Genomic DNA, 133,783 nt, shown 5'->3' with positions numbered 1-133,783 from the left:
ACATTAACAGAGTTTACAATTACAGCAAAGTTTTCCATGCATTCCAGACCTTTGTGCAATTGGAATTCTGTAATTTGTGACAGCATTCTCAAATAAAAATCAGATTAATTTTAGAGAGGAAGATTAGCCAGGTTCATAAACATATAAATAAATAAGAGCAATCGGGGTATTTTTTTGTGTGAAAAAGTACTTTTGTGAAAAAAATGCAGTTCTGGAAATACCATCAAATTATGAATTTTGGGAGTTCCATAGATTTCAAGGTGATCCAATAAATCCTGGAAAACATAACGACTGACTTAAACTCTGAGGTGCTAGACAAGCAGATGATGGACTAGAAACTCCATCCCCATCTCTACTGCAACTACCCTTGATAGAGTTGAGGGAAGTAGAAGGGAAGGTTAATGGATAAAGGATTGATAGGATCAAGATGACCAGTGGAAAGGCTGCAATTTATCTTAACAGGATACATGAATTATCATTTGAGATAAATTGAAATGTCAAGCATTTGTCCATTTGGGGTTGGACCCAGCATGATGTTTCCTAATTAAAACAAACCAAAATGCCCATACTATTCTTCTTCTATTTGAGAAACAAAGAAAAATATTGATTATTCTCTTATCATGTCTGTTTGCATTATTCTGCCAAATGTAATGAAGGTTTTACAAATAAAGTCATTCACATTTGCTCTGAGGTTGACTTCGCTTGGACAGAATTTGACAAAATGAATGGCACAATGTTTTGCAAGTTTAAAGGACTGTCTTTGGTATCATATCTGCAACCTGTAAGATTGATCTATATCCCACCTAGCTCATTGAGATAACTGTGAGGGGCACATATTGCCTAATTTGGGAAATGATCAATGCTTTATTAAAGCAGGGATGTGCCAAAGGGCCTTGAAGGACAAAGTGATATGGCTTCTTCTGAATAAGCCACCTCTCAGTCAACCCATTCAAGACAAATATTGGTTGATCTTCAATTTCTCCTTTTGAGAAAAGGTTGTAGATGAGATTCTATCTATACCTATTTGTATATCTGTCTGTCTGTCTATCTATCTATCTATCTATCTATCTATCTATCTATCTATCTATCTATCTATCGATCAATTGATCTAACCATCTACGTATCTATCTGCCCATCAAGTGACACTGTGGTTTATGGCTAAAAGCTTAAAAGTATATAAAAACAATACATAAGTCACCACAATATAAAAGAGATGTTGAGACTCTAGAAAGAGTACAGAGAAGAGCAACAAAGATGATTAGGGGACTGGACGATAAAACATACAAGGAACGGTTGCTGGAATTGAGTATGTCTAGTTTAATGAATAGAAGGATGAGGGGGGACATGATAGCAGTGTTCCAATATCTCAGGGGCTGCCACAAAGAAGAGGGAGTCAAGCTATTGTCCAAAGCACCTGAAGGCAGGACAAGAAGCAACGGATGGAAACTAATCAAGGAGAGAAGCAACCTAGAACTAAAGAGAAACTTCCTGACAATTAGAACAATTAATCAGTGGAACAATTTGCCTCCAGAAGCACTGAATGCTCCAACACTGGAAGTTTTTAAGAAAAGACTGGGCAGCCATTTGTCTGTAATGGTACAGGGTTTCCTGCCTGAGCAGGGGATTGGACAGATGACCTCCAAGGTCCCTTCCAACATTATTATTATTATTATTATTATTATTATTATTATTATTATTATTATTATTATTATTATTATTAACCAAATAAAAGCAAGAATAGAATAAGTTAAAAATTAAAATATGGAGAGAGCTAACCACCCACAGGGTTGCATAACATTCTATAACCCCACAGAAGTTGGCACAGCCAGGTTTTCACATCTTCTGAAAGGCCAGGGGAGTAGGAAAGATAGTAGGAAATCTACTATAAAAGATATTACTTGAAATGGATTTCCTAAATTCTTGCAGTCCAGATTTAGAACTGAGCACAGGCAGAAACGGCATTGGTCACTCTGGATGACATTCATTGGAATCTGGTGCATGTCTCTTGGTGTTTTTGGACCTTCAGTGTCATCAGTCAAGGCACCTTTAGGGATTGTCCACAAGTGTTGATGTCACTGCCAACAATTACAAGTGCAGGAGGCCAGACAAAGATAAGACTTTTCTATGGTAGCTCTAAATCTCATCACAGTGCTGGAATATGAGAGCTAAGGAAAAACAGACAAGCTTATTTCAAAAGCCAAAGTTCCATGAAATTCATTCCAAGATCTAGAAATAATGTATCATTCCAAAAATCAGTCATGGAATCAGAAGACGAACAAATTGAAGAAATCAGGTCCAAGGTTAGAAGTTGTTTGTAACTGACTCTCAACCTCTTCTTTTATTGCTCTAACTTTCCTGATGATGCATCTTTATTTTGCATAGCCTCATTAAACCTATTCATTTGATTTTTATTTAATGAGGGCTTAGAATATTTTCTTGCTCAGACTTCAGGTCAATGGATCTAGCCTGCTGTAACAGTTGGTTCCAGCCCTACAAACTCATTCTACAACAGTGGTTCTCAACCTTTCTAATGCCGTGACCCCATAATACAGTTCCCCATGTTGTGGTGACCCCCATGTGGGTGTGGCCACCAATAAGATGGAGTAGGACAGCTAGGGAAAAGGGAACAAAATGGTGGACAGCATGGTTTGGCGACCCCCATGAAATGGTCGTTCGACCCCAAATGGGGTCCCGACCCACAGGTTGAGAACCACTGTTCTACAACAAGACCTACTCTTTTTGATGTTCACTTGGAGGTATCCAAGAGCTTACCATCTCTGAGCTGCAAGGTCAAAAACTGTCAATCCCTGTTCCTCCAATCCAGAGTCTGATTTATCAGGCAAGTCCATAACAGTTGGGGCAGGGAAGGACTGCTCTACAAGGGTTGCTCTCCTTCCTGAGCATTTCCAATTGATGTGCACAGGTAAGAACAACTATCAGATACTTGTTAGAACAACTAACAACAACTATATCATGGCTAGTAGAAGAGTGCAGTGGCACAGAGAATAATGGGCATGTCTCAGGATTCCCATAGGATACTACTGCTCCACATGCTGCATTGGTTGCTGGTTGGTTGTTGGGTGCAATTAAAACTACTTATTACCTTTAAAACTCTTTGTGGCATAGGATCGAGCCATCTTAAGAACTGCTTCTCTGATAGTTTCTGCCTGGTCTGTAAGACTGAGCATAATAGGTGTGCCCCAGTTCCTTTCAATCAAACAGCATCATCTCTCTGGACCTAGAAAGCATGTCTTCTTTGTTACAGTGGCTGCCTATGGAACAGCATTTCCCACAGAGCACCCACCCCAATGATGTTCAAAAGATCTTGAAAGCTTAGCTGTTCCCCCAGCCTGGGGATATAGTGGCATCAAGCTGCTATAGAATTTTATCTGTTTCGCTATCTTCTTTCTTCTGCCTTCACATGATCTTTATTCCTTTTGCTTTTATTGTTTTCTTGCTTTTAATGTTCATCTACAGCCTCTAAACTGAATAAATGAATGAACGATATAAAATCACATATCTTTTACAGATGCATTTTGGCAGAGATGACAACAATGGTTGTCTGTGTTATCTAAATACGCACAAAAGATATACAAGGTGGGAAAAGTCTCCTGATTAACATAGACATTTTCTTTCTCTTATTTTATGGGAGGGGTATGTGTATGTGTATGTGTGGAATGTGTTATCTTACGTTCCTGTATGGCAATCAAAGCTGCATACAAAAACAAGTTTTGTTAGATGAATTGCATGGCTGTCAAACAAGCCTCTTCTGAATTTTCATCTATTTGTAATACTTGAGGGTTTTTTTAGCTTTATGTTGGCATTCTCTACATGGTATATCTGAAATGTAGGCAGAATGGGATGAAATATTTATGTTGCAACTATGCATTCTAAAAATGAATCAAAGTAACAATAATAAGAAAATCATTTTCTGAAATGTAGGCAGCACACTTGCTGCTTATTTTCTTCTTTTACATAGTTTGTTTCACACTTGTAATTCAAGGGAATTGTTTTATATTCTACTAATAGTAAGCTTTCGTTGCTAAAGAAATCCAGGCTGTTTCCATATGGTTGCTACTTTTGTCTCCCAATAACAGTTCTTGCACAACTGTGATGCTCTTTGAATGTATTCACATTTCTTCCCCTTGAGCAATTTAGCATTCTCACTAGCTGGCCAATTTGGGAGTCATGGAGTGGGCATGACCATTCCTTCCTTGTTTTTTTTTTTCCCTTTTCACGTGAATAAGGGAAATAAACAATAATAAAAAAGGGAACAATTACTGCTATTACAAAGAGAGCCAAGTCTGGTCCAGGGATTATGGCACCAGGCTAGAAATCAAGAGACTGTGAGCTGGGTGATCTTGGGCCAGTCATTCTCTCTCTCAGCCCAATTCATCTTACAGGGTTGTTGTGGGGAAAATAGGAGGAGAAAGGAGTATTGTGTGTATCTATTGCTTGAAGATAATAAAGCTGGGATATAATTTTTTGTTGTTAGTTGCAAAGTCGTGTCCAACCCATTGGGACCCCATGGACAACATTCCTCCAGGCCTTCCTGTCCCCTACCATCTTCTAGAGTCCATTTAAGCTCATGCCTACTGCTTCAGTGACTCCATCCAGCCACCTCATTCTCTGTTGTCCCCTTCTTCTATTGCCCGGGATATAAATACAAACAAACAAATAAATAAAATGGCCATTATAGAGAGGCAACATCAGAGTAACAGGGGAATGCAGTGAAGAGGAAATAAGTCACAGGAGACAACATGTTCCCCCCCAACACAGATGTCTGCAGAAAAGGTAACAAAGTCAATAGTGCAGCTGTCAATGCTGCTAAGATCGGATGTTCTTGCTTTGATAACAGATGGAAATGTAGCCATTTTTTTCTCTTTTGCTTTTAGAGTTAGATGATGCTGGGAGGGGGGATGTGGATGAGAGTCCAGTTAGTCATAATAACAGTAACTCAACTGTGGGAATCCAGGTTACTGTGCTCAGAGCTGATAAAGATTTGGTGGGCTGGAGAGCTGGGGAGAAAGTCCGTGCTTCAAGCTAATTGGGGAATGTGATTTATGACTATTAATTGGAGGAGACATGGAAAATTATGTCCAGAGTTGTGCTGTATGTGCCACCATGAAAAGAATTCCGGGGAAAACCCCTGGGTTATTGTAACCAGTGGCAGACCCTTCCCAACCACGGGAAGAAATTGCTATGGATTTTATAGTAGATCTACCTGAAAGTAGGGGAAATACGGTCATCTGGACTGTGATAGATCTGTTCTCAAAGCAGGCTCACTTCATTGCCTGCAAAGGGCTCCTGACCGCCCAACAACTAACCAAAATGTTCCTGAAACACATCTACAGACTGCATGGTGCACCTAAACGAATAATCTCTGATAGGGGAGGTGCAGTTCACAGCTAGGTTTTGGTGGAGTTTTCTTAAACTAATTGGCTCATCTCAGGGAGTATCATCTGCTTTTCACCTGTCTACTAATGGGGCGGCTGAATCCGTGAACTCAATGGTACAGCAGTATCTCAGATGCTATGTTGATTATCAACAGATGAACTAGACTGACCTCCCTTTCGCAGAGGTGGCTTACAATAACTCTGTTCACAGCAGCACCAGCTTCACACCTTTTAAAATGGCCACAGGAAAAGAATTCAGCCCAATACCCAAATACACCCAAGCACCCTCCACTTCCCAGACTCTTGATCAGTGGGTGAGGGGGTGGGGAAGAAGTTTGGAAAACCACAAAAACTGCTTTGAAAAAGGCTTCCAAGACATACAAAAACAGGCAGATTAAAAAAGGGCTCCTCAAAGAACATTCCAAGTTGGGGAAAAGTTTTATCTGTCAACTAAATATTTACGGCTTAAGCTACCTAGTAAGAAGTTAGGACCGAAGTACTTAGGATCTTTCCCCATTGTAAAGATCATTAACCTGGTCACAGTGGAATTAAAACTTCCCAGGACAAGATCAGAAATGAGGAGGTGATAAGCCGCCTGGGAAAGCCAAGGGAAATCATCAAAACAATTAAAAAACGAAAATTAGAATATTTTGGACATGTGATGCAACACCCAGAAAAATATGGCATACTCCATTTAATCCTCCAGGGAAAGATTGAGGGCAAACGAGATCGTGGCTTCAAAATCTAAGGGATTGGTTTGGACAAAACTTAGCAGCACTTTTTTGTGCAGCTGCTGATAAAAACAGGATCGCCAACATGATCGCCAACGTCAGATAACGGATATAGCACAAGAAAAAAAAGAAGAAGGCTCTTAGGAAAAGTTCACCCTGTTTTCCATTGTAGCCTATTGAAACCTTTTCAGGGTTCCACTTTAAGTCCTCCCCCTAAGAAGGCACCTGGACCCCTCGTGGTGGCAGGACAGACTCACTATGAAGTAAAGTATATTCTTGATTCTAGAATTTTGAAGAGGAAATAGCAGTACTTAGTGCAATGGAAGGGATATTCGTTGTCTGAGGCCACCTGGGTGAAGTCTAGTGATGTAAAGGTTGACAGACTCATTAATAGGTTCTATAAGAAACACCCTAATAAACCAAGAGGCAACCCCTAACCTGTGCTTTTGTTTACATTCAGGATTTGTCCTTTTTGTAAGGGGGGGGCATGTGTTAACGCTGCTAACATCGGTTATTCTTGCTTTGACAACAGATGGAAATGTAGCCATCTTTTCTCTTTCACTTGTAGAGTTAGATGATGCTGGGAGGGAGGATGTGGATGAGAGTCCAGTTAGTCATAACAACAATAACTCAGCTGTGGGAATCAAGGTTATTGCACCCAGAGCTGATAAAGATTTGGTGGGCTGAAGAGCTGGGGAGAAAGCCCGTGCTTCAAGTACGGAGGGGAATTCAGTTTTTGACTTTAACTATGTAGTGCCGATACTTTGTTTTCTAGAATAAAAGATTCTTTAAGGTAAACAATGCCTCGAAGTTCTTTTAAAGAGTTTCATCTGTCGAAACCATGACAGCAGCACAATTGTGTGGCTGAAACCCTATCCCTGTGTTACATGACTGGAAATTCAATATATGTATAAAAGGAACAGAGAAATTATTGTGTGGTGATATGACTGCTTTATCGTCTTTTATGACATCTTCCCTGTGAATCATCCCCTATGAAGGCAGAATGACCCCTTCATGAAGTCAATTTGTCCTTGCTGAATTTCCTATGGAGCAGTTGTACAGCTCATTAACTTCTAAGAGTAATTGACTCCAAATGTAAAAACTGCCACAAGCCATACAGCATTATGGGACATGCAAAGACTGTACCAATTCCAGACTGTGTTCTTTGCACATGGAAAGACTCTTAGTTAGGCGATGAAATCAGTGGGGACAAACAAAGGCAGTTTCTTGGGGCAGCAATGTTCTTGATGTATGTTACCTTCATTATAAGAACATACAGAAACATGTACAATTAACAATTTGATGGATGGGTAAGTGCAGTAGGACCTTCTGTCCCTGTCCTCAATGTTCAATCACCATTGTCACATCTCACCAGTGAATGATACAGTAGAAGATGACATCTGCAGAGGAAATGCTATTGTACGTGTGCATGTCTCATCTGTTATATGTAATCTCATCTATGGAGAACAACTGTACCAGATGTCAGCTAAGCTTCATTTGTCCCCAGTGCTGCCATTTCATAGGCCATTTTTAAATAGTAGGGTTAAGCAATGTGATGTTTGCAGATACTTTTCATTATCTACACATTCCTACCTATGCTTGACATTAATTTCTTTTACATCCTTTAATTTCTTTTCAAATTAGAAATGAGTATCCTGCAAAGAGGGCACCAACCTGGCTTATCATTCTGATTTCTGACAATACTTCTGGGTCCCATATTAGCCAATAGTATTAACAAATAAATATGCTGCATGATTACAGGCCATGCCTTTGTTTAAAAGAGTGACCCCTTCTCCAAAAGAAAGAAAAGAAAAAAGAAAAACCCACAATAAGTGGGGTAGCAGGTACCCTGGGAAGCTAGAGGATTGGAATGGCTGAAATCTAATCTCTTTTCTACTTGTGTTGCATGTACAATGCATATTTTTTTAAAAAGGCAGAGGCTCTACTGTTGGTTGTGATTATTGTTTTGAACTTTTTGATACCTCCTCTCCTAAATTAATGCTTGTGATGGAGAGTATTCCCTCAACATGTTCTGTAACTGGATTGACACACCATAGCAGCCATTTTGTGATAAGGCCCATAACATTGATTCAAAATTCTACATGTGCCTATTGGTACAAAACTATTCCTCTCTTCAGGTAATATAACATAGTCAATATTATCAGGAAAATAAAACTGCTATCAAACAATAGCTGTGAGCAAAGAGATCTTTAAACAGGACTCCCTTTTCATGCAGGAGACATTTATCTGAAACTATTCCATTAGTCTTCAAAGAGCAGCACATGACGTCCAAAGTACACTTCTTGAGTGCCCTGAAGTAGAAAATAAAAAGAGAGCTTTAGATAAAGAATGCAAGAAGCGATTGTTCAGCAGCTAGTCAGGTACAATTTTCTCTGGCTCTAGAGTAGCCATCAGAAAGCCAGTTTGATGTGGTGGTTAAGACATTGGAATAGAAACTAGGAATTAGGTATGAAAATAGCTAAATAATTTTGGGACAGTCACTTTCTCTTAGCCCTAGGAAGAAAACAAAGGCAAACCACTTCTGAAAATTTTGCCAAGAAAATTGCAGGGACTAGTCCAGACAGGATGTCAGGAGTCAAGACTGACTTAAATGCAAAAAGGAGAAGTGATTATTTAGTTGCAAAATCTTGACAAGGTCAGCTTCTCTCCTCTCTGGGGCTATTTCTGTTGTAGCCTTTTCAAAATTTCTTTATTTTATATCATTTTAATCATTTGAAGATGTGGAAATGGGTATAGAGGAAGGCCAGACAAATCAGCTCTAGAAAAGCACAGGTTTGTGAAATCGCACCCATCTCCTTCAAGTTGACACACATAGACCCCTCCCCATTGCTTCACATTCTTTCAAGAGGCTGATGTCAGGCTGAAAAGGAGTACTGTAGCTGCAAAACTGCAGTGACAATCCATTAACACACAAGCAAATCAGGACATCACATATCTGGAAGTGATACCAATAGAAGCAGGGTAGAGATTGGCAATGCTGCCCCTGTTTTGTGCTGACTCAAGAAGAGTGGTGGCTACTTTGGCCCAATAGTAACAAAAGAGCTGTAGTTGAATGATGACACTACTTCTTTATACTTTCTCTAGATTTGTTAGCAGCCTGCACCTTTATCGGTATCAATAATGATGATGGAATACGAGAGTTGTGGTTAAACACCTTGGAATGCAGAATGTTGCCCAGCCTTCCTTTACAGCTATATTCAGTTCAAGTATAAATCCTTATCTTTCTGCTTTCCCAATGGATTGATTTCTGATTTATATTTTCTGCTTTCCTGGGCAAAATAAAAGATTTAGATAGGGCTAGTAAATTTGAAGCATTTTTCTGGCAATTTCTTTTCATCACTTCTTTTTTTAAAAATGGGAATAACAGATTTATAACAGGCTATAATTCTGAAAGGAAATATTATTTCAAGCCAGCAAAAATTCTCAGACTAAGAATATCTTCTGATAGCCACCAAGTACCTTCTCTCTTGTTCCACTAGACAAATATTTGAAGGTTTTCTAGAGCAGAGCTGGAGGACATGCAGAGAGGTGAAGAGAATAAGTTAGAATTACTAAATGTCTGGCAAAAGGAGATCATGTCCTTCTTTTTTTCCTCATGTTCTCAAACTGGCAGGCATAGTCTTAAAACAATATGTTGTCTGGCTTTTCCACTATTTTTTTAATTATTATTTTGGACTGTTTTTACAACAGTAGCAATTTACATTTTTGTGTAATGTGATCTTGTAAATATTCTGCTTCGTTCTTTTCCACACCCGTCAACAGACTAGATTTATGTTGTTTATTTCCTGATTCCAGAAATTGGCTTCAACACTGCACCTTCAAATCATATGTTTCTATGTTAAAATTTGAAAAGAGCATTGTTGTCAGTTTTGTATTATAACTGGCATATGTTCTTGAACATACAGACCTGTTGGGAAAATATTGCAATTGAAAAAACCAGTTTTTTCTGATGCTGGAAATTACATGTCGACCCAAATACATGGCTTTGCTGTTTTTTACTGTAATTTTTGTCATGGATGCCAAGAAAGTTAAACAATGTCTCCTCCTTTTCTCTCCATTGTTCTCCTTTATCTGTCCAGATATCTGGTAACTCTAGGATGAGAGGACAGCAGAAAGTCTCAAAAATGAATGGAACTCCTACTCACATAGTCTTCACTGTAGATCTAACAATTTTAGTATGCATATAGTATCAAGAGCTTAGGGAAGATGGAAGGATAAAGAGTAAACAACAAAGAGATGTGTGGTAATTTGAAAAGTACCAGAATTATTACTATACGGCATTAATGTTCCTGCATTTTTGTCTACCAGACCTCATTCAATTTGAAGAAAGAACACTCATTTTTAAAAAGAAATATTTAAAGAGGAAAACAAATTTCAGACACATTCTTGTAGGTGGAATATAGTCCTACTGAAATTAATTATGTGTGTATGAATGTCCCTTTTTTCATTGGGTGATATGCTCTCCAGTTGTCTGCAACCTCCTAGATTTTCTATCTGTCGACATTCATGCTGTTGTTACCCAAGCATTTTGTATTCAAAGAGAGACCTACTACCAGCTGACATTGATTGATAGTTAGACTTTTTTTGGTGATGGTGGTAGTGGTTGGAGTTGTACTATGTTCAAAAAGAGTGAAAAGGTTATAGTATTCTTCTGTAGTATTATATTCATGTTATTTAAAAAGCTGGATATGACTTCAGCAATTTTTCTGAAGAGTCCTAACCCTATGTTCAAAAGCGGATCAAATAATAATTGACAAGTACAGTAAATGTTGAGTTTCCATTTGGGGGAGAGAGAGAGAGAGAGAGAGAGAGGGAGGGAGGGAGGGAGGGAGGGAGGGAGGGAGAGAGAGAGAGAGAGAGAGAGAGAGAGAGAGAGAGAGAGAGAGAGAGAGAGTGAGAGAGAGTGTCAACTACCAACTACCTTTCTCCCACTCCTGCAGTCTTACTCATTGTTGGTCAGCTGTCGTTCAGGTCCCTGGATATTGGAGGTCATCCTGGAGGATACTGTCTAGGGATTTGAAGGGGCAGGGAATGCCCGCACCAGCTAAAGATTCCCCAGTCTCCTTGGGAGAACCTGGATCAATCTCATTCCCTAGCAATCCCTTTATTGTGCCACCAAGAGAATAGTTAATGAAGCATATCAGATTAAACAAACAGTAAAGCTGCCTTGGCTTGTTAGCTGCTTAAGGGGAAAAAGACAACCTCAAAACTGGAACAGCTAAGACTTAAGGCTGCCTCAGGTATGGGCTGGGAAGAAGATGAAGACACGACGAGAATGTGACAGAGAAAAGATGCAGCTGGATTAAAGGCAAGTACAGAAAAGCTCACAGTTGCTGCATTTCATATTTCCATTTTGTTTCATTGTTTGATGGTTGGGGCTATAGAACATTATTGAAATAATGACACAAATTATGTGGGTGGAAATAATAACTTTTCTGGTTGTTGGGTGGGAAAATAGGATTTTAAAAGCATATTTTACGGTCTATATTACATTTTTTGTGTGTTTCCTAGTTCAAATGTCAGGGACTTATTGTGGAGGAGAGGATGTCCAAAGGCTGCGAGCAAACAAGGGGCTTGGTAGGCCATATTAAACATCCTGGAACCTCGGTTTACCTCCCTGTAATAAATCCATTGAACCTTTAGATGTAGAAGCCTTATGAATTCCCTCAATTCTTCTTTCTTTGCCACCCCAGTTTCTACTCACAGTTTTGTTTTTAAAGATTTTACAATGTTAATCATTATGTTCAACTGAGAATAGGTAAATCTGGCTATAATTTATTCCACACTGGAGAAAAATGAATGTTGCCTTCCTAATGTCCTCGTGCCTTTTTTTTAAAATAAGGAGTTATGGATTTCCTGACCATTATTCTTATGCAAAGCAACTATCACATTAAAAGAAAGAAAGTGGGGGGAGGAAAACAGAGAAAGAGAGCGGTAAAACTTCTTCAGTCAGCAAGTAGTCACTGAAATCTCCAGGGTTAGATGCTAATTGGCTATCTTGCACATTAAATGTGTACTATTCTTCTGCTAAAGCTATTGAAGTGTGTTATGCCAGTAGCTACTAACTGCTGATCTTGCCACTAAAATTAGTTTGTTGTTATCCTGTTGTCATGGAGTGAGAACTGTTGTGTATGTAATTTGAACAAAGCTATAATACTGAATGAAGAAGAAAATGTTAATGATCTTCCTTCCAACAAGGAGTCCTTTTTCTTTTTAATTGCTAAATTGTAAGTTACCTTACATTACTTTCAATATCTCAAAAACATACCAAATATAATTTGGGCGCTAGGAGAAACATATTAGTTTGGATAATAGCACTCTTTTTAATCTTCCAGTGAATTTAACTGATGGAAAAGAAACTAATGACTCTGGCCAATACGGCTTAAAAACAGGGAAAGAGTTTAAAAGATTGTATGGGGGAAGGGGAGATATGATCTCTTTAAGATTTGTAATAAAAGTTGCAATGAATTCAAAATAAGACATAATAGTTTGCTAGGTTCCAAAACTATTATACTTGTCTCCCACAGATATATAATGAACTATTTAGCCATCAACGATATAACGTTTCCATGGCCAGCTTTAAAACCTAGGATAGAATTAAACAGAGATGAATATAAAACTCTGCATCTAAGTATGAAAAATAAAAGGCAAAAATAAACGATGTGGGGGGGGGGAGACCTGATTTAGCAATAGCACATGTGAAATGATCTGGGTGTCCTTTAAAGTTGAGCACAGGTTATACATTGGCCAAGAGTATGATGCAACTACTAAAAAGGCAAATGCTATATTTGGTACATTAATGAAAGCATAATGTGTAAATCACAAGAAATAATTGTTCCTATCTGACCTGGATAAAAACCACATAGAAATATTGTGTCCTGTTCAGGGCAACACAGTTCCAAAAGGATAGTGACAAGAGGGATATTCAGAGAAGACTACCAGAATAGTGAGTGATCTGGGAAGCAAACCCTGTAAGAAATGGTGAAAGGAACTAGGTATATCTCATCTACAGAAATGATTATTAAAGGGGAATATTATAGAAGTCTTTCAAATTCAAATGAAGGTTGTCAGACACAAGAGGAAATTGAGCGTTTATACAATACCCTAGAATGCAAGACCAGAGCCAGTAGGTTAAAATCACAAGAATGTAGGTTCAGATTAGACATCAGGAAGTCATGAATTGGTGAATTCCCTTTTGTTGAAGATTTTCATACAGAAGCTAGATGATTGCCTCTCAGAGATGCTCTAGGACTCTTGCACTGAGCAGGTGTTGATCTTTATGGTCACTTCCAATGCTTCAATTATTATATGATCCTGCATAAAATGAATTTCCAAAGAACTTTCTTTATGTTTGTTAACTGTGCCAAGCTTATACTGTTAAAGACAGATGTTAAATGTTTTAATGGCTGTCTATATTGAAGCTACTACAGATGACTCTGTCCTACAGTTTTCAAAAGATTATTCATTAATCTTTGAGAGGAGGCCCAAGAGGTTTCTGAGTCAAAAGAGACTAGGAGTAACTAAGAGCATTTTTACAATAGATTCCTGTTCTATTCCTATTTGTCACATATTTATAGGCTTCTTGTTTATTGTATATTTCTTTTCTTATGCTTCTAATTTATTTATTTATTGTATATTGTACAGGTCCAAGAATCCTTGGGATTTGGTGACCTGTATTACTTGATGATCTAATAAATAATAATAATGACAATAAATGCACCCCTCAGTTCTGCCTTGCATCATATAAGGTTTTATCCAGGAACTTCTCATCATAGATTTGACCAGTCACTCACTTTATCCAAAATATTGTTAAAACTGAGGGAAAAAAAAGAATGAACAACAGGCAGCGTTACCAAGGACAAGAGAGTAGAAGCACAGAAGTGCAAGAGCTATTGGCATAGAAATTGACACAGAAAATATGGTCTCCCATGACATATATGTACCCGAAGTTGACTACATGTAGCCACTTACGCCACAATAAATTGAAAAACACTACCTGAGTTGTGGAACACCTAAACGTAACCTGAGGCTGCCTCAATCTCTGATTTGCCTCAAGGTATAGGTGAGGACGTCCAGACAGATGGCCAGATTATGATGGCTAGAGTGTTCTCACACTATGGTAAGAATGATGTTTGGATTTGACTTCAGAAAATTATGTGGAAAATAGGTTGCTTTAGTTATAGTCTTAAAAACCAGCAGTTAAATAGAGAGCCCTTGCAGAGACTGTGCGTGCAACATTTTCAGTTAAGGAAAATAAGTCATTATCTATGTTGTATAGGTCATCTAGGAATTAACAAGCCTAAGTGTCTCCTGATATGTATTTTTACTATGGAATTGCTTACCTCCAGAGATTAGCAAAGTGCCCTCCCAAATAGTTTTTCGGAACACAGCTAGGATTGAGTTCTTCCTCAGAGTTTCTAATGAAATAAAGATATTCAGGAAGTTCCTTTCGAACAATTGATTTGGGGTTGTGAAAAGGTTGTTATAGTTTGTACACTTAGCTTTTTATAAACCACTGGGAGTCCTTGTGGGAACTAGTGGTATATAAATTCTGTAAATAAATATAATTAATAAAGAAGCATAGACCCCATGCAAATTTTTATGGACATAGCAGAATACAAAAATTCAAACATATCATATAAAAAGTTTTAACATACCTTAAAAACCACTGCCTGTTACAGTAATGGTAAAACTTTTAGCTTTTTTTTTTATAAAAGCAAATTCAAAAATAAAAGACACTAATGGACCACATTAAAAGATACAAAGCAGGAGCTGTAACAACCACCAAAGCTTCAATAATTGTTGAAACCTTTTTCCCAGTTACAATATTTCCCTATGAAACCATTTCAGATAAAGGGACTAATTATATATGTGGAAACATTGTGAAATAGAATATTTCAAAACAACAAACGACTAGTTTTACAAACTCAAAAAATGTACCATTAGTCTTATGTTAGGAAAAATTCCTGTAACCTGGATGAAGAATTGTCATACTTTGTCTTTGCTTATCAGCTGAATTTGCTCTTTTTGGATTAATGCATGGAAGCAACTTAAGAGAACCTTTGGATCCATTAAAAGGAAACTGGAAGAATATTTCTGTAGTGTGTTTTGTACTGCAACTGAAAAAAAAGTTTGGAAAGATGATGAAATAAGCAAAGAGAAAATTTCTGCTACTTGATTGCTGCCTCAATGAAACAGTCAATCTTTACTGGATCTTTTATTGGTTTTCTTGTAGTTCATGATTTTCTTTGTAATGGTCTCCCACTTGGTTCTTCAAAATAGAGAAGGTTCTTCAGCCTTCTCTATTTGGATTAGCAAATCAAAATTGCTGTGCTCACATATGCTTGATCAAAAAACCTGAACCATTATACTGCTTATCAGAGTGGTTCAACACAAGAGACTAAGACAATGAAAGCTTAGACTAAGATATTGTTTAACCCTAATCACTACATGTTTTCAGATTCTTTGTCTGTTATATAAAAATATTGTAGCAGATCTCAATGAACAACTTCAACCAGATGTAATTGTCAAACACTGCATATCTTTTGGATATATTGAAAATCAACTTTCATTATCTCAACAGTCATGACCCTGGTGGCTCAGTGGTTAGAATGCAATATTGCAGGCAAACTCTTCCCGGGAGTTTGATCCTGATGGGACTCAAGGTTGACCCAGCTTTCCACCTGTCTATGAAGATTCTCAGTCACCTAGGTCATGGTTATCCCAATAGTCCTTTTTTCAAAAGGCAACTGGACTTTCTTTGTTTTTCAAATCCTTTCATTCCCACCATTCAGTCAGAACTGAAGAAACTTCTTGAATGAGAAGTGAACATCTTCCAGGAAAAACAAAGAAAGCCCAGTAGCCTTTTGAAAAAGCACCTTTTGGTCAGCCTTTCACCCTTCCAAACTTGGTAAAATGAGGGCTAGGATTGTTGGGGGCAATATGCTGACATTGTAAACCACCCAGAGAATGCTGAAAAGCACTATGGGTTGGTATATAAGTCTATGTGCTATTGCTATGGCTATGTTGGGTAGAAATTACAACTGTAAATGCCTAGGAAGAGCACCTGATTCTGGAAGACAGGGTTTTGGCATTCAAGTAAGCTTGTGGAAGTTCTTTTCAGCCATGCAGGCAGGGGTAAGTCATTTCTCTATCTAACCTAATTCACAAAGCCACAGAGAATAAAATGGATGAATGGATGATTCAGATCAAGGAGAGGGAAGGCCAACAGCATGAGATAATTTTAGCCCTGGCAGTGATCAATTACTGCAAATAGGAAAGGCCATCTACATTTCAGAAGTCATGATAGTGGGTGGGGAAAAGGCCTTGGGATGGTGATTGTTGAACAAGGAAAAAAACCCCTAAGGCATGAAAATAGCAGTACATATCCCATAATTTATCTGGAATGTATTTCAGGCTGGCCAATCTCTAACAAAGTATAATGAACGCAGTATATCTCAAATAATATGTGGCACTTTCCTGCATATAATATTCTTCCCACTGTAGACTTCCAGTGAAAATGAACAGCTACCTTGGGGTAGGCTAAAGGAAAATGGAGAAGGAAGAGAGATCAACTTAAAACTCAGCATATTAAGAGAAAGCTTGAAAAAAATGGATGCATTTTCAGGCAAAGACTGATTCATTTGAATCCAGACAAGGAATGAGTATCAAAGATCAAGTGCTCCTAATAAAAATGAATGAATGTATAAATCAATGGATACACTCTTTTTTAAAATGAAGAGAGAAATGTTAAATAGTTATGGGAGCAGGCAAAGTTTGGTTAAATATGTCCCTGGCTCTGTTTTATGTATAACAAGTGTTAGTGCTTAAATGGATTTAAATCCCAGAAGGCTTACTAACATCCACATGAGCCCATCTGCACTCTATGTAGAGGGCCATTTGACACATGACTAAAAAAATTAAGGGCAAAAGTGACAGCATTTTGCATTCAATTAGCATACCTAATGAATGTGTGGAGATGCATAATTAGAAGAAACTACTAGTAATTTAAGTAGAAGTGCAATACACTGTAATAAGGAAGAGTATGACCAGGTGGGCTGTGTAGTGCTCATTCTGTCATCAAGGTGCAACTTGATGATGGATAACTTTAATACGAGCTATTTTCCCTACTTTGACTTCAAAGCAGTCTTGAAAATGTCTTCAAACACAGGAAACGCATGTAATGTTGAATATGTAACTATCCTGTACTCAGATCACCTTCAAGGCATTTTATCTGAAATGAGAAGGGTAATAACTGGAAGAACAGGCTTTGGGGCTGGGCATCCCACTTATGAAATATAAATACATTTAGGTACTATACACAATTGTTTTAAAATTTCCTTGGATCTAAACTTTCTTTTAAATTTTGGTGGTATGCTTTTAATTGTAACTTTTATTTTGATGTTGGCTCACTGATCTCTTTTACTTTTTTGTCTTTTTTTGCGTGGTTTTATAGTATTACCCAAAATATACCTTTATAATGAACAACCAGTCATAATTTGCTAAGGGCAAATAAAGAAATAAAGTCAGTTTACTCTGGCTGAGGTAGGCTTTTGAGAGTGAATTTCAGATGTGAGCAAGAAACACTCTAAAGTTTATATTATTTATACTATGCAGATAAAATAGAACATAAGGCACAATAACAATACAGAAGTGCAGGCTGTCCAGGATCAGTAACAGGGTCCAAGGTTGTTACTGATACTGTTTTGGCATTTATTTGGTTTTTTATTTAGCTTCTACCTGCATCCAGTGGTATTACACATTATGGATCAGGATACAGCACAAATTAAAAGAAACTCTGAAATCCCAAATACAGTGTTACATTAAAAGTTCTCTTTCTTGAAACCTAGACCTGGATGAGACTATGGTTTCCTATGATGTGACTTTCGTCTTCACCTGCATTCCAACAACTGAAGCTGACACAGTAGTAAAGAAATGACTACTAAAAGACAGCACCTTAGGTGACAGAACCAACCTCAGCCCAGACCACATATGTGCTATGCTGGACCTCTGCCTGACCACTACCTATTTTAAATACAGACAGAAACATGGCTGTATCATGGGTTCACCTGTTTCACTCACTGTGGCCAATCTCTACTTGAGAGAGGTAGAAACCAAAGCTCTAAACTCCTTCACAGGAATTCCACTCACTCACTGGTATATATATGTGGATGATACCTGAGTCAAGATCAAAATACAGGAATTGGAAGTGTTCATCAAATACATCAACTCTGTAGACAAGATACATCAAATTCACACAGGAAGATGTTTAAGGAAAATAGTCTGGCCTTCCTGGATTGTGCAGTACATATTAAGGAAGACAGAAGCCTTACCGAAGTTTACAGAAAATCCCCACACATGATTCAGTATTTACATTTTGATTCTCATCACCCACTGGAGCACAAAATGGGAGTTATCAGAACCCTACACCACTGAGCTGAAGGTCTGCCTACCAGCAAAGACAGGAAAGAAAAAGAACTAAAACACATCAAGGAAACCCCAGAACATGTTGCTATCCCAAGTGGGTCTTCATCAGACCCCAAAAAAGACCCAGCTCCTCCATAACAGACAAAGAAGAAAACAATAAACAAAGCAACGTTATCATTCCATATATTGCAGGAGTACCAGAAAAGTTCAGGAGAATCTTCAGCCAACCTGCACACTTCAAGCTCACGAATACACTAGGGCAGAAGCTTGTCCACCCGAAGGGTAAAACACCCAGACACAAACTGAACAATGTGATATATGCAATACAATGCAGTGACTCATGTGTAGATCTGTAAATTGGGCGGGAAAAATAACCACTTCATAAATGCATGATATAACATAGGAGAACAAAACCATCAGGACCAGATTCAGCAGTCCATCTGCATTTAAAAGACAAAAGCCACTCTTTTGAAGACAGCAAAGTCCACATTCTGGACAAAAGGATCACTAGTTTGAAAGAGGGGTCAAAGAGACCATCTATCTCAAAATTGAACAGCCCTCTCTCAACAGAGGGAGAGATAAGACATCATCTATCTCCAGGCCACAACACAGTCCTTTCAGCAGTTCCAAGAAGGCTCCGCACCCATTTGCACTACTCAGGTGACCTTGAGGACATAGATAAACCTCCAAGTGGCCTCAACAATGCTCTAAGGAATACAAATGACCATCTTTCTGCAAGGAGTATAAATCCTTCCATTCCCCACCATCCAATCAGAGCTGAAGACGCGTCTTGGATGAGAAGCGAAATGTCTTCAAAGAAAAATAAGGAAGTCCAGCACCTTTGGGATAACTATGACCTGGATGACTGAGAATCTCCATAGATATTGAAACCTGGTGTTCTGTTTTTCTTTTCTTTGGTTAGCAATTCAATATTGCTGATACTCTAGTAGGATGTAAGTTCAACTAGAGCTGAAGTAAAAAACCATGGAATTAGAGGGGGTGGAAATTGCTTCTGTCATAAGCTTAGTGTTGTATCTTGGCATTTTGGGATCAATCTCAGCCTGTTGTGCCTCCCCTACAGAAGACAATTTATGGATGGGGGAGGGGGTCGTAGTATCTAATAATATGGTGCTGGCAGGAAAGAATAAGAAGTATTTTTCATGTAAACTATTAAATATGAGGTTAAGACCTATTTTAATTATTATGCAGGTCACTGTTATGCAATATTACTCAGAGATAAACCACTATGCAGGTTAACTGGCCAATGCCCATTTGAATTGAAGCATGAAACACTAATATTTGGCAATCACTGATGCAAAAATTATTCACTACTCAGAGAGGTCAAGACATCACAAATAAATCAATATGTCAAGAAATACTGTTCTGAATATAATCAGCATGTCATTTTTTATTTCTCTGGTCTTAGGAAAATCATTTTCTTAGTCTTCCAGCTCCATTCCCATAGGCTGTTGCTTAAGGTACTGAGCTCTGAGGGGAGAATGCAATCTTTCAAGTAGGAATTCTATCTTAGGTGAATCTTGTCTCTAAGCACTCATTGGCATAATGATGCCCCCAGGTAAAGATATTGAGAAATGGCAATATAGTTGGAAATCAAATAGCTAATTCATTAAAAAGGACTCAATTTTTTGATTAAATTATTCATTGCAAACCATTCTTAGCTTCCATCAGCACTTTCGCAATGTTATCTTCTACCTAAGCTGCATGGAGTGAGAACACTGGTCTTCAGAATTGTAAGGTATTTTCTAATTAGCCAGACACACATGGACAAGCTGGAGTTTACTTTTGCAACATACCTTGTATGATTGGGCTAATATGATGAAGATGATGATCAATAGACATGATCATGGGACTCACCTGACTTGGTTTGGTCTGAACCACAAATACCATGTAACCCAATGCCATTTTAAGGGAAATGATAGCTCACCTGATTGTGCTTGCACAATATCTCAGCCATCTATATGGGGGCTGGTGGACAGTTCTAGTTTGTGTTTTAGTTTAGGATTTTATTGTCCAGTTGACCAGAAAAAGAGTGAAATTACCATCTGATGTAGGTGAGTTTAGAATTGTGGCATAAAACGTGCTGAGTTATACTCCAACAGTTGATTTTCTATCAAGAGCTATTGAAGAATTTGTAGTGATGAATTGATAAATGCGAATGATACTATGGGTGTAACCACACTGAATTCCTAAGTCCTAGTGTAATTAGTGAGTTGTATATTCAGAAAGTACATTAAAGATCCAGAGAAGAACATAGTGTAGGTTTCAGATGAGCTTATTCCAACTTCTTGCTATACTTTGCCACAACCTGGGAATCTTGTGAATACTTGGAAATCTTGGGAGATGAAGTTCAATAGATCTAGAGAGGGATAAGGTTGTTATAGGCCTCATTTCACACCTGAACAGCCAGGTATGCTGGAAAATACTGGCAGAAGACATTTGACCTATTGCACTAGTTCTGATACTTGGGACTCCTGCCACTTTGTCCTCGTTTGACAGGGAGAAACAAATGGATCGTCCTAGCAGAAGTGGATAGGAGGCCGCAGCAGAGCCAGCAGTTTTGCATTCATCTGTTTTCAGTCTGTCTTGCATGATTTTGGTAAGTTTGGTTCACAAATAATATTGTCTCTTTCTTTTTTAATTATAGTTCTCTGACTGCTGCATGAAGCTCAAATTTATATTGCAATAACAATAATAGAGTTGGGAGGGACCTTTGAGGCCTTCTAGTCCAACCTCCTCCTCAGGCAGAAAACTCTATACCATTTCAGACAAATGGTTGTCTAGTCTCTTCTTAGAAACTTCCAGTGTTGAAGCATTCACAACTTCTGGAGGCAGATTGTTTCACTGATTGATTGTTTTAACTCTTAGGAAAGTTCTCCTTAGTTCTAGGTTGCTTCTCTCTTTGATTAGTTTCCATCCATTGTTTCTTGTGCTGCTTTCAGGTGCTTTGGAGAATAGCTTGACTCCCTCTTCTTTGTGGCAACCCCTGAGATATTGGAACACTGATATCATGTCACCCTTAATCCCTTTTTTCATTAAACTAGTGATACCCAATTCCAGCAACCGTTCCTTGTATGTTTTAACGTCCAGTCCCCTAATCATCTTTGTTGCTTTTCTCTGTACTCTTTCTAGAGTCTCAACATCTTTTTTACATTATGATGACCAAAGCTGGATGCAATATTCCAAGTGTGGCCTTACCAAGGCGTTATAAAGTGGTATTAACACTTCATGTGATCTTGATTCTATCCCTGTTAATCCAACACAGTGCAGTAAAGCTATTTATATAGTGTTTTCCTTCACAATGATTAAGTCCATCATGCATTATTGTGCATCCTTGCCTTTTCTCAAGCATTAGAATTGTATTTTGCTGAAGATGGAAGATTTGGCGTATGTATGTATGTATGTATGTATGTATGTATGTATGTATGTATGTATGTATGTCACAAAAGAGTATGTATGTTACAGATGCTTTTTCTCTGAAATGTTAGTAATCTAACAACTTTTCTCATCTAAGCAAGCAGCAGCCTAAATTCCTTGGTTTGTATCTTCAACTTGTCTCAAAGTGCCACGTTAAATGAGTAAGAATAAAGAAAGTAAACTCCTTGCCCAGGTGTGAAAAAGGACAAATATTGCTAACATCAAAAGGATGGTGTTATGTTGTCTGATTAGCATGGAGAACTCTGGATCCTCACCAAGAGAAAAACTTCCTTAGATGACTTTTGACAAATCCCTGTCTCTCAAGCTATGCAGGCTCACAGAGTAGTTGTGGGGATAAAATTGGAGAAGAGAAAACTATGTGTGCAATTTTAAGCTTTTGTAGAGAACATGAGATAGAAGTGTAACAAGCAAATAAGCATCTTTTGCCCCATTGCCCCTGCTGAAATAAACTAAAACTGCAATATTAATTTTGAGAAATTTAATATTGCATATAGAATATAGGGGAGAAAAACCAAGGGAATCTATTTATCATACTTTTTACAGATTCAAATTTGTGACTAATTCAATACAGTTATTATTTTACTGAATATTTATGCATTAGGTATTTATTGAACATTTATGCATTGTGTTTAAGAAGAAATGGGTGGGTTTACTGGACCTGTGAAGCTCAAAATATAACACTAGACCATGAAATATAGGCATGTGATATTACGATGGAAGAAAAAAAATATTTTTTTACTATTTGTTTATTTATTATTTATTAAATGTGTAGGCTGTCCGATTTCATCATGACTCTGGGTAGCATACAAGTAGTAAAAAAATTAAAACACAGAATAAAAATAAAATCAAACATCTGGAAAAAAACCCACAATCTATAAAAGATCCCTCATCATACAAGTGGTTTGCCACCCAAGGCCTATAGACAATGCCAGGTTGTAAGTCTTTTTCCAATAAGATCATGGTGGGAACTTATGAAGCTCTGGGGAGATATTATTCCAGAGGGCAGATGTTATGGCAAAGAGGTCCTCCAACTTAGTTTCATTCATCTAGACCAGGGGTGTCAAACTGCCGACCCATGGGCCGGATGCGTCATGAGAAAACCGCGCCCACCCCATTGCCGGCAATGGAGAAAAAGCTCCGATACGTCACGCGATGTCATGTGACGTAGCAAGTTTGACATGTCTGATCTAGACTATCCCTCATAAACAACCATATGGATAATCATTTTTAAAAGGGCTTCTGTATGGCTTTTTGTGGACAAAATAGTTCAACCTATGCTAAATTAGAGTCTATGTAAAAAAAGTTTTTAGGAATCAATGAATGCAGTTCATTTAAATTAATTTAATTCTCAAAGCAGCAGCACTTCTCATTTTTTTTAAAAAAAGTCTTGCCCAGAAGTCTTGACAGGAAATCAGGTTATTCCAACAAAAAGCAGAGAGGTGCTGTGAAATCTGAAATAATTCTTCTGAAACTTTCTCAAAGTGCTCACAACACAGAATGTCATGGTATATAACAGGATATTTGTTTAGAACAAATAAAAGTTAGGAGGTTTTTTTATTCTATCATTTTCACTTATAATTAAAATATAAAATATCTATGACCAATGCTACTTTTCATTGGATTAATTATTTGTTGTAGTTTTCATGCCAGTGAAATTAAAATTAAATTGGTTCAGACTTACCAACGTTCTGGGGTATGATTCTCAGTATACCAGTCAATGGCAGCAGCATCCAATAGAAACCACAATGACGTCATTGTGCAAATGACATGACTATGTGACTCACACAAACAGCACCACAATGTACGTGTTGTCATTTGCCCCATCCCTTGTTAATATCTGGCCAAAAAATGGATCATCGACTATGGTAATTCATCTTTCCTCCATTTATTGCTCTTCCTGCATTGACTTATCTATCAGCAATGCTTCCTTTTGAATACTTTTTGCCTGCTGCCTGGCAATATTTACCAAGGGAGCACAGCATTTCAGCCAACTTATACAGCATGTGATTAATGCACAGAACCTCACTACTAATGTGTTATAATGATTTCACTTTGTGTTAGGCTTCAGCCAGATAAACATTTTGCATCTTCATGTGAAAAATAAATTGCCAGTAGAATTGTAAGCATTCCAATTCAGAATGCAGAAGTGATTCTGTCTAATGCTATCCTTGCCAGGACATGCCTTTTTAAAATTACTTTGTTCTTCCATAGTTTTCTTTAATATATTATTTTTAAAGTAAGAAATTTTGTAAAGGCAATGTTGGCAAACTGTTTTCTACTCCCCTGCAGAGAAGTTAACGCAGGGGTGGTGAAATATGGCCCTTTTATGACTTGTGGACTTCAACTCCCATGCTGGCTCTGGAATTCTAAGAGTTGAAATCCATGTCATAAAGGGACCACAGTTCCCCACCTCTGAGTTAAAAGGTACTAGATAGGCTGAGTGCCATACATAGTTTTGCCCTCCAAAATGAAGAATACGTGATAAATTGGAAGAAACAACTGGGAATCTACCTCAATCTCCAGTGTGTTTGCCCCTCTACCTCTATATGTCTGTGACTGAACAGGTACTCCTCAACTTATAAATGGTAACTTAGCAACCATTCAAACTGATGATGGACCTCCCCAGGGTGGGAAGCCACTGGGCGTCATTTGATCACATTTTGGATACTCAGCAACTGGTTTGCATTTACGGTGTTTTGTAGCATCCTGTGGCCACATGATTGCAACATACAATGTTTTTTTGTTGTAAATCAGCATTTACTTTTGGTTTCTGGCAAAAAACACCCATTGCAGATAATAGATTTGCTTAATGACAATGGTGTTTGCTTAATGGGTGTTGTAAAACAGGTTATAAAATGGGGCATGGTCACACAGTGACCCATTTAATGGCTTATGCCTATAATTTTGGACTCAGTTTTTGTCATAAGTCAAGAACTACCAGTAATGGTAGAGCAAGCCTTGGTTGACAATCTACTGAAATATCATCCCTTTCAATGGCTCCCATAGAATATTTTAATTATTCTTTCATCCAGTGGTCTCCCTGATGAAGTTGATAGAGGTAACCTTGCATATGGTGTTGTAGACTAGAAGCTAATGTTTTTTGATACAGTAAATCCTCAAAGAACTTTAATGTTGCTAGATCCCCATACATATGGAAGATCATATTGTTATTGCTTATTATTTATTCATTTATTTCTCAATTTTATATGGCTGCCTATCTCACACAAAGTGACTCTGAGTGGCGTATATAAAACCAGCAATTAAAACCACTTAACAACAAATACAGATAAAAACAATCAGGGAGGACGGGAGTGCATCAGAAAATTGCACATGTTGCAACTAGCATGTGGGATTCCCAGGCCCATGGGGGGGGGGAAACACAATTTGAAGCTTTTTTGAAGGTTATTAGTATAGGGGCATGCTTCGTCTTGAGGGGGTGATGATGTTCCAGAGGGTCCACAGCAGAAAAAGCTTTTTCATAGAGTTGACACATTCATATCAGAATTTAGAAGAACAAAGAGAATTTGAGAAAACAAATAAGAGTTTCATCAATGGATCAAAACTATCTATAACATTGTATCCTGATCCTCACCCTCCAACCTGGTGGCTGTTATAAATAAGGATGATCAAAGTTGTAATCTACTATATCCAGAGGCTGCCAGATGAGGAAAAGCCAATCTAGACTTGTTTTTAAGGGTTTCTTTTCATTTCAGCACTACACACATCAAAAGGCTTTCATTTGTTCCCCTTTATAAATTGTTAGATGGGGAGGAATAGTTCAATATTATAAATTGTTAAAACTCAATTAAAATTTAAATGATATAAACAGTGCTGAATACAGTAATCAAGTCGAAAGCTGTGGTCAATTTCCTGATCTGGCTATTTTTGCCTGATTTTGTTGTAATTGCTTTATAAAAAATTTATTTTGCTATCCACCTTGAGAATACCAATATGAGAATATCAATATGAAAGAGAAATAATATAAATAAATAAATAAATGTCCAAGATGCTGCTGTGTAAGGCAGTCTTTTCTGCCCTGAATACAGTATATGGAGCTATAGCACACTGATGGGATGGTAGGAGTCAACAAATAATCCTTAAATTGAAGTCCTCTTTTGGGACCGGACTGTTGTTGCTTGTTCTAGGTGGATTCTGCAAGCTCCTTGAGATGCTAAGCTTTTTACTCCAAGGTCATTTAGTCAGCTGAGCTTCAAGGACCAGTCTCTGTCCACCAAAAGCTATAAAGTTCCTGCTGCAGAGTTTATTGATCAGTTTGATTAACTGATGCAAGAGCATTACTAAAAGCCCATTCCTCAGTGTGCATTCACTTTTCAAGAGACTTTTGGCAAAATGTTTATTTTAAGGTCAGTGTCCCCTACCCACCCCCCTTTATATGAGTGATCCCCATTAGTCTTCCTTAGTAATGGCCAGCAGCAGTGCTTAGATCAGTATTGGGAGCTGCCATTTTGATCTTTTACAACAGGGGTGTCAAACTTGCAACGTCACGTGACGTGGCGCGACGTATCGTGACTTTTTTTCCATACCTGGCAATGGGGTGGGTGCGGTTTCAGCATGATGCATCCAGTCCATGGGCTGGCAGTTTGACACCCCTGTTCTATAATGTCTCCAGTGAAGGACTACTTGGTGTCAATAATCCAGATGTTTAAGTGACAGTTCCCAAACAACTTTTCTTTTTTCTAAAAGAAAATATTTTCCATAATCACAGAAAATATGGTAGGCCCCATAGTTTTTTGAGGTGTTTTTTTAAAGCTGTTTCAAGCTGCAATTACAGCTTAAGAACTTGAATCCCATCTGATCTTTTAATAAAAAGCAGGTGCTCCCATGTTCATGCAAGTTACATATGTGAATTCAATTTTATACAAGGAATATAACACACAGTGGCAGCAATGTATTTCTATAAATTGTGATTTCCTTTTTTGGAAACATGCTAGTATGGCAGCTAGTCCACATTCATCTATGTAGAAAAAAGATACATATATGCATGTGCAAAATGTTTACTAATCTAGTTGAAAGCTGATTTGTAAAAGAACTTCAGGAACAGAACAGTGCCATTAATCAGGGACATGAATTCTTTCCTGCTTTGTAACTCAATTCTTCTTTGTTTTGATTCTTGAATGAACCTTTTGATTCATGTTTGCTTCTATGGGACTTAAGCGCTGGCCAGATTCAGTCATGGTTTTTCCCCTAGATGTCTGCTAGACACTTCCCCAGAATAGATCACCATCATTTTTGCCCACCAGCTTTTGCATACTTAGGTAGTCAAAGCTTAGGTAGACATTTCCTGACCTCAACTAAAGAAGCCCAATACTGGAAAATTTGAATATCGCAAACTCCCAGTAGATCAAGATCATGAGACTATCTACATACTAGTTGGGAATTCTGTGAATTGCATTGGCTATATGTTTGGAAGGCATTGGTTTGAGGAAATTTAGATCAAGTAAAAACAAATGAGTGGGGCTGTTGGGCATATTAGGATTTCTGAAAACAACAAAGATGATTAGGGGACTGGAGGTTAAAACACATGAAGAGTGGTTGCAGGAATTGGGTATGTCTATTCTAATCAAAAGAAGGACTAGGGGTGACACGATAGCAGTGTTCCACTATTTGAGGGGCTGCTACAAAGAAGAGGGGTGGGAGTCACCCTATTCTGCAAAATTCCTGAAGGCAGGACAAGAAGCAATGGATGGAAACTAATGAAGGAAAGAACTAACCCTGAAATAAGGAGAAATTTCCTCACAGAACAACTAATTGCTTGCCTTCAGAAGTTGTGGGTGCTCCATTACAGAAGATATTTTAGAAAAGATTGGACAGCCATTTGTCTGAAAAGGTATAAGGTGTCCTGCTTGAGCAGGGGATTGGACTAGAAGACTTCAAGGTCCCTTCCAACTCTGTTATTCTGTTATTGTAGCACTCACAATAATTGTTGCAGTAATACGGTTATGTCATACCTAGTTTTCCCCAGACATGCCCTTCATTTAAGTTCTTAAAACTTTGCTTGGCCAGTTCTTTTGCATAATTAAAAATGTTGGGGAGTCAGCAGGCGGACAATCTGACCAACTAGTTTCTTGATGCTAGCTGATGAACTGTAATAGTAACAGAGCAGTAGGAGGATTGGGCGTGGTGGTTTTTAAAAGAAAACACTTCCCAATAGTCTAGACCAGGAGTGTCAAACTGCTGGCCTGTAGGCCGGATGCGTCCTGTTGAAACTGTGCCCATCCCATTGCCGGCAATGGAAAAAAAAGTTGTGGTATGTCGTGACACGTCAAGTGACATTGTGAGTTTGACAGCCCTGGTCTAGACACATGACAACCCCCAAACTTGGCTGCATCAGTAAAAGTTGCCCATGTGCCTCCTCCCTCTTCAGTCAAATCCAGTAGACCTACAGCAAGGTGGAGAGAGTAATTTGACTTGGGCCTGCAACTGGATTGAAAGTGATAACTGAAGAGAACCAGCACCAAACCTATTGGAAGAGCAGGGAAGTTCAATAACTGTCCTGCATGTCAGATGGGATCTCAAAGGCCAGATATTGTGAAAGTACAGAATGGAGCCTGGATTAACTATAAAACAACTGTTTATTCCAAGGCAAATTGCTGAAATGGCTCGCTGCCATCCAGCAACCCCAACCCTCCAGCAGGCTTTATTTCACCACAACTTTTTTGAGCAGGTAAACATATTTTCATAAGATTGAGGAGTATACACCCATTATTGTTAGATTTCTAATTAATGGTTACAAAGTCATTTAACATATAAAAGTGATACCAGAGGCAAATGGCTGGTGCTTTGCAATGCAGTATGTTGGCTTCTCATTTAACTGATTTTAATGAACATTTAAAAAAAAAGTAAAGTAAGGTGGAGCAAGAAGCTTATTAAGAAGTACAGAACATCTCCCTGGATACATAGATACCCACGAGTATTGTATTATTCAGCTGGACATTGCACAGATTCTGTACCTCATAATCCCACAAACTACTGCAGCTTTTCCAGTGACCGAAATATTTCAGGCTGCACTTTAGCCCATTCAATTTCGGAGTGAATATCTGCAGTGTCATCTCTTGGCATTTGTGCCTAGGGTTTCTTACTGTTCCATCTTCCTGCATTCTTTGACTTTCTATCCTCAAGTGCTACTATTCATAATTCCAACCCCAAGAGATGCAAATTGCTCTCCTGCGTCCACCCTATAGTGGTTGCTATCAAGTATCAACTTGTTTCTTCCCATGGATTTCATTCAAGGATCCTAATAGCATTGCTTCACACTTAATGTATGTCACTTTAAGAAATAGTACCTGTCTGCCTTTAGGATGGGGTGGGTGGAAAATTTTAATAATATCCTATCAGCATTTCTCTCACTACCTTTGTCTCCTCTCTTTTAACTCAATCAACTTTAATTCACTTTCAACTCTTTACCTGCCTTTAGCAACTTCACCTATTTCCCCCTGGTTCTTTTTTTATAATTGCAACTTTCTCCCAGAACACTTTACTTGATTTCACTTCCCTCTTATCTTTCCAGTCATGCTGCTTAACCTTTACTTTGTCATAAAGCCCCTTTGTTTTTTTCCTCTCCCACACTATAATTTTTACAGTGGGATTTGTTCAAAGGATTTTATAAATCCTTTTCCATCTCCTTCTTTTGGCTGAACCTTACTCAAGGTCAGCCAGAGCTGGCCTGCATTCTGTGTCTCTTGGCTACAATCTATTGGTGATCCAGATTTTTGCATTACAGATCTCTTTGTAGTAATTATTTCAAAAGGACTTATTGGGGTCCTTGCTTTGGGAACTATTTCTCTGACTTTTAGTTTAATTTAATGTGAATAGTGTGTATTCTCACATTGAGAAAGAAAGATGGGAAGAAAATATGGGTTTGTTCTTCTATGTGACAAGCAGGTATATAGATCTCCAATCTTTTTAGATTGAATATGCATCTTTTGTGGTATATTCCAGCATGACCATCATTTGTACAATGGATAATAACTGTTAAATGTGTGAGAATTTAGATTTATGACTCATACTTAGGGAAAAGCTTCCTTTGATCACTTTAAAACTAGGTGAGCCTCTATGCATGACCATTGATGAGTAAGAGCAAACTCTTACCAGAGAGAGAGAGAGAGTTCCAGTTTCCGACAGAGCATATTTTACAAAGACCCCAGCAGAGAAATGTTCAGAAATGACGAGAAAGAAATGAAATAGAGTTAGAAAACAAACTTTTAAATCTTTAGGGATACTTCAGTAAAGGAAAGTCCAAGGTGAAGACCCCTGAGAAGCCAGGGCATGACATTAGCTGTTATGTAGCTACATAAAAATGAAAGAAGTGTTGACAGAGCAAGCACATCTGGGCAGGTCCCAGACCAGTTTTCTTTGTGGTTTATGAGAGGTTTAGAAATTTCTTTAGCTTATTGGGACTCCTTGGCTTCTGTTTTTATGCTTCCTGTCTCAAAATGGTGGGAAAGCATACAATTTTTCTGAAGAAGTGTTTGGAGATAGCTCTGGAGGCTACAGAAAAGAAGTTGAGGAGCAGCAAGCAACACTGAAACTTCAGGCAGCCCTCTCCTGACACATCTCACCAGCTCTTCCTGGTCTTTTCAAACATATTACAAGACTTACTAAATTCTGGACTCTTAGCAGAAAAATCTAAAGCATTTCTCTTTCTATTTTTCTTAGACCTCAGCTGAAGAGAGCAATTCTTGGAAGAAGGGCTTAGAATTCCCCAGCTGGGGAGACATCTTAGGCTGCTTGGCACACTTGAAATGTTGGGAACACAAAAGTGGTCTTGCAAAATAGTTGCTGAGAAGAGGCTTGGCAGTTCACACAATAGCGACCAAGGGCACATAGGCAACCAGGCACAAAGCATGGATTTATGAGAATGCTTCCTAACTTATCTAGCCTCCTTAGTTCTATAAGATGCTACCTATATAACCCTTGTTTACCTTTGTCCCTCTTCTAGGCAGTGGGCATATCTTCATACATGGCACTGGGCTGCAACCAAAAAAACTTGGAAACTCATTTAGGATCTAGATCCATTATTGTTAAAAAAAAAAAGATTCTGGAAGCTGGGTGTTTTTCCTTATAGTATTTAAGTCAGCTTAACTACTTTGGGTGTGTGTGGGGGGTAGAGGTTGGTTTGTATCCCTTCCAATACAGAAGCCAAGGTAAAAGCCAGAATCTGTACTGGGTTATCACAGAATATATAGATAGGAAAAAATAATCCGTACAATCTGAAAACATGAAGCTCAAATTTGTTTAAATTTAAGCAGTCCTTGGCCAAATGAGTTGTATGCATTTTTGTAGACTGAAATTCTGCTGATCTAAACTAGATTTTGGCAATCTTGTGACTTTGGATGAAGCTATTGAGGTTTTCTGTATTTAACTCTGTCAAACTATTTCTTTTAGGATTTCAAAATGCCTGTCACTTCCATTGTGCTTCTGCGGAAAAGATCTTTGGAAGGCTGACACAGGGTGTGCATACATATACACACACATATAAACCAACAAATCTTGCAACAGCTCCCTGGCAAATTCTCAAGTCGTCATTTCCCTCCTTTTTCGCAGTATCCAAATGTTACATAAAAAGTCACCAGAGAATTATAGCCTAAATAACACATCTACCTTCCTTTTCCAGATGCAGCTGCCCAGAATCTGTCCCACATGACTGTCCTAGTCATTTATTGTGAGCTACTGCAAAGCATCTATTTAACATAGCTCATCCTGCTTCATTTTCCAAAGACCAACATTAGAATATAAGTTGGCAAGGACAACCATAGAAAAATGGGATCAGTTCAAAACCAGGAGAGATTTATCTGTTTTAGCTTGCTTTATTGTTGTTTGGACGTGGATCTTATAATGTGGAAAATCCAATTCATGCAAATATCTTCTTGTACTAAGCTAATTGGCACATAGAAAGTGATAAATTATTGACATATCTAGCCCAGTATAGTCTACATGAGTATTAGCAGAGGTGACAAGTGATGTCTTGGTGTGTTGAGACCATCATGCAAATGATACAAATTATAGTTTGTGACACTTATACAATAATATCCTGATACACATGTCATCACTGTGGCTTTTGGATGCCTAGGATTGTGTATAACTCACAGCTGACAGTAACAATCTAGGGCACTGGGATTCCACTCATCACCTGCCACCTGATCTTTTTAAACTGGAAATTCCTGGAAATTGCTGCTTGCTTATCTTAATCAACAACAGCAGCAATAGCATTTGTATGTTACTTACTCAAGTGATTCTAAGTAGATGGTGCATCATTGAGATATGAACAGTGGTCAATCTTTAATTGACAAACATTAGTAATCTATTCAAATCATGTTTTATTTGGCTGTCTAGATAGAAAAGTGTGTTGGAACCACACTGAAATAGAGGAGGCACCATTTGGGGGAGTAAAAAGACACTCCAGCTTGGACTCCATTTGGAGAAGAAATATCTTAAATCAAACCACTAGATCTATATCGACCATTTCCCAAGGAAAGGCAGACAGTCTGATGATATTCTTGTAAATAGGTGGTCAACAATAAGGAAAGCTACTTTGCTCTCTACACTGAGTTCTGGTTGCTTGCCCTAAGAATTAGAAGGAAATAATCTGGAAATAGTTTTCCTTAAACTGATGCTTTTCAGATTTGTCAGAATTCTTAATAATCTACAACAGTGTTTCTACCTCAGCCACTTTAAGAAATGTGGACTTCAACTCCCAGAATTCCCTATCAAGTACAGCTGACTGGAGTATTCTGAGAGTTGAAATCCACATATCTTAAAGTGGCTGAGGTTGAGTGATCTACAAGATAGCCTGAATCGAGCATAAAGCATAATAAAACTAAGCCATAAAACATATGTATTTTTTTTGAAGGGGGTGTTGTTTGTTTTGATTTACCTAGTGTAATATGCAAACCTTGTTGCTGAAGTTTCAGACTGATTATTTATGGACCACAGACAATCAACACAACAATTAACTAATTCATTACCAAGGCATCTTGCTTCTCCCAGTCTAGTATTACAAAGACATGGTCCATCTGTTCTATTTTCTTGGTTAGAACTGTGGTTTGTACCCTGCCTGTTGTCCAACTTAAGCATTGCATATTTCTTCTTTTCTCAATCATATCTCACCTGTTTTGGTTAGTGGAAAATGCCCAATAATGTAATCTCTCCTGAAAATATATCTTTGAAGATGCTAAAAACAACATGACACCATGCTAATGAAAGTCTTCAAAGACAGAGCATGTTCTATTAACTATCCATTTGATCAGTTATGGAGAACGACACACACACACACACACACACACACACACACACACACAGAGGCACTATTTATTATTAATAATGTGTCACTGTAGTTGAAGAAAAGGGATGCCCTCAGACATCTCCAAAGCACTTCATGATTTATTGGAAGCACTGAGAGAAATATAAAGTCAAATAGCAACATACCCCAAGGAAGGTTTACTCTTTGTTCTGCAAACAGTTGGATTAAGATAAAATACACACAGAGGCAAATGTTGGACCTGAATTTTCCTTTTGAAAAATGGCACTGTTTGATGTTAGATGTCAAGAGAGTAGAGCTACGCTCAAGTATAGATTATAAATACCAAAGTTCATAGACCTTTAAAACACCAAACTAAAGGAGTAGCACAACCATTTTAAATGCAAGAGTCTGAAAGCAGGGATAATAACCCTTCTCTGTATTACAACGGCCATTCAGAAATACAATTTTTTAATGGAACATTTGTATATGCTTATAACTACTACCCCATTCTTTGTATCTAGTTCCATTGAAATCATTGCATTTAGTTTTGAATTGATCTATGGCATATCTTTTAATCCTACATTAATTAAAATTCACCTCACAGCTTTATTTCAAGAAATCCTGGAATAGGATAGTTTTTTTGAAGCTGAATTCCTTCACAAGGTTTACTGTAGGAATATAATTTTCATCTTTCCGTTACTATGGACAGTTGGAAAATGGAAAAAAAAACAGTTCATCATAATGTCCGATGTTTTTATCTTCCCACAATCAAAAGTGTGAACTTCTAATTTTAAAAGAGGGCTTTAAATTTTTTTTTAAACAACTTCAATTTTTCTTAAATTTCCATTTTATTTATGGGGAAAAGAGTCATTATGGTAATGCAATGATTTGATGAAAATTATTCCAAACATGGCTTCTATTTTTTCAGATATTTTAATCTCTCTCTCTACACACACACACATACCTCCCTAGTGTGTAATAGAAACTGTCTGGCTCAAGATCACCTAATGCACTTCATGTTAAATTGGTAGAGAAGAGAAAGAAGAAAAGAAGAGCAACTAAGATGATTAAAGGCCTAGAGACTAAAACATATGAAGAATGGTTGCAGGATTTAGGTTTGGCTAATCTAGAGAAAAGAGGACTAGGGGTGACATGATAGCAGTATTCCAGTATTTAGATTCTGTTTTAATCTAGAACAGGGGTATCAAACTGGCAGCCCACAGGCCATACCCACCCCAGCTCCGCAAAGGCAAAAAAGTCACAATATGTCAAGATACATCACGTGACGTGATCGAGTTTGTCACCCATGATATAGAAAGAGCCATCTTTCTATCAAAGATGGCAACTATAACCCTTGGCATTTACAGATAAGGCTGAGAAACCTCCCAGGATCAGTGACATTCAATATTTGAACCAATGGGGTACTGGAATAACTCCAATGTTATTCCCAAAATATTGTAATTAATTGTTAAAAAATTTCTTTGTCTTTACTACTGATGGCATAGAACAATGTTTCTCAACCTTAGCAACTTTAAGATATTTCCCCATGTTGGCTGGAGAAGTCTGGGAGCTGGTCCACTCATCCCTCTAAGGTTGAAAAACATTAGTATAGAATAATAGTTAAGGCCTTGGATTCGCACTAAAGTCTCCTAGGGTCAAATCTGTCCTCACCCATAAAATCTTCCTGAATGACTTCAATTATATCTGAGTCTAAGTATCCAATTTATCATTGTGGACATAAAATTAGATAAAATACTTGTGTAAGTGCTCCTAGATTTCTCAAGGAAAAGTAAAATATAAATGCAGTAATTAAGAAATATTGCACCATAGTTGGCTAATAGTGATGACCAAACAAATATACGCTTACCTGGAAAGATGCTTCATTGACACTTATGGGGGCTGATCTCTAAGTGAAAGTGCACCAGATTATATTATTAATTTCTGAGTGGATGTAATAATCCTTTTAGAAGCCATCTAAGCCAGTGATAATCTTGTGGCTCCTGACCCGAAAGAGTTAATCAGATCCTTTTACCTTCAAAGCAGACTCTTATCTAAGCCTTTCAGAGGGCAGGTTGCAGTATGTTTTCTTCCAATTATGTGTACATCATGACTGCTCTTTCTGAAACCGAACTGAATTAAAAATGTTCCCAGTGCCCTGCCTGAAATAGGATATATACATGGAACTGTAAAACAAGGATTGAAAGCTTTCTCTTGATCCTGGTTGAAATAAACATTTACAGCATTTCTGACCTTTTTCCCTAGATCAAATATAGCCCTTCATTATGTCTGGTATGATTTGAAATTTCAAGCAACACTCCCTTTAGGCTGTGTATATTTAATTCCTGGATGGGAAAGTTTCAAACTCAATTTGAAATTTTCCACTAACTTCCAAATGTAATACCCGTAGGCAGTCATGACAGGATTAGCTCTGCTACCCTTTCCACCCCATGCTTTATGCTTTGTTTCATACAAAAAGTGTTGTTTTTCCTATCACATCATCAGAAATGGATTTTCACAAACCTGTATAAAATTAGAGCATGATAAATCCCATTGACTGAAATCAATGAACTTCACCCTGTTTCTGCTTCTGGCCATGGTAGTTACTCTTATCTTTCTAAGTAAGCCAGCACTGTAATGCTTGCTAGCTTCATTTTGTGAAGGATTTTTTATTGTCATATTTCTGAAAGACAACAATTTTATTGTGGTATAGTAATTATGGATGTAGTCCATAATAGTAGCAATGTAATACCGATAATAATTAGACAGCTATGAAGGCCTGGCTTGTTTGTGCCTTGGACAGTATTTTGAGGCAGAAGACAGTTGGCAATATTATTATCCAGTGGAAAAATAGGATATTTATTCAAACCCCTTTACCACTAAATGCATGCAGAAACATCCCACATGAGCCACGAGATATTCAGCCAATTTTTCTTTTTCATTTTTTTCTATCTGTCATTTAAAAAAATGAAGGAAGCAGTAGACACAAATCATGTTTATTTTAGATTGATTTGTACAAGCTGTATATAATTTAAAATATTTTTCCTGACTCCAATTATATTATTACATCTACCCATATGCCTACTGACACAGTAAAAAGTCTCCAGACAGTTGAGGATGCAGGCAAGGTAGAATATAAAGATACTGATTATTCCTCTACATCGGTGTTTTTCAAGCTTGGCCACTTGAAGATGGATTTCATCTCCCAGAAGTCCTCTCAGAGTTCTGCCAGTTGAAGTCTACACATCTCCAAGTGGCCAAATTTGAAAAACACTGCTCTGTATGCTTAAGGTATTATTATTATTATGGTTGATCACATAGTCAGCGAGATCATTAGACTGGATTTGGCAATTTTATCTACCTATCGAGTCCTTCCCAAGGCCCTGGGATAAGCAGATGTCATTGTTTGATGGCCTTAAAGGTATCGTCACAAGCTGTAAGCTGTTCCAAGTAAAGCTGCCTTTTGTAATTGACTGATGGTGATTTCATCAGTGCTGGTGGTGTTCAAGTATTGCTCCAATCATTTTGATATTGCACCCAAGGCACCTTTACATTTGGTACTACCTTTGCTTTCTTTTGCCACAATACTGTAACGCTGGTATATTTTATGATTTTTTCCAGTTCTTTCTCATCTATTCTGCTATCTCAAGGTACAGGTGATCTTCAACTTATGACCATATTTGTGCCCAAAATATCTGTTGCTAAGTGAGACAGTTGTGAGTTTTGCCCCGTTTTACATTTCTTGCCACAGTGCAGGTAGTAAGTTTATAACTTAGCTGTTAAGTGAATCTAGTTTCCCATTTGCTTCTCAGAAGGTCACAAAAGGTGATCATATGACCCCAGAACACTGCAACCTTCATAAATATGAGTTAATTGCTAAGCATCTGAATTTTGATCATGTGACCATGAGGAGGCTGCAGAAGTAATTTTTTTAAGTGCAGTTGTAATTTTGAATGGTCACTAAATAAACTGTTCTAAGTCAAGGACTACTTGCATTGCAATGTCCACTATTCAGACTTTTTAAATATTTCTTTTAACAGTTGTTGAGTCTAGGTGTTGTATGGCAGATGCTTGTCTATTTGAAATCTAAAATCCCAAATTATGTTCTTGCTTGCAGGCAACTGAAAGTTCTTGCAAGTAGTCCAATGCATCACTATTACTACTATGTCATGGCAATTGTTTGTGGCCAGTCACTGTGATCTTCTTGCAGCAGCTAACTTGATGGTCCATTATTTATTTAGCTTTTTTTGCAGAGGCAGAATTTGTTGTTTATTGTTCTCTTCTCAGTCTGGCTTTGTATATATTTGTCCTTAAGGCCTGGTCTTGTAGAGCCAAAATTAGTCCCTCTGGCTCTTTCTTCAAGTTTCCTGCTCTTAGTCATTACCAGGTCTTTTTGTTAACTGCTTTGCTTACTAGGTTTTTTTGTGTACCGACTGTGTAATACTTTGCCTCACCATGTTTCTTTTCTGGACTTCATTTGGTCTTTCTTGTAGGCGAGTTCACTTTCCTTCTTCAAATGTCCTTTTTTCTTCTTCAGCTTTCTGGTGTACTTGCAAACTTTCACACTAGCCTATTCTTCTTGGTAAATAGAGTGTGTGGATGAACGGCATGATTGTCATTATTTTCCTGGTCTTCCTATCTAGGGCTTATATCTCAGCTTGAGTTTAATCTATTATACTGGCTGTGTAGCCAATGATTGGAATTGCCTGGGTGTTAATTGCCTTGTTGGCATTTACTCCACTGAGTTTGGACTTGGATCTTACTCTCTTGATGTTTCCACTGCTAACTTTTTTCTTGACTTCAGTGTGCTGGATGTAAGGGATGCCCAGGTATTTGTAGTAAATTCATCCAGATTCTTGATGTTATTTCTTTAAAATAAGTTATCCACACAACAAAGTCATACTCATAAAATTCAGATTAAATCATTAAAAAACAAAACAAAACCCTCTCTTTTCCCTCTAATAACATATTATGTTCAAATTGATATATTTCAATACAACTAGATCAATTCTATCAATCTTCAATAACCTTTCATCTAAACAGATCCACAAATCCAGATCCTGTATGAAGTTTACTTATTTCAATTACTATATTCCATATTTCTAATCTAAGTACATAGTTAACACTTCGGGAGTCTCCCCATTACCTTTTCCCTTAACATATTCAATAAACATTTATTAATATCATTTCTTATTTTTACCTATTCTTCTTCCATTACAAAGTAACTATCAGTTCTAATGTATATATAAAAAAGTATATTAATTCATATCAGAAAAGAAAAAGAACAAAGAAAAAACAAAGAACAAAACCGAAAAAAGTAAAAAAGTACCTTTCTATTTCTATTATACTTTATAATCTAACAATCAATCCCCCAATATCAATATCACATTTCTTTAACCTCCTCAAAGTTACTATATCCAAAACATATTAATACGTAGACAAACACCTTATTATTAAGTTCAGACCTTTAATTAGTTTTTATTCAATCTAACATCTTATTTAACTGTCATAAGCCATAAATCAATCCATATCTAATAAGACTTTTAAAATCATTACATAAAACCTTCAATCACATTCTTAAATGTTATTCTAGCTTTCCTTTTATGCCAAACAGGTTTCCATAACAACACCACTATATCAATAAGCAAATCATTTTTTATGTCTTGTAGTGTCCTTTGAATCAAACAGAGACGTCTTCTTTTCTGTTTTAGAGACCTAACTCCTTTGTAAATAATCCCTTGTTGTTTGACAAAGTCCAATCTCCACATTTGAACCTGTTGAGCGGCCAGCTCAATTATGTCCAATTTTGTAGCTAATAGTTGTTTATCCAAACTAACATCGTTCTCAGTTCGTTGGGCTTGTCTGTCCATTTCTGTTAATTTTAGGGTTGTAAGTGGTTTAATTACAGTCCCTTTTAATTCCTCAGAGATCTCATCAGCCTGCGTATGAAGTAAAATGGAATCTTCTTTACCTTTAGTTAATCCCGCTTCTGTTGTTTCTTGGTCCATAGAGTGCTCAGACAAAGTCTGGGAGTCAGTTTGTAAGTTCAAAGCAGAATTTCTATTTTTTATTTCCATCATAAATTCTTTTATTTGCAAACGTATTTCATCAGTAGCTTCATAAAGTTTTTCCAGTATAAGTTTATAGTCAAGTTGAACCAAGGGTTGCTCCATTTCAAAGATAATCTCAAACAGTCTGTATCATTTAGTAGAGGCTGTGTTCAGAGAACATTTAATCAGTGTCTACCCCCACCAGTACAGCTGTTAATTTTCTTTGTATTTTCCCTTTTATGATAATCTGAAAATCAAGGTCAGTCCAATCCTCAAAAGAGAAAGTTGCAATTTTAACTTTTTCCACAAGGTTTCCTCAGTACAATGTAAAATCTTCTCCCAGAGACCAGGAATCTCATAAACAAGATCAGGAAACACAGAAAAAAGAAGCATTCAAGTCCAAAAGCAGATTCAATATTCACAAAATTTTCCAAGACCCCCAAAGTGAAGGAAAAAAAAAATAGGAAAAAAAATCACTTTAAATTAATTCAGTCCATTTAAACTTCTTTTCCCCACGCTCACAAACACTGCCTTCTTAGAGTAGGGAAATCATTTCAAAAGTGCTCTTTACAGGCACACACACACACACAAAAGAAACCCAAGAGAGGGAGAAAAAAAAGTCTCACCCTGCTCACGGTGGTTCCCGGTGCTTAGATGTTCTTCTGACTTCTGGTTGCAGTGGCTAGATCAGTGGTTCTCAACCTGTGGGTCGGGACCCCATTTGGGGTCGAATGACCATTTCACGGGGGTCACCAAACAATGCAGTCTGCCATTTTTTCCCCTTTTCCTTAGCTGTGCTACTCCCTTTTATTCTATTGGCTTTTGAAAGCCAATAGAATAGACTCTTTTAAATAGAGTCTAATTCTATTGGCTTTCAAAAGCAAATAGGAATTGTCCAGGCTGTCTCTGCCCTGCTGAGCCCGCCAAAAGTCCCATTCTGCAAATGGTGCTGCACCAGTTGAATAGTCCTTGACTTACGACCGGTTGAGTAGTCCTTGACTCATGACCAGTTGGGGGTCGCGGCATTAAAAAGGTTGAGAACCACTGGGCTAGATGAACAGCCATTTTACTAGCCGTTCTTTCCACCGTTGGCCCAAAGGAGCAATCTTGGTCCCTGGAAGAAGCTGCCACTCTCCCAAGGATGATGAGGACCTCCTCACCGGTAGCCACCCCTACAAGGCGGCTTTTCGACCCTATTAAGGGCCTATCGGCAGCGGAGAATCAGCTGGCAAGAAGAGCCGTCTCCTTGCACAGCTGCGAGCGCCGCGATCTGGAACCGGAAGTCTTCCAGATTATTGATGTTATTTCTATAAGGCATTTGATTACTTCTGTTTTTCACTATTTCCCCCCTGTTGATGTTAACTGTTAACTTTACATTTGGGAATGATGTAGACAATCTTGCTGAAAATACTCAGCAACTATTGTATGTTCCTGTGTAATGTGAAACTTTGTGACATAGATTTACATTTCCTGGTTAGAAAGAAAGCAGACCAAATTTGATTTGGTGTTGCTATTCATTATTCAAACCAAGGAAAGTGAAAAGTAACTGTTCAGAATTTTAATAAATGGTTAACCTACCTACCTAACCAACTTACATAAGTAATTCAGAAGGGAGGAAGTCTTCAACTTTTGTTCATAGCCAAAATAAATGCATACAGATAAACACAATTTTTTTCAGCACTGGCAAATAATTATACAATTATACACATAAAGGCTTGTGCTACCTGATCTGGACTGCAAAAAAATGTGATGACAGCAAAAGGAAAAAATATTGAGTGGCTAACTTTCCAAATATGGTAGCACTACTAGAAGTCACACTGAATTTAATATTACTCTGAAGCTTGTGGGTATAAAATTTGCAGCATAAAAGAATTATAAAACCCTTTTCTTCCATTCAACACATCATAAGGCATGCTAAAATCTTATAACTAAGGTTCTTGTATTTTTGTAAAGTATAAACTTGCTAGCTTTCTTTTCATATTGGATCCACTGGAATTTTGGCTGAGTAAAGTGCCAGCGTACAGCACGTACTCGCAATTACTGCTAGGATGTACACCAACAAGAAATGTGAAATGGTGCTTATTTCTTTTTCAAACCATCTGTTATTAAACACTTTTAGCCTAATCACATTTAAAGAACATTTCTAGAAGTTCATCCATCTACCCAGCGACCTTTTAAAAAGAAAAATAAGTTGAGGGGAGAACAAATGGATGAACAGAGAAATTCATTGCTTCTGTTTAACAAATAGTAGTGACTTGGTTAAATTAGCCATTATGTGCAAAGCATGCAGTAGGCTGTATTCACGGTGCATGCTAACTCTATTATTAACTGCACTTAAGGAATTAATAAAACTAATTCCATTTGCACAGCAACTGGCTACATTCATACAATATATATAACCCTGGTTACTGATTTAACCCATTCTCAGGATAATGTACCAAACCCTAGATTTACCAAAGTGGCTGAGGCACAAAATAGCTAGCCATTTTTTTATCTACATTATTGTTCAAACCTACATTATAAAATCAATGGATTGAGGTTTTAAAGTACATTAAACAAGGTTCTTAGAATTTAAGAAATAGACAAGTTTAAGATCTTTTGGTCATGTGGTGCTTGCTGGATTCCTAAATAGATATTTGAAAAAGGTTGGTTATCATCCTTGCCAGGATGAAAAGGTAAAAAAGTGTAAAAGAATATTAAGTGTTTGCTATGCTTAAGTCTACTAGTGGTCCCATTTTGCTCAGGAACCAAGGCTTTTTTTCTGATGGAATGCCCAGAACGGAGTTCTGGCACCTTTTTTTGGATGGAACCTTGTAGGGTAGGCAAGGAGGGTTGTATGACATGTGTGAGTTCCGGCACCTTTTTTTTTTTTTTTTTTAAGAAAAAAAGCACTGTCAGGAACTACAGTGATGAACCAGGTAATAGAAGGAATTGAAGGCTTGAAGATGGTATAGTGTTGTTAAATTATTTTCCCTAAATTTGGAACTCATTCAGTTATGAAGATGTTCAGATAAATTGTGCTTGGAATCACTGTTACAAAAAATGTGATTATGTATTCCTGGAAGGATATGTGCATGTTGGCTTATGAAGTAAGCCAAAACCCCAACCAGAACTGGCTCTCTATCAGTGGCAACATTAAGAATGGAAAACGTGATTCTGTATGGTTTTTTGTTTGTTTCTTTAGTGATTTGCATAATCATGGCATTAGCATTTTTATTATTGTAGAAAATAGAAAAATGTTATTGTATTATTGTATTTTTCTTTTTGTTTCAGGTAGCTCTTCCCTGTTGTACCAACAAAGATGTGCCTCTTAGTGTCAAATGTTAGAGAATCAATGCAGAGTTGTAGTTAATAATTGGTAGGACTGACCCCAGAAGAACTCATTTGGTGTCTTTGGGCCAGTCACATTTTTTTCTATTCAATCTACCTTAAAACACTGTCACAGTAGGAATCATATGCAAAAGATTACTACGTGTACTATATGAAGATCCAGAAAAAGTTGGGATATTAAAATAATATGATAGAATAAGGAGAAGGAGAAGCTATCAACCACTACTTGGATCAAATACCTATTGACATATCCCAAGAGTTTTTGAACATAGAACTGCATTTACCAGTAAAGAGCACATAATTTCAATGCTTTTGTTAACTAAAAGTTATTTGCTATCAAAAGATTCATTTCCTAGACATGTAGCCCAAAGCTTTAAGTGAATCTAGCAAAGTTGGTACACTGTAAATCACAGCTGCCACCACTGAATAAAGAAATGCAAAATCTAGTAGTATCATGTAATAAACACCCAATTAAATAAGAGAGACTGCACTTCAAAGTTGTTCCTTTTTCTGATGCCATACAGAGCATTTTCCAACCAAGTTGACTTTTTCACCACCTATTTACTTAAGGTTTTGCTGTGTAGAAATGGGCAAACCCTTCAAAGTAGGTTCAGGTTTAATGTGGAAAAAGGGCAAGATAAGTATATAATGATAATATAAAGAGGGTTTCATACAGTAACTAATATACTGTTTTTAGATGCAAACAATATTGTACAGAAATAGACAGAGACATTCACATATAAAATAGTGAGAAATGATTTATTCTGCAAATAGAAAAGATATTTTAAAATAATACAAAAATAAAATAATTAAACTTAAATATATGTTGTAGAAATAAATAAATTGCATCTCATTGTAGATTTAGAAATGCAAATTTGTAGCCAAGATTTACTTCTTCAGTTCAAGCAACAATTTGATGTCACTTTAATGAGTTACCCTGTCAGAGTTCTGGACCATTTAGTTCAGCACTGCCTACATTGTCTTCTTGGAATTTGAGTTGCCAGATGAAGTTGAACATGCTCCTCTTTGAATGCAAAGTAAGTGCTCAACATCTTCTACTAGAATTCATCAAGTAGTAGAGACATCACACAATGAGTGCTCCCTCATGCTGACTCTATAAACCACTTAGAGAGGGCTGTAAAACACTGAAGCGATATATAAATCTGATGTGTTCAGCAGGTCAGCGGTTCAAATCTCACCGGCTCAAGGTTGACTCAGCCTTCCATCCTTCCGGGGTAGGTAAAATGAGGACCCAGATTGTTGGGGGCAATGTAAATATATATATACATTGCTTACTGGTGTACACCGCTTAGAGAGTGCTTGCACTTAAAGCGGTATATAAGTCTCATAAATACATAAATAAATAAATAAATAAATAAATAAATAAATAAATATTTCCAATCCATGTCAGCAGCATTCATAAAACCCACAAAGAACCATTCTGGATAAAATAAAATGTCCAGCTAGTCCAGTGACTAATCCAACCCAGTCTCTTAACAGAACATCAATGGCAAAATTATGCTTCCTCTAGATCTCAGATATCAATGTCACCTGTCATTTTGATTCCTTCCTGAACAATTACTTGATTTAATTTACATTCAGGAAGACATTTGATGCATATCTAACTCTGCACACTAGCATACAAATTCTGTAACAGTGATATGACTGTTTCCTAACCTGACCTTGTTAGTTGGAACAGACAGGTACTGAAGTCCAACATAACCTTGGACACAGATTAAGATACTTAGAAGAGACAAGGATGAATTGCTTGTAAAATACATACCCAGAAAAGCTACTGTACAACTTTATGGAAACAAGATTAATTTACAGCTATTTTGCTGATTGTGCCTCTAAGATTATACAGTGTTTTCAGAAAGGTCTTCCCCAACATCTTTTATAACTTTCCAAGGAAGCTGCAGATATTGCTGCATGTTGTCTGGTGTCTTAACTATCTGCATGGATGCTTTTGTCTAGGAATATTAAATGAAAAAGATTTTGGCATGATTGAGCAGATAAGCATAACTCTATTCAACTCAGATTCTCAGCAAGCAAATTATTGGTTCTGTGGATGAGCTCTAAGTAAGAGAAACAAACCAATTTTCTCTCTTTAACTTCTCAGATAAGGCATTCCAGTGTTAAAAGCTCTTTGGTCCTAGGAGAGTCATTTTTTCAACACTGTTTTCCATTTAATACAATCTCCCTGCTTTCTATCCCTGCATCAGTACAGAATCAGGCTTTAAAGACTGCAAGTAGATGCTGAAGCATTGCAGAGGCTGGGTGCAAAAGAGCCTTTGTGAATTGCAGTTTCCCCTGGAGACCTATGATCATTACCTTCATGAAGCTTGTAGTCTTAAAGCAAATAACCCAAGGAGACTAATGGAAACCACATTTCCCTTTTGACAGCACATGGCATGAGGTTATTAAACTGGGCCTTGGCACTTTGCTCCCTGACACTTATTAATTTCAATACACATTGCTCCTGGTTTGGCTTGTCTTTGGCTTGAGCTTTTTCTACTGTAATGGAAAATAGGCTCATAAAAGAAGAGATTTTTAAACTAGCAAACAAACTTCAGGAACTGAACTTCTAAAAATGTGTATGTATCAACTACCCTATGCCACCAAACTAGGGGTTGATTAAAAGGGTTAGAGGGTGTTGCAAGCACACCAACCCCCAGATTTGCTATAACTGAGTCATGCAAACAGGGCAGTAGAATAGGTGAACCAAGTGTAAACATGGTTGGTGTGTGAATCAATATATTAATCCAGGCACTGTGATTACAGTAGGTTTAGCATGTTGTGCAAAGCTAAGAAATTGGATTTATTTGGTAAAAGAAGGATTAAGATGTTTTGCTAATACAGCCAGAGTCTTGCTACTTGTTCTTAACTTCGGGTTACAGTTTCCCTTAGGCATTGATAGTCTAGCTGGACTGAACTTAGATTCTGCTTTTGGAAGTACTGTAGTTGCCTGTCATTTATTTATTCATTTGTACTTTGGACCTCAGTCTTAAATTATCTGCTAACTCTGCTGAAAGGTTTTAGCTGCATTTGTGCAATATGTTCAACTGGAATATACATTAGGGATATCTGAACAGGACTGCAAAAATATGGACAACCATCAGATGAAATTAAAAGAGTCTCTTCACAACGACTGTTTATCCCTGAATATGCCAGGTATTAGTTAATGTTGGTTTTGAATTAGTATAAAAAAAGAATTGGGACCATTTTATATTGATCACAATAAAGCTATTTTTATCTAAGGTTATTCTTGGTGTGTCTGAAGTGACCTTTGATTTCTTTGGCTCATAAATTCCTTTCTGGAGGGAACATAGTGAAGGTAAAGAAACTTGAGAAACATAGAGAACGTGATGGTGGGGATTATAATGACAACTACGACATGAGTTCTTCCTAACAACAGAAAATTGCAATTTGGGGTAAATGCAGGACTCTGTAACTTAAGTACTGTCTACAGCAGTGGTTCTCAACCTGTGGGTCGGGACCCCATTTGGGGTCGAACGACCATTTCACGGGGGTCGCCAAACAATGCAGTCTGCCATTTTTCCCCCCTTTTCCTTAGCTGTGGTACTCCCTTTTATTCTATTGGCTTTTGAAAGCCAATAGAATAGACTCTCTTGAATAGAGTCTAATTCTATTGGTTTTCAAAAGCCAATAGGAATTGTCCAGGCTGTCTCTGCCCTGCTGAGCCCGCCAAAAGTCCCATTCTGCAAACGGTGCTGCAGCAGTTGAGTAGTCCTCGACTTACGACTGGTTGAGTAGTCCTCGACTTACGACCGGTTGGGGATCGCGGCATTAAAAAGGTTGAGAACCACTGGTCTACAGTAAAATACAAGTGAACAGCAACAGCATATTTATTGCACCAAGTCAATAGTTGTGAAAGATCCTTCTTGCTTACCTGTAGGAATCACATGGAGGACGGGGCAATTGTGCAACTGAGACCTTTTGATCACCTGAGCAGATTCTAGCATATATAAGTCTAAAGCTGAGGCAATGAAAGAAATAATATGAACCTTTGAACTATTATCTAATGCCAAGTAATTCCCTCTAAATGTTTTTCTTGACTCTTCTAGACTAGAGGCAGTACTCAACTATCAGATCTAATTCAATGAGGAATGGGAGATCATCAGCTGATATATGCTGTTGATCCTTTTCTTTTTATTATTATCAAATATATACTTCATCAATGTAACCCTCCCTCCCTCCCTCCCTCCCTCCCTCTCTCTCTCTCTCTCTCTCTCTTTCTTTCTTTCTTTCTTTTTTTTCCTCCCTCCCTCTGATCATGAACCAATGAGGTGACCATGAAATGTGATCACTATTAACATTAAAAATGGAGGAAAGTGCATCCTCACACTACCCTTTTAAAGGGGGAAAATGTCAGTCACCAACAAAGAAGTTGATTTGTCTCCCCAAATTCTGAGGAGATTTGACCCTCTCATCTCCATTTATGTCACCTTAACTGCATCCTAATCTCCCTTTCATGAATAGATGAAAATAAAGTGGCACAGGACCAGACCTCTCACCCTTATGTTATTCTTAAATAAGACTATTCTTTAAGAAAGAGAACATTCTTATTACAATACTATTATTTTATTTATTATATTTCTAATTCATAATACTGATAAACATTTATTATATAAAGACAATATTTACATTATGTACGATGTTTATTATTAATATTTATTGTAATCTTAAATTAAAATTATAAAACAAGCATCAATAATTATGCACATGTTTCACAAGATGTTCCTTTTATTAACTGAGGGAGAAGGGGAGTGGGAAGAAGGAGGAAGAAGAAGAGGAGAAGGAGAAGGTATGCATATGCTATGGCATCTCTATATCAGCCTAGGACAGTGGATCTGTTTGCTATTGCCCCGATCATCTGCCATTCTTACTGGTCATGGGGTCCTGAGTATTTGTCCTAAACTCCAAATCCTTGGTGCTCCATTGAGCACGGTGAAAGTGCCTGGTGGTAAATTCCTCTTGTATATTTATATATTTATAGGAAAAGTGAATAGCATTGGCAAAGACTGTGTTTATTGAGTTACACTGGTTAATTTTATTACACCAAACTATAGGTATAGAAACATGGTAATCAACAGCAGAAGCTTGACAATTGATTAGAACATAGTATATTTGCTGACATGTATTGTTTAATATTTCAGATCTGATACATTGAGCAACTCTTGTGTCATGCTGAAGGATTTTTATTGCCATCCTCTTTATCTTGACTGTTGTTTGCTCTTAATTGTTCCCTGAAGATTTGGCAGTCAAATTTCACATGTCAAACCTGTTTTACCCTTCCACTGCCCTCTGGCTGCAGTAGTGCCATTCTCGGTTAGTGTGTGCCATGATGAAATGGTGCAGGTTGTGGCAGAGCTTTCTGCATAATGGCAAGAACCAGTTTCTATTCCATTGCTCTTATCCAAAGTTGTATTTTATATTATATCTCATTGGTCTTTGTTAGTAGATGTTTTGTAATCAAGCTGTTTCTGTGCTATTTCTTTGCTCTCTGTTTAAGAATGCATAAGCCTTTCCCAGTCTGGCAATCTGCAAGTCTTTTGAGACTACAGGAAAGTTGGGTGGGAATACTAGGAGCTGCGATCTCATATGAAGGATGCCAGGAAGACTGATATTGATATTCTGCCTGAGAATGGTCAGGCAAGATTATGTTAAAGTAGCCTTACAATAAAGTAGAATTAGCTCATCTGGTCATGTTTCCCTATCTGGCCTATCTGGGAAGGCTGGCATCAATCTTCCAAATCTCAAAGTACAGTTCTCCTGCCATCTCCTTTACAGCCCAATAACTGCTCCTCCCATTATGCAGCTATGTACCATGTTCCCTCTTATCTGAGTGTTCCCTAGGCAGTATCTCTTCCCCACCTCCCAAGGTCGTTCTCACATGCCCTTACATATATTCCCAATAGTATCCAATTACTGTACTGTACTTTCTTCTTTTCTTTCCGATTGTAAAATCTGTATACTTTTCAATTATTGCCAGAGGTTGCATTCTTTCCCTTGGCTTTAAACGCTTCAATAATCATACCTGGTAAGTACATAAAAACTAGGAAGAGCTGCATTCAGCACAAAGGTCTCTAACTTCAGTGATGAATATGTCGTATCTACAAATGTCCTCATGATACTCCATAAATAATTTGTGTGCTGTTGTAAAACATATGACCAAGCTACATCTGGTGCGAATGGAACAATTGCTGGTTTGTTTGTTTATAACACTGATAGTCCAGCCATTTTCTATAGGATCTCATGGAGGGTTACAATCTCAAGGTGAAATCATAAAAAAGAGGGTGAAATCATAAAATCAAATAAATTAAAAAATAAATTGGCTGTAGACACACCATTTCAAACACTAAATGATAAGTAAGTAAACAAAAGATGGACAAATGTACTCAAACTCTGGAATTCCAAATCCTGCATGGTGCAGAAAAGAAGACCTTTTCTGGCACCCTCTTGCAACATGACTCTCCAGGTCATTGGATGCCAAAGAGGACATTCCTTGCATTTCTTTAACCTAATAAGTTTCAAAAGTCCCAACAGCAGATTTGTGTATATTTTGTATTTATTTGTGTGCAAAATATTCAAGCACTATCAAATGAAGAGCCAGCCCTGCGGATGTGTCTTCAGGCCTTCATGGAGAGAAAAATCTCAGGAGAACCCTAAAATGTCTTTGAAAGAGTATGACTACTACAAGTTCTTAGAGGACAGATCCAAAAGAGTACAATAGTTTGAAAAAAAGCAAACCCCACCCCACTTTACTCCATATTTTGGGGCTAATCATCCTTTCTACCTTATCAGAAAGTGTCAGAATCTATATACACTGACTTGTAATTGCATCCAAACAATGAAGTCATTTAGACAACCTAAGAACTTTTTGAACCAATAACTTTTTGAACCAATAACCCAAATAACTATGGATCTTTGTCTATAGTAATTTGTATGTTTCCATGGATTCTATGAAGAATCCTTGATGCTCTCTGAGTTTGGTTGTTCTCTTGCAGATGTTTCATTACCAAAACTAGGTAACATCTAATGATGTTATCTCATTTCAGCTCTAAGCTACAAATATTCTCCTGCATTGGTTCCATGGATTCTAAGATAGCAAATTAACTCCATGCAATTGCCCGGATACTTCTTCTCATGTATGCTTTCCAGATACTGTCTGGAAGAATTGGCTTACCTCTTGAGCATTCATGGAGTAGATTAGAAGAAAGGAAAAGAAAGAAATAATATTTACACTGATTACGGAACCCAAGCCCAAACCCAGTTTTGAAGAATTTCTTCTTCAGTCACATTTCTTCTGTCCAACTCTCCATTGACACTTTTCTAGAGTCAGAGTAGCTATGTAGAATGAAAACTTTACTTCTGTTAACTTAGCATAGGATTCTCCTAGCATAATAATTAATTTAAACAATACTTCAGCATTAATGCCAGCAAAATATGTATGTTGTTTATGCATGCCCCAGGGAAAGTATGCCATCAAAGCAAATCTAAAATTGAGTAATGCCTTTGATTAAAATTGGCTTTAGTGGTACAGCAGAATTTCAGATGAAAAAAGCAATGGGTATCACAGGACAGGGATATCTGATTTAGGGTAAGTTGAATGAGTTGCTTCTGAGGATTACTACATCCTCATCATCATATGATGCATTAAATGTCTTGATGCATCACAAGAAAATGCAGTCTTGACATTTCCAAGTCCCAGTAGGGTCAGGATCAAAGCTGATCTATATTTACACAGAGCTTCCCCCTTTGGACTTATGTAAATCTGTGAAATGAGAATAGCAGAGTTGGGTGATTATGACTGGGACAACTCCCACTGCAGGCCTAAGACAGAAATACAACAATCAACCCAGATTAGGAAATGAAAGAAAAAAGAGTCGAGAGGGCAGCACAATTGTGTTGATTGAAACTCTGCTTGTTTTTATGGTGTCACAAAGAACTTTGATTGTACCATGGCAGCTGTCATTCTGACTTTTTTGATCATACCCTGCAGACAATCCTGATTCAGACACATAGACTGGAGGAATGCTATTTAATAAAAAGTCCTATATTTTTGAATCTTCTTTTAAGAAGCAATCTTCACAAGCTATATCATTAAAATTTGTAGATTTTGACAAATTCTTGCCTCCCAAAATTGAATAGAAGCAAAGTAGGTGGGATATGTATTTATTCATCTGAAATATTCTTATGTAGGCATTTGTCATATATGCTGTTAAATACTGTACATTATAAATGAAGATCATCATAGTAAAACAAATTTAGATACTAGGGCAGAAGTGCCCAATTCTTCTATGTTTAAGGCCTTTCAGTGGAGTTCACTGGCATTCCAAAAAATGGGTGGGAATAAAACAGCTGAATTTGATTTTAATGTTAAGCTTAATTATAAATATAAAACAGTTGCTCGCTTCGTAGACTGGGGAAACATTCTCCCAAGGTTTTGCTTAGTTGAGGAAGATGGATTGAAAAGGACATCAAGATCCATGTAGACAAAGCCAGTGCCATATAGTTGCTTAAGACAGGAATCACATTTAATCTTATTGATCTACTAGTCATAAAGACTTCTTCCGATCAAACCAAAGAGCAACCTAATATAGGATCTATGCAGAAGCCCACAGAAACCTCCAAAAAGTTCACAAGCAGGACCTGAAGGCAATTGCTCAAACTCCATTAAGTCACCATGGTTATTTATCATTGATAATTTTGTCTAAAACCTTTGTGAAGCATCTAAACCAGACACTATAATCAGTTCAAAAAGAACCATGATTGTCCAGAAAAAATGGAGTTTGGTTGAAACCAGAGATGATAACATTGTCAGCACAGGATTGCTATCAGTTTTAAAACTATGGTTTTGTTAAACAGAAATAAATATTGCAATTATGTCTTTCCACAAATGACTACCCCACACAAAGTGTGACACCAGCCTATATCAATTGTAAGGGATGATTGGATTGTTACCATTTAGACTCTAAAGGCAGCCACATCTTTAAAAAAGTTTGGATTGAGTTTTATCACACTGGTCAAACTGCTTATTCAACATGGATGCTAGATATAAGTTGATTGAAGACAGGACAAAATGAATCCTTATTACTGCTGTAGAATCAAAGGTTTTTATCAAAATGATTAAAGCAGAGTGACTCCACCCCTTTCTTAGTGTGCAACATCACAAAGCACATAACAAAAAGACAGAAGTTGGATTGCAGTGCACAGTATCCCTTTCGTCATCCAGCCTCCACCCTCCCTTGCAACCCTCCCTATGGATTCCTCTGCTTACTTTTTGCATTCATTGTATCTATTTTACTAAATATATTGATGAATCTGCTAATGGCCACTAGATGGCCAAAATAATTCCAAGAATATCTGTGACCTGAATGGAAGAGAGTCTTCTTTCTCATCTGGTGATTCTTTCCCTCTCAAGCAACCACATAACTTCATGAGACCCTTATGCATGTATTGAGGTTTTAGCCACTTCATCTCTTAAGACTTTTATTGTATGAGGAAAGAAGTTCTTAACACAGAAATTTTCAACCCAGTATATATATAAAAAAGTGGCCTGGTGTTACTTGTTCTGTTGAAATGAAAATAGTGAGGATTGAATTAAGGGGGTTTCTGCACCCAAACACTTTCCCCACTGCAGAGCTTTTTGTGGCTGGGTCATTTTGCAAAGGAAACCATGCCACAAAGATGATAAAACACTTATCTGCGTTACTGTTAAATAATAACCAGGACATCTGCATCACAATATCTTCTGGTTTTAACAGCAATAATAAAAAATGTATTATTTGCTCTAACATTGCTAATTGTTCAGTAATGTACAAGTTCCTAGTTTGTATCTGTAAACAATCCAAGCAGTGTTTTGGGATTACTGTATAGTTCCTATTAAAAGCATTAAAAATAATTGTATCTTGGCACATTAATAGAATTTAATGGTTGGGCAGGAAGATAGTACAAAAAATGATGTTAAAAATGCAGCAGATGGATTTCATATTTTACTGATAGTGTGTAGAGTTGCTATTGCCAAAATAACTCTGAAGTCCTATCATGCACTAAAGACTTTCCATAGCCAGCATCCAATGTGATATTGGCTATTTTTTTGTAATTGCATAATAAATTTCCTTCTCTGTCAAAAACATTCTGGTTTATTCAGATATATTTGCTGCAATTTTTCTCAGCATGAGGAAGATTCCATTCTAGATACAAATTGATAACACAAATATAAACTGCTCAGATTCATGGGGGTCTTTTCATATGTATAAAGCTTAAATGGTTTTTTACTGCCTAAGAAGTGATTCCATATAATTTTTTTTCAATTGTCGGTTCAATTTTAAAACCTGCTTCAAGTAAATTGTAAAACCTGTTTTACAAATGCTTTCTTCCTGTTGCTTCTTTTACCTGAGAATGCTCAGACTTTCACATGAGAAAACAGAATTAAAGGCAATTTAAAGCCTTGAATAAAAAAACCATGAGCCCTTGAGAGAACTAATTGCCTTTATTTTATTTCATTTATCTATTGTTTTTCTTCAGGGAACATTAATTGTCTTTGTTTTGTTTCATTTATTTACTTTTCTTCCAAGGAGTTAAAGAGGTATATGGTCTTCACCCTGTTTAGCCTTACAACAAACCTGGAAGGTAGGCTAAGCATAAAGCTGTGACCTAGCCTGGTCAGCATCACTATTGAGTAGATGATACAAAACAAATCTGATATTAATCTGATACTCTAATAGATTGTGCTTGGGGAAAAAAAGCATAGACTCTCAAGGTTTTGATTACTACAGGCCTACTTGTATTCTACTAGAACTGAATCCTTGCTCTCTAAGAATGTGTGTGTACACACAAATAGTGTGTGTGCATGATTGGATGGCAAAAGAAAGTGATAGTCACAAGTTCCATTGAGATCTATTGTAGGATGAAGAAAAGGAGTAGACAAGCAGAAGATCAGAAATAGTGAAGAGACTTGTCCTCAATGGAACCGCATCTACATGGAAGGAAGTGTGTAGTGGGGTGCTCTGGGCCCTGTGCTCTTCAACATCTTCATCAACGATCTGGACGAGGGGATAGATGGGGAACTCATCAAATTTGCAGAGGACACTAAGCTGGCAGGAATAGCCAACACTCCAGAAGACAAGCTTAGGATACAGGAGGATCTGGACAGATTTGAACACTGGGCACTATCTAACAAAATGAAATTCAATGGTGAAAAAAGTAAGGTTCTACATTTAGGCAAGAAAAACCAAATGTACAAGTACCTTGCTCAATAGTAGTAACTGTGAGAGGGATCTCGGAGTCCTAGTGGACAATCATTTAAATATGAGCCAGCAGTGTGCTGCAGCTGCCAAAAAAGCCAACACAGTGCTAGGCTGCATTAACAGAGGGATAGAATCAAGATCACGTGAAGTATTAATATCACTTTACAATGCCTTGGTAAGGCCACACTTGGAATACTGCATCCAGTTTTGGTCACCACGATGTAAAAAAGATGTTGAGACTCTAGAAAGAGTACAGAGAAGAGCAACAAAGATGATTAGGGGACTGGAGGCTAAAACATATAAGGAACGGTTGCTGGAATTGGGTATGTCTAGTTTAACGAAGAGAAGGACGAGGGGGGATATGATAGCAGTGTTCCAATATCTCAGGGGCTGCCACAAAGAAGAGGGAGTCAAGCTATTTTCCAAAGCGCCTGAAGGCAGGACAAGGAGCAATGGGTGGAAATTAACCAAAGAGAGAAGCAACCTAGAACCAAGGAGAAAATTCCTGACAGTTAGAACAATTAACCAGTGGAACAACCTGCCTTCAGAAGCAGTGAATGTGCCAACACTGGAAGTTTTAAAGAAGAGACTGGACAGCTCTCTTTGTCCGAAATGGTATAGGATTTCCTGCACGAGCAGGGGGGTTGGACTAGATGACCTCCAAAGTCCCTTCCAACTTTATCATCATCATCATCATCATCATCATCATCATCATCATCATCATCATTATTGTACATCTTATCCCTGCTTTTGGCCCTATTTATAGTTTGTGGCTTTTTTTCTATTTTAAAAATAACATTTTTGAACAATTGGTGATTTGCAATTTGCATGAGTGTCGTTTTGTAGGTTTGAAAACACCGAGATTCCAGTTATGATGAAACCTATGTTGAGAATAGCAGTTTTTACTTTCTATAGATGAAGATTGTGTGAGAGAGGAAAGTTTGTGTGCTTACTAGATACATATTCTAGTTATATTGTGTAGTTCTGCTATTTTGGACTTTGATTATATTGCAAAAATATAAAATATTTCCTCCTCCTCCCTCTCCCCCTTCTCCTCCTCCCCCCCCCCCGACAATAGCTACTCCCTGGGAAAAGAAATTAATATTCCATTTCCAGCCGTCACTATATACCACAACCATCTGCATGCAAATCTTTTTTGACAAATTTAACCCAATCAAACCTGGTTAATGGTGATCCAGAAACACTAACTAGACAAAGCCTTTATTTCAGGGAATAGAAAACCCACCTACTATCTTTAGAAAATATCTACTATCCTATGAACCTTTATACTGGGATCATAGTGGCAAGGCTTATCACATCCCTTGCCTTTGCTCATTAGCTGTCTCTGTTATTTAAAGAAATCAGTGGAATCCACTAGTGAAAATGTTCTGTGCATATTCATTGGACTTTATGTCCAAGGTCAGAATTATAGGAAAATATTTTAGCAAAATCTGATTTAATATAATCACTGCTGGTTCCTCTCCCCCTTTCTACTCTGAAGTCATGTGAGCTATAAAGTGTTGATGTGATGATATTTTGGGGCCATTTTATGTTTAGAAACAACTTCTGGCATATGGGAAAGAGTGACAAATCCCAGCTGAATATTTCAACCAGATGGGGACATGTAAGTGGAACAGCTCCTTAAAACTATGACATTTACAAACATGATACATTTGAGAGTTGGATTCTCTTTTTTCCTCCCAGCTTCTAAGCATTGTTAACAGATGAGTGCCATATATTTTATGCTTGTGCCTACAAGCACAAGTGCTGGAATTTTAATCATATTTTATACATTAAAACCATTCTTGACTAGCTCTTTCAATGAGCTGGATAATGCAATGGTTCCATTTCTATTGTATATGTAAGTCTTTAGAAGATCTTGTGCAAAACAGAGGATATCCCTGGAAATTTCCCTATCAGTGACACAAGAGTGCCAATAAGCTTCAAATTGTGGTTTATAGAACAATAAATATTTAGACTTATTGAATTTGATTATGTTTGTTTAGAAAAGGACTGTCAAAAACATTGTATAAGTATATACAGAATTGTAACTTCTTACTGTTACAGTGACATATCATACTGTTTTTCCTTTGTTGTATTTCTTTCACTTTTTTTATTAAAGCACATTTTATGTCTTCCTTTTTTTCTCTTCTTTTTGACAATGTATGCAACTCCATCACTGTTATCTTTTGGGTTTTGGGTTTTTTTGTTATTAATTTAAAGCAATAAAAATAAATTAAAAATGTAGAGTGGCAGAATCATACACCAGAAAATGTGATGGGTGAGGTCAAAGAGATGATGATAAAAAAGCAGGAACAAAATATATTGGCAAATTGATATTCAGGCCCAGAGGATCAGATTAATATCTCAGAAGAGAAAAGGGCAGGAAGAAATTAAAGCAACTAACCACAGCTCTACATGGACCCTCTGTCTCACAAAAGGCCCAACATATTTCAGTGGAAAGATAATGGAAAGGGATATTTCACTTTCTGTGATCACAAAGCGACAGTGTAACATGTGAAGGACACCAGTTTTTATGTCAGTTATACAATAGTTTGAAAGGCTTGACTCTTTTATATATTTGAACAACAGTTTACCACCAGCAATCTTATTTGGAAAAAATATATTAGATTAAATGCTTAATTTTCCATTTTTCCTATTTTTAAACAAATGTTAATAATATAATAAATGTTTACTAATTAACAAGAGATGAATATTTGTGTAACACCAATAAATGTTTAATACATCAGACTTGTAATTTATAATAGTTTTTTCTTTTCCTTTTACCTTTCTCTTCTTATTAAAAATACATCTCAGATCATCCCATTGCTATGCAAAAGAAGAAATCAGGACATGTAGGATTTTGATCACAAGTCATTTTTGCTGCAATTCCATCCTCTGACAATAGTTAAACATAGGAGTCCCTTTGCACTTAGTGATCTACAAAAATCACCCCTGATAATAATGTGTGATCAGACACATCCCAGATATGAAGGAGGTCTCACTAATGCTATGTGATGGTAATACAGAAAATCAAATATTGTGTGGATTTCTTGCTTAGCTGAAATATTTAAACATCTTGGCTTCTGAGGAAGGAATAATTGCAACTTTTTAGGCCCAATATAAATTAGACAACAAGGCTTAGAAAGTGAACTGGAGCTGAACAACGTGCTTATGGGCACCTCCTCTATGTTTTTCAAGTCTGATGAAACTTGAGTTTCATGTTTGTTTGTTTGCTTGTTTGCTTGTTTGTTTGTTTGAACAGCCAATTTCTTTAGTTTATAGCAAGCTGCCTCACTGATTTCCTGACTGACTTTGGGGCCATGTAGAACCACAAGAAACATTCATAGGAAGTAGAGTTAGCAGTTGGGTAGAAGGTAATAATTCAACTGCCATTTTTATTGGGGTCTATTCATAGAATCATGGAAAATTTGTATTTCATTCTTTGCATCAGGAGAACAAATGTCTAATACCAGTCCTGCTGCTTCAGGTTATGGCATTCTAATGTTCAAGAAAATACGTAGAAACTTAAAACTGCAATTCAATGCCTTGGAAGAAACATGTATTGAGAACAGTATGCCAGATGAATGTATTAATGAATAAATGACTCACTACAGTCAAGGACCAGCATAAGGGTAGACCATTTTTCTGAGCAATCATGTAAGAGATTGATTTATTACAATTATAAAAGATTTTTTCCCTAGACTTCTAAATTTATTGTGGCTTTTCAATATATGGGCCAATTCTAGAACTTGAATACAGTTTTTTCCCATTCTTACTGTTGAAAGGAATGTTTGCCAATACACAAATATGTGTTTCCAATGTATTATACATTCCAAATAAAATGGCTGCCAGTACAAAGTCTGTCATTTCTAGAATTAGAAATAAGCCTTCAGGATATCACTAGAACTTCCTTTCTCAAATTGCAATTCTAGGAAATAAAGTCTCAGTTCATTTTTGTGTCAATTTTTGTTGTGAAAATAGCACTTTTTGCTACTTTCCTACAATTATCCATCTACAAACATAACTAAATATTTCAGGTACCATTCTCTTCCACATGTGAAGTTTAAACTACAGAGAGCAACCAACAAAGAAACACAAATGGAATAAAAACCCAAGGAGAACATTTCTTGTGAAATGACCTTAAAATGCCCTCCTTGCGTTGCTCCCAGATTTTATGGAAAGCCATGTCCCTGTTTAAGAACAAATGTGTTTGGAGAGCAATAAAAACCTCTCTGTTATTGGGGAGAATCCCTTTTATATGCAGAGAATTGGATCAATTTGACCTTGATTGTCTCTCTTCTCTTTTGGTCTGACTATTTCAAATGCCAGGCTCTTGGCATTAACTTAAGGAAGAAGCTGATTGAACCATAGGCCTGACACTTGTCAGTAGTGGATAATGCTGGTTTCAATCTGTCATGTTCGCACATAAATGAGCAGTGACAGAGATAGACTGTTGAATAGAAAAAGCAGTTTTACTGTGGCTAACCTTTCCTTGTATAAATGCAGCCAGTAACAAGGTCTGAAAATAGCTTGTAGAGCTTAGAAAGAACATTCTGAAACATATAACAGAATGATGTATTATCTCTTTGGCTATCAGAAATTGCCCCATTAACAATGGACACCTTCCTGAGTATAAAGATAAAATGGACCTTCATTAGAAAAAACGACACAGGCACATTCACTTCAGTGTGGATTGTGGATACAATATTTAGTAGGAAGCCAATGTCACTTTACTACTTGGGAGGAAAACATTGCCCTGTCTGCAAGTTAAGTAAAGAACTTTGTCAAAAGTTCTTTTATAAATTAGCTTTTTTAAAAAAAGAGAAATAATAATATCAATTGTTTATTTCATTTTAATCAACAGCAGAATTCAAATTATACCTTTTAAACATCTTACCAAATCTCCTCAGATATCTCAGAAACATCCCTCTGCCCTCCAGTCAATTCAGCTAAAAGCTCAGTTGGAATACTGAGCCCTAAAAATAGAAGTGAAGAATGGAAAGTTGTTGTGGTTTCTGCACACTTTTATGATATGCTGAAATCCCATTTTAAAGATGTTTCTTTAAAAGCAAATTTAATTTTGCCATGGTTTCAGTGTGTGTGTGTGTGTGTGTGTGTGTGTGTGTATTCTGAGGTTTTCGCGGGTGTTTGTATGTAGGTCTTTGGTTATTCGGGTTTTCTCCCACGTAAAATTGGAAGTGTCTTGGTGACGTTTCAATGAAGTCCCATTCGTCATCTTCAGGCTGGTGTTTTCGGCTTCGTGCACGAAGTTGAAAACACCAGCCTGAAGATGACGAATGGGACTTCGTTGAAACGTCACCAAGACACTTCCAATTTTACGCGGGAGAAAACCCGAATAACCAAAGACCTACATATATATATATCACCCCAAGTTTCTAATTAAATACTAATTAGTACTATCACCAGAATTGTCTTCCAGGCTTTGTCACTTTGATTAATGCATAGTCATTTATTAACTTATTTAACTAGCTGAGGTGCTTCATGACAAACCAGATTAAATTATTCTCATAATAGTCTCGTTACTAGGAAGAAAAAAAGGAGAAGAATTTTAAACTTAATAAAAATTACCCTCTATAATCTTATAGCTTTTCCACAGCACCCTTAAAAGATGGAAATTGGCTCCTTGTTTGATTTATAATGTATGGGGTTGTATAAAGCATCCATTAATAAAATTTATGTGTTCATTTAAACAGGAGCTTTACAGTGGTACTGTAGCCCTGAGTGCTTATTATTTAACTTTTGCTATAGTTATGAAAATAATTAATGTTTGGACTAGACAGGGACTAAAATACCCACTAGAAAGAGATAATTAGAGGCATAAATAATGCGTAGACCTAGCATGTTGGTTTAAAAAATATATATTAATTGTCTTTGCTTCCCAGTTAAACTTTATCAAGGAGAAATAGTTTATGTAGGCTGTTAGCTTTAAGAGAAATAATGTTCCAGCTAATTTGAAGTTTCAATATGAAATAATGGGAGGTTTGTGAGTCTGAAGAGCACAAGAATTAAGGCTAAATGTTGTTTGAGATAAATATTGACTAGTCCACCCCATACAAGTTATGGCAGGGGAGTTATAAAGACAAAGCTTTGTACAAAATCCCTCCCCCCTCCATTGGTTTGTAAATAAGTCATGGTGAAAAGCAGAATAACAAGTGTAATGCTCTTTAGTATATTCCAGTTTAATATTTGTCCCCAGGAAAATCACCAAGCTATGTCGATGTGATAACATCAAAGTAAATGACAAAATAATTCCATATCAAGAGAGAGATCCAGTGTGAATCTTTCCTCCCAACCTCAAAACACTGGAGAAATGATGATGCATTAAAATAAACCTGAAATATTTTAGTAAATATTATTATTTAGTATCATATTTCATTATTGAATAACACCATGCACTCAGATGAAATTTAAATATGTTTGTGAATACCACCAGTAAAGTGATCATAATAAATCTATATGTAGAGCTTCTGTCCTCTGTGAAGGTAAACTATGGTACTGTATGGTCTATCACGTTCATATTTATTTTGGATTGGACAACAGGACAGAGAAATCTTCAAGCAGAGAGTCTTGGATATCAGTATTCAAACTATACGTTATCATTCCTAAATTCCTAAAATGGTCAGCTAAGAACAAAAGAGCATTGAAAAAAAAAACTTAATTATGGGCCTGACACAGTGCCAGGAATGATATTTACCAGGGTAAGCTTTGAACTACTGAACTCCATGGTAGATGCAGTTGATTCTAGAAAATAATATATTAGGGATGGGTATTCATATATACACCAGCTATAGAAGATAGAACACATATTTTATTTGATTGTCATGTGTATGCTTTAGTGTGGATCCAGTACTAGATCCATTACTAATTAGAACAGTTCCCTGAGGTCATCTTATATTGCCTTATCTCCTTCAGGAGGTAAATGTAAATGTTGTTAGCCACACTGTAAAGTTCCTAGTTATGCCTGCCCAAATGAGATATAATTTTCTGGGACAGATCATTTACAAAAGATGTTGAACTTTAACATGGTGAAATACTTGTACTTATTCTGTCTTACTGTTGTTGATGTGGCATTGTGTGTGTTTTTATTCTGAGATGGTCTTTTGACTAATCAATAACAGCCCACTACTGCTACCCAGAAGATGAGCATATTGATTTGCTAATGTATCAAGGTCATGACTGGATACAATTGGAGATAATGAATATGCAGGATTTCCTTTTGTTTTTATTACCAAAGATCCACTGTCTGGTTCAAAGGGCATAACCAGAGGCTCCTCTGGAGTGTGATCCAATGGAGTGTGCAGTGGAGTGATTTCTTGAACAATCAGAAAACTGTGCCAACCTAAAATGTGCTGCCTGATTGCCAAGCCTTCAGCCATAGTAATAAGCGTATGTCAAGTCCTAATATTATTATTTTAAAGTAGGCCAAGTTAAAGATATTAGCAGGATAATATTAGCACATTACCCTGCTAATATTTTCTTCCCCCCCCCAGCCATCACTCGCCAATAGGAAACAACTACTAATAACTCTCTGTAATAAAGTGCAGGCAGAGTTGGGTGAGTATAAGTGAGTGCTTGGAATAATAGATAACAAGCACAGAGATTCCTTGTAAGATAAGATAAGATAAGATAAGATAAGATAAGATAAGATAAGATAAGATAAGATAAGATAAGATAAGATAACCTTTATTGTCATTTTTTTTTTTTACTGTGGGCACAACGGCACACATTAAAAATGAAATTTAGTTGCCCGCTCTCAAAGTAAAACACATACTTGACATACATCTAAACATACTATGTACAACATATGTATAGACCCACACCCCTACATATACGTAACAAATGAATATTAAACACTATCCACCTTGAATATATAATGGAAGGAGGAAGCTTGAGAGTTCACAAGGTTAATGCTGTATGGAATGAAACTATGGCTGAATCTGGATGTTCTGCTACGGATACCACGAAGCCTCCTCCCAGAAGGTAACAAGGAAAACAGGTCGTATAGTGTCCCAGATAATCTTATGGACCCTGCTCAAGCAACCCTTCTGTGCTATGTCCTGGATGGGACGGAGGGAGCTGCCAATGATTTTTTCAGCCATCCTCACCACTTTCTGCACCGCCTTCCTATCTGAAGCAGTGATGCTTCCAAACCAGACTGTGATGCTGTATGAGAGGATGCTTTCAATTGTCCCCCTGTAGAAAGTGGTCAGGACAGGAGAAGGAAGATATGCTTTTCTAAAAGAGCACTAAACCTGTTTCCAAAAATAGGCTGGCCGACAAATTGGAAGATAAAGAAGGGGAAAATAATTTTTTAAGATATAATTTTTATTACATAAGATTAAAAAAAATACAGTAACATAAAAGAAAAGTAGAAAAAAAAGAAAATCCCGAAATCACCAATTCATTTTATCATTTTTTAGCAAAAATGCCGTATTTTTTTTAGCTTTTTATAAAAGTAATTTGTTCCCCTCCTGAATCAAACAAGTCAATTTAGCCATTCCTGCAAACTCTGCCATTTTCATAATCCATTCTTCCATTATGGGTATTCTGATATTCTTCCATCTTTGGATGGAAGGCTTTAATAGGCTCGTTGCAGTTACCATACATAAAACAATTGTCCATGAGCCTTTTCTAGTCCGTTGTCCATATATCCTAATAAGAAAAATTCTAGTTTCATCTGAATATGAGTAGAAGCTGTTGTGGCATAGTGGTTAAAATGCAATATTGCAGGCTAATTCTGCCCACTGCTAGGAGTTCAATCCTGACCAGTTCAAGGTTGACTCAGCCTTCCATTCTTCCAAGGCAGTAAAATGAGGACCCAGATTGTTGGGCAATATGCTGACTCTGTAAACTGCTTAGAAAGGACTGTAAAGCACTATGAAGTGGTATAGAAGTCTATGTGCTCTTATTATATTAATTTTAAGAAGGGGAAAAGGATGAAGCAGTACAGAAGCTTCTTCATTGTAAGAATAATGTTGTTGGCAGTAAATATGGTTCTGCCTTTGTTTACTGCAATACTAGAAGTAGTCTGTGGATGGCTATGGAGCCACAATAGGGCAGACTAAATCAGGCACCCCCTTCTCCAGAGTAACAGAAACAGTAAAATGTTCAGCCGTGCAAAGTTCTTTGTTGGCAGAAGTGGTGGAAAACCTCTGATGTGCCTAATGATGACAGGATCACCCATTCATAGAGGATGGCACTGTTTCCTTGTTTAAATGAACCTTTTGTGTAGCACAAGACTAGTGGTTTTTTTCCAAGAGAGTATTAGTCATGGTTTGAATTCTCAGATCAATGATAATTCATGATTATGAACATTACCTAATATGTTTTCTTGGAAGAAAATTGATTGAGCTCTATGGCATATAATGCTTGTATGTGTGTTTGTGTCTCTGTGTTCTCTATGTGTGTCTAACTATGCGTACACCATTTGAGAATAAATTAAGTTGGGAAACGTGACTATCTTATACTGCTTCCTTAGCTCCCGTAGAAATCTCATTAAGACTAGGATTCCTGTTTTCACGGGTACAGGTATGCAGGCCTTGGCGTATTCGGGTCTTTTCCCGTGTAAGATTGAGAGTATCTTGGCGACGTTTTGATGAGGTCCCACTCATCATTTTCAGGCTGGGGTCTTCGGCTTCGTGCTTGTGCGAGCAAAGTGTGATCGGAGCTGCCGTCTCTCTATAAATATTGGTGGGGGTGTGTGGAGTGCTGGCTTAGTTGCTGTAGGTGGGTTGGTTGGCTGTGTTGGAATTTTCCACCTACCTGGAGCACCGAGCCGGATGGGCAAGCTGGGGTGGGCCAGGCGGGCAGGCAAGGCAGGCAGCTTGGAGCGGTGGGGAGAGCCCGGCTGGCAGCAGCGGGGAAGGGGAACGAGCCGAGGCAGGTGGAATGAGGTCGGCGACGGCAGCTCCTCTTGGACTGGTGGGACTGCCAGAGGCGCTGGGCGGGCTGCGCCTCCTTGCTGGGAGAAGCGGCCAGACACCAGTCTGAGAGGAGCTGCCGTCGCCGACTCTGCTCCACCTGCCTTGGCTCGCTCCCTTCCCCACTGCTGCCAGCCAGGCTCTTCCCACCGCTCCAAGCCGCCTGCCTTGCCCTCCCACCCAGCCCACCCCAGCTTGCCCAAGTGCAGTCCGGCTTGGCACCCCAGGTAGGTGGAAAACTCCAACACAGCCAACCAACCCACCTACAGCGACTAAGCCAGCACTCCACACACACACACCAATATTTATAAGAGACGGCAGCTCCGATCACACTTTGCTCACAGAAGCACGAAGCCGAAGACCCCAGCCTGAAGATGACAAGTGGGACCTCATTGAAACATCACCAAGATGCTCTCAATCTTATACGGGAAAAGACCCGAATACGCCAAGACCTGCATATATATATATATATATATATATATATATATATATATATATATATATATGTAGGTCTTTGGTTGTTCGGGTTTTCTCCCACGTAAAATTGGAAGTGTCTTGGCGACGTTTCGACGAAGTCCCATTCGTCATCTTCAGGCTGGTGCTTTCAGCTTCGTGCCTCGAGCAGCAGTGTGTGGTCTTGGCTGTTTCTTCCTTTTAACTGCCAGTGGAGGTATGAACTGATTGGGTGGGAGCTTGGCTGTGTTCTGATTGGGTGGAGGTGTGTTCTGATTGGTTAGGGGCTTGGCTGTGCTCTGATTGGCTGGGGGGTTGGCTGTGCTCTGATTGGCTGGGGGGTTGGCTGTGCTCTGATTGGCTGGGGGAGTGTTCTGTTTGGTTGTGCTCAGGTTAGTCTGAGTTGCAGAGGGATTCAAGATTTTGGGCTGCCCTGCCATTCCTTGGCTTCGCGTTCGTGGTCGTGCTTCCTCTTCATGGAGGGTGTCAGTTTGCTTCATGTATGGATTGGGGGGGTTTAAAGTGGCTAATGATGCAGCTGTGGTCTGGCTCCTGGTTTGTGGTCGTGCCTCATAGTCAGTGTGGCTTTGGGTTTGTTTTTTGCGTGGATGTTTGGTGGTGACCTCCTGTGTGGTTTTTGTGAGTGTGGGTCTGGTATCATTTTTAGTGTTAGGGAGTCGTTTGTCAATGAGGGCGGGTTTCCAAATGGCTGGTAGGCGGGAGGTATCATCTCGCTTGTTCATGCTGTGTGGGCGTTTTTCTATCTCGATGGCTTCTCTGATTATTCTGTTATTAAAATGTTCACTTTTGGCAATGGTTCTGGTATTTTTAAAGTCAATTTCATGTCCTGTGGCTTTAAGGTGTTGGACCAGGGAAGATGTTGGTTCCTCTTTTTTGACTGAGTTCTTATGTTCTTCAATGCGTGCACTTATTCTTCTGTTGGTTTGTCCGATGTATGTGGTGGGACAAGTGGTGCATGGGATTTCGTATACTCCTTGATTTTCTAATTCAATTTTATCTTTGGGGTTTCTAAGGATGGTGGATATTTTTCTGTTTGTGCAGAATGCTGTTTTGATGTTGTGTTTATGGAGGATCTTACTGATTCTGTCTGTGATGCCTTTTATGTATGGGAGGATGGCTTTGCCGTTTTCTTGTTCTTTGTCTTGGATTTTAGTGGGGGTTTCTTTTTGGATTAGGTTTGTAATCTTATTTCTATGGAATCCATTGGATGTTAGTACATTGGTGAGAGTGTGTAGTTCGGGTTTTAGGTGTTGTTCGTCAGCTAAGCGTTTTGTTCTGGAGATGAGTGTCTTGGCTACAGAGTTGATCTGTGCTGGGTGGTGGTGTGAGAGAGCGTGCAGATAGCGGTTTGTGTGTGTTTTCTTCTGGTAGATGGTGTGTCCTAGGGAGCCATTGGATTTCTTGTAGACTAAGACATCCAGGAAGGGAAGTTGGTTGTTAGCTTCTGTTTCCATGGTGAACTGTATTTTGGGGTGTAGGCTGTTGAGGTGTGTGAGGAAGTTGTCCAGTTTTTCTTTCCCATGTGGCCAGATTATGAAGGTGTCGTCTACGTATCTGAGCCAGAGTTTGGGTTTGTGATCGATTTTTCTAGAGCTTGGGTTTCAAAGTGTTCCATGTAGAGGTTGGCAATGACAGGTGAGAGGGGTGATCCCATGGGTGCTCCTTCTGTTTGTTTGTATTTTTGTCCATTATAGATGAAGTATGTGTTGGATAGGCAGTGGTTGGTCAGATCTAAGATGTGTTTGGGGGGTTTATATTTGTTTTGAATAGCTGTCAAGGCTTCTTTGATAGGCACTTGGGTGAAGAGGGATATGACATCGAAGCTCACTAGTAGGTCGCTGGGCTGTAAGTTTTGTTTCTTTATGATCTCTATAAACTGGAATGAGTTTTTTACGTGTGAGGTGATGGATTCTGCATAGGGCTGTAGTTGTTTGGCGAGAAATTTGGCTAGGTTTTGTAGAGGTGAGCCTATGGAGCTGACTATAGGTCTGAGTGGGGTTCCTTCCTTGTGTATCTTGGGGAGACCATAGAGTTTGGGGCATCTGGATGATTTCTCTCTGGGAATGATTCTTTGCTGGATCTCTTCGCTAATGGGGGAGGCTTTTATTTTGGATCTGGTGGTTTTTTCCAGGTAGGTGGTGGGATCTGTATTTAGGGGTTTGTATGTGGAGTCTTGGAGTAGGTTGGTTAATTTGGTTTGGTAGTCAGATGTGTTCATAACCACCGTGGCGTTGCCCTTGTCTGCTGGTAGGATTATTATGCTGGTGTCTTCTTTAAGGTTACGTAGTGCTGTCTGTTCCTCTTTGGGTAAGTTGCTTCCAAAGGATTCAACTTTGCAGTCGCTCCCAAACACATCCCCACTGAAACCATTATATGTGGAGTTGAAACCAGCCTGACTAAAATCAACCCCGACGACGCCAACAGAATCAGACTCGAAATCACCAACATCCTCTGCACCAGCAAGCCACCCAAAAGCAACTTACCCAAAGAGGAACAGACAGCACTACGTATCCTTAAAGAAGACACCAGCATAATAATCCTACCAGCAGACAAGGGCAACGCCACGGTGGTTATGAACACATCTGACTACCAAACCAAATTAACCAACCTACTCCAAGACTCCACATACAAACCCCTAAATACAGATCCCACCACCTACCTGGAAAAAACCACCAGATCCAAAATAAAAGCCTCCCCCATTAGCGAAGAGATCCAGCAAAGAATCATTCCCAGAGAGAAATCATCCAGATGCCCCAAACTCTATGGTCTCCCCAAGATACACAAAGAAGGAACCCCACTCAGACCTATAGTCAGCTCCATAGGCTCACCTCTACAAAACCTAGCCAAATTTCTCGCCAAACAACTACAGCCCTATGCAGAATCCATCACCTCACACGTAAAAAACTCATTCCAGTTTATAGAGATCATAAAGAAACAAAACTTACAGCCCAGCGACCTACTAGTGAGCTTCGATGTCATATCCCTCTTCACCCAAGTGCCTATCAAAGAAGCCTTGACAGCTATTCAAAACAAATATAACCCCCCAAACACATCTTAGATCTGACCAACCACTGCCTATCCAACACATACTTCATCTATAATGGACAAAAATACAAACAAACAGAAGGAGCACCCATGGGATCACCCCTCTCACCTGTCATTGCCAACCTCTACATGGAACACTTTGAAACCCAAGCTCTAGAAAAATCGGATCACAAACCCAAACTCTGGCTCAGATACGTAGACGACACCTTCATAATCTGGCCACATGGGAAAGAAAAACTGGACAACTTCCTCACACACCTCAACAGCCTACACCCCAAAATACAGTTCACCATGGAAACAGAAGCTAACAACCAACTTCCCTTCCTGGATGTCTTAGTCTACAAGAAATCCAATGGCTCCCTAGGACACACCATCTACCAGAAGAAAACACACACAAACCGCTATCTGCACGCTCTCTCACACCACCACCCAGCACAGATCAACTCTGTAGCCAAGACACTCATCTCCAGAACAAAACGCTTAGCTGACGAACAACACCTAAAACCCGAACTACACACTCTCACCAATGTACTAACATCCAATGGATTCCATAGAAATAAGATTACAAACCTAATCCAAAAAGAAACCCCCACTAAAATCCAAGACAAAGAACAAGAAAACGGCAAAGCCATCCTCCCATACATAAAAGGCATCACAGACAGAATCAGTAAGATCCTCCATAAACACAACATCAAAACAGCATTCTGCACAAACAGAAAAATATCCACCATCCTTAGAAACCCCAAAGATAAAATTGAATTAGAAAATCAAGGAGTATACGAAATCCCATGCACCACTTGTCCCACCACATACATCGGACAAACCAACAGAAGAATAAGTGCACGCATTGAAGAACATAAGAACTCAGTCAAAAAAGAGGAACCAACATCTTCCCTGGTCCAACACCTTAAAGCCACAGGACATGAAATTGACTTTAAAAATACCAGAACCATTGCCAAAAGTGAACATTTTAATAACAGAATAATCAGAGAAGCCATCGAGATAGAAAAACGCCCACACAGCATGAACAAGCGAGATGATACCTCCCGCCTACCAGCCATTTGGAAACCCGCCCTCATTGACAAACGACTCCCTAACACAAAAAATGATACCAGACCCACACTCACAAAAACCACACAGGAGTCACCACCAAACATCCACGCAAAAAACAAACCCAAAGCCACACTGACTATGAGGCACGACCACAAACCAGAAGCCAGACCACAGCTGCATCATTAGCCACTTTAAACCCCCCCAATCCATACATGAAGCAAACTGACACCCTCCATGAAGAGGAAGCACGACCACGAACGCGAAGCCAAGGAATGGCAGGGCAGCCCAAAATCTTGAATCCCTCTGCAACTCAGACTAACCTGAGCACAACCAAACAGAACACTCCCCCAGCCAATCAGAGCACAGCCAACCCCCCAGCCAATCAGAGCACAGCCAACCCCCCAGCCAATCAGAGCACAGCCAAGCCCCTAACCAATCAGAACACACCTCCACCCAATCAGAACACAGCCAAGCTCCCACCCAATCAGTTCATACCTCCACTGGCAGTTAAAAGGAAGAAACAGCCAAGACCACACACTGCTGCTGAGGCACGAAGCTGAAAGCACCAGCCTGAAGATGACGAATGGGACTTCGTCGAAACGTCGCCAAGACACTTCCAATTTTACGTGGGAGAAAACCCGAACACATACAAAAGAAAACCTCAGAAAACATATATATATATATATATATATATATATATATATATATATATATATATATATATTTCCCGTGTAAGAACAAAAAGCACTCACCAACCTGAGGAAAGACAACAACACAATCATTCTCCCAGCAGACAAAGGCAATGCCATAGTAGTGATGAACACATCAGACTACCAAGCCAAACTATCCAACCCACTCCCAGTCCCCGCTTACAAACCTCTAAACACAGACCCCACCACCTACCTGGAAAAAAACCACCAAATCCAAAATAAAAGCCTCTCCCATCAGTGAAGAGATCCAGCAAAGAATCATACCCAGAGAGAAATCATCCAGATGTCCCAAGCTCTATGGCCTCCCCAAGAATCACAAAGAAGGAACACCACTCAGACCCATAGTCTTCTCCATAGGCTCACCTCTACAGAATCTTGCCAAATTTCTTGCCAAAAAACTTCAGTCCTACACAGAATCCATCTCCTCACACATACAAAACTCACTCCACTTCATAGAAACAATAAAGAAACAAAACCTACAACTCAGAGACCTACTCGTGAGCTTCAATGTCACATCCCTTTTCACCCAAGTGCCTATCAAAAAAGCCTTGACAGCTATCCAAAACAAATACAACCCCCCTAAGCACATCCTAGATCTGACCAACCACTGCCTAACCAACACATACTTCATCAACAATGGACAAAGATACAAACAGATAGAAGGAGCACCTATGGGATCACCCCTCTCACCCGTCATCGCAAACCTATACATGGAACACTTCGAAACCAATGCCTTAGACAAATCTGAACACAAACCCAAACTCTGGCTCAGACAAGCAGATGACACTTTTGTAATTTGGCCACATGGGAAAGAAAAACTGGACAACTTCCTCACACATCTCAACAGCCTACACCCCAAATACAATTCACGATGGAAATAGAAGCTAACAACCAACTCCCCTTTCTGGACATCCTAATCTACAAAAAACCCAATGGCTCCCTAGGACACACCATCTACCGGGAAAAAAAACACACCAACCGCTACTTAAACGCACAATCCCATCACCACCCTGCACAGATCAACTCCATAGCCAAGATCCTCATATCCAGAACCAAATGCCTAGCTGACAAAGACCACCTGAAAACTGAATTACACACTCTCACAAACGTATTAATCTCCAACAGATTCCAAAGAAATACTATTACCAGCCTAATCCAAAGGGAAACACCCCCCAAGGACCGAGATATAGAACAGTACAATGACATCGCCCTCCTCCCCTACATCAAAGGCACCACAGATAAAATCAGCAAAATTCTCCACAAACACAATATCAAGACAGCCTTCGGCACCGACCAAAAAATAGCCAACATCTTAAGACACCCCAAAGACACAATCCAGCTAGAAAACCAAGGAATCTATGAAATACCATGCAAAATCTGCCCAGCCACATACATTGGACAAACTAATAGAAGAATAAATGCACACATCGCAGAACACAAGAACGCAGTCAGAAAAGAAGAAAAAACTTCCTCCCTCTTCCAGCACCTTAAAGCTACAGGACATGAAATTGATTTTGAAGGAACCAAACTAATCTCCAAAACTGAACACCACAACAAGAGAATAATTATGGAAGCCATCGAAATAGAAAAACACCCCACAACATGAATAAACGTGGTGATACCTCCTGCCTACCAGACATCTGGAAACTAGCCTTAATCAATAAACGAGTCCTAGCCACGAAAACTGACACCGGACCCAGAACAACACAGTACGCCACCACCATTCACCCTCACCAGACCCAAACCCAAGCCCAAATCCATCCCTCAGACGAAATGCAACCACCATTCAGAAGCCAAACCACGACGACATCACCAGCTGCTGCACCTCCCTCCGACCCCCACACAAAGCAAACGGACACACACCATGAACACAGAGCTTGACTGCAAACTCGGAGCCAAAGCAAAGCCCAGTATGTTACTTCACAGCCTTCAGCCTTGGACATCACATTACAGAACTCAGGAGGCTACAACGCCAAAGCTCAGGATGTTACAACACAGCCAACCACCCAGGATGGTGCAACACAGAACTCAGGATATCACTACACTAGATCTCAGGATGTCATCACACAACCCATTACCCAGGTCGTTACAACACAAAAGACTAATGGACACACAGCCAGCACCTCAACTACTCAGGATGTTATGAAACAGCCAAACAATCCACAAACAATAACTCCTACACAGCCAACCAATCCACCTACAGCAACTAAGCCAGCACTCCACACACCCCCACCAATATTTATAGAGAGACAGCAGCTCCGATCACACTTTGCTCGCACAAGCACAAAGCCAAAGACCCGAGCCTGAAGATGACGAGTAGGACCTCGTCGAAACGTCGCCAAGATACTCTCAATCTTACATGGGAAAAGACCTAAATACACCAAGACCTGCATACCTATACCCGTGAAAATCTACGAAAACAAATATATATATACATATATATACACATATATATTCTTTATAACTTATTTTCCATTTAGACGTACTACTGGAATATTATGGGCTATCATTAATCCTGTCTCTAGTCGTCAGTGGACTTGCTGCAAGTCAAGCCATTTTTACTATTCTTTTCTTGGAGTTGAAAAACTACTGTGTTAAAAGGGCTTTCAAAGGGATCATCCTCAAATCTCATTATGGTACACAGGAGATACAGACCAAATGATCCATCTCAAAAAACATTCATCACCATCATTATGGCAAATTAAAATTAGGATCCTTGGCAACCTCATTGTTCTTAAGTCTTATTAAAATCAATGTCAAATGTTCTTCATTTCATGGGACTTAGCTGCATATTTGCTCAGAAACGTATTGTCAAAATATCCTATAAGCTTCTTTTGTATTGGAGAATAGTTTATACAAGTTTTGCATGCCAAAACAACTAGACACAGAGACAGTTTTTTCTCTCATGCCATCACTCCTGCAGAGCTTGCAGGAATGACTAAATTGACTGATTCAGGAGGGAACAAATTCCCACAGTACTGTCTTATGTCTAAGGATATTTATCCATGTAGTATGGATGTATTACTACTATCCTTCTCATCTTTTCTACTACCTTATCTTATTGGTATCTTATTATTATATTACTTTGTTGTTTGTATGTACACTGAGAGCTTATGCATCACAGACAAATTCCTTGTGTGTCCAATCACACTTGGTCAAAAAGTATTCTATTCTATTCTATTCTATTCTATTCTATTCTATTCTATTCTATTCTATTCTATTCTTTGGAACTATCTGATACAAGTCTACATTATATCAGATTTCAAGATATAGATGATATAGTTGAGCACAGATATTCCATAAGCAATGATGGAGCAAGGGCCAGTTAGCATCAACCTCTTCTATATCAATATTCTATTTGAAGCATTGCAACAGTAAACAAGATCTGAACAAGATTTTTAAAGTATTGAACTTTTCTATGTTCTTCTGCCTTGGGATATCCCTTTGATACCAGATAGATTTTCATGAGTGTTAGATTGAGGAGCATGTGGTAGCTGGCTATGGCTAAGAGAAAGAGTGAGTGAGCTGAAACAAAGCTGTCTATGAAATTTTTTTAAAAAAGTTCTGAATTGACTGCATTAAATGCTACTTAATGGAGGGAAATGGAGTATATTTTTATAATTTGTATCAATTAGAATTCATTTTTTATTCATCAGAACTTCTGTGTCCAAACCAGCAATACAAATGTACTTTTACTTTTTATCTTTAAATATTTTTATCTCTAAAGTGTGAGAAGGAGGATTATATGAAGGGAGGCTGCACTGTAACATGTATTCAAGCTGACCCATTCTGCATTAAAAGGTGCCCCTTTCATTTTTTATTCTCTGTTACTGACATATTCTAGATGAAACACCATTCCTTTGATACTAGGCACATCTGGCAACTATAGAGAAAGATGAGGAATTTGGTTAAATATCCCATGACCAATAACACTAGCACGAAGCCCAGGCTGGATAGCCATATGTTCTCCCTTCAAAATTCCTTTTATCCTCCTGTTACAAAAGTCATCAGCTCAGGCACAGCAAGTCTGGGATACGAAACCTTAAGTGCAAAGCTTTCACATTTGACTTCTCTCACTTTTGTTAACTGGTGCGGCTTTGCATCTGCCTTTGCAGCAAGCAAGCCATTGTCTGCAAAATGGAGATTAATGTTATTGACTTACTGTACGGGGATGCTGCAAGAATTAATGAGATTTGTGTGTTGACAGAATTAGAATAATCTTAAGGCTGAAGAAAGATGTCATGTAAAAATCTAGTTCTCATGTTTTTTTTTAATGTGTTGTTAGGATTTTTTATGTTAATATCTATTATAAGATATTAGTGAATAACATATTGCCCTTGCTTTTCTTTATATTACCTTTCCTACCTATCTGGTATTGGTAGCACCCTTTCCTTTTTTACTCACAACAGCGGTGACCTTGTGGAAATCAGGAACCAATTTGATGGAGAAAGGTTTTTCCGTGGAGCAAAGGGGGCATGGTTTTGTGTGCTGCCTGCATCCCATGGATTCGGCTTTGCTTCTTTGCACAACCCAGTTGCTGGCATGATGCGGACCAGTCCATGGACCAGGAGTTGGGGACCTCTGCTCTACAACACTCAAAGGTTAGCACATCCAAATTTCTCTTCTTATCCAACGATACTACTCAAAGAATACTACTCAATGATACTACTCAAAGAATAATCAGGAAAAACTCTAGTTTCAACCAGTCTGGTATAATTTGAAAGTAAAGGGATTTATGAAAATCTAATAAGGGTCCCATACTGTCCAATGTTGGGACTATCATATAAATATATAAAACAAGACATCATCTATAGCAGAGGTCCCCAATGTATGGGCTATGGCCACTACTGGGCTGTGGCCTCTTAGCCACTGGGCTGCATGAGTGGCTGGCCAGTGTGTACATGCATGTGTGCGCACTCACCCCCCTTGTTCTGGCACTAGCTGAGCCACAAGCCATGAACCTCTCGTATGCACACGCAGCCACATTTGTGTGTGTGCGCATGCACGGATAAAGATGCCTGCCGCTCCCTTTCCCACTGGGTTGCCAATTCAGAAAGGTTGGGACCCCTGATCTATAGCATTTGAAATTATCCCAATCTGAGTCAAATTTGGACTCTATTTATCACCGCTCCTATCTGATTATTCTGTCTATGGAGTACAGAAGAAAAAGGGAATAATGACAACAAAATAAAATAGGGAAGAACAAGAGTAGTATTTTAACTTCTGATTGGCTCACATGCTAAAGATAGGCATGAATACAAAATAGGAAGAGATCGTACATAACAGTTGTAAAGTGCCTTTTGTCTAAAATATATTTATCCTTATGCACCAAAAATAATTTTTCATGAGAATCTGTAGAACAAATTCATATATGATAGACACTTTAAGCAGGGCTATAATTGATGTCAGAATAATCCCTGCCAAAACTTCTGAAAATACTGAGGGGTCCTTGGTGCTCTCTGAGCTTGCTTGTTTTCTTGCAGCTGGTTTCATTACCCTAACTAGATAACATCATCAGTGCTAGTTACCTAGTTTGGGTAATGAAATGTCTGCAAGGAAACAAGCAAGCTTAGAGAGTACCAAGTACCCTTCATTTCAACTCTGAGCTACAAATATTCTCCTTCATTGATACTATATATATATAGCCTCAGCTACAGAAATAGACTGGGTCTTGGGTTTGAAAGTTGAATATTCTAGACCAGGGGTGGGGAACTATGGCCCTTTTATGATTTGTGGACTTCAATTCCCAGAATTCTGGGAGTTGAAGTCCACAAGTCATAAAAGGGCCCTAGCTCCCCACCTCTGTTCTAGACATTTTCCAAGCTAACTCTCTTCCAGCTCATGGAGAATTTATTCTTAATAATCCTTCTACCATCACAGGAGCTCCAGGGGATTATTTCCTCCTGGCATGCATTTTTTATTTTTTTTAGCTTGAATTTACATCATTGGGAAACATGTGAACAATAACACACAGCCACAGTAGGAGTTTTACACTATCATTCAATAATCAAGCAACTCTCCTCCCCCAGTCTTTCAAAATCTGCTTGCACTCCTAATCTCTGTCAACATCTCCTGACAGAGAGACACAGTTTGTCACAACTGTAGGCAACAACTCTGCAAAACTATGTGCAATAATATGTATAAAACACTTTGTGCTAATTCTGTCCTTCTGATGAACTGGCCTGCAGTTTCCAGAATTCTCAGCAGTTGTGGCTGCTATCAAGAATCACTCTTGTTGCAGAATACAGTATATATTTTTGCTCCCAATTTTAAGCAGAATAACTTTAAGAAGCCTACATGGAGTTGGCATTTGCTCTCTTGGCTGGAGAGAGCCCTTTGCTTTCTCTGTTTATAGGAGACACCTGCCTAATCTAATCACTCTAGGGAGGAAACCAAAGCACAGTAACATTTGCCCTCTGGCATTTCTGCCTCCCACCACTGTTAACAGTTTCTCCAGCTATGCTTATCCATCCTGAAATGGGCTGAGATCCCACTTGTTAATCCCACATCAAATGTCAACTTGCTGGAGAATTTGACTCCTGAACACTCTTAAGGTTCTGAGTCAACCATTGTCTCAATTTATGCGGTGGGCCATGACTGGCAGGAAGTCTGGAGACATTATCACTTAACTGAGAGAAAGTTTCCACCATTCATTGGACTAAAGGGCTGTGTTAATAACTTAGTGGTTGCTTCATTCTACACCCTTAAAGTTTTTTCTGAGGGGCAGTTCTCTTTGGCATCAAATGATTCTTGTAAACAAAACATGTTTTCCCCCCCCATCCAGTTATGTTTTTTTCCAATGGACTTTAAAAGATGATTTTTATTGTTGACTTATCAGTTGGAAAATATATGTGAGTTTAACTAATTAAACTTACCCACCCTCAGCTTTACCTACCGGAACTGAGTCTGTGCCATTTTATGTTACATACAGTTTTTATATCTTGTGAGTCACTAGATATGTAATAAATAAAGTCAAAATTGTGATCCAACCAATTTTGAACAGTATTCAAGTCCCATAGGTTTCAATAAAGGAAGCCTGTTGCATAATCTTAAATAAGATTATTTTGTTTTGTGGCTTAAAGCTATGGGACTATGCAAAGGATAGCAATTTTCAACAAGTTTTTCTCTCTCTCTCAGGATGCACAGGGGACCTAAATAAAGCAATTGGTTCCAATGGCGTCAAGCAGCGATCTTGTGATCTCTAGAATCCTAGACTCAAGCCTAGAGCCACCAAGATTCAGTACCCCATTACGAAAAAAAACAACACTCCTGTCCTGCCCTCTCTTCATTCTCCCTGAAATTAAGATTCTAGGCATAGTTGCAGCTTGTTTGTATAGTGTACAGAAATGTATTTGGAAGAAAGAGAAGTCAGTGCCATTTATTGCAAGGGAAAAGAGGAGAGAAAACACAGACAATATGTACAAGACTGAAGGAGAATAATTAAGAGAAAGATAGCTAGGACAGGAAAACTGGGATGAAGAGTTTCTGCAGCTGAAAGGACATCTTGCCTTCATACAGAACAACACTGCTGGTTAAAAGTGCCACAAGTAGCCAAGACTTTGTGTGTTTGGTTATTTTTAAAGAAGAAAAATTCTACCATTTGATTGGTTATTCCAAAAAAAAAGCAAGCAAGCAAGCAAGCAAAGGAATTAACATTTAGTCCTCCCTTCCTCTTTTCCAAAGAGTTTTGTCACCTTGAATTGAGAAGGGTAATTATACCTAAGGAACTTAATTGAAAAGGGCCTACTATACTCTATAAACTTCCTCCCTTCCCTATAACAACTTTAATACCTCAAATAAATAAATAAAATGCCCTGTTTTTTAAAAAAATAAAAGAGCATAGAATAGGTATGATAATCCAATTAAAGCAAGAACAGGACACACCATTATGTAGCTTAAATAGGCTGAATGTCAAAACTGGTCTTTTCTCACTATAACAAACTTTTGCAGTATTGTTAATAAAGTTCTTGACTGAACTTCTGGATTTACCACTGTTCAGAGATTGCGGTTGTGTGTGTGTGTGTGTGTGTGTGTGTGTGTGTGTGTGTGTTTGCTTGTGTATTAGACCATATTGCAGAAGCATTTTCTTTGTTAATGTTATTACATATTACATAAATCTGCATTAATGGACATCCTCCCCCTCTCCTTTCCACTGCTACCTTGTATCCATTAAAACTGATTTTAGAAGTTTGGGAGCCAATCATAAACAAGCCTTGAATATACAAAAGATCAAGGATATCAAGGTAGATCAGCAATTTGCTGACTCTGATATTTTGGACTTGAGCTGTCTCAGTTCCTTCTTATTGGCCATTCTAACTGGGCATGAATGGAAGCTTAATCTGTTCAGAATCCTATGGATTAGAGAAGTGGAAAATCTACTGCATTACAGAGGATTCTGAAATTTAATTCTAAATATTATTGAAGTGGAGAGAAAGTATGAGCAGATTTACAACATTAGCCTAAAATGTCTAAGTTAAAAAAAAGATATTAGGTCATTTCCTTTACCACTGAGAATGTTGGATGTAATTCAGGAAGTCCCTTCCTCTGTTAGAGTTTTCCACAGCCACCCCACCCACCCAGGAAACAATGTAAAACAAGGCAGCTCATTGCTCCACTGTTATTCACTAGTTAAATCAGCTCCAGGGACTGTCTAACTTGGCACTTGTAGGGAGACAACACCCAAACCTGTAGGACAAGATCAGAGAGTTCTCAGTGTTTGTCAGCCTAGGCTTGAATGGAAGCAGGAGCAATTGAAAGGTCAAAAAGACTGGGTAAGCAAAATGTTAACTAGCATGTTAATAGGCCGCTAGGAAGACTGTTGGAGACTGCCTTAGATCTGAGGTCCCCAACCTTTTGAGCACTAGGGACCGATTCCATGGAGAGAGGTTTTTCTGCTGACCAGAGGGAGCGTGGTTTTGTGTGCTGCCTGCATCCCACAGATGGGGCTTTGCTTGTTTGTGTGGACTGGTTGCTGGCATGCCGTGGCCCGGTACCGGTCCACAGACCAGGGGTTGGGGACCCCTGCCTTAGATGAGCTTTTGTTAGGGGAAATGTGCTAAAGCCTCTTTTTTTGGAAAGGCTAAAATGCGTAGGTAACTTGATGTCTTCCAGATGTTTTGGACTACCCTAGCCATAGTCATGGCTATTGAGTATACTTGCTGGTCATTCATATATCTTGGGGGAAAGTTGTTCAGTTAATTAATTTTTGACTGTGAACTGGCATGTCAAAGGAGCCATTCCAATGGTAAGTAGGACCAAGTCCATTTTGGAATTTGAAGGGGTTAAAGAGTGCTTTAAACATGTGCAAGGAACCATGTTCCTATTTTGCCTGTTCAAGGTCTCCTCCCCCCCCCCATGCAAAAATAGCCCAAATGTTTGTTTTACCAAATTTAGGAGAGTAGAGGAGAGCACAAAATGAATGCTGTCAGACTGCCATTTTGAAAGGTCAAAAGGTTTACAAAGGAAGAGGTCTTTCACTGGCATGGTGCATTAGTTCATTTCCTTCACAATACTGTAAACCAGCTCTGAAGCATTTGGAAAGCCCTCTTTCCCCCTAGATTCTGCTCTGATGGCAGCGGGCTATAAATGCCTGGGTGAAATAATAGCCACCTGGTATATTTCTCTTCTTCACCACTTCTACTATGGATGACACAGGCAAAGTGTTTTTATAAGAAAAGCAGAATGCAAACTGTAGATGTAACAAAAATAAAAGGACATACATAGGACCATACTTCTTACTTATCATCTCTTTTGATCCCTGTCCCAGAAAGACCCTGAATGTAGCATGCACAAAGAAAACTGTTGTGAAAATGTGAATAAAGTCTTTGCTAACTTTGTATGGTCAAAATTTCTTAAAGCAAAATAAATAATTCCTTAATTCAATTACAATTTATTTGGCAATAGCTTTGTATTTATTAACCACCCCAGCTGTGCAACTCTGGATGCAAAAAGAACATCAGAAACAATCTATACCTTATAAAATAAGAGATGAAAACAAATATGCACAATGCACAAATTTATAGAGGGATCCCCACATCCAATTAAATGGAGTGGGACACCAGATAAAATAGTGAGATTTTTAATAATTTTCTGGAATATGGGAAAATAAGACGCTATAAGTGTATGTTCCATAATATGTGGATCTCTATAAAGAAAGCCTGCTGTCTTGTTTAAGTCATATCAATGTTGCAAAGAGGTCATATGAACCTCAGCAGGCCCTTTTGAACCAGTATTACTTAGTTACTAACCAGAGCCAATAGCATTGCATCCCACCGGTGCATAATAGCCTTGTCTCAGGGAAGTTTGCTGATTTAAAGATCAGTAGGACATGTACTTCAGTGTCAACTATAAAGAAGTGAAATCGAAAGATACATAAAATGGCAGGTCCGTAAATGAAAGGGTAATGTTACATCTTGCTTCTGATTTTCCCTCCCTCCCACTCTTTCCCTCTGTTTAAATTTTCTATGGCCCAATGAAGAATTAACTCTAGCAGTAACACTGCCAGACAAACTGCTGTTGGTTAACACTCTGCAGATGCTTTTGAGGCAAACCAAACTGTCTGTCCATTGATACAGGATGACATTCATCAGCATCCATGTTGGTTGGTAAATGAGCAGCCATCTGGGCCATTGTATTTATCTGATACATTTTTCCATGAAAGAGATCAACGGTAAAAGATTTAGAGAAACAGAGGGAGGAAAAAAATGGCAATAGCTTTTATTTTCCATTTTTAAAAAAAGTTGGTGTGAAATTCTCCATGCATATTGCCTGCCCTGTATAGAAAACAGTATGCATATTATTATCCATTTTTTCTTAAATTCATATCATGATGTAATAATAATAATAATAATAATAATAACAACAACAACGTTGGAAGGGACCTTGGAGGTCATCTAGTCCAACCCCCTGCTCAGGCAGGAAACCCTAACCAGTGGTGGCGAACCTGTGGCACGTGTGCCAGAGGCGGCACTCAGAGCCCTTTCTGTGGACACACGTGCCATGCCCCAAAGATGGCAACCGTCCCTCTTCAACCAACCACCCGCTAACTCACTGAGGTCCCACGTGGCCGGATGCATCCCAGCACAACTGGTTTCCCTCCCCCCCGTCCCATCCCTCCTGGCCTCGCATGCTCTCCTTTTCCCAAGCACGACCCACTGCATTGCCTCCTCAGTTGTTGACTGGCCATCCAGCTCAGAGGCGGCTTCTCTGAACTGCTGGCGGTGGGCTGCGGAGCCCCAGAATGTGCCAATCGAGGGGCCAGCACGCTGTGGCTGATGACGGACACTGTTGCCCCCCATGTGCTTGCTGGCCTCTGTGTGCAGGGGCCGATGGTGTCAGGTAGCAGCCATCCTGGCTCCTGCCTCGCCTTGCCCTGCGACAATGGCATCTCTGCCCTGCCTTGCCTTGCCTCACCTCACCCTGCAGGATGAGCCTACTGCCTACCGCCCTACCTGCCAGAGATCCCCTGGATCTCCCCCAACCCTGCCCAGCCCTCACAGGTGTCTCTCCCTGCGAGCAACCTCAAGATGACTATGCCTACCTTGGCCACACCCAGCAAGTCTGCCATGACCATCACAGCCACGCCCACCTGGCAATAAGTAAGTGGGTTTTGGGTTGCAGTTTGGGCACTCGGTCCCTAAAAGTTTTGCCATCACTGCCCTATACCATTTTGGACAAATGGCTGTCCAATCTCTTCTTAAAAACTTCCAGTGTTGGAGCATTCACAGCTTCTGGAGGCAGGTTGTTCCATTGGTTAATTGTTCTAACTGCCAGGAAGTTTCTCCTTAGTTCTAGGTTGCTTCCCTCCTCCTCAAAGCTATGGGTCACATGTTAAAGAATTACACAAGGGTATTGTCCAACTAATATGAATTCTTGTGCAATTATATGAATGTAATTAAGCACTATATTTATAAGTAGTCCTCAACTTAAAGTCATTCATTTAGTTTGAAGTTACAATGGTGCTGAAAAAAGTGATTTATGACCATTTTTCACACTTATGACCACGTGATCAAAATTCATGATCACGTGATCAAAATGTAGATGCTTGGCAATGGACTTGTATTTATGAGGGTTTCAATGTCCCGGGATCATGTGATCCCCTTTTGCAACTTTCTGACAAGCAAATTCAATGGGAATTCAGATTCACTTAACAAGTGCAGTGATTCACTTAACAACTGTGGCAAGAAAGATTGCAAAATGGGGTAAAACTCATTTAACTGTCTTGCTTAGCAACATAAATTTTAGGCTCAGTTGTGGTCATAAGTCGAGGATTACCTGTACGACCGTCACTTATAGACTGGGGAACCTAGGCTGATTTCATTAACAAGGCAACTACTACATAGTATAGATCAATTTTTTCAATGGTTATTCACAGTAAATTAAATTTACTAGTTCTTTGTTCAGGCATTCTCCTGTTTCCAGCATGGCCAAGAAGATGTTGAACCTGATAAAGAACCAATTAACCAGGAAAGGAAGGAAACTGCTCAGTTGATCCAGAAGAGGATCTCCTTCAATGATGAGTAGATACCAATAGAGAAGCTTTATCATTAGCCTATCAACTATCAACAACTATCTAGAAAAACTGCAGAGCCTTGTTCCTGAAGAATATTGGTTTGGGTTTATTCATCTCAGATGGATCTCCAGAAAGAGAGAGCCTGGTTTTGCCACTTCTATTTGGACCTGTCACTTTGCTCTGTCCTGGTTCCATGAGTAAAACCATCAAGTCTTTCCTTTGTTTTCTGACATTTTCTTTAGCTCTCAAGCAGCTGTCTGTAAGGAAAGCAGCAGGATTCTCTTATAAGAGTTCCAAGCAGATCACTTGCAGAGGCCAGCTTTTGAAATGAGGCTGAAAGTTATGTGCAATTGAGGTTGACGTGGCCCAGGGCTGCATTTACTTACCCCTGACCTAGATAGCAATCTGAGCAATCACAAATATCACTTAGTTACAGTGCTCCCCAATATGGCAAGAAGATAAAGTGTATTTCTATTTATAGTTGTGATTTCTGAGTTTACATCAGTGTATGAGCATAATTTTGCATATGAGATGCCCTCATTTTCTTTTTGTACACTTTGTGATGTTTGCAGAAGATTTTGTTTACACAACATATTGTTTACTGTTTACACATCCAATATTCCACTGTTCTGAAGTAAATACATTTGTATGGAGAGTGACCATCTTTGTAAGATACTCACTTGCTATGAAGAAGGCTGCAAGACAATTTCTGCCAAAAAAACCCAAAAACACCCCAACCTGTTTTGCACACCTACACAAATTACAAATCAAGATTGGTGTCATTCACCTATCCCATCTTCTTTTTTCCCATGGGAAGAAGTGAAAAATTAAAATGAGCAGCAAGAGGAAATTTCTAAAGGAGCTCTATATTATACATCTACTCTAGGCTTTCATCTCTGTGCTAGTCACAGGAAAAGAAGAGTAATTCCCCTTTAACATTCTTGTCCCTATTCCAGCAATGCTACTGACTTAGATAGGCTAGTTTACTTCTAAATAACCCCCAAGTTGATTTGCATTAAACTACACCCTCTCAGGCCCTGGAGCTGACTGATCCCCTTGCACAATGCCTAACTCCACCTATGATACAGTTACGCATATTATGAGAACTCTGCCAGAGAGCGAATGGGAGGGAGCAATCTGTCTAAAGGAGGATGTAGCAATAATTTTGAAAAGAATATTAATTTAAGCAAAAGCCCAAAAGATGAAAGTATTTCCACACTAAAAGCAAGATTGCTTATTCTACCTTTTCCTCTCCCATCCTGTCTCTTCTTAGGCACTGACAGTTCCCTATGGTTAAGGTAGAATTTACTACTTTAAAAGGACTGTGACTCACAGAGACCAGGTGACAGTTGCTCTTTTCGGTGTTTAGAACTATAATTCTTCTCAATTATCAAAGACATAAATTACTATTATTTCCTTAGCCAAATCGAACATCTCCCTTAAAGATGTGAAGGAAAAATTGCTGGTTGTCTAGTGAATTTTTCTCTTGGAAAAAAACCCTGCTTATTCTTAATATGCAAGTTCAATGAAAGTTCAAAAGTTTATTGGTACAAAACCTGCATTCTGTAATTTGCCTGCTAGTGTCTCTGAATTGAGTAGACTTTCTGGGGGAAGGGGATTTGATCATCTTTGTAAAAGTAATAGCACAGCATATTTTCAGAGTGTGTGGCGGTGCCTATCGATCAGAATCTGACCACAGATGGTGTTAGCAGAAAGGAAGCTGGCAATGGTACAAGATGTGCCAATCATGGGAACGGATTTTTGACTGTCGCAGGAAAATATTCTTTCAGACCAGCATAATTCCTCAAGGATCCGTCACTTGAAGAATTCTGATTAGCCAGTATTATTTGGTGGGGATGGGGCGGGGAGTGGTGCCATGGCACAAAATTAAATATGATAACTAAAAAAAAACATCGTGGAATTCAATCTTGTTATCTAATGTGGCTGCGTTGCAAGACAATCACTACAGTAATTCTAAAGTGGAAAGTACTTTACAAGCAAGATTAACTGATATAATAAAGGATGGCCATGATTTAATTGTTTAATTGCAATGAGTTCTAAATTGCTACCTTAGAAGAGTGAGCAGAGCACAGCAGCCTATTAGTTTACATATCCGTAACTCTGACACTGGAACTACTAAGCATCCTTAGCATTTGGAAATGTACCCATACAACTACTGAAAACTAGGATAGTAATTTTAGTAACAGAGTCATAGATACATTGAGTCTGTTTATTTCAGGACCAGGCTATTTGAAGAACCATCTTCTCTTTTATGAACCTACTTTTCTATTGAGTTCCTTTTTGAAAACTATCTACTAAGGCCAGAGAGAGGACCTTTAGCAACACTTGGTTGTTAGACTGCACTTCTGAGAGGAATGATCTGTAATGGGTAATCTTGTAACTGCTTATGTCAACTGTTACCAGATTGTTATTCTAACACTTTATTTTATTTTTAAATTGCTGCTGTTTTGTTTCTTTCCTTTCATCGCTAAGTTTTGATAGTGGCTGTTTTGAGCAACTTACCAGTCTATAGAATGGTGGATAGAGAACATTGTCATAAAAAAGTTTTACTACTGGGAAGCAGATCAGCTTTTGAGTTACGTGCAGAAATTGATGGACTTTTCATAGTTGGCACTTATGTGCTAGGATCTCCAAGCATTTCTTGGATGCATTAATGAAGACACCTCCCTAGAGAAGCAAATGCTGTCATATATGCATTTTGCAAGTGGAGAACTGGATATGTTGAGAGGGAAAACATCTCTATTGGGGGGGGGGGCAAAAGAAAATTAATTTGATTCATTTGTTATTGTTAGTAAGGTCAGAGCTCAGACCTTGATGCAAGCTTGATGTCTTCTGACAGACCTCACCCAGAGAAACCATTTACTGTAGTTATCGACACAGAATAAAGATCTCACTGTCATTTTAACAATGAAGATCTTGCACAATTAGTTCAGTGCCTTACAAAGACATTGGTACTAATAAAGAAGTGATGTGATAGGAATAAGGTTTCCTGAACTGTCCATTATATTTTAGAGCAACTTTCTCAATCTCAGCAACTTTAAGATGTGTGGGCTTCATGTCCTACAATTACCTAGCCAGCATGCTGAACATTGTTTTAGAGGATTCCTTTATAAAAGATTACTCTGACCGCTGTTTGGAATAAAATTAATAATTTAGAAATAAAATATGGTTGTGTTGTTTTCTTTGCCATATGAGCCCCCAAATAAGATTTCCCCCCATCTTCTGGATACCCTTCTAATCATTATTGCCAGAAATTAGTTTCTTCCCATTCTGAAGGTAGGAACATGTTAAACCTGTGATACAACAGGCTTGTATGTTTACAATTTGGTATGGTGTAAAGGTAAACTATTGAATTACATTGAGGAAGTCTAGACTGAAGTTCATTCTCAACTATGAAAATACACTAGATAATAAATATCCATAATTTTCTATAATATACAGATTTCTAAGCTCTGATTGTCCCAAATAGATAATATGAGAAGAAACTTAAAAGTAAAGATAACATGTCCACTGTATACTGTAAAATATCACATGCCTAATATGTAAATGAGAATTAGTTTAATGTAGTAGTTAAGGCACCAGACTAGAAAATGAGAAATCATGAGTTCCAGTCCTGCCTTAAGCACAAAGTCAGCTGCCACCTTGGGATAGTCACACTTTCTCTCAGTCTGGAAAGAAGACAATGGCAAATACTTCTAAAATGTTACCAAAAAACCCTGCAGTGACTTGTATAAGCAGTCTCCAGGAGTCAACAATGACTTGAAAGCATCAACATTTTAAAAAAAATCTAAATATCCAATATGTAATGAGTATCTCCTTCTATTTCTCCTCATAGAAATGGTTCTGTTTTTTGTTTTCTTTGTTTGCTCATCACCTCATATATTCTAGACAGTATCAATAAATAATAAATACATCCAATATCACAGATTACATGTTCCATTCCTGCCCAGAGTTAGTCAAGGCCTCACTAAGGGTAACCATTTAGGAATACCACAGCTTTCTAGAATCCTTGGATCCTTCCCAAACATTCTCAAGGGCTTTGCAGGCATATTTTCCTGAAGTGTTTATGACTGTGTGTTTCTTCTAAATGCTTGCTTAAGCATTCTAAGATTAAATTGGTTTTAGACAGCCCTCCCTTAATATTAAGAAAAGTTTGCATCCACAACTTTATTCTGTAGCAAATCTCATTTAGTTGACCAGCTGATTTTCTTCTTAACTATTTTAGCTCCATAAGGACAATGAAGAGAGGTCACCTTAGCTAAAGCCATCCATACACCAATTACACTTCTCTATTTTCCCATTGTTTTGCTTAGACCAGATGAAACCAACAACACAAGCCAATCTAGCAGATAAATATTTGACATGTGAATGGATACTGTGTTCCAGGACTCTAAACCTAACCCCAACCCATATTATATATCCAAGTTATTTGTGAGTTGATTCTGAAATTTGTAATCTCCTATGTTGTTAGTATTAGGAAATTAATGTCATATCCAAGGAAAATTTAATTATGACAATCAGATGGGAGGGAAAAACCACACAGAGATGTGCTATAAACTATCAATTATATTGTCTTCCATGTTGTATGAAAAAAACTAATTCTGGTTTTTCTAGCGTGGTTTATAAATGTTTGCAAGTTGCTTCTAACCACAAATTAAGTAAGAAGCATTTTTTAAAAAAGAATAAATGATAGTATAGCAAGATATGTGAACCCATCGTATATCAGAGCTTGCATACTTGTATTTTTTGCATGGCAAAGGAAGAAGTTGATTTTATATTACATGTTTAGAAAGTGTTTCTATTATCAAACATCAATTAAATAGGAACATATTTTTGATTTAAGAAATAATAATAAACCCAAACAGAGGTATTCAGAACAAATTAAACACTTCATTTATTGATATAGTTTGCTACATTAGCCTTCTGAACATGCTATTAGATTTTATAATTTGCTTATAATTGGATAGTTACATTTTATTAACTTTAGGCTCTTTCACGTACAAAGGTATAGAATCAGTTTATGATACAAATCTTTAGAAGCTACTTGAATACACATATTCAACAGATGCATATATTATTTTAATTGCATTAAGATATACATTCAAGAAAAAGAATTCTGTGGGAAACGTATAACCTCTAAGTCTTTAATTTTCTCTCTCATTCAGGCTTATTCCCTTAGATTCTCTTCCTTTTTATCTTCCTTCCCACAAAATCCACTCATTCATCTTGCTCTCACTTTTACACAAATATAGAACATATCTCCCTTGTGCATCTTATGGACTTCTAAATTGAATCTGGAACCTGTTTGTGTAAAAGATGTTCAGTCACTGAGCAAAGGCCCGGCCTCTCTTCTTGGAGTGCTGACTCATTGCTTTTCCCATCAACTTCTTGGCACGTCATATTTTATTGGCTAATCCTCACATTAAACTGATGATCTACTTTTTCCTGTTTCATTCATGAATAGCAAAAGCCAATATAGTACTTTAAGCCATGAGTATGAAGGACGAGACTGCTCCATGTAAAAGTGCTACAACAGATGCTTTCCAAAAGAATACAATGGCAAGACTTGTTTTTCCTCTTGGTAAATCACCTAGATAGTGATAGGTTGACAAACCTATATAGTTCATAAATAAATAAAATGGGCTTGAAATTATTCATTCAGTCTGGTTTAAAAGTATTTGTGCTAAGTTGAAAGGGGACTTAGAATAGAAACATAGGGGCTTATCCTAGGAAATCCTTGTACAGTACTTTTTTATTGAAAACACTACTTCAGGATTTGAGGGCAACGGCTCTATAGAAGTTTTGTTTTTCTCTTCTGCTTTGAACTGTTTTCTGCATTCTGCTCAAAAAATCAGGACTTAGATAAATAGATCTTGAAATGGATGCACAAGGGAAGAATTTTATATTAGTTGCTTGGGTTTAGCAGATAGAATTTTGCAGAGCAACAGTAGATTATCGCTGATTCTTTCAAAGAGGGTATGGAAGAAGTTACAATAGACTGAATATATTTATAGAAGAGCAGAATTGAATTTATTGGAGATAGAAATTGAAAAATGAAAATGTGTTGTATATTCACTAAAACAGGCCTGCACCTCAATACTGCATTTGCCCAAGAAGAAACAACTTTGAATTTAAGATAATTCACCCCTCATCTGACATTAAAAAAAAATTGCACAGAAAAAAATTTAAGTATAGATAAGAATCCTTTGTAATGCCCAGCTTCCCTATCTTGCTTGCATAGAATTTCCAAATATCTTTCCTCTCTGCCCTGGTGAAACATACACATGTATTTATGTGCATGTGTGCATTATTATTATTGTTATTATTCCAAATCAATCTACACCAGGAAGGTTTTTCTAAAAGTTATGGATTGTATTCTGGTCCAGTGTTGGTTGGTAGGGAGGTGTTTTTCAACTTTGATTAACTGTATTGATAATTATTTCAGCTTTTTTCCCCATTATGTTTTGTTTTAGATTGAGTACTTTGTGGGTAGGAAGGTAGAGCATAAACTAATAACTGAAAAATAATATTCATTTAATATTTTAACTATCATAGTGTTCTTCATTGGCAGAATAATGGAATATAAATATTATCAATAAATGCCTAGCAGTCAGTTTGAAATGTGACAAGAATCACTTTTGGTGTTCAGATGGAAAAGAATTTATGTCTATGCATTGGGAAGAATGAGGTTGGTGACAGATAGATAGCAGCCATAAGTTAGGAATATCATATTTGAACTTTCTACAGAGACTACACTCTGGAGAAGTTTGTAACCATGTCCCTTTATCAATATCTCCTAACTCATGTTGTACTGCTTTTTATAAAGTATATATACAAAATTAATATAGTATTAATTTTGTTAGAATACATAGTGAATATACAATATGAGCATTATTATATATTACGGTATAATATACTACATGTCACCTATACCGAGCAGCTATTTGTAAGCTATGTTTCTAAATAAAATCTGTCTTCTAAATATGTTAAAGCTGCTTGCCTGTAAACATGTGAACTTCTCATTACATGGGAAACTGACCTTGAAAACTCTCTTAAACTTTAGTAGCAATTCCCATAGCCACTAGAGCAGGGGTGTAAAATTGCTGGCCCACAGGCTGGATGCATCATAGTGAAACCGTGCCCACCGCATTGCCTGCAATGACAAAAAAATCACGGTATGTTGTGACACATCGCATGATGTTGTGAGTTTTACATTCCTGCACTAGAGGGAAATAAAGATGTACCCAAACCTGTGTTCCATCTAGTGGTCATTCAGAAATTTATAATCCATCTCTGATAGCTCTTACCCTGATAGTTGAAAATGCAAGCTCAATCAGCTTTAAAATTGACCATGAAGATACTGAAGTAGTGGACAGCTTCTGTCTTTTATGATCTACCATTAACTGTAAAGGCGCCATCAGTAAGGAAATACGTTGCAGACTAGCACTTGGTAAGGCAGCCACGAAGGCCTTTGCAAATACATTCAAATGCCATGATGTGTCTATATCTACAAAGATCAAAATCACATGGCATTTTCTGTGACACTATATGGAAGTGAAAATCAAGCTTTGAAGAAGCAAGTTAGGAAAAGTGTTGATGCTTTTGAGCTTTGGTGTTGAAAAGATTCCTGAAAATACCATGGACTGACAAGAAAACAAACAAATGGGTTATCAAAGAAATCAGCTCAGAGCCACCAATGACCAGAGTCAAATTGCCCTACTTCAGACACATTATGCAAAGACTTTGCTCTTTAGAGAAGGTTCTAATGCTAGAATTGGTGGAGGGAAACAGAAGAAGAGGATGACCAGAAGCAAAATGGATGGACTCAGTTACAGTGGCAGTGAGTATATCACTGGGAGGGAAGGATCATCATGGAGAAAATTTATCTATGTGATCCCTAGGAATGAACAATGATTTGATAACACATAATCAATCAGTCTGCTAGCCCTAACTCCCAGGGCCCAGATCTCAGAACAAGAAGCCAATCAGAAAGAAGCCAAGCCATACATTATATTAGGGTACACAGGGACCAGAAAACAAGATCAACATTCTTTGCTTCATTCTTATTTCTTTGATTGCTCAAGTGTCCAGATACTTAAAAGAACATGTGATGTCAATGTCAACCAAACATATAATACCATCTTATTAAAGAAGAAGCAACCAAATTATGAAATCCCAGTGATTTTTAACTAAGCAATACAATCCTCTCCCCCCAAAAGGGAAAAGAGAATCCTTTAAAAATATTTGAATTTCAATTTTTGGGAAAAAAATAGATATTTTGAAATCTCAAACTATACTGATTTTACCCTGTTCTTGGAAACTACAGTTTTTCTGGATTAGGGCCCCAAGTATCAAGCGAGATAAAGAGCCGTTTCTTCTACTTCTATTTCTTCTACTTCTTTTCATTCTATTATATGTGAAAGGAATGTGATGCTGCAAGCATTTAATCAGAAAATTGAAATTTTTCCTTCTTATCTATGGAAAAGACCTGCACATACAATGGATAGAAGAAAATGGGCCTTAAATGTAAAGAGACTCTCACTAATTGATTTAGGCTTTATGAACCCTGTTGTTTAATTTTAAATTTGATAAAACATAGTGGCAATTATTTTTGGTGTATATGTGTGTGTAAATAAAAGGTTTGAAATGTTTAACATTATTTGAAATGAAAAATATGCAATTGGTTTATATGCCTCATACTGCATTAAGATGGATAGATGGATGGATGGAGGATGTTAGATAGCTAGCTAGCTAGCTAGACAGACAGGCAGACAGACAGACAGACAGACAGACAGACAGAAACTTGTACAGACATACGAACATTGCATTCCCAAAGTTTTAAAACCTTGGTTTAGGCTTTCAATCACAGATTCATTTCAGATGCAGGCAAGTGTTTTGAAGGGCACTTTGTAATGGCTTTATCCAGATTCAGATTATTTGTAATCCAGAGGGAAAGCACACATTCTCAGCAAAGCAAGGAGAAAACATATCTGAGCACAAATCAAAAGAATGATTATGGTATGCGTGCTGTGTACCCATTACTGAATCCCCAAGGCTCTCTCTGTTTCTTAAGGCACTTTTTCTTCTGCTGCCTCTGGCTGGAACAGGGTATAAACTCAGCAATGAATAAGAATGGTTAAAATGGGGAACATAAAAAGATGTGACATTCCTGAAGGAACCCATGTTTCAAACTTAGATTCAAGTGAAAGCTACTAAAGAAACACCTCCCAATGGTCTCCAGTAGACTTTTTATTAGTTTGTCAGAGGTGTGTAAATCCCATTGCCATGAATGTTTCTTTGATCCTTCTTCATTCCCAGATTGCGTTTCATTTAAGATGACTCTTGTTCAAAACCTTTCATTTTCTGTCTCTTGCACTTCCTGTCAAACTACTGCATACAACAACATGTTTAACCTAGTTACAGAATTAATAAATTGTCTGGGTTTGGACTATACATTGAACCATCAAATAACCAGAGGGGTAGTTTGTACTATACACAAAGTCAACTCCCCCCACTTACACACCACACCTCTTAAAATTTAACTGAAAACAAACTTAACATTCTGTGAACACAACTTCTAGGTCTCTGCTGATTTGTCTGTTGGAAAATAGTTGAATACAAAACTTTTCTTTAGTTCAGCTAGAGATAGATGGGCATCTGTTCTTCCTTCCTTCCTTCCTTCCTTCCTTCCTTCCTTCCTTCCTTCCTTCCTTCCTTCCTTCCTTCCTTCCTTCTTTCCTTCCTTCCTTCCTTCCTTCCTTCCTTCCTTTCTTCCTTCCTTCCTTCCTTCCATCCATTCATCCATCCTTCCGAACTAAATATGATTTTGAAAGTGATTCACTAATTGTATATATATATATATATACAATGGTGAGTATATATATATATATATATATATATATATTGTCCAAATAATAATGATCACCAAGAGAATATCTATAAAAATAGAAATTTAATTCACCGAGCTTTCGTCAAATACACTTGACATCGTCAGGGTTAAAAGGCAAACTACGGGGGGAGTCTTATATACAGTTGTTTAATGCCTGTATATAAGACTCCCCCCGTAGTTTGCCTTTTAACCCTGACGATGTCAAGTGTATTTGACGAAAGCTCGGTGAATTAAATTTCTATTTTTATAGATATTCTCTTGGTGATCATTATTATTTGGACAATATGAATATTCCCAAGAGTCGCATTTTTGTTTTTATTTCTAAATATATATATATATATATATATATATATATATATATATATATATATATATATATATATATACTCACCATTCTTATTTTCATCTCTTGGAAGTTTGGCAGGACTTTGTGGCAGAGGAACATTTCAAGGATCTTTATTACCTGTTCAGCCTCTGGCACATGAGAAGAAAAGTAAGGACATCAATGAGTGAAATATCTCTCAAACAATTTTTGGAACATAGAAACTTACTTTATTGATTTGGGTCACAAAGAATGTCCAGCCATAATATGGTTTCCTTGATTTTGGCTGAACATGTATGAGCCAGGCCTCTGAATTAGACCATTGATTCTTCTGGTTCATCTTTCTCTACAATGATAAGTAATAGTTCTTCAGAGCTGCAGAACTGGCATACATCTCTTGTATACATATACATCTTTTTAAACTTTGCATCTTATTAACGCACTTGCCCTGTTTCAATAAGCACAGATGATCATAAACTGTTCTACAAATATGGTTCACGTTTATTAAAGATTGGTTGCTGTGCAGAACCTAGAAAATGATGTTTAACTTTTTCATCAAAGGAGGGGGGGGGGAAATTCTTGGGTTCAATACTAGATCTACCGAGATTGTGTTGCTAATTTCCAGGCAAGAAAAACCCTGGTTTTTTTAAACAACTCTGGATAGAGAAAGAAGCTTACGTTGAGCAAACATTGCCATCCCCCAGAAATGCAAGTCTTGACCACAACAACCTTTTCTCAGTGCTGCAGTCAGTGAAAGGCAGAGTTACCTTATACGGTAACTTTTACACATGTCTAGATTCTCTTGCACTTCTCTTGATGGCACTTTGATATTTCAAGTTTTCTATGCCATATCTAGATCAACTGCTATTTTGACAATTAAAGAAACAACTAAATGGGAACCAACCGTATGACCTTCCACAGAAAAGCCTTGTGAGGGTTCTAAGTCTAAAGTGATCTATTTTATCAGCCAAGCTCATCAACTTTTTAATAACAGTCTAGTGTAAACAATTGGCATCAGCTGCTTTCAAGTTTCCCTTTGTTTAGGCACAAATGGTTCAGTTCTGTGCCTTGTGTATACTGCCTGTTAAAAAGATAAATGATAGAAGGGACATTTTACATTATCAGTTGTGGTAGAGGTTATACCGGTTTTTATCTGATTTTCTTTTATTAGGAATAGTAAAGTACTCCGTCACAAAATTTATTCTAATACAGATTTCTAAGTACATCTTTTCTAAATTTAAAACCTATTAGAAAACCATTCACTTTGTCTAAAATTTCTACAGATCCAAAAATAGGAAGAATATATCATGGCAATTGCATTTATTAGTCTGCTTCCATTTTCCTTGACCAATCTATAAATATGATTTTCCTTTTGGTTTATATTCAGAAAAGAATTCTATAGATCTCATACTGATCTTTCACAGAGCTGCTAGTTATGATTATGCCTAAAACCTTTCCCTGCCAATAGCTACTCACATAAGTTGGGCCTAACAGCTGCTTCCCATATTTTATTTGAAAGATACCAGAATGGCTCCCAAGAGTGACTTCTCTATCCACTAAGATGTGCAAATGTCATGCAGGAATTTAATTATTAACTTGGATATATCACCTGCCCCATCCCAAAGGTTTGGTCTGGGTATCAATGTGGATGCATGTATTTTAAGGAGGCTATAATAAGCTACAGACATCATGATCTCTTGATGGAAGCTGAGGAAGGCACAAAGGGCAGAAAAATATTTGAGTCCAAAATTATACAGATAATGACCAACATTTTAAATCAAAAGCAGCGGGTTAAATAGAATTAGTAGAATAACATAGTTGGAAGGGACCTTGGAGGTCTTCTAATCCAACCCTCTGCTCAAGCAGGAGACCCTATACGGCCTGTTAACAGATTGATTCACAGAACTGAGAAGAGCTCATAAGGACTTTTCTACAAGATTGATGAGCAAATTATGCATGCCATTATAAAGAATCAACACAGATACCGGCTAATAATTATTTGAAGCTCCACTCCTAATAGGAATGGGTGCATAATTTTTTTTAATAAAAGAAGATTGTCTCTTCAACCTGGTGACTGCTGTCTTCGAAATCTCCTTCTTCAGCCAGAATGAGATGGTGACTAGTATGTAAGCTTTGTCTGATGTTTTCAGACACATTCCATGTTCAGATATATGTATAAATGTGGCAAGATGCATATATATCCACTGGAAGTATTCTCTGTGCACACCTGGCATTCAGATCAGCTGCACGTATGCTGCAAATGATGTGATTGCTTTGAAGAAATAAGTTTCATTCTCAATTGCCTTTTAAAGCTTCTCTTACACACATAAACATACATATTATATATAAGACTATATAAGAAATATCTAACTTGGAGATTTTTTCAGTAGATAAAGATACAGAGTAGTTTTTGTAACTGAACCAAGGGTGTCACAGAGGGGGGGGGGAATATCAAGAGGGCATCCAGAACCATATGATCAAATCCTTGCTCTTTTTTACCTGCATGTCACACACTTTTATAAAGAACTAGACAAACCATAACCTTTTGAGTCATTGTTTCAAAGGTATTTCTTTACCAGATTCTTCAATGCCCTCAAAAACTTTCTAATGTACTTGGAAAGTTCTTTAAAATTCAGAGAGAAATTCAGAGATGCATCTGTCTTGAAATTAGCCCATACTGAACTGTATAGCAGAGTTCATACAGCACATATAGGTCAATGTATAGTACAGCCAAACATAATGGCCAGTTTTACAGTGTTTTGTACTATGTCATAAAATGCTTTCTGAAAAGTTTTATGTTAATTACACAAGACTCATAGGTCCTGGATTTTGGATGCATTCTGTAGGTTAGCCCATTTGAAGTACCTTGGTTCAAAATTCTTGCCCTATGATGCACCATTTTGCCCAATTAAAGATTAGAGACATGAGAGTTTCAGTAATGTATAGAAGATATGGCTTAGAAAATGTGGTTGCAGCCATTATCTTGAGTTTTTGGCTCCATGCTTCTAAATGCCTCTGAACAGATTCTCTTTAATTAGTTGTAACAAATAATTGCATTGCTTCTAGTTGTTTGGGTTTGTGTCCACCTGTGAACCAATCAGGAAAAACTAGCATAGCTTGCTTTATGCCTGGTGCATGCTGGAGAATCTGTTTACCCCCTTCTCCTCTGATTCTTCCAAACGGAGGACTTAGTGATGAACAGATCTGGGCAGTTCAGTCTTTATAGCCTCTTGCACACCTCCTTATTCTGAGATCTTGCAAATAACATAACAAGCAACTCAGCCAACATTAGCATTGAGAAATGCCATTGCATGTTCAGCCTTTTCTGCTATTGCCCTGTTCTATGGAATACCTTGCTGTTTGAGGTAATACCTTGCCCCTCCTCCTTTAAGAGCATTAAACCTGTCTCTGCTAGTTGGTTTAGAGTCATGACAGGCACTCTATGTTGGAAGTGGCTAGTGGATTAATAAGGAACATGCCACCACTGTAATGTCTTTCTGGTGGTTTCTTATTTATGTATCTAATATTGTTAGTATTTTAATATTTTTATGTTTATGATTTTAATTATAAGCCACCCAGAATCATTTTGCAAAATGAGACATGCATTTTATAAATTAAATAAAATAAATTTTAGAAGCATGATTTTTTTTTACCCTGATTTTCTTAATTTTGCTCATTGATCCTGAACAAATCAACATTTGGTTGATTCAATACTTCTCTGTTCTCTTCTAGCTTAAGTTTGCACTTTTGAATCTGGATTGTTTCTGTTTTGTGTTATTCCATTTTTATGTTACCAGTTTTATTCTCATCTGTGTAACCGATGTTGTGTTGAACAGTTAATGTGATATCAGAATGTCTGGATGAAATGCTGTTGAAAACCATTGTTTGCCTCTCCTCTGAATGGCTTTTGGGGGCAAGTGAAATGGAGCTTTGAGGTGATGTTAAATATATATGAATGTGGAAAACAGTGTAATGTGATTGTAGATGACTGCTGAGGGAAGTCTACAGGGACAGGCCATTGTTAGTGCAGCAAAAGCAAGACAGTCATCTAATAATGTTCTGCATAAGTGAAAAGGTACATAATTTAAAGCTACTCGGGTCTTAGCTTAATATATTCAGTCTTTTCTGTGATATTTCATTGTTCATAGAAGGCAGATCAAAACACAGACTCATCTTCTGCTTTGTTTCCTCTCCCTTAAGGTTAGGCAACATCCAGAAGATCCTAATTTTGGACATAAAGTTCACTGAACTGGATTCATGTATTATGCTAAATTGTAATGGAGTAGGTTTGATTGTAGCTTAAGTATGCAATGTAAACTGAGGTCTTGTCTTTTGTTAATTCTGATTTATGGCTTAGGATGCTGGGCAAATCCAGCCAATTTTGTTTTATCCATTAGGGTGAACCGATCTTGGAACAATGGATTATTTCAGACTACACTGATGAATTTCTAATCTTGCCTTTTTTTGTGGTGCTCAAAGCAGTATACGTGGTTAGCCTCCTATTTCACTCTCATAATAAATGGGTGAGATAGCTCAGTAAAAGAGTGATACAGGCATTATCATGACTTGAACTTTATTTGAGGCTTTCTACTCAAAATATAGGCTATAAGGCTTTGTTTATACAATACATTTATTTAACCACAAATGAGATCACTACATTTTAGGAAGGAAGGAAGGAAGGAAGGAAGGAAGGAAGGAAGGAAGGAAGGAAGGAAGGAAGGAAGGAAGGAAGGAAGGAAGGAAGGACATTTTATGGCATATACTAGTCATATTCTTAACTATACAAGATTCCTTCTTTAACACTGTTGCCTTAACTGATACAAAATAATCTTGCAGGCCACCAGAGAAGGGTCTCAGGTCTAGTCTAAAATTGCAAATGAGCTACTTTATTAAAATAAATCAGCCCTAAGTTTCAAAAACACAGTGTACCACCATACCTGCTGGTTCCACAGAAAAAACAGGATACAAAAAAGTTTGTTTTTCTTACCAAATTAAGTATTTCTGGAAAACCAGAGAAAAAAATTGCTGAGCACAAGATGAATTATTCTCAACTATTTTTTAATTTTTGTATTTGTTTGTAGTACAGTAAGATGATTAAAATCATAGGACACATCCAAATAGCTATATTAAAGTGCAATTACCAGTGTTTGAGCCATTAGAAATGTATGCCAGTGTAAAATGCTGAAGTCTATTCTATTTTGAAAAATTATGATAAGTCGATAGTTCCCTGGTGCAGTAGGAAACTCCTGCCCATCACACTGTACAACTGCTGCTCACTATAGTTGTCAACTGATTTTTTGAACTATTTTTAAACAATGAATTCAGTGAAAGGTTTAGGCACAGACTGGGCAGCATTGCAGGACAAGTTTGGAGAGATGTCTCTTTCTCTCCCAAGTCTCTGATGCCCCAGACCACCTCCATGAACTTGGAGAACTGGCAGATAAAGGCTTTTCTTATCTCTCCCCACTCCTCCTGCTGTGGATGGCAAAAGAAGTAGGAAGAAATTATTGCTTACAAATGAGACCTCCAATTATAGGAGAGATGGTGGCATGGATTGAGACAGGGATGGGAGAAGAAAGAGTAGGGGCAATTCTTTATTTACAAGGAATACAATCATATGAAGATAACTTTGTGGCTAAAGATCTAACTGGTAAAGAGCTCTTCCTTCCAGATTCTCCAATGAACAGAGACCTGGTAGGTCTATGACCAAAACATTTATTAGCATTCCATCTGTACAGTAATATTAAGAGCTGACCCACATGGTGGTGGGATTGTACTCTGAAGCAGAAAAAAGAGACTAACTCTCCTTCCTCTGGTTTCAATGGGCAAAGTCTTCACCATTAATTACCTGCTATTTGAGCTGATCCAACTCTCTAAGCCAAGGAATTAGTCTGGTTTTGAGGTGGAGAGAGCCCAGTTTGAAAGAACTGGAATCTTCCTTTGCCAAAGGTAGAATGGTCCTGGAAAACAATGACTGAATATGTTGCACAGTATATTTAGTATATACAGGGCTGACCCAAACCCTGCTAGAATATCAACCACACTGCCAAGGAAGTAAAGATAACAATAAAGGGCAGGAGCTTGGTAAATAACGGGAGCTCACCCAGCCACACGATGCTCATATCTCAAACCTGGGCTGTCAGCTTTCCAGCTGACAAGCTGAGCATCTCTAACCACTGTGCCACTGTGTCAATGAAGTATGCTAGATCATATCTATAGCAGAAAAAAGTGTTGGGAAGGTAGGAAAACATATTCAAAACTAGAATAGTTTTAAGTGTTGGCTATGGCTCTGGGATGAAATGAAGGCACTGTCATGAATATTGCGATATGTCCATTCCAATGGATAGAGGTTATGCCCAGGGAATTAAACAATTTTGTGCAGTACAATTCTGTTTCTTTGGGAATTTATTGCCAAAAAAGAAGCAGCTCTGAATGCCAGCTGCTGAAGCCTGAGGTAGAAAGATGTTATACAGGACATGTATCTTGCTTGTGAGCTTCCAACAGTAAAAGAAAATGCTGGGTCAGATTGATCAAGCTTTTAGTTTCAGCCATGTATGAACAGCTAACCTGTCTTGAACCAAAAACAAAAACAAAAAAACAACAAATCATGAAACTCACTGAAACAATAATTTATTGACCAAAATTAAATAAATGCTTTATGGAGTGCTTTTTCCTAAGGAGAATAGAATTGTTTTGAATAACTAACTGATGCTTTTGTTTTTTTCTATAGCCAACCCCATTCTGGCTGAAAAAGTCATCAGTAACATATTGCCCACAGGCATCAGGAAGTTTCCTTCCTTTGCTGAATAATATTATATTTTGTTTCACCTTTGAGCAACTAGTCCCTGAAATTCTGTTTGTTGGAGCTATTTATGTGTTTAAGTAAAATGAACTAGTCTGCAAATGACCATCTATGTCTTGTGTGTAAATCTAGCTACTGCTTTGAGATCTGGTGATGTCCCAAACCACTGTTCACCAATTCCAATTTTTTTATTACAAATTAGAAATAAGCTCCATGGTCTTGCTGTTATGCATTAAAAATACATAATTTCTTTCTGCAGCACCGCATTAGGTTTTTCTTTCATTTTTATAAGCTTACAGAGCATTCCCTTGATGATTTCAACAACACATCCTATTTTTAACATAATATGAAACATTATATGACCATAAATACAGTATGTGTGACTCACATTGATTGTCTTTTATTTGCAAAAACTGTAATTAATGGAGAATTGCAATGGAAAGTATATTCACTGAAGGAACTGTAAAGGAGGAGAAAGCAGACTAGGCAATACTGCAGTATAAGAATGGGCTGGTATTTTATTTGTATACCATTCTGAGACAGAAATAATGACACCCATATAAACTTGGCCAGGAAAGAGTAATAATATGACCAAGGCATCCCTTTACTATAAAACCAATGTGTAACTTTGGTTCAATTTCCAGATCTGACCTATCAATCTAGTAACTTACAGATGTGTTAGAAATAAAACTCCCAGAATCAACAACAAACATAACTAATGAATGCTGGTTCATAATTCTCATAGCCTCACTCCAGCAGAAAGACACCAGACTAAAAAGATTGCTCTAACCAGAGTTGTTGTTGTTGTTGTTATTATTATTGTTGTTGTTGTTGTTCCTGTAATTGTTATGCAGAAATTAAATGAAATAAAGGAAATGTGCTTAATATAAATGCTATAGATCAATGAAAAGATGATCAGTAAAGTCTATGATTTCCCTAGGTCCCTGAGATATGATTATTTTTCCTAATTAAGCTAGCAAGAAACTATTTGATCCACACTTGGGATCTTTTCTTTAACTCTCCTGTACTTGAAATCAATTTTATGTATTCTTCAGATTGCCTTGACTGATTTCAGATTTCTTCGGCTATTAAGAGCAGCAGTGTTGAACTTATGTAAACCTTCACCCCTTTTGGTAGTTAGATAATTTTATATAAAGGAATTTTTATATAAAGAAATGAATGCTAGAAGGGCTCTCTTTAAAAAAATAAAGAAAATATAGCACCTGACTTAGACAAATTCTTAAGCTTACATTCAGGTCATTCATGTATATGTATATGCATGCATGGACGTGCACACATGTACACACACTCGCGCGTGCGCACACGCACACACACAAGCATTAGCTTGATCTTATTTAGTCACAATCTGCAAAGGCTGTCTACCTGGCATTTCTGAATGAGGGGCTTTAGATAATACCATTTAACCTCAAACATTCAAGGAGTATTTGCATAAAATATAAAGCATCCCCCTCCCATAAAAGGGGAAATTTATTTAATCTCTAGATCAGTAAACACAAACATGTTTCACATTCCTATGTTTCTGTCTACAATTATATATTATTTAGCGATGGTCTAAAAAGAAATATAGAATATGCTTTTTTCATAACATGCAGCGGTTCAGTTTCTAAATATAGTTTGCCCCTGAATCAATTGATAGAAGTCCTAGCAAGCAAATTCTGGAGTGTGAATCTTCAAGGGCATTTATCACCGGATGATCTAGCCAGAGGAATGGTCTTTTGTTCAATGACCTTGAATTAAAAAAAAAATGATTTAGTGATTAGATTTCAAACTCTAACTGAATCAATTTTATAATACAGGTTCCTGTATTTTCCCTTATACTGAGAAGACAGAAAAAATTAGAAAAATCTGCTTCCTTTTTTACTCTAAATCCCCGTTACCTATAGATGAATGGAAAATGGTTATATTATCATTAATACTGATTGACGCAAAAGAGGAAGCAAAACTTCTGATATCTTAGACCAGCGATGTGTGTGATGTCATAATGCAAATAGCACAAGTTACTTTTTTGTGTAAGACATCAAGATGCAAGTATACAATGGGAATATGGGAGGAATGGGACTCTTGGTGCAACATCGGTAACATTGTGATTTGCTGCAAACACCAGTATTTTTTCGTCCCAGTCATGTAAGAAAAAACAGAAAAGCATATGAATTCAAGGATCATAGAGACTCATTCATGTACTGCTTAGCCATAGTTAAGGTTTGCACAGATTTCACAGCTTATACAAATCTCTTTTCCTAGTCCCATATGAATATTTATCATAGTTGATGTTAGCTGTTATTATGGAGACAACCCAACAAAATCATTATTTTTATTTCTTGCTTTTTTTTACTCAAACCTGCTTCTATAGTACTAAATGTGCTTTAAAATGTTGTCTGATTGTAGTATTGTATCTTAAATTTTTACACCTTAAATATATATTTTAGGTGAGTGTTCTACCTATCCACTGCTTATAGTTAGGAATTAACTGATTGATTGGATCAGAAACCTAGAAAAACAGGGAGGAAGGGGAAGAAGCAGACAAAGAGAATGGAGTAGCCAAGGAAGAGCCCAGTCTGGGAAATGACTGGCACACTGAATTTGCCAGAAGTTTTCTTTTCTTCTATGCTTTAATATAATATACATGCAAGGCATGTGCTTTAATATAATATACATGCAAGGACTAAGGAAATGCTAAAAATGTTTGAAATAAATGGAGTTTGATTGGAAAAAGTTAAACCTCAACAACTGAGAGATGGCAAATTTGTTTAAACCGCTATCAAGTCCACTTAGGTTGGACACACATGGTTGTGTCTGACCAAAAGTGTGAATCCCTTATGATGTGCTGTTTGAACTCTTAGTAGCATTTAGCTGAAAACCTGAATGAGATTTTATGGTTTCATATTAACTAGTATGAAAGGAAAGATCTTAAAAACATGGCCTTAACTTATGTTGTTTTTGGCTGAGGAAACTGGTTTAGTGCACTAATAATGTCACAAACCTGAAGTACTTTTAATTGCTCTCCTTGTGTGCTATTGAACATTTCATGCAATCTATGGTGCTCCGAATACTAATGGCAAGTGTTTAGATTGCCCAGGATAATAGTGCAACTATATAGAAAACAATATGTCTCTAAGGACATGTGCACAGTGGAAAAATAATTTAAAATAGAATATATGTGATAGAACTATATTGGAGAATGGCTGCCTCATTCCAAATTACTTCAGAAAATAGAAAATTGTAGATGCTTACTAGCTGCTACCTCATTTTTACTATATTCTATTTTGTGTTGTTAACAATTCTTGTGTTTATTTAATAGATTTAAATGTTGTCCCTCTTATTAGTTTTATCTTTGGTTGGTTCATAGCAATACTGATAACAACATTAAAAAACAATGAAACAGACAGACAGACAGACCCACCCATCTCCAAGCATCTATAAACAACATTTCCAAGTACATTTAAACTGAAAACAAAACACCACAATCACTGGACTCCAGCCTTACCCTATCCCAATGCTTGTAGGAAAAGCCAGACTCATGTACAACACTTTGCAGCAATCCAACCAGAAAGTGACCAGCAAATGAGAGAGTGTGATCAAGGCTTGTTAGTAAAAGGAATGGGTAAATTGGCACCCGAAATGGATCTGTGCAAAGGCCTGCCTCCTCCAGGAAGATCCCCAAATCACACACCAGCCCTTTTCAGGGAAGTGGTACCCCATTGAAAGTGAAAGATCCTCTTGCCTTCACCCAAAGCTACATTTTGTTTTAATAGACACAAGTTTGGAATACTTTCCATTGGGTAACTAATGCTTTGGTTTCCCTACCAGAATCTTCTACTATCTTAGTTCCCAACATGTGCTGGATTAAAATTCTCGATATCCCATTGGCTGGAGATAATGGAAGTTGAGCCTTATATATAAGGTGTAGGAATTGACAAAAGCTGATTTACTGAAATGACTTTAGTTCTATCATTTGTTTATTGATTTCACTTCTTGCCTATGCTTTGCTGTCTGCTCAAGCAGCTTCTATTTTATAAGATTAAACAATATCCATTTGAAATGACATTATATCCAGCAATGTAACTTTCAGCTGTTTAAAAGGTCTATTTTAAAACCTGATCAAGGAACATTCTTTATGTGTATATTTGGGTCCAGGAGATAAGAGCAATAATTCATATTAATGCTTCCCTGTCTTCCTGCATCTACTTTCAATCTATAACCTACATATAACATTATTTAACTTTTATGAAGTCAGTCTGCATGTCTATGGGAGCACATGGAAATTGGAGAAGACAATGAGAGAGACAATGCATTTTACAGATTAATTTTCCACTGATATGACCTGAAAATTAAAATATAGTCTTTTATAAACATACACATAAACAATTTAGCTAAAATCCAAATGACTGGAAATTATATTACATACATGCATGCATACGTACATATATATTTTTATTGAAAAGTGTACACAGCTAAAAATAGACATTAAAGAAAAATAGATAAAAGAACATAAAAGAAAAAGTACAGAAACTAATACTGTTATAAAAAGAAAAAAAGAAAAAAATAGTTTAAAAAGCTGCTTCCAATCTTCTTCTCAGCAGCTATAAACAAACGTATTACCCTTCCTCCCTCTTTAAGATTACATTACACCACAGAAAATACTTCTTAAGATGTGAGAAGTTGATCCTCAAAAGGAAAAATTCTCATTTTTATTCCACATGTGAGTTTTATAGAAATGCTTTCTGGAAATGGTTGGTCCAGTTTGGCTCTAGACTTCTGTACAACTAAATACTCTATATCTATCACTGACCTAGTACAACTGCTCAGCATGCTTGAGTTAAAGTTAAAAGAGGATCTAGGCATGCAAACAAATCTAACCCCAACAATTTGATCCTTGACAGTCTCATATTAAAGTGGCATCCTCAACTGAGTAAAAGTTTTTATTCTCACCAAAGGAGACACACATGGAAGATGCTTCTGACCCTTCCCTGTCACCATGCAACCGTTAGCCATCTGGTTAAGCAAAGTGGATACTTCTCTAGAGCATATAGCTGCATTTCCAATTGGGTTATGTGTTAGCCCCAGTCCTATTCAATCTGTTCTTTGCTTACATGTTGACACGTGATGTCCAGGGTCTGAAAGAGGATGTGTACATCAGGTACTGATTTGATCTTCACTGCTTGAATGCATGGACAAAGTGCCTCCATACAGTCACTCAAGAAACTCTCTTTGCTGATGGCTGTGCACTCCTGGTGCACAAAGACAGAAATCAACAGTTGTTCCTGAACAAATACTCAGCTGCTGCTATGCTCTTCAATCTGTCTGTTTCCAGCCTGATCTTTGGTGGTGCACTGTCTGGTCTTTTTTCTTGCTTGTTCTTGCTATTATATTAGAATTAGACAGAAAGAACCTTTAGACTGTACTGGAAGAGATGGGGAATTACAAGTCCTCAAGGCCACAAATCTCAACCTTTAAAAGTTTAAGAGCTGTACACAATCTACAGAATAAAAGAATAACAGAGTTGGAGGGGACCTTAGAGGTCTTCTATTCCAACCCCCTTGCCAAGCAGGAAACCTTATAACCCTGTACCATTTCAGACAAATGATTGTCCAATTTCTTCTTAAAAACATCCAGTGTTGGAACACCCACAACTTCTGAAGGAAAGTCATTGCACTGATTAATTGTTTCATTGAACATTAATGAATTAAATGAAATATTATCAACATTACATGTTCTTAATAGCACAACTATAATTAGTTGTGTTATTAAACACATGTAATGTTGATAATTAGATGCCTTCTGCATTCCCATTCTGACTGTAATCTTTTGAAATAGAAGTGATAAAGGTTTTGGAAGAAGTGGATTAATACCCTCACCTACACATATGTAGATACTTTCACACATAAAGTCCATTGTCCTGTGAAAAGGAAGTCCTTGAAAGGGAATGATTATTAACTGTACTTTCTTCTTTGATTTGGTCTACAGAATATGGATGAAGAAGAAGAATGGTTTATTTATGTTCCACACAGCCTGGGCCTAACTCCTGAAAAGTAATTTGGTTTCTGCAAAAAGCCCATACTGACTTGTCTCTATACTTGCTTGAGCAGCCTCGCCTAAGTGATATCAGACATGTCACAATGTCATCAGCCACATATTACAAATTATGTGCATCATCATGATGCAAATAACACACATTATATAACTTACATTATTTGGTTGACATCCTGTCACTCTGTGCCCTGCCTGTTCATTGGTTCTTTCCTTCCCACATTGTAAACAGCTTTTACGTAGGTGACTCAGTAATATACACTACTATACTTTTAAGAAATGGGCTGCAATCACTTCTCGTACTTGAAGCTTTTGGCCTGCAATATAGACTTAAAGTTAAGAAACTTGATTGTTGTGTTAATGAAATGGTTTATCTACCTGCAGTTCCCGATTCAAAGTTGTTTCAGAAAAAAAAGACGTGTAATGATGTCAGAAATGGAGACATCTGGCAGCTGGATCATCAGGGAGAAGAAACTAGTTTGGTTGAAACTATTCCCCCCCCCCAACAGAGGAGACAAGAACTGTATCCTAGTCATTCAATCTTCCCAATGAAAAGACTTTGTGATGCAGAGCATTTGAAATACCCTTCAGAACTTGTATTACATTTATTGGGAATCTAGAAGAAGTAGCATGGTACTTCCTGACAGTAACCAAAGCACATAAGGAACCTTAAGATAGGAAGATCATTTTCATGTTGCTACTGTAGGTAATGAAAGTTTAGAAATCTATAATTGTATGCAGAATTTATATAAGAAGCTCTGGCAAAACCTTTTTATCATTCATACTGTGAACCAGTATTTGAAAGGCACCCAGTCCCATAGCTGGATAAATTGCATGGTTATAGATAAGCTTGCAACACAATTAAGAGAGCCAGAGATTGTGAATTTGGAACACAGTATATCTGATGCCATGTGATAAAATTCTGTCTGATATCATGGATAGCAGACTGAAGGAAAATCTTCCCAAGGTCACATTGAAACAGGCCATGAAGATCTGCAATGGCAAAGTCTTAGCTGAGTTCTGTTGCAAGCCATGGCAGGAGATCTGTGAATCCTTTAACTGAGGTCACCCCAGATTGGTAGGATGTGCTTCTACCAACTCTTTTGTAGCTTTTGGAACAGTATTTCCCCTGAAGTCTGTATAGCCAAAATTCTTTCATTCTTTATAAAATCTTGAAAATCTTTTTCAGCAGGCCTGGAGCAAAACTGATTCTGCTCCCTTGACATGCCTGGATGGTTTTGTAATGAACTATACTGTTTCCCTGATATGTGATTTTGTAGTTATATAAGTTTGAATATACAAATGAATCAATAAAGTTCAAGATGCACATTCATGAAATGAAATTGTATGTAGGTGTGGTGGGCAAAGGCACCAATCTAGAGTAAGCCCAAGGTATGGTTTTATACAGTATTTGGGAACTATAAAGACTCAAAATGTTTTGCCAAAAATCTGAAGACCCTCCCAACCCAAATTGAGAATGTTGTATTGACTAAAGACTAAGCATTTATGGGCATTGTATGTAAATGAAAGCACATACTCTCCAGACTGATAGTGAGCAATAATATGAAAATTTCAGAACTGATTATTAATTTGCGTCCCTCAAACTACTAGACCATGCCCTAGAATCTTGCTAAATAATTGATTCAAGATGTTAAAAGGCTTGCCAAGATGCCTCTATTTGCCTTCAGCAGATTATATGTGTATTCAAAAAGTAACCTGATATTAGATGTTTCATTTAAATCCCCCACTTTGTTTATTCATAACCAATAACAATCAGCCATTGATAGTTGAGCATCACAATTGCATCACAAAGAAAGGTTAATTCAGCTACCCAAAAGCATTGGGTACAGTTAGATTTAGCTGATCCCAGAGAAGATTACATGATCCACCTAGAACTTGAAATACATCTTGCATAGGAAAATTCTCTGTGCCAGGGACAAGCTTAAAGAGGTACTGGAACAGAGTAAAATAACAAGGCCCACATCATGGGTCAACAATGTATTGATACCATGAGAAGAATAAGATGCTCAAAGATCAAAGATGCTCCATGTTACAGACTCATGGGATCTCAATAATGCAATCAGATTATAGCATTTCTCCGATAGTAGATGCTAACCAGGAAGGAAAACAAATATCACCATTTTAGATGAGAAAGATGGACTTTTAACTGCCCATGGAGCCTGTATCGCTTCAATGCGTTATTTTGGAGCATCAAATTAACCTATTAAGTATTCCAACAAAACAACTGTCAATGTTTTGAAGATGCTGAAAAAGCATACATCATACTTATTGACATAATTGCTGCTGCTACAAAGCAGAAGCATAATGACATCTAGAGAAGGTAATGGAGAGTGGCAGGTGACATTTGTTTTAGCAACAAAATACAGTTTATGGTCAGTGAAGTAAGCCTCATGGAAAATGTAATCAGCAAAGATGGTATGAAGCTAGATAAATAGCAGGTAGAGGCCATAGCCAAGATGAAAAATATATTTACTGGTAGTGGATTATTTTTCAAAATATCTTAAAATACTGTGCTTAAAAAATAAGGCACCTTCTATAGTCATCAATGAATTCAAAGCTGAATTTGCATGACATGGTATACACAAAGAGTTTATGACTAATCATGTATCCTTTTTGACGTGGAAAGTAAACCTTTGGCCACAAAATGGAGACTCAGACTCAGCCAAATGAATAGGTTGAGATATTGATCTAAAGCAGGGGTGTCAAACTTGCAGTGTCACATGACATGTTGCGACGTATCGCGACTTTTTTTCCCATTGCCAGCAATGGGGTGGTTGTGGTTTCGCTATGATGCATCTGGCCCGCGGGCTGGCAGTTTGATACCCCTGATCTAAAGTATAGAAAACATGTATTGCATTACTATCCCACTTTTGCATAAGATTCTGAGAAAATTGTTGTTTGTTACAAGCAACCATTACTATTTAGTCTTGCCTGAAGTACATTGGCAACTGCAAATAACTCCAAAATGACCAATGCCACCATTATAAAAATAATTGTAAAAATAATAAAGGAGGGTTAAAAACCAAAACAACAAAAAAGACAATGCTGTTTTTCTGGAAGGGGAGAATATGTGTGGAAAAGGGTATGTCTGAAACAGGGATGGCATCCAGTAATCAGAGAACAACAGAGATCATATGAAGTATCTATCCCAAGTTGAACTCACCTCTGAAGATACAGGAAGTATCTGAGAAGAGATTGGACAATTGTGGGGTGTTTATCTGAAAGCTCACAATGAGCAGTGCTTGACTCTCTTAACTCATCATTCCTCTCTTCACTATAATCCAAGGTTAAAAACTCTTACATTAGAGCAGAGGTCCCCAGCCTTTTGGGTACCAGGGACTGGTTCTGTGGAGAGAATTTTTTTCACAGACCGGAGGGTGCATGGTTTTGCCTATATCCTGCAGATGGGCCTTTGCTTGTTTGTGTGGACCAGTTGCTGGCATGCCACAGACTGGGACTGGTCCATAGACCAGGGGTTGGGGACCCCTGAATTAGAGCACTGGTACTGAGATATTTATTTATTTGATTGATTTATATGGCCTTCCATGCTGCAAAAGTAACTCTAAATGGTTAACAACAGATTCAAAGCAATAGGAAAAACAAATACGTAAAAAGTATAATGGTTGCCAATAATAAATACAGAAAACATTCAGCAAAACAATACCCCATAGTTCATATAATCAGACCCCTTCACTCCACAGTGCTCTGGAGTACATCTGGGTCTTCAATGTTTTGCAAAAGGCTGGGGCCAATCTAATCTTAGGGGTGATGGTAAGCTCTTCCAGAGAGCAGGTTCTATATTTAAAAAAAGACCCACTTCCTAGGTACCATTAGATGATATTTTTAAATTGAGAATAGGACAAACAACTGGGGAGAGGCAGCCCTGCAGATAGCCCAGCCCATTGCCATAAAGGACTTTGTAAGTGATGAGTGGCATCTTGAATTCCACTCAGAGAAACACTAGGAGCCAGTGCAGCTGTGGAGCAGGTGTAACATGGGCATAGATAGTGCCAATTACTGCCTGTAATGCTACATTGTGGACTGATTGCAGCTTCTGGGTGGTCTTCAAAAGTAGCCCATTCTAAAGCACATTAGCATAACTCATTGGGCATGGAGACTAAAGCATGCATAACTATGAGCAATGCCTCCTGTTACAGGAAGGAGTGCAACTGGTGCACAAAATGAAGTTGTACAAAAGCCTTCCTGCTATAGCTGCCACTTGATCTTCGAAAAGAGCCATGAAGACCACCTGATTGTGCACTGCTTTTTGGAAGATAATCCAACCCCATCCAAAACCAAAGGTAGACAAATTCTGGATCCAGAGCCTCCCAAACCCATAGCCACCCACTCTTGCAAGGTTTGATTAAAGTTCTTTCCCATCTAGATCTCTACAGACTCCTTATACTGGAGACAGAAAGTTCATTTCATCAGTTTGTTGACCCATTGTGGAGATGTTGAGATGCAGAGGTGTTGATCAATGCCAGAGGCTTTGTGTAAATATTACATGGGAATGGGGAGAGTTTCGAGCCCTAAGAGACCCTAATTGTCACAACTGGACACAAACTGAAAAAGGTGGCTGTGTTGTATGCTACTGCATCTTTAAGAAATGGACTGCAGTTCCCTTCCTGTGGCTGAGACTTCTGGCATTTAGATTCAGAATTATGCAAATTTGTTTGCTGCTGTTTTAATTACATCTTTAATTTTTTATTTGAGGTTCTGTAAACTGATATCCTAACAGAAGTTCAGAGTAGGTTGTTTCAGAGAAAATGGGATAGCCTTTATCCCAATGGTGGCATTCAGTCTGCATCAGTGAGAGTTAAAAACATGGTGCAGGTGTGTTCACAAGGCTTATTCCCAGTGTCTACCGGCACTGCATGTTTAATGCTAAAGTCAGCACTAAATCTGTAATTGTGTAAGACAGATGTGCCTACCCATTTCCCACAATGAGAAATCCTGCCTCATCAAGAGGACTGAGTTTGTCTTCACTCCATTGACCTGACTAATGTTTTAATTCTTATGTGCGGAGGCTGTCTCTCTTCTCCCCATGGTTTATCCACAGTTATTCTCCTTCCACATCTCCATTCATATATCTTTAGGCATTTCTCTGGTATCTGAGAAAGAATACTGTGAGCTTTATTTGGTTCAAGAATCATTAATGAATGGTCAAAGAACCATACCTAATATTTAAGCATGCAGTCTTGTTTCCCTACTAGGAAAAGAAGGGAAAAGAAGATAGAAAAGAAAGATGGTGTTTTAGAACAGGATCCCTAAGATTTTACTGCATGAAGGTATAAGAGCAAAGAGATAAGCCCACTAGAGCTCAGACAGGGAAAAGGCAAGGAAAATGTTAAAATGCTTTTTTGTGGTTAATATAACAACAAGGCATTTTTTTTACTCAGTAAATACATAAAAAGGGTTCTTGGAGTGATTGGAATAGCCCATCTCTGGTTTATGAACATTTCCATTTGGAAACAAAGCAGAGAAAATCACCCACAAAGTGGGCAGTCATTGTGTCATCCTCAAATTGTTAGTGTATAGGTAGTCCTCAACTTATGATCACCATTCAGCCCAAAATTTCAGCTGGTAAGTGAGACAATTGTTAAGTGAATTTTGCCCCACTTTATGATCTTTCTTGCCACAGTTATCCCAAAGATGTTTTTTCATGAGGTAACTGGACTTTCTTGTTTTTCATTGAAGATGTTTCTCTTCTCATCCAAGATGCTTCTTCAGCTCTGACTGGATGGCAGGGAATGAAAGGATTTATATTTCCTTGCAGACAGCTGTTCATTTGCATTCTTTTAGTGAGTTGTTTGTGCTACCTGGAGCAGTGGTTCTCAACCTTTTTAATGCCGTGACCCCCAACCGGTCGTTAGTCGAGGACTAAACCGGTCGTAAGTCAAGGACTACCCAACCGGTCATAAGTCGAGGACTTTCCCTGCCCGGGAGCGCCGCAGATGCGTGGTGCCGCCCCCTGCACCAGTCGAGGCGTAGCTGGCAAGCAGCAGAGACGGAGCAGGCCGACCACCGGCTGGGCCACCAGCTGGTCCAGCCTAAGGGAGGTAAGGCACCCGCCGGAAAAGGGGAAAAAAATGGCGGACAGCCTTGCTTGGCGACCCCTGTGAAATGGTCGATCGACCCCAAATGGGGTCACGACACATAGATTGAGAACCGCTGACCTGGAGGCTTATCTATGTCTTCAGGATCACCAGAGTAGTGTAAATGGGTTTGAAACCTTCTTGGAACTGCTGAAAGGACATAGACTGGAGATAGGTGATGTTGTATCCCTCTCCCTCTGTTGAGAGAGGATATAGATGGCCTCTTTGACTCCTCTTTCAAACCAGCAGACCTCTCTGTCCAAAATATGGACTTTGCCACTCGAAAGAGTGGCCTCCAGGTAATATGAACGACTCGCTAAAAGAATGCAAATGAACAGCTGTTTGCAAGGAAATATAAATCCTTCCATTCCCCACCATCCAGTCAGAACTGAAGAAGCTTCTTGGATGAGAAGCGAAATGTCTTCAAAGAAAAACAAGAAAGTCCAGTTGCCTCGTGAAAAAGCATCTTTGGGATAACTATGATCTGGATGTCTGAGAATCTCCATAGACATCTTGCCACAGTTGTTAAGTGAATCACTGCAGTTGTTAATAACATGGTTGTTAAGTGAATCTGACTTCCCCATTGACTTTGCTTGTAAGAAGGTTGCAAAAGGGGATCACATGACCTTGGGACACTATAACTGTCATAAATATGAGTAATTTGGCAAGTGTATGAATTTTGATCATACTGCAGTAGTCATAATTGTGAAAAATGGTCATAAGTCACTTTTTCAGTGACGTTGTAACTTTGAACAGTCACTAAAGGAACTGTTGTAAATCAAGGACTATCTGTATTCAGACAAGGCCCTAAAGCAGTGGTTCTCAACCTTTTTAATGCCGCGACCCCCAACCGGTCGTAAGTCGAGGACTACTCAACCGGTTGTAAGTCGAGGACTACTCAACTGGTGCAGTACCGTTTGCAGAATGGGACTTTTGACGGGCTCAGCAGGGCAGAGACAGCCTGGACAATTCCTGTTGGCTTTTGAAAGCCAATAGAATTAGACTCTGTTCAAGAGAGTCTATTCTATTAGCTTTCAAAAGCCAATAGAATAAAAGGGAGTAGGACAGCTAAGGAAAAGGGGAAAAAATGGCGGACTGCATTGTTTGGCAACCCCCGTGAAATGGTCGTTCGACGCCAAATGGGGTCCCGACCCACAGGTTGAGAACCACTGCCCTAAAGATTTATTCCTCCCTTTTTTATATTTTCAAAAAAATAAATTTCTTCTCCTTTTCTCTGTGATGGTTTTCTGTGGGAAGGATATGAATATTGCCCATTTTAAAGCTGATATTTTTCCACTCCTCCCTTTTGGATAAACAGTCATTCACTTTTCCAGAAAGCAAACATGAGGCATTTGTTAGAAGTGGTTGCTGGGGTGTTGGCTGTATTCATCTGTAAGCATTAAAATATTGTTTGCTGTGGTGGACCTTAGCCATATTGAGTTGGGTAACCTTGGAGGCCTGAAAGACACTTCCTATTTTCAATTTAGCTTGCTTTGCACTTTCTATGTCAGTTTATTCCTGCAATGCATGGTGCCCACCCACCTCCCTTCACCAAAGAAGTGAATTCATAACTAGAAAATGAGACCAACAAGAAGGGAAAAAAGAGAGACAGAGAGAGAAAAGAAAATAATCTAGAAAGGAGTATCCATTTTTTAATGTCACTGTAAGCAAGCAGCACTGGAGAGGAAAGGTTCCTTTCAATCTTTATGTTTACTACTGTCTGTGCATTGACTTGTTTCCTGACACATGAGCCATGACTTGAAAGGAATTCAGGCTCCAGCAAATTTTGCATTGCGCTTCAATGTGGCCTCTGGGATTGAATAAGGGCAAATCTATTATGCTGTTGCCATGGAGACCTGGCACAACTGCTGATAAAGACTGTCTGATGTTTGGTAGGCCCTCTTAGCATGGCACGTACCATTTAAAGGGTGTGAGGGGGGAGAGAGATTCACCGGCTGAAAATGTGGGCATATGTCAGGGAGGAAGGGGACTTGATTTGGCAGAGGATGAAGGAATGTCAGACCTCCTTACTGTGTGCGCATTGCAAATAACTCTCTCCCTCCACAAAACAGAAACAGAGTCAAAATATGCACATCAAGCAGGTGGGGCAGTGAAGGATACAAGGTCTTCTTTGGGAGTCTCAGAAAATTAATTGTTTCATATACATGGAGCAGAATTGAGCTAAACTCCTAGAAGTGTCAATGCTGTCTTCAGTATCATTTGGTGAGAATGGCCCATCTTCCTTCAAAAAGCTGTTTAAGATCAATAGTAAGCCAATATGTCTGGAGTGTTCAATAAGATGGGTTCTTACCCAGATGAATTTTAATCAGTAAAGTGATTTTATAACAAAGAAACAAAGGAGTGGCCACTTTCCTTCCGTACCCTTTCCCTCCCCTCCTTGGGAATCAACCTCTTTTATGCAATATTCATTTTATCTACTCTGACAGTGTATTTCCTCTTGTAAATTTTAATATTTAATTTTGGAAACTTTACTTGAGCCCTCTCTCTGTAATTTATTTCTCCAAACATTCTACATTTTGACACATTCCTGTCTCACCTGTGAGCTTCACTATGTATTATTAGTAACTGTGCTAACTTTGGTAAAGTCAAAAATCTGGCACAGCCAACTAATATTGTACTATATTTCATAAATTGCTTTGGATGGTGTATGCTTAGTCTAAAAGTTCATAACTATTACTACCTACTACTGCTACTACTACCACTACTATTTTGGATTGCACAGTTTCCAGATTTCTTCCTTGCCCCACTGCTCTACCGTACTTTGCAGACCTAGGACTGCTACACTTCCACATGGTTAATTTGTCAGTTTATAAATTACCACATTATGTTAACACTGAATGCTTCGAAACACAAATATATGCATAGAGGACTTGAATATTGAAGTGTTTTAGTACTATAGGGAAATAATTTTGTTGTCAAGCTGTGGCAGATATAGAAGTGGTAAGGGATACATGACCATTTCATCTCTGCCCATGATGGTCTATTAACATCCGGGTATAGGTGAGGGGGTGGGGGCGGGGAATAATCTTTTATCACTATTGTGTACCGTGCAGGTCCAGATGGGGGATAAAACATGCATGAGTTGCCCGCAGCTCTGAAAATAATTATACTCATTTGCCAGAAATGTAGAAAGTGCATCCAAGCAAGTTACCACCCATCATACTGACACTCGGTTTGCATACTGATGAAGTTTAAAGCCTGAGACAATGGTTTGGTATCAGTAGCAGAGGGGGGCTGGGCATATCACCAGAGCTATAGGATTAATAGTGCCATCATTTTTTATTATGCAGCTACTTACTCCTGCTGCATATCAAAAGGCTTCCACTCACCTAGCTGTTTAAGCTCCTTTCCCCCTTTTGAAGAACATCCATGAAGATGTTTATAGCTATTTTACATATAAAACAACAAACAAATAAAGAAAACCACAACTGCCTCATGCATTTATTGGATGCAGTGAAGTCTGTATATATAATCAGAGAGGAATGTTGTGTGCATCAGCACACAAAGCTCACATTCACATCTTGCTTCTGTCACCTCCCTTCCTGTCACCCCAGTAGCTGCCTTTCCTATTCTCTTCAGAAAACTGTACTGGAATATGAGAATATAATATGCACATGCTAGGCTCCAGTGCCATTGCAGGGTAATTGATGAATGGATTTTTAAAGTGTAGAATGAGAATGAATACAAGTAGGACCCAAGAGAATAATTCTTTATATTGCAATCAGCACTGCTTACGTGTTGCTGGTTTAATATTAGAAGTCAGCAGTATAGAACTTAGGCTTGGATATTTAATCCTCACTAATGCAAAATAAAAAAAGCAATCTTTAGAGTTGTGCATTCTCTCTAATTAGATATATTGTTTTAAAGAACCTCTTATTTAAAGCCATTGCTTGGCTTTAAAAGGTCATAATTTAAAATAAACAGTCAATACAGCTGTGACCTAATAGATCTTTTAAATATTTAATTCTAATTGTGTCTGTGCATGTATGAATGCAATATAAAAGCACATGTACAGTATGTTGCATTATAAATGTCCTCATCTTTATGAACACCTCCATTCACAATTCCTGCAATTCAGTGCATAGTTATGCCACTCTATCTTTCTGGTTTGTGACCAGATGTTTAACTCACTTTTTCTTCTTTAAATATTTCCTATACTTGTGAATAAAGCCCATCTCTAATTAAACTTTTGTGCCTAGGCCTTTTATTCCCTTCTTAATTAAACAATGTATTAAAATGTTAACAAAATTAAAAACTGGCATGTAATTATTTTATTCATTGACTTACAGAGAGTATAATGCAGTGTACTAAACATTTACTCTAATATAATATGCAGTACAATAATCATAAAACTATTAAAGATTATATGATTACATAGGAAGAAGAATAAATTAGATGTATATTACCTAGATTTATCTTTGAGGGATTCTTTTGTCCTTTTTTTCCTTTTTAACTCAGAATTATGATTATTATACCTATTTTTAAAAAGGTAATGTCCAGCTATGCATGTAGCACAGATCTTTGCTGGTATTCTGACGTGTGGATTGTCAGTTATGCATACATATACAGTATTTCTATGTATGTATGCATGTATAAATTGAACAATTGAATATAAAAAGCAACAAAATAATAGCACTATTTTCCTATTTGCATTAATTAACACTTCTATAATTTAAAGACTTTTTTACTCTGCCGACAATTCCTTTCCTTGTTTTGTGAAATATACTTTAGTAGATTAGGTTGAATAATGCTTGAATCCGCTGTATTTTATCTTAGCATTAATACTAACATATAGAAAAGATAACCCAAATATTGAGAGACCTCTACTCATTTAGCTGGAAGTAAACCCCATCGCATTCACTGGGATTTATTTCCCAAAAGACATGTATAGGATGTAGCTGTGAATTATTACCCCTAAGAAAATGCTCTAAAAAGACTTTTACTTTCATTTAGAAAAAAACTTGACCAATGAGAGATATAGCAAATGTTTGTAAAACATCTCAGGTAATGCTAATAGCTGGGGTCATGTAATGGGATCAGCTAGACATTTAGAGCAGAAAAACTAAAATACTTCTTTGCAAAATGCATAATTAATACATGCAATTCACCATTAAAAGACGCGGTAATAAGCATCAACATATATGGATAACAACCACAAACACTCAGTCTGTTTCTCTCTCTCTCTCTCTCTTCGAGTGTGTGTAGTATACACATATAAAATTTGTATCTGCTGCCCAGAGGCACCCTGAATCACCTTGTAGGGAAGATGGGCAGCATAAAAAATTAATAAATAATAATAATAATAATAAATTCACCATCAATTGCAAAAGGCAGCTTTACTCAGAACAGCTTACATCCTGAGATGGTATCTATAACACCATCAAACATCAACATTTGCCTATCCCAAGTCTTTGGGAAGGACTCAATAGGCAGACAAAAAAGGTCAACTCCAATCTGAACATCTGGCTGACTGTGCGATAAACGATAAAATATAATGGATAAGCACTTCAGTTCTCTGATTACATACCATCAAACTTTCTGTGATCCTTGGGGATATTCACACAAATAATGAAATACATTATTGGACTCTATATATAGAATTAATTGACTGATATTCATGTATTGCCACTCCCAATCTGGGATTTCTCTACCATCACAGAAAGTAGCTCTCTGCATATTGATTATCTATATGAGGAGTCTGCCTTATCTCCAAAGGAGTGCTGCAATTTTCCAAACATTACTTTGGCATAATGTTGTAGTATATAGTACACATACTAAAGAAATGAAAATATTAGCATGTTTGATAGTGATATCTGCATTTCACCTATACTATGCTTGATAATTTTATTTAAATTACCAATTTAAAAATTTGTATTTTATTAGACAAGAGTTTCTTAAGTTTTTTCTTCTTCGGACCCCTTTCTACTTCTAATAATTATGTAGAGTTTTAGTTTGAGTTATATTTATTGATAATTATTGAATTAAAAATTTAAAAATTTAAGTTTTTTGTTGTCACTAATATTTTACAGTATTGTTTAATGGGATTTTCATATTGTATCATTTTGCAGTGTAGGCTGGCAAATAAATTTGATTTTGCAGAGCAAAATTTGGGGTTCTAAAGAAACACTGTTTTAAACAAAATTTGGATCTTGTATGATATGCAAATACATAATAGGGCACTTTTATTTCTTATTATTATCAACCTTAGCATTGGCATGTTGTCTATCCTTCTCTAAAGGAGTCCTCTAAACAGCAGAAATTTAACAGAATAACAGAGATGGAAGGGACCTTGGAAGTTTTCTAACCCAACCCCCTGCTCAAGCAGGAGACCCTGTACTATTTCAGACAATGGCTGTCCAGTCCCTTTGGCGTTGCTGATCTTTGCTATGTTTCATGCTCCTATTTTGGTTTTTAAAACCTCATCCCGGAAAATAAAAGACCTCCCGGCCTCACCTTTCATTCCATCCATGCAGCCCTTAGAGTTCATGTTTCACTAGAGCAGGGGTAGGCAATTAATTTTCCCGAGGGATCACATGGGATACTTGGACTGTTTTGGAGGCCTGAACCAATAGGGTTGTGAAGGTGCATAGACACACATGCACACACATACGTAGATTGAAAAAAAAAAAACAGAAATCTCCTTCAAAATAAAAGCAATGCAGTGATATTGTGTGCATAGCATAGGAGGACCAGTCTACTACACCTCCAGCAGCCCAAGGAGAGACCAGTCTACCTGCCTTTCGAAGCACGAGAGGGGCTAACCTGCCAGGCTTGCCAAGGCAATTAACTTCCCTTGGTTGGTATTTCTGGCAGTAAAGCTCTGTTTAATTATTGATTGACCTCACGCAGGCCCGGACAGGGACAACCAAAGGGCCGGATGTGGCCTGGGGACTGTAAAATGCCCAGGTCTGCACTAGACATAACTTACAATTTAAGTATGCATTTCAAAATCTGCTTGGGGTTTAAATACAGAATATTAATTCTTTTTTTCTTTATTTGTAAAGTATATATCCTTAAATATAATTTAAGGAAATGACTTCCTCAACAGGATAAAATGTAAAACGATCCTTTCTAATATGAAAACACAATTGCATTAAAATACCATTACAACGCATCGACAAAAAGCAGTTAAAATGTGTGTCTGAATATTCTGAGAAAACATGGTTATTTGTGTCTGTATGGGCTTCTGATGAGGAATTCAAGTAGGCAAGTGCTTTATTCCTAGATGATTTGTGCATGTTTGTTGCTGCAGTTGGTTTGAACTTTGAAAGCTTGTTATGTCATGTACAGAATAATACCACAATTTCTAATATATGTCTCCAGGGCTGGGCAGGCATCATGCAAGCATGACCTTTACAAATACATGTCACTGAGATTCTGGCAAAGGGGAAAACAAGAACTCTTGCTTCATCAAGTACAAACTAATCAAACTGGAACAGAAGTGCACCAAATAAATGCATTTATTTTTAAAATTGATGTTGCAAGGCATTCACTAGGTCAGTGTTTCCCAATCTTGACAATTTTAAGGTATGTGGACTTCAACTCCCAGAATTCCACAGCCAGCAATGCTGGCTGTGGAATTCTGGGAGTTGAAGTCCACATGCCTTAAAATTGTCAAGATTGGGAAACACTGCACTAGGTTAGCATATGTTGGCCATGCTGTAGATCTGATCAGCCAAAGACTTTCCGCTGGTGGGGACTAAAAGATGGTCCTTCTCTGCTGTAGCTCCTGCCCTGGGGAATGCATTCTCCCTTTGTAGTTTAGCCTGTTAGCCTTCCGAGGTTGGTGCTCTGAAGGTGTTAAGGCTCCATTTCTTGGCTTTACTATTAATTGGTGAACTATCTCAGCTGCTGTATAGATGTCAGACCCAAAGTATCAAGAACAAAGGTGGGGTTACTTCTGGCAGTTTTTTAAAATCTTGCCAAACTAAAGCAACCATGCGTATAACTATTGGATATATTATGGGAATTCTAGGGAGGGTCCTCCTTCAGCCTCTTTCTGCCTACCAGACATTGCAAGCTCTGCTTTCCCTTTGCCTTCTAAGAAGGAGTCCCTCCTTCTGGCGACTCTAGACTACGTTCCAACACATCGCCTCCCTCTCCAAACAATCCCTCCTTTCTCCATCTTCTCATCTCCATCTGAGTTCTCATGGGAACTGGGAAGTAGGGGTAGAAATAATGACTCAATGCACCACCATCCTCCATGTCTGAGGACTTCTTCCTCCTGCAAAATAACTACACCATTAGCAAAATGCTTAATTTAATGCAATATGTAAATCTGATTCCCACATACCCAAACTTCGAATTAGCTATGCTTAACATGTTGTATTAATTCAGCCAGTAGGCCTTTAGTTAGCCTACTCATGTTGTGCAAATGCATCTTCTGATATCAGGAAGGACAATGGGCAGGAGCAGAAGCTTGAAAGTGAAGAAGGTCCAGCAGTTTGTATGCAAGCTACCTAGGAGTATATCTTAACAAGAGTCCTTGAGCCCTTGTAGTACTACTCTGTATACTATAGTTTGCACATAACGGGGGGGGGGAGTGAGCTGAATTAAAACTCTTGGGAAAAGCTATTCCTTCCCCCTTGTGCCTTAACTCTTGCAGATGTCACTTGTGTTTAGCTGTGATTCAAGCTGATTGGCTTCCCCCATCTTATGCGCATTGACCTACCAGGCAGAACAGAGGACTAAAACCAGTGGGATAATTTTTTTTACATCCACAAGATTATACTACATGTCTTAGAATTTAAATAATGAGTGAGCTTTTCCGAATATATTGCAGTGACAGATGCTTTCTCACCTCATATTGAAAACTGCAGAAAGAGCATCATAGATGTCTTGCAACATGGCTCATTGTGTCACATCGTGTAGATTTTATGAACACTGTGTTCAGCATATACATAGAATAATTGTGTTCAGATAAAATAGAACAATTCCTCTCTAATGCATGAGTATGTTACATAGAGCAGTGCTTTCTTTAGAAAACATATTTAGAAAGATGAATTTGATATGTAGTTAATTATAGAAATCTAGTTTTCCTCTCTGTCTTTAAAGTATTATTATTCATGAAATTTTTATTTAATGCTGCCTATCAATCAGAATAACAAGGGCTTTATTTTACATCACTACAAACAGCATATATTTCATATATGTCCAATATATATGTATCTCATCTAGAGACATAAAACTTTGCTCTGTTCTATAGCGGCTGTAGCATTCTAATTAATTTCAGGAAAAATGGATGATGAAGGTACTCTTGAAAATGTGTTAACTGATTGCTGTATTTTGCACAAGATACAAAAAGCTCATAAATGTCTGAAGACTCTACAAAAAGTTTTCCAGATTTTCAATAACACCTGACAAGAAGAGAGCAAGCACATGCGAGAAAACACCAATAAACTGTTGATATAATAATACTTTTATATAAGTCTGTGATGGAATTGTACTGTGCATACTTTTGGTCACAGCACAATAAAATGATATTTTAAAGCTAAAAAGGTGCAGGAAAGGGCAACAAAAGCCATTAAGGGCTGTGCAAATCTCTGACTAGGAAAGATTCCAACAATTGTGGCTTTTTAATTTTGAAAGGAAGCAAGGATAAGAGAGCATAATTCCATTTTTTACATCACTTCTCATGAAATATTTCACATCCTTACCAGCTTTACTTATTCTTGTTAAAGGAACAAAGACATGGCTCCTAAGACAAATAATGAAGAAAGTTCATCAGGGGGACTTTTTCCGTCTCTTCCTAATCCCTATGACCTATCACAATCCCTCAAAAGCCTTTGTACAGGGTTTGATATTACACATTTCAGTGATATTAAATTGGTGAATGTAATTCCTTAAACAGAATAATATTGTAGTAACTTTCCCAGAAGTTGGAGCATCCAAGTGAGAAACCCAATCAGATCCAATTTAAGTAGATGGTATTTCAAGAAAAGAAGATAATTTTCTGTGGAGAAAGAAAGGCCCAAATATTCATCTTAAACTATGGTAATCCATTTTTCAAGCAAAATAAACTATTTATTATAAAAGGGTAAATAGCTAGACTGATGTTAACAATGAAGATACGACTTGAGTAGCCACAAACATTTCAAAGATACATGTGTGGTTCAGTCTCGTTAAATAGATCAGCAATTGTATATTGGTCTGATGGAAAAGTAAGAAGCTGGTAAAATTAAGATAACACAGTTCAGAAAACGCATAGGCAGAAAATAATCAATAATAATACCATATGCAGATTTCAAATTTGTGAGATCCATTTTATTTTATTTATTTTACTGTAATTGTAATTTAGGAGACACTGAATTATAGGATTCCACCCCCAATAATAAGTGTTGATACTAATTTTGAACATAAAGAATGATCTTAGATTTTCTTTACTTAAATGTATAATTTATAGTGTGGAAGAAAAAGAAAAAGGAGAGGTGCAACTGTAGCCAGAGAGTTCAGAGGCCCCACTGGAAGTGCAGGGTGGCGAAGATGCACAGCTGCAGCTGGCCATAGAAAATGAGGAGGAATTGCCTCCTGCCCTGATCTGTGGACGTGCAGGGTGGAACGGAGACAGGCTCAATGGAGGTCAGTGAGGCTACTCATGAAGAGGCAGCCTCACCCCTCCTAATGAGCTACACTGATGAGTGCCTATTTAGTTGGACAAGTGGAGCAGGGTTGTTGGAAACAACCATCCATTCTCCTACTATGTACATGCTTTACCTTTATGACTTTGATTTCCTCAATTCTGGATTGTGCTGAAGTTTATCATGTGTTTGGACCTTGGATTTGTTTGTGGATTTTGGATTCCCATCTTGGACTTCAGACTAGACTTAAACTGTGAATTTTGTGGACTTTTGCCTTTGCTTTTGGACACAGTAACTTTGTCCCCCGACTGAGCAGTGTTGAACTCTGACTTTGCATTGGGTACAAATGGGGTGACTGGGGATTAACATTAAGGACTTGGACTATCAATAAAGTCTTTAAAACCCCTGTGGATGTCATGCATGTAGACTGAACAGGACAGTTCTGTTCATTCTTGTCTCCTCAGAATTAACTCTCATGAGATTCAGGTGGATACATGAAGATTGGAATCCTAAAATCAAAAATAAATTCCAGATTTTAAATCCTGACTTTTGCTGATCAAAATACTTAGAACCAGTGTGGCATTGTGGTTAAGATGTCACACTAAGATTTAGGAGAGCCAGCTTTAAATGTTTATTCAGCTGAGTAGCTTATCTCATCATTATCATTATATTTTGGCCTAATGTACATGAAAGTAGGGTAGTGTAGGGTGCTAACTTAGAGAAGGTCAGTTTAGAGGTCACACACTAGGATGTAGCATGTGTGTAAGAGGACAGGTGATAAAATGCTCTCTCTTAAGAAGTACACCTAGTCACCAGCATTTCAAAAATAAGTCAGTTCAGTTGGTGTGTCTCTCATATACATATGCTTGAGGGCACTTATGTTGGGATTTTGATTGGAATGTTATTGTATGCTGCTTATTTTGTATGCCAGTCAGAACTGTTTGAGATTGGGACACATTGCAAATATAGTCAATAAATAAAGAAATAGAAATGTTTTGCATATAAAAGATGGTAGAACTACCATTACCGTTATATAATTCTGAGCTCTTTGGAAGGAGTCTGATTCTTAACGGGCAAAAGACCCTTTATGAAATGGCTCTGATTTCCTAGCACTAAGGTTTAGTGTTTGGTGCTCTCCAGATAAACATGTCCGAGTAGGGAGTTTCCTGCTAAATCTGTAGTTCTTTTGTAACGAAGGAGCAGTAAATCTATGTTGTATTTATAATAGTGAATGATCCTCCAGCTATTTCTAAATTTTGTAGAAAGTGTAATAGGTAGTAATCACCCAGGCAAGGCTTTTACCCTCTTTCTCCTTCTCTAAAAGCCAAGTGCCTGCTCTTGGATCATCCTGAGGCTCTTTCTTTTTAATCAGCTCCAAATACTCATCCTTCTGTCTTTTCTGTTGGTTGCAGTTCAACTACAAGCTGTTTCTCTTGGCACAAATCTTAGCAAATAAAGGTAGGTTCATTAGATGGTAACTATTAAAGATCATCAGTGCTAATTTAAGCACTGCATCTGAAAGTAATTGGTGCTGGTTCAAAAATACCTTTAGCTACCAATGTACAGAAAAGGGATTATTTTTTAATGGTTTTCTCCAGAATGGACACATATTCTAGAAACTAGTCATTTGCCATTAGTTCACATGGCTGCCATTTTATCTCCACTCATTATTTCATATGCTGCCATAATCAGCAAAGATTCCTGGAAGTTAATATAAATGAAAGAAAGAAAGTAAATTCCAGCACAGTAACTGCTAAAGTAATACTCTAACACTTAATGCTACTGACTTTGTTCATAAAACAAGAGCCAAAACTAAGAAACATTCTTAATGGCCTTGCCTCACCAAAGAAAAACTGCTCCGTAGGAGTCAACCATATAACATTTTGTAAATTAAAACCAACACTTTTAATTAACCAATCAAATACTATTGATAGCTAGTGCAATATCAGACATCCCCGATGCCCCTACCTCCTATTTCTCCCACAATCACCACCCTTTCATGTATAAATGAGGACTAGAACTGACCGTCTCCGGATTTCTGGCCCAGGATCTTAGCTATCATATCAAACTGGCTCTGAGGTGTTACATGACTCTGGTGGTTCTTTGAAACTAATAAGCAGGTCACTCCATACTGAACCAACTATAATTTCTAGGCGATCCTCAATTCATATCACATTCTTTCTCTAAGTCAACAGATATACAATTAACTTTCTCTCTCACATTCATATATTACTCATTGACACAGACTCTCCATAAGCAACTAATCCCATATTTTAACATTTATCAAATGACACCATGTATGCATGCAGCCTTATCATTTTTCACAATTTTCACGCCATTTATTATTTCATTGTCATTCATTTTTTCTTGAACATATCTGAGAGCTTCATTTCATTTTCTCACTTTCACATTTTTATTTTTTATTTTACAATTTTTTAAATCCTGCTTTTATTATTTTTAGAAATAACTCAAGGCAGTGATCATACCTAATATTCCTTTCCTTCTCCTATTTTCTGCATAACAACAAATCTGTGAGAAGAGTTGGACTGAGGGAGAGTGACTGACCCAAAGTCATCCACCAATTTTTATGCCTAAGGCAGGTCTAGATCTCACAGTCTCCTGCTTTCAAGCTGGGTGTTTTAACCACTAGACCAAACTGGTTCCTATCCCAGTCATTCCAAAGACTGTTTCCAGTATTCTTTCACTTCATTTTCATGCCAAAACATTTTGTCACTTTTATTTTTAACTCCATTCACTCTTCTGGAAGCTCTTTGTCTTGCTCACTTCACCCATTTCCAAAGTAAAAATGAAATGAAAAGTATTTTCTTTCACTCTTTTGATCTTAACTTTCTTTCCTGTCTTTTGATTCCATTCTTTGAACTATCATCTTCTTTCTATATAATATGCAAGCATTATACAATAGTAACCTTTTCTCACATGCCTTTATTCTCTTTATTCTTTTACATGCCTTTTAATCATCCATTGCACTTCATTATACCACCAGCCTTCCATTTTTAGAAATCCTGTCAGCATAGCTCCATTTACTTCTATGGTAGCCTGAAACATAATTCCTTCAACTTGGTTGCAATCAGTTTCTGAATTCTCCTTCTTTATGAGTGCTTCATTCTTTTTATAGTTTAATATGTTTTTCATATTCTGTATGGCTAACATTCTGTTTTCCTGCATTCTATTTCTACTCATGAAACCTTCACTTTCTTCCTCTTCTTGCATATCTATTTTCCAATATTCTATTCCCCTTAGGAGTGGAATAGGCAATACTCTATTACCAAAAAAATTGTTTGGTCCATACTCAGATTCATTTGCTTGTTAATTCCTTTGCTGTGTACTCATATGAGCTGACTTATATTGTAGCCATTTAAAACACATGCTCAGAATTAACAGACCTTTTTATAGGTCATTATTCTCATTTATTATTGGTTCTCTGAATAGCCCAGTCTCCTTATTTTCTCTTTTCTTGCACCCATCAATTAATGTTACTTAGCAGAACTTTTTCTTCTGAATATATTCATTCAGAATGTTGCAGTTTCCTCCTAACTTGTTTTTGGTCTTCTGTTATCATTATTTACCGGAATCCATTCGTATTAATTCTTAGTTTATTGCACCCCCATAGATGATAACAAGCAGACTTTCTAACATATCTTTCAATATTTACAGTCATAATTAAACCAACACTTTTGCTCTACTGCATATATTGATGGATCAATATATCCACTCCACAGGATCAGACCACCTTAAATAAGATGTAGTATTTCTTTTTCTCAAGAAAAAGCTCTATTTTTGGAAATGGTAGAAGAAAAGAAAAGAAGAGGATGGCCAGTAGCAAGGTAGATTGACTCCATTACAGTGTCAATGGGTGCCTTGTTGGATGACCGGAAAGACCAGGTTAAATACAGATCATCATGAAAGAAATATATCTATGTGGTAGATAAAGGTCAATGCCAACTTGATGGCACATAATCAACCAATCAGTTAATCAACCAATGATTTCTTTTTCTTTTCTCTTTTTTTCACAGAGACACAATGTATTAATCTTTATTCGTTTTCACTTGTTTATTCATGCTACTTAGCATTCATACTGTCTTACATTCAAATTTATAATTGTCCATAAAGGATGTCATTACCAAATGGAACATAAATGCTAATCCATCATAGCATTGGTGAGTTGAGGTTTCCACCAATACTTTGTAGTAAGATTAAAAAGTTTTGACTAGGATAACAGCCTTAATTATATCTATGATCTATGCAAAGTTCTCTACTAAAGACAGAATCAGTCATTTTCTATAGTAAAGACAATATCAGTCATTTTTCCAGCATGCTACAAGCATAACTAAAGCTCAATTTTACCCAAATATGCTTACACTATTTTAAGATTTCTAATCTAGAGACTGCTTTGAAATAATCTGCTGTCTCCATCCCATTTACTGGAAGGAATATGTAGATGTTGAAATACACTCAGGATCTATTACTGGGTCCTCCCACCCACCCCCAAAATTTGAAGAGCCCCAGAAATTTGGATAACAACATTTGATGGGGTAAACATATAAATAGTCACTGAAAAGTAGGGGAATCTATTTCATTAAATTGTTGAATTTGGAGAAGTTGGATTAATCACAAGTAATATAGATATCAGAATATTGGGAAAAGAGAAGAAAGTAAATACGTTCTTATATAAACGTGAAATAAATTATACTAAAAGTTTAATACTGATTTAAATCCAAAATGTGCATAAACAGTCCAGATGACTGTCTTGTGACAATTTCTCTCAGCATTGACTCACTTAACACAAATCATTTAATGTCCAAATATACTTCCTTTCAAAAAGGAGGCATTTTCCCAGATTTGTAAATTGAGATGATTGTAATACAGTACAAAGTATTATTGTCCTAATTTAACTCTTTCTTACTTTCAGATACGGTTTGTATGCCTACTGTATAAAACACACATTACAAAGACATTTTGGATTCAAAAAGACTCTTCAGTTTTCTTTCCATGTGTCTTCAAATCACAACTATATTTTCTACAAGATACCAACAAGAATTCCTAGGGGATTAAAAAAAATGCAGAAAAAAACAACAAGAAAATGCCATGGAATGTAAATCGTTATTATTAATTTTTTGCTCAAATCCTTCACCAGTTATATCTTTTGAATACAAGAGAGTTTGAATTAATGATGACATGTGGCAATACCTACAGCTTTCATTTCATTATAAATGAGACTCAACAATCTGATACAACAACAGGCATTTTCATTATGAACACATTCATTGGATAGAATAGTTCCTCATTCTCATTTATTCATAATTCCAGAGTTATATCAAAGGTGATAATCCAGCTTCTAATCTTTGAATGTTTCTACTAAGGAAAGATCCCAGTGAGACAAATATCTAATAAATGGAGATTCTCAAAGTTCATTGAAGGTAAAGTGAAAAACTCATTGCATGAATGCTTCCAAGTATTCCACTTAGCATACCCCCTTCAGTACATTCCATTTGCTTTGGATGAATAGCTACTTTTAATTCATCAGCCATCTCACGATCTGTTGCTTTGAGAACTTCCTCAGAGTGAAGCTTATTAGAGACTACTTGGGACAATTCCAGAGTGATTTGTATCTTAAGCACTATGAAATGAGTTAGTTTGGGAGGTTGATGGATAAGATTTTGCTCTCAGTTTGTATCTTGTCTTAGTCTACCACCCAACTGGATATTTCATTTTGCCTAATTGTAGGACCAATCATGGGTCATCTTTTATAACTGGCATGACTTTAAATGCTAAGAGAGAGAACAATTGGCCACTTTGGCTTGGAATGCCAAAGAGACCAAACTTCCACAGATCATCTGCCTAGGAAATATCTGAGTGCTACTATTTGGACTCCTTATATACATTGGAGGGAAGCTAGACCTGTTTTAAAATACATACTTTTGAAAAATATCTGGATCTAACTTTAAAAAAGAGAGAGGAAGGGAAATGGCTCCCTACTGTAGTTGGTTTTAACTAAGAAAGTAGACTATGTTAGTGGTACTGTCATCAATAAGTAGATTATATGTTTTCCACTGCTTCTGATAATAACAAGTTCTTTGGCTTTTACTTCTTGCTACTTTTATTACTTTGGGGTGAGAACACCATTTTCCTATCCCAATGCCATTTTCAGTACTCCTTGGACTGGATGCTGCTCGCCTCACTGCCAGGATTGATATTTCCTTGAATAAGGATTGATTTGGGATATATGGCAGTTGGTATGAAATTGACAGATACTGAGTTCTATCTTCCCATTTTAGCCAAGTTGATACTTCACAGGACCAGCAGGTGGGTATGGAATGAAGCTACAGAGATTGCCTGTTGTTCCTCATAAAACAACAGGTGTCAGTCTTCTATCTAGAAGACCACTAAATCTCTGTCCCAAAAGCAAGAGTATAGGTGAAAATTGAAGGGAGACTCATTGTTAACATATAATATGGGCAATTTGAAATGTGACTATACCTCCATCCTAGGCACCTACCCATAATTTGCCCAAGCCCAGCAAACCACAGGTTGAGGGACAGTGATTGGTGTGTGTGGGGGGGGGTTTCCCCTCTTTAATACATACATATACACACGTGTGTTTGTGCACACACACTTTTTTTTCTCCAAGGCAGGAAGATCAATCTCCATTTTATATTTTGCTGTGCTGTGGCTTAAATGGAAATAAAGGAACACGAGAAATATTAGTTTCATGCTTCATAGTGCCTTCCAAAGGAGCTCCTTGCAAGACTATTAAGTTCAAGATCAGCCCCATGGATGCCCATATTTCTTCAAGCCAAGGGTCTCCTTTGACTTTTGAACAGCATGCTGGAAGTCACACTTTCCTTAATAGTTGTGGCCAACTGTCAACTCAATTTGATTCAATGTAACTATACAATGAATTATAATTAAATCAATGAAATACAATGAATGCCTTGCCTATTTACTTATTTTCTCTTTTCTCCTGTCTCTTTGTAAGTAGAATTTGGTGACATGTTTTGGAGGAGGTATGAGACTTTAGCTTATGGTCTCTGCTTTTAAACCATCTAGCTGTGCTACTGTTTAGCAGCTGCCAAAAAAGAACTATTTGCAAGTCACTCAGGCAGTACTTCTGACCACTGAAAGCCTGAATCCATTTAGTTCAGTTCAAGTGTTTATCGGGGAGTTTGGATTGGATCCTTGCCTCCTCTGTTAGCTCCATTCCTCCCTTCATGAGTTCCTTGCTGTGTTTAGAGGATGACAGCAGTGATTTGCAACAGTTTATGCAGCAAAATAAATATTTATTAGTCAAGACAAATGGAGGGGTGTATCATACATTTCACAGCTGGACAGCAACCCACACTTGCTGATTTTAACAACTCTCAGTAAGGACATGGTTCTGTCCCTATTTATCTCAGTGGGAGCAAAGCTGATATTCCAATGGTAACTAAATTCCTCCTCTGAGTTTACATCTGTTAGTGAAGTCTAAGTTCCACCAGTATGTAAGACACCCATCATACTACTCCCTTTTGAGGTAACCAATGTTATGCAAAGCATTGGAAAGGAGTAGCCAACTTTAAAATTAAATACATGAAATAAAAAAGGAAGAAAAGAAGTCTAATTTATGGTGATGTCATTCACTATACCTGGCCATACTTTTCTATCTTTACAAAACTGTCCTTCCCTTCTTCACCTGTGCGTCCATTAGGCTGTTTTTCAACACAGACATGGCACTGGCCTGGAAGAGTCCTATTTTTTAATCCAAAAGAAGTGTGAACATCAGTTGATAGTCAGGCTTCCTTTGAATGATCCTGTGCAAAGTCCTTGGGAAAGTCAGAGTGAAGTGTTGAAGGCTAAACCTGCCAGATTAGACATCTCTCAAAACCTGCCTTCTCCCCAAGTCCATTCCACATGAAGGACACTCAAATGCTTTCTCACCAGCTGTTAACAGTAGAAACAAAGATAGACAAGGTACTAATTCATTCCTTAACTTGATTTGTTCAGAGTAAACGAGGACAGTTCCATTTGCCACTTCATGCCTATGGCAGGATAGGGATCACTGACAGAGGAGGCAGATTTACACTGGTATAGTTTTCTACCAGCTCAAGGACTAGTGGATAGCCCTTTAACTTGACTATGGGGAAAGACTCCAACATTCATTTCCATAAAATGTGCTATTAAGGGGGCACTTGGAGAATTGAATTTGCTCAGTATGAAATTATGCTTTTGTAGCTTTGCATTTCACTTCCCTCCTATGCTGAGTGAGCAAGTGCTTATTCTTGGTTACAGCTTTGCCAGGAGTGAGAAAGGGAGGGGGGCAGACTGCTAAAAGGGCCCCTCTATTTAATGCTCTGTTCCTCCCTTGCCATCATTCAGGAAGAATTGCTGCTTTGTTGATTCTTCTTTGTTCACATTTATCAACAACAACATTTCCTTGGCTGTCATCCGACAGCTCTGTATGTCTTGAGAACAAAGGCAGGCAGATTGTTGTTTCTGGATAGGAATTTTGTACTTCTTGCTGTTACCCAAAACAATGGATTGCTGCCAAGCTCTTTAGGCTCTTCCCAGGGATTATATAACATTGTTTTAGTGATTTTTCAAGACCTAACTGCTTCCATTGTATATTCCACTGACTTAAACATCAATTAGGCAAGATTTCAAAAGACTCTCATTTCTCTTGGTCACTAAGTAGATTTGCTAGTTACCTGGCTTTCAATGAACCAGATTCGATTTTGTTTTGTTTTGAGATAAAAAGCATATTCAACTAATGATTTTCAAGATACACTAAAATGTCCCATCCTACTATCCTACAAAATGGACATCATTCTGTCGTCATTGCTGGGGACTGTTCTTATTATCAAGAACTAAATCCCAGTCAAAATAGTTGCTTTTTATTTCAGGCAGGAGGCTGTTCTTGAAGTCTGAAGCCCATAAACTTCAGCTGGCCCAGTATGTAGCAGTGCATGCATTTATTGATTGGTCTCAGTTTTGCCCTGTTGCGCCATTTCTGCATTAGTTATAGTCACTACCAGCATGTTTCCACGTGCAGCTGAAGATGATGATTGCTACCTATTAAACCTTAGCCCATTCAGGTATCTTAGAGCAGAGGTTCTCAATCTCAGTAACTTTAAGATTTGTGGACTTCAACTCCTAGAATTCCTCAGCCAGCCAGCTTTGAGGACCCCTGTCTTAGAGAACTCATTTCCATTGACTGGGGTCTTAACGACTTTCCTTCCCCTATACTTTCCATCCATGTTAACTAAATAACTAGGTAATGCCCATCTACAAAAAGGTACAATGTGAGGGGGTCCAAAAGCAAGTGTTCTCTGTAGGAGCCATCCTCTTATGGAACAGCTTCCCTCTAAACCTTGTTTAGCCCCTTCTCTCATGACTTTCCAGAAGCTGGTGAAAACATTGCTGTTCTGAAGGTATCTGGGGATCAATGTATCATGACATCACTTCTTAATTTTCTAATTTTTAGGCTTGTATTTTAAATATGATTTCCTTTTCAATTTGCCTTTAAACAAAAATTCAATTTGTGTAAGCTGCCTAAAATCCACCTAATTTCAGGCAGTTAGATAATTTTTACAAATAAACTAAATGATTAAATATATCAAGTGTACATAGTAAACCACTGTGTTATAAATCACTGTCCTATTTGGATGCTGCATCCCTAGAAAATCCCTCATTTCTTAGAAAAATTATCATATTTTAACATGGGAATAGTTACAGCCTTTTCAGTCTCTGATCCTTGCCTCCTGCATGTTCCTATTTTTCTATCCCACTATAATTGGGGAAAAACAATCATAGGCACTAACTCAATTAATTCTAGGTGAAAAGATTTGGCTGAAAAGAAGAAGTCTAGATTCCTTGCATAAAATCAGAAAATGTGGTGGTTGAACCCCAGAGGTTTTTTTTTAGATTATAGTAGAAAGTCCTCTCCTACCATGAGTCTGACATATGGACCTCTGATATGAGGGCATCTCTTCTCCTCTAACTTGAAGGTATAAACTTAAGATGCCTAACCATTGGCCCTAAATGCTCTAAAGTATGCATTGTGGGATTAAGTAATAAACTCTTCTCATAAATCCCTTGGTAGCAAATTTTCCACCTGACAGTCATCTCTAGTTGAGGGTGCTCTCTGTCCTCTGAAGAAAGGAATGGCTTTCTCAGTGACCTCCAATAATTCAATAGCATCTTAAATAACATAAAATGAAACATCTACTTAAAATGCTATAAACAGCTTTAGAAAAGACCTGTGTCTGAAATAACCTGAAGTTCTTTGGCTTTGGAATCTATATGTTCAGATATGTATCTTCCTGGAAGATTAATGAACAGTGTTAAGTTTCTTCAACATCTTCTATTTGGATCATACCCAGTGACTGTTGACTTTCTCCTTCCTCATTCTACTTCTGTTACTCTTCAAGGACCTTCCACGGATTATAATCAGTGTTCCTAATAAAGCTTTGTCCTTGTTACAGTCACTTAACCACAATAATTATTTCTTTGTTCAGCAAAATGCAACTTAAGCATTTAACAAGATTTAGATTTCAAGCAGATCTTCTTGAAACCAGCCAACCAGCCAGCTCAGGGTCAACAAGAAGTCAAGCCAGTTTGTTCAATATTGCATTTCCCACTTACTGATTCACAGTTTCTTGTACAAGTTAGCCTGAGGACCAAGGGATATGATTCAAAGGAACAGCCATACAGCTTCTCTGTGATGCATAGTGACTCCTCAGGATCATATTTCCAGAAGAGCTTCTTGCTCTCTTTTCATCAGTTTCAGCCCTGCCTTCTGGCATTTTGCCTCGTATCAGCTAGCAAAGCCTGAGTTGGTCATGCAGTGTTCTCTGTAAATCCTGCTCACGGGATATCCCCTTTCTGCCCTGTTACTTTCTGCTATTTGGTTAAAAAAGTGAACTGTTTTCTATACGGCCATGTTCTGTCATTTCTGTCAAAAGAGAGAGGGAGATATAGCTGAGTGATAAACCATATGCCTTTTGGAAAAGATATCAGGGATTGTTTTTAGTAATTGTTTTATTAAAAGTCTTCTAACACAAATTAATAGAGTAAAAGAGAAAATAGTAAGTGAGAAGTAAAGGGAAAGAAAGAAAGAAAGAAAGAAAGAAAGAAAGAAAGAAAGAAAGAAAGAAAAAGAAAGAAAGCTTCTGAGTTCCTTTGCAGTAGATATACTGTTAAGCAATTACAAAGTTATCTCCTACTATAATTGCTCAAAAGGCCTCTCTTTTATATTTCCAGTTTTTTCTAATCATCAAAATCACAAATCATAAAGATATTTTCTTCCATTTTATGCAAAAAGTCTACAAAGGGTTTCCAACCAACCCTAAATAATCCTATTGTTTTTTTTCTCTAATTCAATGTTAATTTACCCATCTCTGCAAGTTCTATCACCTTCATCAACCATTCCTCCATTATGGATATTGTCAAATCTTTCCATTTGTGGGCAAACAATAGAGCACATTCCTGTTCTTCTCATTGCAGGAAAAGATCTCAGTTTCAATGGTTGATTTCTCCAGATAGAATCAGGTGAGGGGGAAAAAAGACTTGAGAGCTGTTGCCAATGGTCAAGGCAGACTGCATTGTTTTAGATGGAAATTGAGGTCAATTTATGTCACTACATTTGCTCCTCTCTTCCTTTCTTCTGTGCTTTTCTCCCATTTATTTTCTCCAACGCCTATGAAAGGACACTTCCACACAACCAGCAGTTTGCAAACTCTTTGCAAACTCTATGTTGTCATACTCAGACTTCTCTGCATTCCTCACAAACCGAGCAGTGTTTCCTCCAGATGACTGATGCAGCTAGTGTCCTATCCCATGTCTTATCTGTGCTTTGTTGTCACTCAATTTAAAAAGGCATCACAGTGCCTTACCTTTAGCAGTGGAGAAGAGCTCAGAAACAAAGATGGAGCAAGAATTCTTGCCAATGAAAACTGCACAACTATCTGCTCAGCTTTTCCCCCTGAACTTCAGCTGAGCTGGAAATTAATCAGCTCAGTTGCAGAAGAGCTGCTACAGAGTTCCCACACTGCATGATAATACAAGTGTGGTGTTGATCCTGTATTGTTACAAATGCTGCCTATGAAAAGATCCTAAATTGACATCATAAATTCCACAGGGCAGCAATCTCAAACCTTTGCATACTGTATTCTAGAAAAAAAGGTGTACAGTAGGGTACTATAAAAATATTAAAATATTAATGGCAGTTAACAAGAGGGAGGTGAAGATTATTGTAATTTGAATTCATAATAGTTTATGTTCCAGGTATCAATGTGCTAAATTGGCTTAGCTGAAG

The 133,783-nt window shown here is 37.8% G+C and overlaps 2 long non-coding RNA genes across 2 annotated transcripts; both read left to right on the top strand.

Moving 5' to 3' along the window:
• Window positions 1–12,322: 12,322 nt before the first annotated feature.
• LOC120297279 lies at window positions 12,323–73,799 on the top strand. The gene is made up of 3 exons (XR_005553758.1): window positions 12,323–12,375; window positions 21,092–21,191; window positions 73,549–73,799. It is a non-coding gene; the product is annotated as an uncharacterized LOC120297279 (long non-coding RNA).
• Window positions 73,800–77,844: 4,045 nt separating this feature from the next.
• Window positions 77,845–81,894, top strand: LOC120297277. Its single transcript, XR_005553757.1, has 2 exons — window positions 77,845–77,937; window positions 81,569–81,894. It is a non-coding gene; the product is annotated as an uncharacterized LOC120297277 (long non-coding RNA).
• Window positions 81,895–133,783: the final 51,889 nt, after the last annotated feature.

Source organism: Crotalus tigris, unplaced genomic scaffold (genome assembly GCF_016545835.1).
Source record: "Crotalus tigris isolate CLP2741 ecotype Arizona unplaced genomic scaffold, ASM1654583v1 scf7180000017604.1628558, whole genome shotgun sequence".
Classification (NCBI taxonomy): Eukaryota; Metazoa; Chordata; class Lepidosauria; order Squamata; family Viperidae; genus Crotalus; species Crotalus tigris.
Note: the sequence above shows the minus strand (reverse complement) of the source record. Positions and strands in the feature narration are given on the sequence as shown.